This window comes from Amphiura filiformis, chromosome 11 (genome assembly GCF_039555335.1).
Source record: "Amphiura filiformis chromosome 11, Afil_fr2py, whole genome shotgun sequence".
NCBI classification, from domain to species: domain Eukaryota; kingdom Metazoa; phylum Echinodermata; class Ophiuroidea; order Amphilepidida; family Amphiuridae; genus Amphiura; species Amphiura filiformis.
In genome coordinates, this window is record NC_092638.1 from 65,479,611 (window position 1) to 65,623,789 (window position 144,179).

A 144,179-nucleotide genomic window follows, 5' to 3' on the forward strand; every position below is an offset into this window, starting at 1 on the left:
AATTTACCGTTCTCAATGAATTTAACTTATGTGATGAATGTATTCAAAACATAACTATTGACAGCAATTGATATTCTTAACATATATTTTGTGGTTTTTTTGTATATTGTTGTCTGCAATCGCTATCGCCGTGATAAGTATAAATGCAAAAGCAATGAGTGATGCATTGCAAAATTCAATGATTGCCTCATCGCTTTCCACAAAGCGGTGCATCGCAATTGCTTGGCCATCAAGTATAAATTCAGCTTAACAATTTCTATAACTTTGCAAAAGTTTATTAATTAATATCAAGAGCCACTTCACCATGACTGTTGACATGACCATTGTATTTTTTCCAGACTGAAATTTATTTATTTTATTTTATGTTAAGAGAGCTCAGCTCAGATGATGCTGCAATTATTAGAACAATGAGTGATCAATATGCCCTACATGCTCTAACAGGTACAACTACTAGAATACAAAGTCAGAAAATTTATGCAAAATTAATGATATTTCTGCCTACATGTATCTCAATTCAAAATTGAACTTAAGACTAGGCATGTTCTTACACATTGGTTATGTAGATATCAGGAGGTATAGCCAAACAAATCAGATTTAAAAAAAAATTTTTTTTTTTAAGAAAATTGATTTTTTTTTACCTAGTGGTTTTGCTTGACATTTACCCCGTAGAGTTAACAAACAAAATAATAAATATAAACATGTCTAATCATGCATGAAGAAAATTTGGAATTAATTGTCATAGTTACTATGATCCATTGTTTGCCTGTTTAATAACTGTTATCTAACTTGCAAACAACTTATAGTAATTTGACAACAAGAGTATTCCAGAAATGTACAAAATTGTTGTTTTAGACCATTCAGGAGGCCGACCAGACTTCAGGACCAATAAAACAATCACCACACACCATGGCCCAATGAGTTTAAAAGTCCAGATTGTAATAAATAAACATTTTAATTGTTGTGTTTATACACAAAATTGGGTGCCTGTGTTTTCACGCCTATGCTGCACTTAAAGACGCAGCATAGGCATGTGAGTGAAATCAGGGTGAAAAAATTTATAATATTTTCTCTTTCATTGACAGTACCGTAGCCAGGAACTATTGGGGGAGGGGAGATATATGAAACATTTTTGGGGTATCACACAAGATTAGGTGGATTCTGGGAGGATTCGGAGGAAATTGTCAGCCAACTGATGATGATCATCATCATCATTAAATACAGTGCATCCCTCAAAGTTATGTATGTCTGCACCTTGAATATTAAGGGAGTGATCGTTATTTACAACAGGGGGGAATGGGCATTTTGAGAGGGGAACCGGCATTTTGAGGGGGGAACCCGACATTTTTGGGGGTCTTGAGGGGGGAACACAAAATTTTTTGTTGAACCAGGAGGGAGGATTGTTAAGTTTTAAATGGAGAAATTCGGGAAAACAAGGGGGGAATCAAAAAATTTTGAGCAGACGTGAGGGGGGAACATGATTTTTTTGTCAATATTTTTTCCAAAATTTATAAAGCGGCAATATTCAAAAAGTCAAAAATATTAACAAGGTGAGTGTAGAGAAAGTTGTTTGTATAGACAAATCCAACGAGGCAAGTGATGGTCAGAATTCAGTCGGCCATTACTTTGTGTTGTTACTGCACCAAACTGGTGTTGTTACTGCCCAATTGGGTGGATTAAATCCGCTTACAAATCGATGTTGAATTTTATTGTGTTGTAAACTTTCATCCTTCTTTTGTCTATATGTAACATGGGTGATGAAGCAGATACTAGTAAGCCAATGCCAAGTAACATGCTTCTTTTAAAAATATATTTAAACAAGGGAAGAGGCTAGATCATCAGACTCGCTACCAGAGGGTCCAGGGTTCAAGTCTCTGCACTGGCATGTATGTGTATAGTTTGTTTCTATGGCTTATTTACCTAGATGCATGTTATGTTTCCATGGTAATTTCATGTTAATATGTGCTAGTATGTGATATATGGTTCGTCTTAACCCTGCACAGAATATATAGTGTACATTAATTACATTGTGTGTAATTAATCCTCTGTGTGCTATAATAAACAAATAAAATAAGCCATAATAGCCTTCAACATTCAAAGCCTAAGTTTTGAGATATTTTCTAGAGCTAGCTCAAAACCCACTGAGCCAATACAAGACTTGCTCATTTTAATGCATCTATCATGCTGATTCCAAATATGGTCATGAAAAGTCATTATTCTGAAATTTTTAAAGAATATTTGAAACTTGTGGTCTACAGACGACACCTACATGGAGCTGGTTAACTGTAAACCAGGCAATTTCATCTTGTTATCATTTTTTCCATAAGTAGACATTATTCTCTACCATAACCATGGCAACACAGCCATGTATACCATATGTAAGTCATGTAGAAATCTGATGATTAATTGGTATACCATATTTCATCTCATTGTATTCATTAAGATGTCAACGAGTGCAGCCTCAATAACGCCGGATGTAACCACCGATGCGTGAACACTGAGGGCAGCTTTCATTGCGAGTGTATTGGTGGGTTTGGACTGCTACCTGATGGCATCACATGTTCAGGTAACTCATGAATATTTTCATTGCAATTTATGAGGATCATTCAAAATGTTCTGCTTCAATCCTCATAACACTGATTCTTTAAATTTCAGCTTCTTGAAATTTATACATTGGAGTTTCATCTACAAAATTAAAGAACAATTATTTTGAAATATTTCCAAAGTTATTGTAGAAGATTAAGAGGAATATAGGATTCACTTAAGGATGCACACAGGATCACTGAAGTGTTAAATGGCCAAAATTGAGTTTTCATCACTAATGTCATCTTCAAACCGTATTTTATCCTGTCATTAATAGATTTTAAAGAAATCTTAAAATTTGAACCATAAGAAAAGCTATTTTAAAGACCCTTTTTCATTAAAAATTAGTCAAAATGCAAAAGCAAATAAATCATTGTTTTCCGCAATAGATCGCGTTCTAAATGTAGCATACTGCGGCGATACAGCTAGCAAAAGACACGCACACATGGTAAACTGGATGGGCGAGGTGATTGCTGATTGAGGCGCTAGAGTCGCTAATCGCTTGATCACTACCGTTTATTATACGGTATTGATCTCTTCCAAGGTAGGTAAAGCTTGAACCATTGCATTGCGAAACTGCGGGCCGACAGACCACCACCGTCCCGTCCCAGAATCAGTAGGCCTACTCGATAAATTTCGCCAAAAAAGTGCTGATATAGTGGTAGGCCTATAAAGGTTTTTTTTTTATATGAACATAATAGTGAATTTTTTGTTTGTTTTTGTTTTGTTTTTCAAGATTCATTCTGAAGTCTGAACTTGAAAAGATGAAATTTATCTGTAAGAAGTAGTTACCGTAAGAAGCCCTGTAGGGCCCAATGATGACATAATCTGGTAGATAGGTAGAAAAGCGTAGGCCCTAAATATTTTGCTAGTAGGCTAGACCTAGCCTGTATAGTACATCATTAGGCTTATTATTTTATGTTTAAAATTTTGTTTTATTTCATTCATTCATTCATTCATTCATTCATTCATTCATTCATTCATTCATTTAATTTCATTGTTATTATTTGATTTACCAAGTTGGTGTAGTTGGACAAGGATATAGGCCTATTATTATTAGCTTATATATTATGCAGTCCCACTCTTGGTTGGGGGCCTCTCTTGATCGTTCAGTCTCGTCTTAATTTTGAAGACCATAAAAAAATAGGCAAGCAGTTACTACCGGTAGGCCTATATTAGATACCTAAGGCCCTGAATAATGTTTCAAAGTGTTATTAAAACACGGATTTAAGATTCGTTTTCAAAGCGTTCTCTACTCCTAACGCAATGTCAAAAGCGTTGACATTTCAATACATCATATCGACCATCTAGGCATAGGCCTACAACTAGACTATGTCAAAATGTCGATATTTGAAATTGGCATAGCGAAAGCACGCGTTTATGAAAGCATTTTCATGAATGTTTTAATGTTAAATAATAATTTCAAGCGAGAAATATAATCGAAAAGCAAATTCGTGCTTTTTTCATAATCCATTTGAACTACATTTCCATTAGTAGGCCTATTAGGTCTACCATATGCCATGATTGCGATAAAGGCTTTTTGTTTTACAACACTTTTTGCGAATGTTTTGGCCGAATGCCTTTTTATTTGCAATGTTTGTCTGGCTTTCAACTTTCACGTTTATAATGTTTTCTGTATACTTTAAAAGGTAAACATACTAAACTGCTTTAAAAACATTTTTCGTGAATGTTTTCATGCAGTGTTTTAAAACGCTCTTTATAGCATGATGCCTATATTATATACTAGCGGGAGACCAGCGCAGCTGCTGGTCTCCCGCTAGTTGAGTAAACTTGACAGCGGTTACCCTGATAACACAAAGAGGTTGGCCCGACGTCGGGTATTGGTCCCCATGGACGGTGGCTGAACGTCGGCTCAGATGTCGGCTGCTCATTGGGTATATGTCCTGCCGGCGAGGTCGGCCCGACTTCGGTTCGACCACCGGCCCGGCGTAATGCCGACTGCTTAAAAGCGGTGCCGACCCTAACCCGACTTCAACAACGTCGGCCCGACCTTGGAACTACGTTGGACCAACCATTATCCAACGTCGATCCAACGATTGGCAAGTTAGCCCAATGAGACTAAAAATCATGAAAAAAAAATCAAAAATATTATTTAGTAGCGTATACTCTGCTTACACCGAGTCTTACACTTACCTACTCTCTGTTTTTAGCGAACACAAAATTCCTAGCTTAATTTACACAAGTCACTTACCTTAATGGACCTACCGGGATTCGAACCAGGGACCTTCGGTTTATAAATCTGGTGCTCTACCGATTGAGCTACCGAGGTTTCTATTTTGATGAAGTGTTTTAAGTTAATATAAGCAATATGTTGATCAAATTTACTGTAAATATTGATAACAGTTACAAAATTTGTTGATTTGTTTTCTTTATAAAGTAATATACATGTAAAAATAAAAAATTTGGTCAATGGATGGATTAATAACATTGGCCCAACACGTATAACCATATCACACGCAATTTTAAGGTCAATAAAAAAATAAGAGAACAATTCACAAGAAAAACAACAACGATAATGATTAAAAATAATAATAATTAACACTAATATAATAATAACATTAATTATTAAAGAACAATAATAATAATAATAATAATAATAATAATAAATAAATATAGGCCCCTATCATCTTTGCTTCTGTCATGGACGTCGGCACGGCGTCCATACAACGATATATAGGTCGGCACTCATTCACGAATTTCACCGACATTCACTTAGTGCGTAAGGGACGACCTCAACCCGGCGTCGCCCCAAAGTCAGCAGGCCGACGTTCACTTAGTGACGTAGGGCCGATGTCCGCCCGACTACTTCAGCAGGACCCCGACCCCTTGCCGACTTCGCCGACCAGTCGCCAACGTCGGGCCGACGGCATTGTGTTATCAGGTTAGTAAACGGGAGTGGTTAGTAAACATGGTCAACGGTGATGATAATCATGGTGTCTTGGTGTAGAATCTGTAGATTATTCATCCAGTATAGTAATGATCATGTTAGCTTGATAATCATAAATTATGTTAGCTCCTGTCATATTAAAGAAGCTAAACTTTAAGTGAATATCCAGACCTGTGATAATGTTGTTACTCACTCAATCCCTCAGATTTCTTTTGAAACAGCTCGTGACAAAATGGTTGATTTTAACTTTATCCAAACAAGCATAAAACATTAATGTTAAAAGAGATTGCTAGAAAACATTTCAATTTCGGGTTATGGTATAAAACATGTAAGCAACATGTTTAAAAGTTGCAGCAAAACATTTTAAGCGATTCCGTGTTGTTAATAGCTAGGCCTACATTATAGCCAGGATTTATTTGTGGGGCCGCAGAATTTCCAAAATGTGGACTTTCAAGTTCCATTAAAGTGGGCTCATCCACCCCCTAATATTTAACCTTTTCGGACTATACTGAACAGTTGCACGACTCTCTTGGCTACATTTTAACATTCCTTCTGTAAAGTGGACTTTTTTGCAAATCTGTCACCCAATGACCCCCCCCATTTCATCAGCTTACACCTAATGATCCCCAGAAATTGCTTCAAGGCCTTTGCTTTGACCAAGTTTCCAATTCTGAGGGACACAACCGGCTGCACTGCGCGAGACACAATGGTGCCGTGGCCATTCAAAAAGGTGGCGGCAAAAACTTCCGAGTGTGCCCCACCCCTTCCCAAATTCCTGGACCCGCCACTGTCTCAGAGAAGCAGTCAGTCACGCACCCAGACAAACAATGTCTATGGTCACATACACATCACGTGAGGCCCTACGGCAGCGGTAAGCCAACATTAAATCGCCCATACCATGCGCCGCAATGCGCGTGAAACCATGTCGCAGCGCAGGTGCGTCACTCGCCACTTAGCGCAGCGTGTTGGACATCGCTTGCATTTGACACGTTTGCTGTCATGACCTGACCCATAAGGTTATTGACCTCAACGGCCTAGCAACCGACCATTTTTTTTGTTATTTCCATAGTGATTGAATAGTTTTGCAAAATGAACGTCAGATGGTTTAATGGCAATATGTACCCGATCGATCTACGAATAAATCAGAGCTGAAAGTGAAAGCATCTCGGAGCCTGCTTCTGGACAAGATTTAGTGACTTCCTTTTATTTATATAGATGGTAGGCCTACTGCATAAACCACATAATTTAAAGCCATAAGTGTTCCGTTTTCTACTTTTGAAATTCGGTTTTGTTAGGCTATGTCAATTTCCGTGTTTTCAGTTTTCTTGAGACCTCTCCGTGTTTTGCCCGTTTAACATAATATATAGGCCTACTTTTTTATCCGTTCTACAAGAAGTTTATACAAGACATATTACAACTTTTACCCCACTTTTTACACGTTTATTTCATTGAAAACAACAACAGACACACTTTTTAAAAATTTTTGTTGTTGTATTTTATTCACTTTTTATGCGGCACAAAATATTTTACAACTTTATTGTGGCTTTAGGCCTATAATAGGCCTATGACTTTTGTACGTGTTTGATATTCCGTAAAAAGTTAAAAAATAAAATATGATAACAACAAACAATTGCAATAACAAAAGCGGAATATTGAGTAATCGACACATCAGAATCTTTAAAAATTTTACTTGGGATTCCTGTGATGTAGGTAGGCCTAGCTATTACGAGGCGTTAAAATGCCTAGGCCCCTATTTTTGGCGCGGACGGGCCGCGGTGGTGCCTCTCAAGTAGTAACAACATCATGTTTGCGGTTCAGAAAAGGACAATGAACATAAAAATTCAAAATTTGTCAACACCAAAAAAAAAAGAAAGAAAATCCGCAAAAACGATAAATTAAAAACATTGCATTTTTAAAGCAAAATTATGAAAATTAGGACAAAACAGAAATCGCATTTATCATGATTATGTCTCAATTTATTCTTAATTTCATAAAACTTCCTGATTAGGCCAATGAAAGTCAATTCGAGTTTATCGTCCCTTTTTTTTCCCAGGTTGGTGAGGTGACTTTTTCATTTTTCATTTTTTATTATTTATTCCAATTTCATTATTGACCTAAAATGCGTGTTGATTTAAAGCCACAATCATACATGTTATTTATAAACATGTTTTTATATGGGTAGGGACTAGAAAAGTTAGAGAAGAGCCTGGTTTTGCTTCCAAGATATGAATTTATATGTTTTACAAACAAAAATATATGTTTCAATTGCTAAAACTGGTGAAAACACTGATGCTTTGAAAATAATGAATTATTTTGGCATTTTGAAAATTTGACGTGGTGTTTTGGTTTCCAAAAAGTGACGCTTGGCGGGGGACGATAAACTTCGGAATCGACTTTCACTCGCCTTAGGCCCTATCTGCTAAAATAATTGCTTGTCAGTTATTCTATGCTACTTTTAATGTTCCGATGTCCGCAAATTTTAATACAGAGCAAGATCTTTTTTTATACGGAACAGGACAAAATTGTGCTTAAATAATCTTGTTTGCGTAACCCACAGAATTAAATTAACTAATTCTGTGGCGTAACCTGTCTGTCTGTCCGCGCGCCCAGTCGCTCCTCAAACGCCGACGCGACGCCGCGGCCTTGCCGGACGCTCTGCTGCACCATGGAAACAAGACTGAAGTAAATGCCGAATGTGCACGGATAATTTTATCATATTGCATATTTTACCTTCTAAATCACCAAAAAATGCCAATCTGCTGCAGTTGGACGCCCTTCTCATTTTCTAACTTGACCAAGCGTCACAAGTCACGGATTATATATTTATGGAATAATCTTCAAAAATGGACCTAAAATTCGCTATATTTTTCTAAATCACGATTTTCGGCAAGTTCACTTTTGACCACTTTTAACCATTTTTGGTCCGCCATAGCGTATAAATGAAGCATCACTGAGGTAAGTTTTTAAGTCAAGCGTTTAGATATGGCCAAAATCTAGATAGTGTTTTTTATTTTTTTTAAATTAGGGCCTAGAACTTTTTTATCACCCATGATTCAAAATTTTGAACACGGGTCACTGCGTTTTACTGATTTTTTGCCTATATTTTAAAAACTAAGCAAAATTTCGAAAAAAAATAAAAAACACTTTCTAGATTTATTTGTCTAAATTAATAAAATTCATGTTTTACAGTTTTTGATTTTCAAATAATTGTTTTATGGCGGACCAAAAATTTTTGGGCAAAAAAGCCGTTTTTTGAGATTTTCTCGAAAATTGTACTTTTTGACCCAAAACTGACATTTTAAATGGATTTATGAGCTCATTTCCTTTAAAAAAATTTATACTTTTATACACTTTACATAAGTAGTTTTCGAATTATGAGATGAATAATAATGGATAATTAGTGATCCTGTGTGCCTCCTTAATTGCTCTTTTGATATCATATGGAAAGATAAGGAAAGAAATTCTGTTAATTTTTGAAAATGATAGGGTCTTTGGGTGTCTTTTACTTCCACGTTGGGTGACAGCAACACAAAAACTATGAAGGCATTAGATGATGAGTCAAAAAATGTGTCATTTTGGAGGCAGAATTATTACTCATCCTCTTTCAGATGTAATGAATCTTGGTTTTGTTTTTACCTCACCTTGCAACAATATGAATTAGTATTAAAACATAATCACATCGAAAAGCAGATGTGACTCTGAATTATAAAATGGGTTAATGTAAAATATCAGAAAGCTACCATTTAAGAAAGAGGAGATATGAGGGTTGAGGCAGGACTTTATGACCCTTGTGTTTGTTGTATTTTATGTGATGCCAAAGTTTCAAAGTGCTGCTGCTTACTGGGGATCAGAACCAAGAATATATCAAATTAAAAAAATCCAAAAGGAAATCTACAGTAACACATCCCAACATCACCCATTACGAGGGCCTATCATTCTGTGAAATGCCCAAGATGAAACTGCTACATACATACTGCATATTTTTATGGTCTCTCATGTAAATGTAGAGACACACAATGCTATATCACATGTAATGCAATGCTGGTGTAATTGTTAGACACAAATTATCGTTGATTGGCCCTCATATGCCAGAGTTAAAAGCATACAAGCACAGTGTCTTCAGCTTTGAATAGTCTATAGTAGTCTCTGCTGATATTTTGAAAACTGTTTTAACCCCATGAGCACTACCTGCCGATCTAACATTGCCTCTCAATTACATGATATCTTCACTTTAATCACCAATCAGAATGGAGCTTAGCAAGTAAATCACCCCATTCTTTTGTGTGGTGAAATTATTCTAACAATGTTGCTGATTGGTCAAATTGATAATAAAAACTTCTTTTTGGCCAATCATCAGGTAGTTCTCATGGGGTTATTCCCTTTCTATCCTGTCCAGATCTGAATGAGTGCCATACTAACAACGGAGGCTGCCAGTACACCTGCCATAACACAGACACTGGCTACTATTGCTCCTGTCCAGCCGGTCTGAGACTGACCACTACTGACCGTCACCAATGTATTGATATCGATGAATGTCAGCAGTACCCATGCCCACATGATGGGTACTGTGCAAATGCCATTGGAGCATACACATGCCACTGCCCTCAGGTAAGCATTGGGTGACAAATCATTTGGAGGTTTTCGGTATAATTTGTCATATATCACACGGTAGACAGAGTCTGCGTCATTGCAGATCATGCTTGTTGATGTACGCACTAGATGCGCGTATGTAGTGCATTGTAAGTTGTGCTCAATTTAGAATAAGGAGAGTGTACATGACACTAACTTAATTTTTCCCAAATAAAACTAGCTTTAGTTATTTGAAGTATATTTAACTGACAAAGAATTGCACTGGCATCCACTACTCAAAATACTAATATTGGACCTGCCTGTCATCTATCACATGGTAGAGGATAGTGAAAACACAAAATCCTGTTGTTTGCTCTCTAGTTCCTGTCATTAGGAGGATTTCATAGTCGTATTACCGATTAGCTGTGGATTAGGTTATAGGCGCTGAATTTCATTGATTGCATGGTAGACACAAGCGTCTACGTCATCACAGAGTATGCTTGTCGAGGTGCTCACTAGCTGTGCGTATATAGCGCATTATGAGTGTAGGGCCTAATATACCACACAGTACACAAAACTGATTGTGTAAACAAGTCATATATCACATGGTAGAGAATAGTAAAAATAAAAATTCCTTTGTCTCTATTCAAAATTTAATCATTTTCTCCACTTCCTTTCTCCACAGTGTCCATCTTCCTGTCTTGCTTTGTCTCTTTCAACCTCAGTCACTCTCTCTCCATCAATATCTCTCTTCACCTCAACCTCTCCCTCTAGATCTCTCTTGATCTCCTAATCTCCTCCCTCCCTCCCTCCCTCCTCCCCTCCCTCCCAACTCCCTCCCTCACGCCATCTCTCAACCCTCTCTCCCTCCACCTCTTTCTCAACATCTCTTGACCTTTTCAACCTTTCTCTTGACCACTCTCAACCTCTTGACCTAGCACACTACCTCTATATTGACCTCTCTTTGGACGCATAAAAGCAAGATGTACAAAGAATCAGTGTAATGCCCCTGTCAGACTTTCATGCTGCTGCAGCAAGCGACATGACGTATCAGCCATTCATAAGCCTTGATTGTGTCCGTTTGTCTGCATAGCTCATGCGTCATTCCGCTGAGCGGCGAGCGGCACAAAAGTATGAAACCAGCATAATTGGAAAGGAAATTCTCTTTTGAAGTCAGCTCAACACACTTTTACTAATAAGACTACAGACTTTGGACATACTACACTGAGATTATGCCTCCTGTCAGTTTAAACCATTGTTGATAACTTCTTTTTTAACGTTGCAGGGATACCATTACAGTGCCATATCCAACACTTGTGACGATGTAGATGAATGTGTGTCAGGTGGGAGTAGATGTAGTCAGATGTGTTTCAATACACCAGGAAGCCATAGGTAATGTACCAATGAAGGGCTGTATCAGTAGTCCACAGTTCTTTTCTTAACTGAATAAAGCATGTATTCACATTTCAAAATGGCTTCATTCAAATAACCCTAACTGGACACAAGGTTTTTTGGCTATCAGAAGGGTAAGAAGAAACGAAATATGAGAGACGATGAACAAAGAAGTCACTTGGTACCCCCGGGATTCGAACCTGGGTCCCCTCGCATGCCACGCAGAAGATCACAGACCTGTAGCCACACAGATGATGCTTGCCCGGCCAGCGATTCTCTGGGTATATATGACTTAGGCTGATTGCGTCATCACATCACATGCAATGCATGCACAAGCAGTGGTTTTAATAGTGATATTTAGTGAGACCTGGTTCAGTAAGGGTTAAGCACTCACTTGATCATGTTTACGGAATGATGCTCTTATTCCATCTTCATAAGTTAATGAAGATCAAATAAAGAGATGTGCGTTTACATTTAGGAAATCCCATTTTTAGTCTTTATGGAATCAATGGAAAATGGTGTGATGTTCCTGGTGTGAACTTGTCCAAGTTAGCACCCAGGTATCAGCATGCTTTGCCCCGTGCTGTGCCAAGTTTGCGATTTATGCACTTTGTACCAAATGTTAGGGATTTTATGGGGATTCTTAAGCAGAAAGTTTTCCCTGTCATAGCCTTGGTTCTATTTCTTGTTTCAGATGTGAATGTCATGCAGGATTCACGGCAGCTTCTGATGGTATATCTTGTGTGGATATCAATGAGTGTGATCAGCAGCAGCACAATTGTGACCAACGATGTACTAACATCATAGGTAAGCTTAACAGTTATATTGGAAATTCCATTCTGATCTGCAGTAGTATTTCTATTTGGAGATGGAGGTTGATGTAGAATCCGTGAAGTGATCTGAGCAGAGCATCTTGCAGTGTATGGCCAGGGCTGGCTCCCGGGGGTACTCAAGTTTGGTTTTGGTAGGGACGTGCCGCTGAGAATTTGAAAATTTTGGCTAGATTAAGGAAAAATTGGGCTATTTTTCCGAAAAAATTGAGAAAATTTTGAAAAAAGGACCCATTCATATACCAAAATAGGCTTTGAAAAAGGGGTCATTGATATACCAAAAGGCTGAAAATGCTACCCATATTTATGCACGTCCCGTATGGTCATTTGTACTGAGTACCCCGGGGCTGGCTTAAGGGTCACCGGAAGACTGAATACCGGAAATGCTGTGAGATATTAATGTTGACTGATTACTGTCATCTCCCAAATCGGTATTAACCTTTTTCGGAGAATGACATCATACCTCAATGCACTTGAACTGTGCCATATTGCTCACATAGCACTAACTGGCCATGCACATGACTAGTGACACTCTGAGAGTCCGAGTACAAAAATTTACTCAATAATAGAACACAGTCATATTTGAGTTGATATTTTTGGAAAGGGGGTTAATATTAACATTTTATCCCAGCGATTTTGAAATTCTGCCAGCGCTTTTTTCTTAAGTTAAACAGAGCTTGAAACTTTGAACTTAAAATTCAGATTTCAACCGTTAAAACAGCAAAAATCTATATAAATAAAAGGAAGTCGCTAAATCTTGTGCGCGAATAGACTCAGAGATGATTTCACTTTCAGCTCTGATTTATTGGTACATTGATCGGGTACATATTGCCATTAAACCATCTGAGGTTCATTTTTGCAAAAATTGGTGGTAACTAAGAGAATAACATAAAAAACTGTCGTGTTGCTATGCAAAATCGATCGCAGTGGCATTGTGGGTAATAAGGACAGTGTGAACAGCGTAATAATATTTCCATTAAAAACCATACGCAGAGCAACATTGCCCGTTTTCTGCCAACTGTGAGGTGGCCAAGAAATGAGTCAGGCTATCTAGATGCACAATAGCGCATAATTTAATAATGATCTTACGAGCTTTTCGTCCCTACGCAGATCTACGCGCCCCATTTACCGCCACTGCATCAAGGTTGGCAGCCAAGAAATTAAGGCTACGACGCGTGAATCAGGTCTTTGCGTCATCACTAAGGTAACGTAGGAAACAGTGGTCTGGTAGTCTAGAGTGGTGATAGTGCCTGCGTGGAGACCGGGGTGCAGACAGTCAGTGTACAATTTCATTATTTATTCTAGGCCTATGAATCGTCCGGAGATTGACTGAGGAATATATCACGGAAATGCATTGCACTTTATTTGGTTGAAAACGGTCAACAAATATGGTTAAAACCGGAATTTGTTTTTCCCGGGCCTTTTTAGTGTCAAAACTCAGTGGTAGCGTGTACCGTAACTAACTGGCAGCGCGTTGGTGTTAGTGCGTTGGCGTACAAGGGATGTGACTTCTACGCACTTACGGTCGCATATGCATAGGCCAACTTTCCGTGCCAGAGAAATAGAAAAGAAAAGAAAGTAGGACAAAACTGAAAAGGTAGGCCTACTATGGATGGGTTATGGGTACAGGGTTGTGGATTAGAGTAAATAAATAAATAAATCTATATAAATAAAAGGAAGACGCATATGCATAGGCCAACTTTCCGTACCAGAAAAGAAAAGAAAGTAGGACAAAAAGGGGTAATGGGTTTGGTTAGAGATTACCAAAATGATAAAAATCGTAAGGATACGGGAGGCAGGAAGGAACCTAAAAAATGAAAGAATAAATAAATAAATAAATAATTCATGAAAAAAGGAAGCTAAAATAATGAGAAATAGAAAAGAAAAGAAAGTAGGACAAAACTGAAAAGGTAGGCCTACTATGGATGGGTTATGGGTACAGGGTTGTGGATTAGAGTAAATAAATAAATAAATCTATATAAATAAAAGGAAGGCGCATATGCATAGGCCAACTTTCCGTACCAGAAAAGAAAAGAAAGTAGGACAAAAGGGGTAATGGGTTTGGTTAAGAGATTACCAAAATGATAAAAATCGTAAGGATACGGGAGGCAGGAAGGAACCTAAAAAAATGAAAGAATAAATAAATAAATAAATAATTCATGAAAAAGGAAGCTAAAATAATGAGAACAGAATTAAATACAAAGCGGAAATCACAAGCTATAACTTATAAGCAGGAAATATGAAAAATGGGAACAAAATAATAGAAAAAAAAACCCTAAAGCTAAAAGGACAAATCTAAGTAAGGGTAGATTTATAAAATAATGCATATGAACGGGTTTCAATAAATAAATAACATGGACCCGGAAAATCACAAGCTAAGCAGCATATATCTATTGGAACAAAATAAATTTATGTAGAAGAAACTGAAAAGAAAGAAAGAATAAAATGAATAAAAAAAGAAAAGAAAGGGAAGACAAAAAAGATACGGGTATTATACAGGTTACTAAATGAAGCGGGAGCAAAATAAAGAAGGAAAGAAAGAAACTAATCAGGAAGCGTAAGAAAAAAAAGCTAAAATTAAAAACTAATCAGAAAATATAAGAAAAATGAAGCCAAAATAATGAAAACAGAATTAAATATATTAACATAAATAACGGAAATCACAAGCTAATCAGCATAAAAAAGAAGCTAAAAGGGAAACGTAATAAAGGACATCAGATTTAGAAAATAATGGGAATGCGGTTAGGCCTAAATAAATAAATAACATGGAAACAGAAAATCCCAAGCTAAATAGCAATTTTTAATGGGAACAAACTAGACCCATGTAGAAGAAACTGAAAAGAAAGAAAGAAAGAAGCTAAATGGAAATGCAAGAAGGAACAGGTTTAGAAAACTAAAATTTACCTTTTCAATGATTCTACCTTTTCAGTAATTCCTCCTGTTTTAGTGATCGCTCCCATTTACTCATCTAGCGGGGACCCGCGCGAAGCGCGGGTATCCCGCTAGTTTTGAATATTATAGTCATTGCAACTCAACAATAAATTGCCAACATAATCCATCCCATTTTGCTTGCTTTGGGCTCCTCTCTAATATATTGCAAGATTTTGTTTGTTTTGTGACTAGAACCACAGCCCGGGAAATACAGCCGTTCCAATTACTGCATGGCACGACTTTAGCTAAAATCAAAAGATCTCTTCAATAATAATATTGAAGAGAAATATTATTTTGTATCAAATCCTGCATCTAGGGTCTCCAATAGGGATCAATCAAATTGATTGTGTGTATGGGCCGCATTAGGACAGTTCTTTGACCTCCCTATGATTGTTCATTCATTTAATGACCTTGAAATGAAAATGAGACCATTTTGTTCGTAATGTCATGGGTTAGGAACCTTAATTCCCAATGGTTTTCATTGTGAGTTACGGCTTTCTGGTTCTCAACCCTTGGTACATGCATTCATTGAGAAGATTATGCTTGCCAAAACCAAGTCATACTCCCATACATTACCTTTTACCTCCTTCCACAGAGGCTTGATCACAAGAAGTGATCTGCTTCACTGCTTTTCCCCTGCAGTACTCGATTTATTTGCATTATATAGAGGGTATGCAATACAACGTCACGCATAAGGCCAAAAAAAAAGGTTTGTATCAAAGCTTGCGCATGCATTTGTAAAATTGCGCAATTTGACAAAAAAAGAAATGCGGAATTTTTTTTATTTAAAAAAAAGTATTTTAGTTTTTTCCGGAAAAATTCGGCAAGACTTTTTCTCTCAAAATACCATAAAAAAAGTCAGGAAAAAAAATCGCATTTCGCATTTGTTTTCAAACTACTCGTGAGCTTCAAATGAGACAAACCTTTTTTTTTTGGTCTAACAGAGTCATCCTCATTTAAATAAAATTCTGTCCTCCATAAGGTACCACGGGAAAATTCGCATGATAGTACAATAAAACGTGTGATAGGTACTAGGTATGAATGGTTGTGGAATCGATCTAGAGACCTGTCCCTCTGTCATCTTAAGCTATCTTAGAGGCTGGTCGAGTGCAGATCTGCCGGAACACGCTTTTCAATACGGAATATTAATGCTAACCTCATTGTGACATCATCCAAGCAGCAAAGTTCATTTCCCATTGAAAAGCGTTATCTGACGGGTCTGCATTCGACCATTCTGCTTAGAACTGTCCTCCAGCATGGCTGCCATTTCAATTGTTATACCATTCCGGTTGGTTTATTGCATACACTCTATAGGCTTCGTTGTGTGCACATTATTAGCTGTGAAATTCTCTTAGCCTATTCAATATCAGCCTATTCAATAACAAGTGTAATACCTTCTCTATAATGATTAATCATCTTTACCATGCCCAACTGGCATATTAATCAGTGAAATTTCTTACATCTATTCTTTCTGATTTTTCCCTGCAAGATTGTTGACCTTGTTTATTTGTTTGTTTGTTGATTTGTTTTGATCCATTCCATAATACTACTGTAATTTGATTACACAAAAATGGAAATAAAAAAATTTTCCCAGTTCAATTTTTCAGTATTTTTCAGGACCACTGAGTAATTTTGTATCTTTATTTATATCTTTTTGGCAAGAGATACAACTTTAAATATTTGAAAAACATGGTCAAAATCCAAAAATTTCAATGTTTCCATGCAAGTATGGGTTATAAAAATCTTATTTTGCACTCATCTGCAGTTTTAATATTTTTGATATAGAAAAGTAAGTAATTTGTCACAGCAGTTAACTTCCAGACATTTATTATTTTTATTTTCTGCATTAGGCCAAAAACAAAATGCGAAATGCATTTTTTTTAATTCCTGACTTGGTATTTTTATGGTATTTTGAGAAAAAAACAGATTTTCGCCGAATTTGTTCGGGAAAATTGTTTTTTTTAAATAAAAAGTAACTTTTTTTTCAAATTGTGCGATTTTACAAATGTGCGCACAAGCTTTGAGACAAACCTTTCCCTATTTTATGTGCTCAAGACCGTTTTTACACAGGTGAATGAGCATAAAAAAGAGTCGATCACACGATTATTTGGTGTGGACTAAATATCACATTAGTGTACTCAAGGAATGTAAGGTGTCATTTGAATGTGTCACATGATAGTGGACCATTTTGACATTATACTTCAACCAGGAATAGACGAAAATGTTTTTGTTTTTGTTATTGCACTCATCAAAAACTACCAACTTACTTACGATGTAAAATCACTTAAGTGTGTATCCGTCACGTCACGCAATATGCGAAGGGCACTAGGTTTTGCCCGTCATTCTATATCATGTATCAATCCGCAATGTAAGTTAAACCATAGACCCTTTAGATGAGATTGTTTATCAACAAAGGCAAGGGACTGGTATATCGATATGCTTGAGTGAACCCCATTACCACTACACTGTTCAATAGCCTTATTGTGATGCAGGGGCTATTTTAACGTGCCTCCTGGCACGTTTGTGCAGTGAGATTGAAATTCCGTGCAGTGAGAATTCAAAATCCGTGCTTAAAATATTTCTATGCAATTAGAAAAACTCAATAGAGATGCATTAATAGCACCTACAATATGGTCACTTTCAGGCAAAATCTCATCACCCCTTTCCTCTTCAAAGGGCTCGGGCATACATTATAGTTTGCAAACCACTAGTATTGTCACTTGGCCATTTTATCATAAAAAGCACCAAGTTTTTTGCTTGTCTCACGATTTTTTCCACTTTTGCATCATGGGCTTATTTGAACATTTTAGCTTCAATACTACAATAAAAAAATGTGTACGCTTCTCGCGCATGTGCACCATAACTTATTATGTTGCCAAAAGGTACGGGATTCACTATACTTTAAGACATTTTTCCCAACCCCTTCCCCCCATGTCACAAAGAAATCTACGCCCGGGCAAAGGAGAAGAGGGAGATTAACCCAATTTTTAGCTCATTTTAGCATTAAAACGAAATTTTTCGTGCTCTGCGCAGGTCAGCGAACCGACTTCGTAATTCTTACCTCTTATAAAATGTGGTGTTTTTTGTTCATCTCAAACTTCTTCAAAAATCAGAAACTTTAGATCCATCCTTTCTAAGTTATATAAATCATGAATATGAGTGCTCGGGAAGCTCTCCGGTCCTATGCCTTGATATAAAACTTGTGAGCTTGTGCTCTATCCTGGGCCCCGCTGGGGGGCGTTGACCATCAACTCCACCAGGGGATCTAAGGTGGATCCCTGGACCCTACCCGTTGGAGCTCGCAACATTTATAACTTGCCAATAAAAATAGTCCTATATAAATGCTACAAGTGAGCAAAGCGTTGGACTGCAGTAACCCCCCCCCCCACCCCCCCAAAAAAAACCCAACATTTTGATGGGCAATTGGCAAAGTTGCTTTTTTAAAATTCAATGTTAGGGTGATTTTTTTAGTGAAAGTGGAAAATTGTTCATACTCATTTCGTGGGGGATATTTTTTACTGTGTTCAAAAAGTAACAAAATAAAAGTAAACGAGTGTTTTGCAGGTTTGTTTGCAGATTGCTTGCCTTTATAATTCGAAAGTGTCAAGTGTCCAAACTAATACGGTCAAAAATGAATCACTAAGTTTTAAAAATCTCCAAAACTCGAGGGGGAGTCCCCTCCAACCAGGGGCGTAGCCAGGTTTTATTTTGGGGGCTGATTTTAAAAAGGGGACATTTTTGGACCTTTTTCCAAAATTTTGCACTTTTTTTGATCAAGAAAGCATAAAGAACCTGCCACTTGCTACGCTCGCAAATGGGCAAATTTGAACCTTTTTGGACCAAAAAGCATAAAAAACATGTTTTTTAATCGCTACGCTCGCAAAGTGGACCTTTTTAGCCTTTTGTGATTTGGGATGGGGGTTCCCTAGGTACACCCCTCCCCGCAAGCTCGTCGCCACTAGTTGATAACCGAGACTTTACATTGCCAACGTGCAGTGACTTTTTTCTCCTAAAATAGCCCCTGTTGTGATGTGGCGGGAGTTTTAAAAATACGAGCCCTGAACAAAATATGATGCTCGTGCATACTGCCAGGCAATAAACAATGGAAATTAAGATGATGCGTGCGCATACTGCCAGGCATCAGAAGTCAACTCATCTATATAGCGGGTCTGATGTTTAAACAATGCATAGAATGATGTATGGTGATGCTTGTGTTCCAGATTATATGCTACTATTGGCTCCATGACTGGATATGCCCCATATTAGTCACATGAGACCTAAAGTGATTGACCTTTAACCCTACCAATCATTTAATTTCAATATCGTTTCAGGTTCTCACATCTGCTCATGTTTAGCCGGATTCCATCTCAATAGTGACCAGCGCACCTGCTCTGTCGTCAACTGTGGCCAACCGCCATCCATCCCAGGATTCTCTCTGAATTGCCATGGCAGTAACTATGGTAACACATGTAGTCTGTCATGTGACCAAGGTTAGTGCATCAATTATTAGGATAATTAAAAATCTAATGGTTTTGATAATTTTATTTATTTTTATTTATTTAATGACATCTTTAACGAGGGTAAACCCTGATCAGTGCAAGCACTGCTTTCCACAGGGGCCCTGATAAAATAAATGTGGTTTTGTTGCCCTCTTACTTTTGCTCTGGGTAAGTATGTCAGTATGTATTTTTATGCCTCCACTGCGAGGCATACTGTTTTCTTGCAGTCCGGCCGGATATTGTAGCACTGGAATGAATAAGGTGACGGACTTTAGATATTCTAAGATTGGTAGGCTACTGTCAGAAACACATGCTTTTTGGGGATAGGGTATAATTTGCATATTTGTTATTATGATAATGATCTAATTTGCATATATATTTTCTTAAATTTTGATTTTCAAAAAAAATTTATATTTTTCAAAAACATTTTCTTTCAATTTTTTTTCCAATTTTTTTTCACAAATATTTTACAACATGCATCAAGGTGGTATTGAGGTTGTACAAACAAGCCTAGTATTGGTTCAGTAGTTCTTAAAATAGCTCTTGATATTTTGAGAAACTCACATTTTTTATGTTGAAGCCTATGGCCAGCACACAGAGCGAATGACTAATGAATCGGAAAACCTGTCAGAAAAACACATGAAGTTAACAAAATAATTATTTCAAAATTAATGAATTAATTTTGGTGGCCAGCTGGTTGAGGACCACCAAATAATATTTTTTCTTAGCTTTGCCATTACTGTAGTAATAAGGTTAAATCGATGTGATGTGCCAGCTTTCCTTTATTTGTGATTTATGGCCCATATCATGTGTTTATTCCAATTTGTTATACATACTCTAGATGATCCCTTGTTACCAAGAAATTGACGCATTCGATATAATTTTAGAGCGATTGAGTGTCAAGCAAGCAATTACCAAATTAATTCATTTTCACAATCAAGGTGCTTAGCGACGATTCTAAGCAAGTAAAATGGGTCCATTGTTGCTGATCTCATAAATATGTTAGTCAATCATGTGTTCCAGATGTGATGTTCAGTGACCTACTGGATCTTTCACACCAAAATTATTCTAGTGGGAAGGCCTGGAAAACATGTTTATTTTCCGGCAAGAGAGATAAATTTCCCTCCAACTTAGCAGGATTTCCCACCATTTCTTATGTATTTCTTTATCCAGAAAAGCAAAATTTCCCTCCAAATGACCAAATTTCCTGGCAAGGAGATTGTCAAATTGCTTATTTTTTCCAGGCCTGTCAGTGGGTACCCATGATCATTCTGAAAATTACCTGTGTGTCAGCACAGCCCTCAAAAATTCTGAATAAGAGGTATTTGAAGAAGTAATCCTTTGTGAAAGATTTACTTTAGCAACAAAGCTTTTCGATTGGAGTTACATGACTACATTTGAAATACACTCCCTGTGTGGAAGATCAAGGTCATGTCTTCCATAGGGGGTGTGGGGAATAGCCCAATGCTCTGAAATTGATACCACTGCATTGTGAGATAAAGCTGTAGATAGAGTAAGCCAAATAATTAAGGTACCAGTTATGTTCACCCCTGTATATCCTCAACAACTACAAATTTATCAAAATTAAAATAAGCAGCCACTACCTATACTCATTAGCTCTGATTTAAGACCTTATTTGTTGAAATTGGTTGAGAATTAAAGAAACGGTGATCTAAAAACCTAATGAAGAAACATAATCAAAAGTTGCACTTTTGAGTTCTAATCAATGAAAGCACAACGCCTGTTTTAACATGCTAATCAATGGAAGCACGGCGCTGGTTCTCTTGTGTACAAATCAATAGGGCAAGTATGGAGCAAATTGCAACTTTTAAATTGGCATCTCCATTGGGTTTTTGGATAGTCGTGTCTTTATTTCTTGAACAATTTCAACAAATGAGGTCTTAAATTTGAGCTAAAAGTAGGGATGACCAGCACAACAGCTAACTCATTTGGACATCTTTTGTGTTTAACATGCAACACTGACCACACACACAATTTCAATGGGGCTGTCCATGCAGAGACTATCTCACTGCATTGACCAATGGATCTAGGCTTGATTGCACACCCAATGCATCAGTAGTATTATTATCAGGCTTTTTGTCAGATAGGCAAAAACATGTTTTGAAAAAGTCCCAATATGCACCCCTAAATATAAATTAATATATCTATAACTTGGCCAATCAGCTGACAAGATGTCCCCCTATGGTAAAGCTAAGTTTATGCTTTCAACTGCTCATAATTTTTCGTCCACAGCTAGCTAAAGTGAAATCTACAGGTTATTTGTATTAAAAGAGTGATTTTACTGTAAATTTTCTCCAAATTCCAAGATATATTAGGTGAGTAAACTTTTTGTATACTATAATATATATATTTATCTAATTCCATGTGCAATTTCATAAAATTTCATTACTATTTAGGGGTGCATATTGGATGATGAAATTTAGACCCTCTTTTTAATCAGATTCAGAATTATGCAGTACCGTAGGCCTACATGCATAATGTACTCTGCAATGACCATGGTAATATCTTAACATTGCACATGAAATTGGTTCAATATTATTATTATAATATACAAAACTTGACTCATCCAATATAACTTGGAATATAGAGAAAATTTGCAGTAAAATCAAATTTTGATGCAGATATACTGTAGATTTCACTGCAGCTAGCGGTCATTAACAGTCACATAGTTCATGTCTAACACCCCATGAGAAACTTAGCACATGGATGAGTCTCATGTGTAAAAAATGTATCACCAAATTTTGACAACTTGTTATTTAAGTAGAAAAACATGTAATTAAGTTGATCTGTAGTGACAAATTTTTATGCAAGGTTTCCGAATTTTGCTTTTTTTGGACTTTTTTGGGCCTTGGATGCAAAATTCGTAAACCTCACACAAAAAATCGTCACTTCAAATCAACTTTATTACATGTTTTGTGACTTAAATAACAAGTTGTCACAATTTGGTGATACATTTTTTGGTCAAATTTGTTCATAATTTTTCTTCCATGACTGCCATCTTGGATTTGTACAAAGAAATCTAGAACAAAAAGGCAATTTCATAAGACCAGATCTCCAAATGCATTTATGAAAACCTGTATTTATAAATGATTTCTTCTTGTCAGTATTTGTATAAATCATGTAATCCATTTTCAAAGGTTACTGAACAGGTGTTTTTTGAAAATAATGAATTTGAAACTGGAAATTATTAAATTTTGTGCCATTTTTCCTTGGTGTCCATAATCTGTCCAAACTGCCTATTCAAAACATGCATATAAAATTGGCCATAACTTCAGAACCATTTATCCTATTGAGGTCATTTAAAGACTGAAATGCTCCATTTAATGAGCTCTTTAATATAAGGTATGATTCTACAATACAGGAGGAACTTCAAATTTTCATGGTCATCCCTACTAAAAGATGCAGCTACATGTATTGGCTGCTGGTTCCAATTTAATATGACATATGTCTTTGTTTAGGATATACAGGGGGTGAACATAACTGGTACCTTAATTCTTTGGCTTACTGTATATTAGACATAATGCCTCCAATAATTATGTTGTGTAATATTCTCATTGTATAGGTCAATTAATAGGCAACCCAGTCATCACATGCCAAAGCAACGGTATATGGTCAACAGCTACAGCAGAGTGCATCACATCAACTCCAACCTCTGAAGATGAGAATCAACCTCCTATCCGGGTTTATCTGTCTTCCAACACTATTCCAGAGGATGCCCAGATTGGAGCTATTGTAGGGACTTTGAACACTATAGACAGTGATACTACACAAACATTTACATATACGTTGACTTCAGGAGCTTTGGAGACATTTGTTATTAATGACCAGGATAACACGCTCAGAACAAAAGGTTTGTTTGTGTGTTTGCGTCCGTCTTGGGATGAATATGAGTGTTTGTTTGTGCATGTGTAGGTGTAAGTGGGTGTATTTGAGAACATGTCTTCAAAATGAAATTTCTCTGAAAACATCAAAATCAGAGTCTTATACCCTACTTCCCCCTTACTGTCCTGTGTGTGTTAATCTTGTGAGGACTTTTTCTGTATTACTAATTTTGCGAGGCAAACAGGAAATTATTGTCATTATCAGATCTTTGGAAATATGTGTACATCCATATCAAAAGGATACTTGTATCAGCCTCTACATGCATCTTTTTTTACATAATAGCTAAGAATAAATACCAGACTCATCTCAAGTGGAGGTCACTTCAAATCATCCCCAAGTCACTTGGCTTAGGAATGCATTCCTAAACCATGATGTGAATTGGGGTGATTTGAAGATATCTCCACTTGAGATGAGTCTGGTATTTATTCCTATCTATTATGTAAAAATAGATAAATGTAGCAGCCGACAAGTTCATCCTTTTGATATGGATGTACATGTGTAATGCAAGAGGGGGTGTATGTGTAAATTGCTGTGGTTTTTTTTTGCCTGCTTATATTTATGTGAAGGGGTTTTGCCAACTTCACCATATATGCCAAAGTATCATTTTCCTCTTAAAATTGTAAACGTTATTTGAATTGACAATACCTTGCATTCTTTTCATTTCATTATAGTACCGCTGAACTTTGAGTCATCTGCTACATACGCCATCTCCATCACCTCTACAGACAATGGAACGCCCCCACTCTCTATGACCTCTGACCTCACCATTGTCATTCTTAACGTCAACGAACAACCATCACCACCCACACTCACTAACACCTTTATCAGTGAGCATGCTAAACCAGATGACATGGTAGGGCGTCTACAAGCAAGTGACCCTGATAATGACCCAGCCGACCCGACCTTTGCCCTTTTGAACAGTGCCGATGGAATCTTTGATCTTGAGGATGATATTATAATCTTAGCCAGGAAGGTCAATTTTGAAGCCAGGCTTAATTATTTCATAACAGTACTTGTCACAGACAACGGGCAACCTCCTTTAACAAACACGGCCACTTTGAATATCCAGCTGTACGATCGTAACGACCCACCGACGGACATCTCCTTGGCAACAGATACTATCCCAGAAGCCACCAGTGATAGTGGCACCATTAGAGGAACGATTATCGGTGAGATAATAACAGAAGATGAAGACACATGGGACTCGCATACCTACGCCCTCACTGGTAAAAACAGCGCTTGTTTTAATATATCCGGATCGACCCTTCTCGTATACGACGTGTTGTGTTTCGACTACGAATCTAGCCCTGTCGTTGATGTCACTGTGATTTCTACAGATAGCGGATTGAAGACTCTACAGCGCACACTTCATGTTAAGCTTACAGACGCAGAGGAAGCTCCCACTGGGATTATACTATCTTCAAGCGTTGTTAGAGAGCATGCAGAGCCTGATACAGTGGTAGGGGTGTTGACAGTGCAAGATCCAGACCAGGGGGACACACACACATTCTTTATTGGGGCACATGAATCAGATGGTTTTAGAATTGAAGGTGAGAATACGAGGAATGACCAAAAATATATCACTGATTATTTCAACTAAGCTAATAATTAAACTTTGCTTATATTATAATTATCGGGTAATTATCAGTAAAACAAAAACAGATTAGTGATGTGTTTTTTTATGATACCTTTATGTAAATGTGACATTGGCACCAGAACCAAATTTTTGAATTGATCAATACTGCTTCGATGCTTCTTATTAATGAACAATTAATTAATTAGAATTAATTTTTAATTTATATTGGTCAATTTCAGTACAGACAAAGATTCATATGTTATCACAATTAACAATAGTCAATTAATTGATTTCATAAATAATAGTTATTGACCATGCATCGATGGTTGGTCGAAAGATCAAGCTAATTTCTTTCTATTGCCTTACACCTCAAGGTACTGCAAATCTTGGGGTATGTTGTATGTGTTATATAGTCTGGGAGAAGCCTAGCAATTTTTCTGATTATATAGTTTAGCCAATTCGCTCTTTGTATGGATCCGCCATCTTGCTACCAAAACGATGTTCTCCCTGCGAACATATATGCAAAATGTGCATTTTTGTTTTTCACGCTTTTCTCGCAACGTGCCAGAAGACTTTTGCAACGCGTACGTGGTAATTAAAGCATACATTTGACGGGCGTATGCACATGCACTTTGCAGGTAGAACCTCGTTTTGAGATGACCGTGCGATCAGCAAATTTCAATTTTACTTTGCTAATAACTGGTGTTTGGGTGGCATAAAATGAGATTTATTGTCACCTCTAGACAATTCGAGATTTCCAAGCTCATAGTTTATAGTAGGGTCAAAATTAAAACTGCAGAGTTGGTTTTGTTTTAAATTATTTGGCCTTCTGACTAACTAGAAGTCTACTTTATATATTAAATTTTATTTTAGGTAATAAACTGCTTGTATATCAAGACATCAGCTACAATGATTTCACATCAGGTGTTGTGTTAGGTCTAGCAGCATCCGACAAAGATGGCAAGATATTCAGTCAGAATTATGCCATCCATGTACAAGATGTCAATGAGCCTCCTGGAAAGATCACATGGGAAATACAACTACAGTGTACACAAGGTAAGTACCTCAAAAGACATCCGACAGAGATGGCAAGATATTCAGTCAGAATTATGCCATCCATATACAAGATGTCAATGAACCTCCTGGAAAGATCACATGGGAAATACAACTACAGTGTACACAAGGTAAGTACCTCAAAAGACATCCGACAGAGATGGCAAGATATTCAGTCAGAATTATGCCATCCATATACAAGATGTCAATGAACCTCCTGGAGAGATCATATGGGAAATACAACTACAGTGTACGCAAGGTAAGTACCTCAAAAGACATCTGGTGAACTGAAGAGGTGCATGATCAGAAAGGAGCTTCGGAGTTCCCACATAATTTTAAACATTTGCTAAATTTGCAGGAATTGCAATTTATTATTGAAAATCTAGAGAAATAAATCATAAAATGTCAGTCTTGGAATTCTTTGCCAAAGAGAATGTGAGAATTCAAACTTTGTAAAATGAGTGTAAAAGAAAGAAAAAATATGCGTGTCTTAGAAGGATAAGGGGGAAAGAATGAAAAGAATAAAGAGAGAAAATGAACAAGAAAGTTGTTTGTTTTGGTCAGGATTCGAAACAGAGACCCTTTGCTTGCCGAGCACTAGGTCGGCGACCAGTAGCCATGCTGGCCCGGCCACTGAATCTGTGCATATACCGTAAAGATTTGCCTAATGGCGCACTTGGGCTCGAATTGCCTTAGGGTAATTTTCATGTACACATGAAGAATTCCCTCTTCCGACAAAAAAGAATTTTAATTCTTCTAAGTGGCAGTGCCTTTATTTGCTGGTGAGAAGTTTAGGGGAAGGCACTTAAAATTTCTGCCTAAAATTCCAGTTATGTCAAGGGAACCATATGCGCCATTTGGCGAATCTTTACGGCGTATCACTTGAGATGATTGTGACACCACATCACCTGGAGATGCATGCACATTTAGTGTATATATCATGTACATTTTGTAGTGCCTAGGCATGTTAGAGTTAAGAGAGGCCAATATGGAATTTTGATAGTAGCTAACTAACCCTATCACCCCAAGTGCTTTTGGTGACGATAAGGGAAAGAATAAAAACTTGGGATTCGAACCTGAGACCCCTTGCGTGCCAAGCATAAGGTCGGTGACTGGTAGCCAGGGGTGTTTTACTGGCCTGGCGAACAAACATTGTGTATAAAACATACATTTAGAAAGCATGCATGAGCAGTGCTTATAACGTGTAGTATTTTGAAGTACCTGGGCGTGTTAGGGTTAAGCAAAGTGGTGCAAAATTCACCAAAATATGCCATAAAATCTTTCATTAAATGTTTCTCAAATAAAATATTGCTTTAAAATTGCTTCCACACAGATCAAAGATTGTATAATGACATCCAAATTGATGCATGTGTTGAGGAGGAGCGGTCAACAGGAGCTATCATTGCAAGACCATCGGTCATCGATCCCGATGGTGACCAGTTGACTTGGACTATTCTGGACAGCTCAGGGAGTTTCACTATTGGTAAGAGAATCATTATTGGCCAGTGTGTGTTTTTGTCATGTCTGTTGGAGTCCATTCTACTACCTTGACCTGTGGCGTTCACTCCAAACTTGGGGTTAATGAGTGATGCCATCTGCTTCATGATGTCCTGCCACTTCCTTCTGTCTTGAATTAGCCTGCTAGCTTCGACCAAAGAGCTGATGTTTACTTTGCTACAGTCGGCTTTCAGGCAGTCACTACATCTTTTTGGTGGTCTCCTTCTTGGGCGTTTGCCATGTATATGTGCCATTCTACTACAAATGGAAGTATATCGTATATCGGTAGCAAGTTATAAAGCTTAAAGCCATGTTGTAACATTTTCATAAAAAATAGACTTGCATTTCTTTTTCACAAAATGTTAGTTTTCACTGTATTTTCTCATGGGGCGGCATCTAGTGTACCCTCAGATAACCCCTGCATTGGGCTATTCCATTTAAAATCAACACTACCCCTGTGGAAGATTCTGGAAATATCTGCCACAGGGGGAGTATGAATTTCAAGTAGAATGAGCACTTTAGGCAGCTCCATTTAAATTTCATACATGATGCATTTCAAATGGAGCTGCTAATGTGTTGGTTCCATTTGAATTTCATACTCCCGTGTGGAAGACTTTAGCTAAATCTTCCACAGGGGTAGTGTGGATTTTAAATGGAATAGCCCATTGCACCAGTGCTCCATATGGTGCATTGCCCTTTACGGCGATATTTGCATCGTTGGTGATCTTTCTTTAGTTGGGCCCAGCCCTTTGGCTGGTCCAGATCCACATCCCTCATATGTTGCATACAATCTTCGCACTTGCAGCTAGCACATACACTTGAAAACAGAATATCAACCAAATCTCCTTTTCTTCCCTGGTGACTTTCCATTCATTTTGTGAGAACAGGTCTAAAATGTGACACGATCTGGTCCATGGGGCCAAAGGCAGCAAATTTTAAGATAAAGGTGAAAATATGGAGTAAAAAACAATGAAATACATAAGAAAATAGACATCAAAAAACTTCATAACTTTAGAATCAAGTATGCTAGACCTTGGTGTTTTCAGTAAATAGCCTATTGTATGTATAATGTAATAATTACAGTAACTCAGTTTTCAAAAATGTCTCCTTTGGCCCCCATGGACCAGATCATGTCACATATGGAGTCTTGGTTCCTCTAGTCAAATTCTATGTTTTTCTTCCTTAAATTATTATAAAATTCATTATCCAACTTTTGAACATCTTTCCGATACTTATATTTATTATTCATTATTTTGAATTTTGAGTAAAGATTTTAACCATCTTCTATACATCTTTCAGATTATATTTATTATTCATTTTGTTATTATTTCCAGAGGGTGATGGGACAGTGAGAGTTGCATCTAGACGCTTAAGTTATGAGGTATTAGAGAAGGCCAACCATGGTCCATTGCAGTCTGTTATTATTGTAGCTACTGACCCTGGTGGCTTGTCTACATCTTCACAACTCAATATAAGAGTAAGTTCAAAGAGATTAAAAGAGTCCAAAATCTGCCATGTTTGAGTGTTGCTCATGGAGGGTAAAAATAAAGTACCTTCATATTAAAGAAATGAAGAGATTTCATATTTCTAATCCAATAAATCAGTACTCACTGTGGACGTTACGAAGTCTAGCAGACTTCTTTCTCAACACTGATGTTGTTGTTTATGATCTTCTGTTTACCGCTGATGATACTGGTTGCTTAGCAACGCGGTTGCCAGTTGGTTTTCCAAGAAGATCGTCAAATGCGTGACTAAGATTGTATTGCCCCTCGTCACAACAACATCAGTGTTGAGAAAAACGTCCACAGTGAGTACTGATTTATTGGACTAGAAATATGAAATCTCTTCATTTATTTATCAACAACAGTCCTGAGGAAAATGTTCAGTAATAAAGTTACCTTCATATTATTTTGCTACGCACCGAACAAAAACTCTAGATTCATGATTTCATGATCTAATTTGATGTGCTGGTAACAGGTGTTGAGCACTACTCCTGATTCCAGATTAATGTAGCACTAATATTTTGGGATTAAAAAAGTTATGACAGATTATATCAAAACGAAAGTGCTATTTCACCCTCTCGGTAAAAATCATGCACATGGGGGAAAATACAACCCATTACCTTGAGCCTTGGGATCTCACATATTGAACCTACACCTTTCCTTATGAGTGTGAGCTTTATTTTTTCTCAATATTTGAGCACAAACACCGCTAGCTCAAACACCCCTCTGACTCAACTTAAGATTACCAATATTGTTTCCTACCAATTCAATTTATCAAACCTTTCCTAATTGTAATACTCCAATGTAAATTCATACATGCTGGTGATAAACAATTTCTAAAAGTTTAAACTGACTTTCAGCACAAAAATTCAACTAACCTTGAATTTTTGATGAGTGACACGCATCTTCATCAGAAGAAGTCCTAAAATTACCATGTTTTAATTTTTGAACTTGTTTTTTATGTGTTTTTCTCTGCAGGTACTTGACATCAATGACAGGCCAAGACGAGTGATCATATCCAACGCTTACGTTGCCAGTAACACTCCTGTTAACCAGACAGTTGCCACATTGATATGTGATGACGAGGATCCGGATGATGTGCACTCATTTCAATATGTTTATGCTGTGAATGACTTTTACATTGCTGGAAATGAAGTTAGAGTAAGTAGAGATTGGACAAGATTCGGTTTTCATGAGTGAATGTGCGACGTACGTCAGTATACATTAAGCATTCTGAAAGGCAATAAGAATATTTTACTTACTTCTGAGGTGTGGTACCTATTCAAATACCAATGACTTCACACACTCAAAAGTTTCCAGGAATATTATGGGCATGAAAACTCTGGATCAGGTTTCTATAAATGTTCTATTTAACAGCAGTTTTTGACATATTTCCTAATAAAAGTGAAGCTAATTTAAAAAATAAGTCAAGAAGTATTCAAAGCCCACCTTGGATGGAATCTGTTCAAGATGGTCAGCTCTTGTGGTTCTTCTAAGTGTTACTATCAGTGTTGTAGTCAAGACCTCTATGTCCGAGACCGAGACCGAGACCGAGACCAAGACCTGCCCGTCCGAGATCGAGACCGAGACCGAGACCAAACCTTCCGAGACCAAGACCACCCCTTCTGAGACCGAGACCTCTAAGTTCCGAGACCAAGACCGAGACTGAGACCTTGGTTAAATACCGGGGATACTCAAGTTTGATTTGGGTAGGGGTGTGCAGCTGGGAATTTGAAAGGAGACCCATCAATGTACTAATTTTTCCTCCAAATTTTGTGAAAATTTCAAAAATGTTGGCTATAGTGGAGGCAAAATTGAGCTATTTTGGCGAAAATTCTGAAAAAAAAGGGCCGATCCAAATACCAAATTTGGTCTAGGAAAAAGGAGGTCATTGATATACCGAAGGCTGAAATTGCTACCCATGTTTGCAGCACGTCCCCATATGGCCATTTGTACTGAGTACCCCACCCCAGCTTAATCAGAGTGGCGCCGGAAGTATTAGCATTTTTGATTATGAAATAAAATTTAAAGCTCACATACGAACATGCTCACTTTTGAGTCATTTATAACTCCACATATTGTTAAATCCCTAACCTCATACATGTCAGTATCATAAAAATGATTTCTGCATCTTTATTCTTAACAATTTCTTCAACATTCATTGAAATTTAGGGTAAGGAAAAAGTAATGATCAACAACAGAAAGTCAAATCTTTTTCTTCAGGTCTTGACAGGTCTCGAACTAAAAAACGTCCGAGACCGAGACTTTTGAGGTCCGAGACCAAGACTTTGAGGTCCGAGACCGAGACCTTGACATCCGAGACCGAGACCTGCAAAACCAGGTCTCGAGATGGTCTCGAGACCGAGACCTGGTCTCGAGACCTACAACACTGGTTACTATAGGCGTTTAATCATTCTATCCAATATCATTTTCAATCTTTTCCTCATTATCTCTTTCACAGGTCAAAACCAACCTGCAAGGACGAGTGGACAATCATGTTGTAACATACATAACATGCACTGATGGCGGTCAGAGACTGATTGGGGTTATATTGTGATGCAGATTGTAGATGGAGGAGAAGCCAATGATATCATGCTGACATTGGATCAAAGCTACATAGTTGAGAATAGCCCTGCAAATGCCATCATTGGTAAGTACTCATGCTGACATTCCGTTTTCCACCAAAATTCATCCCGATCATGGGCCAAAATAGTGTAAAATACAAAATTTTCCCAATAAAGTCTTTTTGGAAGCCCGAAGAATTGACATGTACATTCTCTCTGAAAAATCCAGTATATGTATACCCACTGATAATACCAGGTCAAAATGCAACCAGGATTTTTTTATCGTCTTTTCCCCCCAAATTTTTATTTTGCTCCCCCCCCTCCCCGACCAAGAAAGCTGGCTACGCCCCTGTGGGGACAGTGATGTACAACAGACATATTGATAATTTTCAGCCTTTATGGTATAGAGGTGTTATTGACACATGATTTCTAATTCAATACTTTGTCGGGGAAACAAACACAACAATTGACACGTGTCGACACTTGTAATGATATCTAAAAATGCTGAAAAAAATTGATAAGCTTAAAATCATGCCGATACGAGTTACGATCACCGACTTCCGGTGTAAACATGCTTCCTGTTCGTTCTACTTCTGGGAAGTAATTTTTGACTTCCCGATGAAAACATGATCGTACTGTAAGCTTATTTGGACAAAATAGCATGAAAATTTTTTTTTTTTTATATGTGTCGTAAAGTGTTGAAAAGGGACAGTGTATTTTGATATGTCGCATTTAGGGTCATGTCGACAATAATACGACACATACAACAATCAAAAACTGGTTTAGAGATAGAAAGCAAAGTTACACTTCTACGCTACTCAAATTGTGGGCACTCACCGGAGCTCTTTCACCGGGTCAACCGGCGTCTGTAGCGGATGTTATTGGTCTGAAGATTTGTGTTGTTGCTAGTGATGTTGTTGAGACACCACCAATGACGTCAAACATGTAGGTGACGTCAAACAAGAAGATGTTATTGCGCCCCAGGAGGTTGTCCCAAACTGGGTCGATATCTAACTCTTTGTCACGGTTCTCTAACACTTTTCTCCCAGTCAATATGGTGCCCTGCTTTGCTCCTGTCCTTGATCGCTGACTTGGAAATGGCCGCTTTAGATTTATGTTCTGTAAGCCATTTTTCAAGCTTGCGTCCAGATTATAGAGATGTTTTCAAAATTTTCTCCAAAAATCTGGAAAAAGTGCCGAGTCTCTATTGTATTTTGAGCAAAATTTGCGATATTTTCCCCAGAATTGGCAGATTTAGCGTAATTTTGAACAGTATGTAATCAAAGTTATATATTTTTGGGTCTCTTTTTGGTGAAATTTGATATTTTTGAGGGGTATGTTTTTGAACTCCACACTACACCTGTGGAAGATTTAACTAAAGGGAGTATAAGTTTAAAATAGAATAGACATTTGGGTAACTTCCATTTGAAATACTCACTCCAGTTGTGGAAGATATAGGTTGTGCAGTAAAACAGGGGGAGTGTGGGTTTCAAAATGATTAACTCTTAACAAATACATTTGAAAAACATACTCTATCCCCCTGTGCAATATATTTCCAAATTCTTCCACAGGGGTAGTGTGGATTTCAATTGGAATAGCTAACTCCAAAATCAAGAACCCACCAGGTTTGGTATTATATGGACGCACTCATGTATTAAATAACTATGTCACCAATGCACAACAATGCATGTTTTGCTTGGCACAGTGGGATCACTCATGCAATAAATTTGGTAAATAGTGAATCAAATTTTTTTTTTGCTCAGTGAGTGTCATTCATGAAAACTACTTTCACAATTTATCCAAACTGCGATTTATAATTTTCCACAAAATTAACAAATCAAGTTGCACATAGACTACTCAATTTTAAGATCTTTTCTTGGTATTATGTATTTGAACGATATTGTTTATACTTCAAAATAATTTTCATCCTCCATTTTTTGATGATTTGAATTTGCTAGTATTACACAAGAATCTCAATACTTTAAGGGCTGGGGTATGAACGTTTGGACAGTATTTATTGTGGGACATTAGAGCATTATCAGACATATCGAATTGCATTCTGAATACGAAGAATGTCATTCTGATATCAAATAATTTTGATTTTTGAAATTCGCAATTTAATACACATTTTATGGCAAATCATTAAAATTGATATTTTTGATATTTAACAGTACTTGAAGTAACTTTATAAATCTAATGATTTATATTTAAAGTGTATGTAGGTGGGATGAAAAGCCGACGATCAATTGAACATTTTGACCTTTCGTATTGAAGATATGGATTTTTTTCCCAAAACACAAAAAAAAAAATTAGGTCTTTTGGGAAAAAATCCATATCTTCAATATGAAAGGTCAAAATTTTCAATTGACTGCTGACTTTTCCTCCCTGCTACATACACTTTAAGAATATGTCATTAGATTTATATAATTTACTTCGAGTACTGTTATATATCAAAATTTGAAAAATATCAAATTTTTATAATTTGTCATAAAATTTGTATTATATTGTGATTTTCAAAAATCAAAATTATTTGATATCAGAAAGACATGCTTCAGTATTCAGAATGCAATTCGATAGGTCTGAGGTGCTCTCATGTCCCACAAAAATACTGTCTAAACGCTAATAAACGCCATTTTAGATCACTTAAGTAACACCATAAATGATGAATTTTTTCATATATCCTGGTTTATTCACCCCTTGCATGGTTCCGTCATGTTGGTTAGAGCCTCAAACTGGCAACAAACGTGAAAGGAACAATTATGTAACTTTACTGTAAGTTACATAACTGTTTATAACTGATTAAATTCCCATTCATATACATGTATGTTGCCAGCTCGAGGCTCTACCCAAAATTTGATGACCATGCAAGGAGCAAATAGAACAAATATTTTTTCACTAAATTTATATAAACTTATTTTATAATGTTCAAAAATAAGCATGAAAATAAGCACTAAACTCCTTTGTGTCATAATGAATGATTGTCTCATGAAACAACATACAACACCCAGGGCCGGATTTACCATGGGGCCCCAAAAATTGCCCTGTGAAGTGGGCATCTTCCATTTTAGCCCAAAAACACCATGTTTTGGGCCAAAATAGCCTACAAAAATTTTGCGCGCTTCGTGCACACTGGTCTGTTATATAGCAAAATTCACATTCAATTCGGGCCAAAATAGTCTAAAATGTTTTTTCCACGCAAATGTCCTAGTAAAATCTATAAACTTGGCCACTTGAGTGCACATGCCTTCCTCATGGTTCGTTTGGGGCCTCCAAATTTTGGCTTGGCCCAGGGCCCCCAAAAAGGTAAATCCGGCCCTGACAACACCTTTCTAATAATTGTATTCAAAATACACTGGTATTCTTTATCGTTTGAAACATGTTGATTTAATTGTTCACTCCAGAACTTAGTTTCACTTTATAACAGTTCTATTACCTCGCATCACTTATTGTAATATAATTTAAGGAGATAGAAAGATAATATAGTTTATTTATATTAAAAAAACAAGAGAAAAGTATTTGTTCAAATTTGTGGCACATTGCCTTTGATACAGTCCATGACATTCACAAATTACATATAGATTTTTTCATGTTTAAATATCAGAATGATCTTTTACCAGAGTTCAAATTATTTTGTTAAAATTAATAATGCTATTCATGTTTATACAATCAGATCCCGGGGGCACTCAAGTTTCACAGTGTACACATACTTGACCAGAGAACTTTTTTAAAGCAAAATACACCCGTAAACAGGAATAATTTAGTGCGGTTTCATAATTAATAAGATCATCTGCAAATGCAAGTTTGACCATAAATAGTTTAAAGCCTAGTAATAATTGGCAATTGAAATGAGCAATTTAAGTTATCAACCAATCAGAATGCTGTTTTATGACCAGTAGTGTCCAGGGGATTGATACCTTTTAAATACCTATTATATGTTTAAAGCCAAAATGTATGATTTGCATATTAAAAGAATAGATTCATATTTAAATGTTAGTTTTCACTAATCACATTGTCCCCGACTCATTTTGAGCCAAATAAATGAGGTAAAATGAGGAAAATTGCTATTTCATTTCAGTGCCTACAATGCGTGTACTAGCTTGCCGATCGTATTATTATTACAGAATAAAGGTATTGTTTTTAGCCGCTGTCGTGCATCTATCGTCTCATATAACACAGGTGACATCATTGTTTTACGCCAAAAATAATGATGTCGCTTGTTATATGAGACGATAGATGCACGACAGCAGCTAAAAACAATACTTTTATTCTCATTCTTAAACACTTCAATTCAAATAAATATATTAATCATAAGTATACCAAATTTTAATTAAATTAAATTCTATATTTTACAAGGAATTACCTAGGGCTTAGAATCGATCAGTCCTGTTGTTGCTATGCACATCTGATTGGTTCCAATAGTGTGTATGAGTATCGCACGACATGCATCGCTTAAGCTAAGGTGTGTGATATCGTGTCATATCACACAGGTAAGAACCAATAAGATTGCAAGAACATTCTCAAGTGTTTAAGAATCATGAATATTGGTGTAGCTTCACACAGCTGTGATGAACAAACAAGACGTTAGCGATATGCACATGGTTTATACGTCAAAACATCACAATTTGGATTTTTGTTGACTTATCTTTTACTTTAAAACTATTTCTACTTTTTACTACTGTTGGTGCCTCTATATTTTCCATGCATTTCTGATCATTAGGTCAAAATAAGCATCATCATCAACACTGGCACTCACGCCTGCATAATAATTGACAAACTCTTCATGTGTGACCTGCAAAACAATGGGAAATAAGTGAAAAGAAGAAACTAAAAACAAAACTAAAAACAAACTCGGGTAAATTTATGCACACATACGGTACACAACCCATATCAGTCAGGCCATGTTACTGCCCATTCCAGAAAAATACAGCACTACTTTTTTGGATTATAAAAAATATAATCCTGTTTTGCCAAATGAAACATAGCTAAATCCTAATCCTTTAGTTTCTTCTGACTGGCAATAAAAGTCAAATTTTAATATTTTTGCAATTTTAGGAGAAAATATACAAAAACATGCAATTTTGCATGAAACATATTCTCATAATTTCTTATGATTGTAGTCACAAAATTATAAGACTTGGCTTATAAGGGTTAGCTCATAATGCTAATATTATATTATATATATATTATATGTTATTTTTGCTAATTGGTTCTGAAAAGATTGGAAAATGTGTTTTCCAAAATTAGAATGCATATTAACTTGAAATTAGTCTTTGTTCAAGTCTTTGTTCAATATTACCTTTCATACTTGTTTCATACAAGGCAATTTTTCGTTCTGGATGGAAGGATTGGAAGAAGTAGTGTTTTTAGTAAAAATCACACCTTTGACCTTATGTTGGTCACATGATGTTTGCGCCTCTAGCCATTTCTCTGACCTTTTCCAGCCAAAAGCTACTCCAATTCCATTGTTATTATACAGTTTGATATTCCCATCTCTGGTAGTTTTGTCCTCCCCTAGCACATCACTATTTTTGGCTCCCAAAGGGATTGGCATACTGGCATATGTGGGGAGTAGGGTCAAAGTCATCCAACCAAGTTAGAATTGGCATGAGATGATATCAGGCCATCTTCCTTTAAGGGGCACACAGGATCACTCAAAGTGGGAAAATTTGTACATTATTTAGTATTGTATCTTTAAAAGAATTCCTTGAAAGGAAACGAAGGGAATCCAACTAGTACGGCAGATTCCTGTAAAAATGAGCAGTTTTTGAGAAAAGTGCCAAATTTGATTTTCCATGCCAATTTTTTTGGGTCCACCATAAACCATGTAACAACTTTCCCTAAATACAAATTGATGAAAATTGCATATTTGTGTTCTAAATACACAAAACTAGATATGAAGAAAAAATTCAAATATTTGAGAAAATTTCCCACTTCAAGTGATCCTGCATGCCACCTTAAAGGTATTTATCAGTACATTATTACCTTTCCATCTGGGTCATTTGGTGAATCAAATTTTTTCAAGAATTCTTCAAACACTTGTTTTTCAGTCCATGACCCATCTTGATATTTCTTGTGTTGTCTAGGATTATATACTCCTCGTAGGTCATCTACAGTGACAACACCATCGCCAGTCTTGTCAAATTTCTTAAATGCTTTGTCAATGATATCCTTTCGTGATTGAGACATTGGTGGCTGAAAATATATAGAAAGTGGTTAGAAATCTAATCATTCAGAGTTTGCAGTGGTGTACAGAGCGCAATTTACAAAATCTTCCCGCTATAACTTGGTCCCAATACCACGTAGGGGCGGTGTCGACACCGTTTTTTGATGTCGACATATTTCGTATCTTGACATCGACAGAGTGTTGACATACATTTGAGTTCCGAAAAAATACCAGGACTTTTTTGTCATGATTTTACGAATATTTAAAAATTTTAACCTAAAAATATCTAGAAACACCGTCTGCAATTTCAGCAAATTTCCAAGATGGCCGTCTTCATAGCGAGCATGTAGTGATGAAGTGTACAATTTACACTGGAACACAAGGCATAATACTGCCAAAAGTATGCCCCTTGAAGGCAAATAACATGAAAAATTGGCGAAATAGTAGGTAAAAGATAAGATTTGGCATTGCATTTTGTTGAAAATACATTGGAAATGGCCAATATTTTGAGTGAAAATGAGCTTGCCTGACGAAGTTTTACTGGGCCATTGCCTTAGCACTATGTCGCCATGGGAAAAGTTCTGTCGATATGTTGACATAATTCACTTTGTTGACAGGATTCCGACAGAGGGCCTGTCGACACCGGCCTTAATACCACAACAAATGCACATTTGGCAATTTTAATGCTAAATAAAATTGTCAAAAATTAGGTTAAATTTAGTCTAAAACATGGCTAGAATGCAAATTTCGAACTTGGGTGCGTAGGTGAAAACTCCCCTTGAAATTCCCTTGGACAAGGAACTTACTGCTAATTGTCTCGTTGTAACCCGCATTTAAACTCGGGAGCTGATCCTGGTTATGATGGCTATTTGTGGAATGTCCAGGGTGTGCGCTCTTGAAGCAGCAAAGTCCCTGAATAGTTGTTAAATGCTTTATGGAATGATGTGGGGCCGTAGTGGTCAGCGACAACCTGTAAAGTGTGCTGAGGCTTGTGGATCAACGTCTAGGCGTTGTGCCTGTGCGTAGCGCACTATAAATCACTGCACGCTTTTTTATTATCGTCATTGTTATCGGCCACCATTGCTGAATGCATATCTTCTATATGTGCCTATGTTGAAATGTTAAACTTGGTACTTACTCTTAAACTGTCCAAAAATTCCTCAAAGTCAATAGCGCCACTGCCATCTTTGTCAAATGCCTGAAACATACCCTTGGCTTCATCTTCGCTAACTGCAACTCCGTAATCATGGAGACCTTTCATGAATTCTTCCAAATTTAACGTCCTGTTACCGTCATCGTCCATAATTCGAAATGTTCTGAAAATTTATTAACAAATGAAACCAACTGTTGAAATTTTGCATGGTTAAAAAAACGTGGTTGCATGTTGCTGTAACCGGGATCGCGTCCCCTGTTTATAAGTTCAGATGTGCAATTGACTGCAAACAGCCTAAAAATGTATTTGAGAGAAAATCAGTCCCAGATTGATAGGGTAAAATCCAACAAAATTATATATAATTTGTGTAAAACAGGGTCATCGCTCACAGTTAGGGGCAGAAGGCAGTGGCGTGCGTAAAGGGTCATGCCCCCCCCCCCCACTTTTGTTGGTCTTTCGGGGGATTCGGGGAAAAATGTCAAAATTTGCTTCTAATCAGACTCCATTCACATGTAGGGTCTTTTGACCCCTCCATTTGCCATTTGCACATATTGCACATTTATAATAAATAACACATTACACACATATTTCAACTACAATATCATCAAATTTAGGAGTCCCTCTCCAGCTCTTGCATAGTCATTTCAATAAAATGTGTTTTAAAGTGGCTTTTGAATGACCTCATATTTTTCTGCAAAATAAACTGATCAAATTTCACAATTTGTACTTTGTACATTGTGTTTCTTGTAGAAGACAAATTTCAAAGAAGATCTGAGTAAATGGATTGAAATGTACCATACCACAGCAGCTAAAGGGAGTATCCCATCATGCATTGCAGTCTATGTGCTTGCTCCATAGCAAATGTATACAAAATATAAACAAGAGCCGCTTAGATATTGAGAGCTATGGATAGTCTCACATATTTCTTCAAACAAAAGTCTAAGCTCCTCTGATATAAGCGAGTAATTGAAAGGTGAAGTGAGGAATTTTGTGTACACTTTCTATGGCATGTGCAGTTCTATTATGGTACTGCAGAGCATGATGGGATACACCTATTAGCTGCTGTGGTACCATACGGTATCTTACCTTGCTAGACCTTTGATTCCGCTTGCCCCACGTTGCAGACATTTCTGTCTCAGTTTCTCAATTAGTGCAGACATGGTGTTATTTCCAAAATTACGACAATATCCCAATCACAAATGCTCAACTGTGTAAATAGCAAAAACAAAAATCCAATTTTAACCACTAAATATAATATAAAGTAAGTGAGTAAGTAACAGGGTTCCTGCAGTCCTTGAAAGTCATTGAATTTGAAAACATCTTTTCAAATTGGAATTTTACCTTAAGTATAATTTTGACAAATTTATGCAGCGGAGAGGAGCTGTCACTTTCAAGTTAATATGTGCCGCATGGAGAGCCGCAGATCATGATTTTTGTGTTGTGGTAAGTCCTTGAAAATCATGCTTTTGGACTTGAAAAGTCCTTGAATTTTAAGGCTTCAAGGTGTGGGAACCCTGAAGTAAATGAATGAATAAGTAAATGTATGTTAATTCCACTTTTTCTTAAAAGAGTGGGTGAATAAGCAATCAGAAATTTTATCTTTATTCACATTTTTGATTGTGATAGAAACTAGTCAGAAACTATAAAAAACAGTTATTGTGATATTATAGCGACAGCAACCAAAGGGTTAGCAAACTGTGCACTTTGTTCTGTGCAGGGCTGGAAAAATGAAAATTTCCCTTCAAATAAAAAACAAATTTCCCTCCAAATTCTTATGTATTTCTTTGTTTAAGGACCTTAATTTCCCTCCAAACTTCCAAATTGCTGGGAAGGAGCTTCCCACATTTTTTCCAGGCCTGGTTCTGTGCAATGTTCTGATAATTGCAAGATTTTCAAAATATTAAAAAAACACAAAAGGTTCATTATCTGTTTGAAGTCCAGTGACAGAGATCTCATCATTCTCCTGCATAGTGTTCTGGTTGAATAAGGCAAATGCTCAATCATGGAAGAACTTCTCATCTCTTTCTTTCATATGGTTCAATGGAGGGGGGATGAAAACTAGCACCACAGTTCCGTTATATTGAAATGCTCTAATACTTATTACAATGAGATGTCACTGGAGCTAGAATTGATAATAGTATTAAATCATTTATAGCCTATTTTCAAGGTGAGAGGGATAATTCTGTGATTTTGTTGAATATAAGCCTAATACATTATTACTCAAAGGAATGTCACAGTCATATACATAAGGCCATCTGGGTTGTTCGTTGTTCACAAGCTCAAGCACTGACACATTTTTTCACCGCAGTGAAATAATGCCACTTGCCCTCACATCTCATATGCACAGTTTATCCCTGACCCTTACATATCCTGTGTCCTGAATAGCTATTTTAGCCCACCAACCCTGTGGTTAAGGGATCTAAAATGAGCGCTTATTGCTTTTCGACAGTATTTTTTGTGGGACATGAGAGCACCTCAGACCTATCGAATTGCATTCTGAATACGGCATGTCTTTCTGATATCAAATAATTTTCATTTTTGAAAATCGCAATATAATACAAATTTTATGACAAATTATAAAAATTTGATATTTTTCAAATTTTTGATATATAACACTCCTCGAAGTAAATTATATAAATCTAATGATATATTCTTAAAGTGTATGTGGCAGGGAGGAAAGAGCGACGGGCAATTGAAAATTTTGACCTTTCAGATTGAAGATATGGATTTTTTTCCCAAAACACCAAAAAAAAATTAGGTCTTTTTGGGAAAAAAATCCATATCTTCAATACGAAAGGTCAAAATTTTCAATTGATCGTCGGCTTTTCATCCCACCTACATACACCTTAAGTATAAATCATCAGATTTATAAAGTTTACTTCAAGTACTGTTAAATATCAAAAATATCAATTTTTAATGATTTGCCATAAAATGTGTATTAAATTGCGTAATTTCAAAAATCAAAATTATTTGATATCAGAATGACATTCTTCGTATTCAGAATGCAATTCGATATGTCTGATGTGCTCTAATGTCCCAAAATAAATACTGTCCAAACGCTCATACCCCAGCCCTTAAGAGACTAGGAAATAATTCCTAATATCTCATACCCTAGTTTGTATGCATTTATCTAATCCTGCCCCACATGACAAGGACTATCAGCCCTTAAACCTGGCAAAGAGACTGCTCAGTGTAGGAAATTTTTACCCTTTTTAACAATTTGCAATTGGCTTATAGCCATTACATGCTGACAATACACATAACTGATTGGTTAATCAAAATTAGGCAGGTCATGGTCAGCAATGTTTATTTTGTGATTTACCCATCTGTGTATAGAAAACTATGCAGCAGGCGATTTACTTCAGCAAAAGTTAAATATAACTACATTGCACAAAACTAAGTCCATTATCTATACATGTAGTTAATTGAATGTTTATTGACTCTTGTAATAACCCAGCAATGTGTGTATAAATCTGTATAATATATTTTCTATTACAAAATAATAATTGGTGTTCATAAAAGCATGGCTATGAGACAAATATCCCTGACAAAATCTAGCACGACCAAAATAGCTGTGTAATTTGCCCAGGGTAATTTGTTTACTTAAGTGATAAGGCATCTTGCATACAATTTTCTTGACAATTATAGCCAAATTTGTTTCCTGAAGGTGGCTTAATAAAAATTCCTTTAAAAAGGAATGGGCGCCTAATTGGAGCTTTGATGTGGTGTGCTGAAATCCGGAGGAGGGGGGGGGGGGCACTCCCACTTTGGAGGTAACGCATATGTAGGACTATTAAGACCCCCAGTTTCACCATCACTGTCACCCAAAGACCACATTACCAGCACATGTTCTGTCATCCAAAGACCCCATATTTTTCCGGTTAAAAAATTGTTTTCCAGAGTCAAGACGCAGGTATCATTATTAAGCCTCATATCACTTATTTATTGTCGAATAAGTGCAGAGTAGGTTAGATATGAATATTAAATGTTAGACCAAAGTAGCTCAAAGTAGGCCTACTATACACCTGATCCGTGAACTTGTGTTTTTAAAGACAAATTCTTGTTTTATTATAGATTCAGTCCAATATTTTTTTCAGCTTTATTTCATAATTTTTCGATTATAATAATGACTGATGGGTAGCACCTCATCATCGTGTCATCACTTTTATCCCGTCATGGTAATTACGAAGTCCATGGAATAAACATGATACAACGACAAAATGTGTCGATAATTTTCATCTGCAATTACGACACAGTCATGCTACGAATCGGCCCAATTATGGACATAATGGACATGCGCAAATGATGACATGATTGTAGTATACCGACGCCTTTGAGCAAACATATGATACTCAATTTGTAAGGGAAAAAACCACTTGTGCTGCCCGTTGGACCCTAGTCTATGCAGTTTAGTATAGTGAATTATGATAATACAAAACATTTTTGCAGGTATGCATTCATACATGTACAAATTTAACCCTCTCCACTCTGGGGTCGACTGTTGACGACAATTTTCAAATTTTCTACAAAAATTCAAAAGTTTCATTGTAAATTTTCATGACCATATTTGGAATCAGCATGAAAAATGCATTAAAATTAGTACAAACAAGCCTATAGTATTGGTTTAGTGGTTCTTAAGATAGCTCTTGGCATTTAGATAAAATGTCTCAAAACTTTTTATGTTGAAGCCTATGGCCAGCATGCAAGAGCAGTAATTATTACCTAAGTAAATAGGAATATTATTGCCCTATTGTCTTCCTATAGCTTACATTAAATTACTTCAGTTCACTGTCCAAGCAAAGAATACTTTGGTCCAACAGATATCAGATATGCATGTTTCAGCCCTCGTTACAACATAACTCAAGAATCACAGGACCTGCAAAGTATAGGCCTATCTGTAATATTTGAATAGGAATATAATATTATTGCCATTGGCTTCCTATAGCTTACACTAAATTACTTCAGTTCACTGTCCAACCAAAGCATACATGTACTTTGGTCCAACAGATATCAGATATGCATGTTTGAATACTATGCAGATTTTCAATTTACACGCCATGAAGTGAAAATATGTCAGGTATTGAAACCAATATTCAGAGGCCAGCTAGCATATATATATATATATATATATATTATAGGCCTACAAAAAACACTAACCTTTTTTTGAAGCAGCGTCAAGTACAAACTATCTTCTTGTTGAAGGTATACATATGAAGTACATGTAAAGTGACAACAGAGCTCAACAGGTTGAAGTTTGTTGTGGCGTCCGATGTAGCATGGTCACTAAAAATAAATTGCTCAACTGTGCAAAGTGATGCTTCACTGAATTGTGCACAAAGCCAACAAAAAACGATTAAAAAAATGATGTGGGGGTGTGTGTGTTACACATGCATAAGTGAAGCTGTAGTCAAGGTTATTTCATTTTCATATAATTCTTTAAATACAATTTAATTGTATGGTTGTCCTCCAACACATTGTGGAAGACAGGGTTGGTTGCACTAGGATCCACAACATGCTCATCTATTAAGGCACAGTTCTTTAAGCCCAATACATTTGCACATTCATTGAATGACCTTTGAAAATTTGGGTACAAAAACTCATACTCTGAAACTTGAGGTCAAATTTTGCACTATGATTGTTTAATTGAGGTTATTGAACTATGCCATTGGGATGAGGCCATTGTGGTACATAGTGTTGGTTAATCATATATTATTTTTACTTCTCAATATGGGTTGACTAAGTATTGTTGGTCAAAGCAGCCAAAAAGATCGATTTTCATGATCTAAATCAATACATTATTGAAAAATAACACCTTGATGTTTTGCAAACATTCGGTCTACAAATCATACTTTGAAGACTTGCATTTTACAATCCATAGCTTCACCACCCCCCCCTCCACTTTTCTTTTTTTTTTTTAAAGCTGAGAATTTTTCATTGGAAATCTCTGGCTACATATGTGCAAACATTTGTTGCAGATTCATTCACTTGGCAAAAATATCATCAAAATGTGTATTTATGTTCTGTTAACAGAACAAAATTACTACAACACAGTGGCCTATGGAGATAATGCACCCCACATACACAAAACATGGAGGTAAAAAATACCTCCATGCACAAAATCGGAATCAACTGAAATTTTGGGAATAAGCTTTATTTTATGGATATCTGCTGAAATGTACCTTACATACAGGGCCGTAACAAGATTGTAAAATGTGGGGCGGCCATGACAAATGTGGGGCAGCCAAAATACAAATATATCACCAAATTGAAATAAAGATATGAAGAAAAACACAACAAATTATTCAAAAAGTGGGGCGGTCATGGCATCCCCGGCTGCCCCGCTTGCTAAGGCCCTGCCTTACAAAGAAGATGCTAGAATCACAAAATATTCCTTTAATACTTATTTACTACAGTCCAACCTCTTTTATCCGGCCATGATGGGACCAAGGATTGGCTGGATAAGTGAAAAATCCGGATAAGTGAATTATGTGTAATTCTACATAGATTGTCTAAAGTGGGAGAATGAGGTATTATAAACACTGAAAGAGTTCTAAATGCTTCAGAGCATAAAGGTGCCAAAGGTTTAAAAAACATGTTTTCCTATGAAGGTCACACATCTGGATAACAGAGAGATCCGTATAAAACAGGTCCGGATAAGAGAGGTTGAACTGTACTTGGTAAATTAACTATTTAAATATTTTTTCCTATTTTGTCGAGCTACCCACTATGAAGTCATCATATACTCTATTGTTATTATATTGTGTAAATGATTTGATAGTAAAAAATAAAACTGATAACTTAATTTTGCCCAAATAGCACTCGAGTCCTTTCACTTGGTCTTCAGTTTATATAACGGTACAAGATTATAACATCATACACATGATTTCACACCACCAAATAGTATATATGGTTGTGCGCCCTTGAATTTCACTTCTCAGAAAAACCCATTGATTCTGAATTTAAGCATTAAAATGAGCAGAAATTTGCATAATTTTAGCCAAATTTGGATTGGTCATGATTAGTAATATTAATTCCTGCAAGTGTACCACAGATGGGAGAGATCGAATAACTTTTAATGATTTTAAGCAGCCTTTTCTTTACAGAAACACCGGCATGGTTTTGCCTGAAAAATAGGAAATTCCCAGACATCGTAGACTTTGAGAAAAAAAAAAAAAAAATAATGACGGTCAACCTATATTTTTTCCCAGCCAGAGGGATCAGGCAAGGGCTGATTTCAACCATCATAGCTGTCGCTAAAACTGAGTCGCTCCTGTGAAGAAAAAATGACGTTTTCTTAAGGCAAATTTATCACATATCTCTATGGGACTCTGATTTGGTGGTGTGAGATCACATAATGGTTTGATTATTTAACTACAATATTTCATACTATAATTATATGTAAAAGAGAGAGAGAGAGTATTATATACTACTATCAAAAAGTATCAAAAAGTTTGAAAGCTGTATCAAAAAGTTTGAAAAATGCCAATAGGTAAAAAAAGTATGAGGTATTTGGTCAAAATGATATTGATAGCATTGATAACATCTTGTCCTCCCACAATTGTAAAATCACTGGTGTGTGACCATTAATAAGGACTAAAGGGCCAGTCGTAAAAAATAATGACGGTCAACCTATATTTTTTCCCAGCCAGAGGGATCAGGCAAGGGCTGATTTCAACCATCATAGCTGTCGCTTAAAACTGAGTCGAAAAAAAAAAAAAAAAATGACGTTTTCTTAAGGCAAATTTATCACATATCTCTATGGGACTCTGATTTGGTGGTGTGAGATCACATAATGGTTTGATTATTTAACTACAATATTTCATACTATAATTATATGTAAAAGAGAGAGAGAGAGTATTATATACTACTATCAAAAAGTATCAAAAAGTTTGAAAGCTGTATCAAAAAGTTTGAAAAATGCCAATAGGTAAAAAAAAAGTATGAGGTATTTGGTCAAAATGATATTGATAGCATTGATAACATCTTGTCCTCCCACAATTGTAAAATCACTGGTGTGTGACCATTAATAAGGACTAAAGTGGCTATGTTTGTGAGCCGAGTAAAAATGCAGTTGCTCAACATCAATTTAAATCAACAACGCAACATTATAATCACATATATATTTGACCGCTTTACAGTAATTGACATTTGTAGTCTTCCACATGGCCACCTGTACATGGTCACTGTTCCTCTGTTTGCAGATATCAGCTCTCCTCAACATGGCATTCACACCAGGGCTGTCCTGCTGGAAGATATCAATTTGTGCAATTATGTGTCTCTACTCTCTAGAGTTCATCAAGGTGTGCAGGAGGACTTTTGATTTCAGATAGCCCCAAAAGATGAAATCCAGAAGTGCAAGATCAGGAGATCTTGGGCCATTCCACTTGGTGCTTCAAAGATTGCCAAACAATTCTGCAAGGCATTCTGTCAATTACTGTAAAGAAAATGCTCACAAAAATAGCCACTAAACCATTTTGACCAAATACCTCATTCTTTTTAAACTAGTGGCATTTTTCAAACTGTATACTTTATTTTGATACACCTTGTATATTACCCAGCAAACAACAGTTTCAAAAACATTTGCAAAAGGTTGCCAGAAAATGTTTGAATGTCAGGTTTTATAAAGGGTGTATGAAGGGTATAAAACGTTTTAAAGAAATTTAGAAGCATCACTGCAAAACTTTCGAACATGGTGTTATTCAAGTGTTGGTGAAATGTTTAACAAAAACTATTTTCAACAACATTAGTTTATCAACATTTTTAAAATGTTGTTGTGTGTTTTCATATAAAACGTTTTAACTCTACATTCTAATGTTACTCAAATGTTTTAACCCAAACCAAAATAAATAATCATTTAAAACGTTTTAAGATCATTGTTGTGTTTGCTTGGTATATTTATATTAGACAAAATAAAAATGTATGAACAATGCTGAATAAAAAAGTATCCACCCAAATACATAAAAAATAAACTGCTTAATGATTTCCTTTTAAAGAGATGTTTTGACTATTTAAAAAAATACTATTTTTACTGAATCTAAAATATCACAAATCAGATTTGTGAATACTTGTACACAGTATAGGTGTACTTCTGGCTACACGTAATTGATGATCTTATGAACAGGGCCGTTGCTAGAGGGGGTATGGGGTGTGACACCCCCAATACACAATGTCTGCAGAGTCATGTAAAAGATTAATGTGTATAATGTGTTATGAAATTGTGCTGTTGTTACATAATAGGTCTATTGTTAATGTTATAGTAGTTACTAATTTAAAAAGATTGCTACCCCCCACCCCCACCCCCACTTTTTGGATTCTTGAGCGCCGTCCTGGCTAAAAAAAAATCGGGTCTACAATTCACAAAATATTTCCGTCGGCAAAACATGCTATACAGCCCACGAATCATTGTTCTAGCGACGCACATCAACACTGTGGGTTTCTTCCTTTTTGCCAATTTTTTCATATAACAAATATCTTATGACAATTTGATTGACTTCTACTTTAAAGCTATTTCTACATTATTTCTATTTTTTTTAATTTGTTGCATTTTCGCAGGGATCACTGCTGGTGCCTTTATATTTTCCATGCATTTTTCATCATCAGATCGAAATAAGCATCATCATCGACACTGGCACTCACGCCTGCATAGTAATTGACAAACTCTTCATGTGTGACCTGCAAAACAATGAGAAATTAGTGAAAAGAAACTCAAAATAAATAAATAAAACAAAGCAACCAAAACATGATAAAAATACTCTTTCTTACCCATCTACATATAGTTCACCGTGCATGATCAACAACAGTGAAGGCACAATAATTGTGCCCATCCACCACAAACTGGTCGTAAAGTCAGCATTTTCCATTTTGAGATACAATCAAAAACAGTATATGGATTTCTATGTAAAATATATTAGGAATTTGATCTTTGATGAACCATAACTTCACTTCCAGATGTCCGATGAAGCTGGTTGAGGTGTCATTTTAAAGCTGAAAGTGCACTCTTTCAAAATTTGCAATAAAAAGAAAATGACCTAGGACCGACTTTACTACCACTTCGTGGTGGATGGTCACAATTATGCTCCTATGTATTTAGAAATTTGACCCCTGTTCATTGATGACCTTTTCCTGCCAGTTTGATATTCCCCAGGATGTGAATCCCTCGCTGGTAGGAGTGCAGCTTTATCCTCAACAGTGGTAAAAAAACACCCAAGATTTTTAGCCTGGCTGGTCCACTATCTTTGGCTCTCACTAAAAGACACTCTAATCTGGAAAAATACATCTTACCTAAGGGGATTGACAAGTCAAGGTCATTCAAAGCTATTCAGCTAAGGTATTACAACAATTGAGATGATATAGGGCCATCCCCCTTTAAACCCCCCCCCCCCCTTTAAACCTAGGTATTTCACTGGTCAGTTTGTCACAGTCATCATTGTGGTTGGAACACATGAAATAGGTAAAGGTTTTAGCATAACAAAGAGGAAGCTCCGAAATCTCAGTGTGAAAGCTACGGAGCGTAAACTGTCTCATTTGCACAACAAGGAACAACTTTAATAAAAGCTAACTCCTATATCAATTTAGTTGATACCTGGTTATAAATAAATTTATAATAAAATTTCGGAATTTATATAGCGCTTTTTCCAGAGGATTCAAAGCGCTGTCTCATGGATTCTGAAATGTTAAATTTAGTACTCACTCTCAGGCTATCCAAAAATTCTGTGACATCAATAGATCCATTGCCATCTTTGTCAAATGCCTGAAACATACCCTTGGCTTCCTCTGGACTAACTTCAACTCCGTAATCATGGAGACCTTTCTTGAATTCTTCAAAATCTAACTTCTTGTTGCTATCATTGTCCATCAGGCGGATGTTCTGAAAATTTATAAAGCAATGAAATTACCTGTTGATATTTTGCATTGGTTCTAGCTACGGTTTAATTTTTCTTTATTAGTAGCGATTGTTGCCCAGACATTGGAATGAACATGCCGTGATTGACGCTGGACGGGCTATAGGAGTTGCAGGGATAAGTGATCTGGGCGTGCTTGTTGCAGGATGGTGAGCCTGTGTACCTTGTGTCTATCACCCAGTGAGGTCCAATTCAGTGATTTCAACATTGGTGACAGTTCCTGGAGACTGTAACATACATATAGTCATTGAAAACAAAGCATGCTGATCTTTTCTGAACCATTTCAATCTTGTTGGAATTAACTTTGGTGTACATTTCCAAGTCCAAATTTGTCAACACTCGCCACACACATATTTACCATGTGACACTTATAGCACAAGCCAGCTTTCTTCTTGCAACACTAACTGTGCAAGTCAGCATTCGCCTTACAACACTAACCATGCAAGCCAGCGTTAAGGGTGACACATATCATAATTTACCTTTTCTTGTGCAATTTCTGTAATTGTACTTTTAGTACATGATTTGTCAATTTGTGGTACATGCACTTGCAGGATTTGAATTACTAATCATGACCAAACCAAATTTAGCCAAAATTATAGGCTAAACTGCTCATGAAATACCCAATCAATGTACGAGTGCCTTAATCTTACCTTGAAAGACCTTTAATTCCGCTTGCCCCTCGTTTCAGACATTGCTGTCTCAGTTTCTCGATAAGTTCAGTCCCAGACATGGTGTTGTGTTCAACCACTAAATGTAAAAAAGACAACTATAGTGAATAAATGAGATGAATGGATTATATATAATTCACTTTGTCTTACATTGAATGAGCAGTAATTTGTACTTCATTCATATTTTCGAAACTCATAAAAATATAAAAAAACAATAATATTTAAAAAAATTTTAAAGGCGAATGCAATATTTGACGATCATAGAACAACTGTTACTTTAATGCAATGTGTGTGCAGAGAGCAGTCGATGTGACACCTGTGCCAATACCGTGATATTAGCAGTCATAAAAAATCAATTATCTCAGGAACTTGAAGTCTCTATTGAAACTAACCGGAAATTATAATTATAAATTATAACAATTATTAAAAAAAAATTGTGAAAGTGTACCACCACTTTGTTCTGTGCATGGAGTGGTAATACTTACCTGAACATTGACAGATGTGGCTAGGTATGGAATAATTGTTTTTAAGGACAGGCAAAAATTAAAGTCTTGTGTTGCCCTTAAAGGTAAAATGGAGTGGAATTAGTCTCCAAAGCAGCCAGTTTGATTCCGCTCGACCCTCCACACAAACAGTCCGCCAATGATAAGAATGATTTCTTTTTGATTGGCTAACACTTTTCCCATGACGTGCTGTTCGCCATCTGGTTATTCAGCCAGGAGTTCAACCCACTGGCAATCAGGTTCCCGGATGTCCTGTTTCTATGTTACATTGTAATAGACTTTGCATTGTCGCCCTCTTAGCCATGCAACTAGAAACGGCGTATATGTGGTGGACGAGAAACAGTACAGGCCCGTACGCAGGATTTCATTTGGGGGATGCTGATTTTGAAAAAGTGGACTTTTTTTTTTTCCAAGGAGAGGGTGATTTTGTGTCAAGCTTGTGGACTTTCTTCCCAAAATTTGGATCTTTTTTGTTCAAAAAAGCATTAAAAACCTGATTTTTGCTCGTTACGCTCACAAATTCTGAAATTTTGGGTCTTTTTTGTATACCCCCGTACCCCCTGTGTACGGGCCTGATATAATAGGTCTATATAGCTGTCACTAAATGATTTTATGTAAAACTGTCCCACAGATCTATGCATGTTTATTTTTTTGTTTTTTTAATGGAGATATTCAATTTATATTCCATGAAGTGAAAACATTGTCAGGTATTGAAAACCAATAATCAGAGGCAACAGGTATATGGATATACAAGTGAAAAATATACTTACCTTTTTTCTCAAGAAGTGTCAAGTCCGGTGCAACAAATTATTTTTATGCAGAAAGTGTGTGTGAATTAGGCGTACATGTATAGGGACAACAGAGCTCAACAGGTTGAAGTTTGTTGTTGCGTTGTCTCTAAAACATGAATCGCTCAGCTCTGCAAAGTGATGCTTCACTGATTTCTGCGCAATAACAAGCAAAGCCAACAAAACAATTCATGTGCTCTGCATGCTAGCCATAGGCTTCGACATAAAAATTGAGAATTTTTTTTTTTTTTTCAAAATATTTAGAGCTCTCTCAAGAACCACTGAACCAATACTGGGCTTGTTTGTACTAATTTTGATTCATTTTTCATACTGATTCCAAATATGGTCATGAAAATAATTTACATTTCTGAAATTTAGAAATTTTCAAAACAAAATTTGAAACTTGTCGTCTGCAATCAACATCCGCGTGGAAAGGGTTAAAACTTGTGTGTATTTGGGCTCATATAGGTGACAATAGTCAAGGTTGTTTCATTTTCATTTTCATTCAGTTGGCAAAAATATTGTCAAATTCTTATTTATATATACAAAACAAAATTACAACCTATGGAGCCTAAATAATAGGCTACACATAAATCATACATAACTCTCAAACACAAAATCAGAATCAACTGAAATTTTGGAAATAAGCTTTTTACCGCTACAGTTCGTCTCACACACATAACAAACACACTACGATCAAATAGGTTGATGACAACATTTGATTGAATGGACTGCACTGCGCCATGATTGTGGTGTAGGACACTGGTTCAAATCCTTTGTTTGGAGCCAATCAATAATTTCACGCACAACCTCTATTGTGTAAATGACCCAGCCCCCCAACTCAACACAAAAGTTGGCAACCTTGAGAGTTACCAAATCTTTTAAACACCCCCTTTTGCAATGATTTTTCATCAAATTTACCCCCTTTTTCATACAAAATCGAGGACAAAATTAGGCCAAAAACAACCCCTTTTTTGTGGTTTTCAATGACTAGCATTTCCAACACCCATTTTAAATGACTAGAAGGCTACACATAAATCATACATAACTCTCAAACACAAAATCAGAATCAACTGAAATTTTGGAAATAAGCTTTTTACCGCTACAGTTCGTCTCACACACATAACAAACACACTACGATCAAATAGGTTGATGACAACATTTGATTGAATGGACTGCACTGCGCCATGATTGTGGTGTAGGACACTGGTTCAAATCCTTTGTTTGGAGCCAATCAATAATTTCACGCACAACCTCTATTGTGTAAATGACCCAGCCCCCAACTCAACACAAAAGTTGGCAACCTTGAGAGTTACCAAATCTTTTAAACACCCCTTTTGCAATGATTTTTCATCAAATTTACCCCTTTTTCATACAAAATCGAGGACAAAATTAGGCCAAAAACAACCCCTTTTTTGTGGTTTTCAATGACTAGCATTTCCAACACCCATTTTAAATGACTAGAATTTCAAACACCCCTTTTTCAATGACACTAGATATTGCCAAAAAATACTAGATTTTCTCAAATACCCCTTTTATCCCAATTTCGCGGACAGTGCAAATTAAATCCCCTATTTTGCTGATTTCACAGTCAAATTTTGCAGACAGTCCAACTTAAATACCCCCTAATTTGCCAATTTCGCGGTCCTTGCTACTGGTAAAAAAATTACCCCTTTTCCGCGCTTTTTGGTAACTCTCATGGTTGCCAATTTTGGGTTGAGTTGGGGGGCCAGGGTAAATGATTTGATAGTAACAAATAAACTGAAACTGATAACTCAATTTTGTTCTTCAGTTATATAACAGTGCAAGATTTTACAAGTACAAGTTTTATTAAATACATAAAATGGTTTGATTATTTGACTATGATATTTTAAACTAAAATTATACATAATTATTGCTGAACCATGGAATGGTATCAGCCTATATTAGCCCCTTCGGACACGAAGGAAGATGGCTTGATCAAAAAAATATTTTTTATGCTTATTATAACTATTTTGGAGAGTAATTTGTGAAAAACTAAAAAAAAATAATTACCTCAATTATGCAAAAGCAAATTAGGCCCTGTGTACAATTGTACACATTGTGACTAAGTGACGACGCGTTTACAATGATTTTTGCTGAACCATGAAATGGTATCAAAAATATCAAAAATAGTGTTCCATGTGTTCTACAGGTCTTACACTAACCCCCTGACTAGAATTTAGCTTGTCCACAATGTTATTTCATATAAAAATAAAAAGGGAAAGTACCAGTCTTTTGGCAACGTGCTGTAGTGGGTGATGCCTTCTTAGACTGTGAAAAGTAACATTCAGCTAGGCGAGGGCGCTCTGCACTGAATGCACAATTGTGCACATGGTGTTTCTTTGCAGTAATAGGCTTCCCCTGGCATACAGGGCGCAATATAAGTTCACGTGTACAATTGTACACAGTATGTACGAAGGGGTTAGTGAATGTTACTAGCTTACTAACTGACTAACCATTTGGTCTGAAATGGACATATCTCAAAATGCCATGAAGGTGTAACCCCCCGAGTGGTGTCAAATGAAAGAGGAAGGAGTAAAGAATATAATAAAAATATTTCCTAACGTCAAAGGTCATCCAAGGGGTCACAGGGGTCAAAAAAAGGTCATTTTAACCGAAAATGCTCCAATTGAGCTGAAATTTAAATGCAAAGATCCTTATGACATTCTAAACATGTTTAGAATATTTTAATATTCAGTTAAAGGTCCGTAACCCGATCGACAGCATCATCCCCCCGATTTTTTTCATTGTTGATGAGGTTTTGGTATCACATAATAGATACTATTGTTCTCATTACTATCCTGAAATTTGACGCTCCAAGTCGATGTATTTCCGGAGAAATCATGAAACACCACGGTTTTTACAGGCTACCAGTTGTTCGCATTTTACACGACACGGGAGTTTTGGGTAGTCATAGAATGAAATCGGAATAGATTCGGAAGACTTCACCCCAGTACCAAATACGAAAACAAAAATACATCAAATAGGCCCCCTAATGTCAAACTATAGATGGCGCTATAATGATATAAAACAAAAATAAAGAAATACATAAGAGGCGAAATAAATAAGGAAACATGACCTATATTGTCAAGCATGATACGGGGAATATAAAATATAAAAAAAATTATGAGAGCTCCTCCCCCCCATTAAAAAATTAGTTAAAAAATAAAACAAAGAAAAATCATAAATATGTGAAAATGTGCATCATATAGCTAAAAATAAAGAAATAATTAAGTGAAGTAAATACAACATGGGCTATCTTGTCAAGAATGATACTGAGCGCAGTGATATGTAATGTTTTTCTGCCTCCGCAGGAGGTAGTATGCTTTGAAATTTACACCTAAAATGCCGCACATTGCGCGGCATGTAGGCCGATTGTACAAATTTATATTCTGACAAGTACTCTAATTTCCGCCCAATATCGAGAGCCCAATATATATCCCCCACCTCTTTGCGCCATACATAAATTCGCTATCGCCATTTCCGAATGTTCAAAAAGGTAATCACGCTTCCTCAGCATGTGCAATAAATTAGCATTAAAATTAATCTTATTCTATAGGGATTCTAGAAACGCTTAGCACGTGGCGCCAATGGCGTGGGTCTATCAAGTTAATGAATTATGCATTAGAATATTTTCAAACTCATACGTTGTATAATTGAAGACCGAATTAAAAAAGACTAGCTTGCGTATGCCGTCCTGTAAACCAGACCAAAAATGCCATACTGCGCAGGTCAGCAACCAATCACGGCGCGCCTTTGTCATGACGCCAGACGCAAACTAGTCTTTTTTTAATTCGGTCTTTAATTATAGGTTGTAGCATCAGCGCTCATCAGCAGCCACACCACCTCAATGCCTTCGGTGTGATCAGCAGCTTTATCGTTGAAGACAAGTTGGAAAATCGTTATGCTGTGGCAATGGGAATACACCTCAAACAAGGTTTAATTTCATGATTACATGAAACCTGATTATTAATGCAAAAACTTTGGCTGGAGAAGTTGAAGCTGACGTTCATGGCGACACTTTGGATGTGATAATTTGACATCATGGATTGTTTTGTGCAAAATTGAGGTATTTTTGTGCCACGGCGAGTCAGCAGACCGACTGGCATGCATGCAAGGCTCGACTAGGCCACAATCATGATCCGATGCATTTGAACTGCAATGTATGGTATGATATCGCCTAGCCGCGCCTATGGCGGCTTCATTGCTGCCCGGCATTGCTGTTCAAATACATGTACTAAAGTATTGCAATTTTATTTGCGTTGATATAATTCGAATAATTCGTTTTAAAGTATTTGCTTCCCCAATTCCCATGCGTGGTTGTGTTTTATGTTCTACTGAGTACTGTTGCAATATTTTTGCATGCATACCCATGACCGCTTTCAAGACTTTGACTGAGAAATTTGCTTTTTGTTTGTTAAGATAAAATAAAAATAAAATGCAAGAATCATCTTTCCCCACACAATACTTCTTACAAACAAGGTGTTGATATTGGCCCTTTCGATGCAAGACAAAGCACAAATGAAGGAAACAAAACAAAACAATAATGTTTTTGATTTTTATTCAATTACACATACAAAAGAGTAATGACCTATAAAAAGACCCCCTAAATATAATAATATTAATATTATTTTAGTCCTGAATACAAAATATAATAAACAAGCATTAAAAAAATCTGAAACGTTACAATCGTAATTTTCAGTCAAAAAATCCACTAGAAATGACTCTTGATACAACTTAGGCATATATGCATTTAAAAACAGAAACGGCTTCCTGCATCTGGAACTCTTCATATCTGAAAGTTTGAAGGTCTTATTTCATACATCAGAATTATCTGCAAGATTGCAAGATGGCTTTAGGTGACCGTGGCCCTATTGGCTAATGCACAAATTTAGATTTTCTTTCTATATAAATAATACTATAGTATGTTAAAGCTTATGCCCTGTAGATTACATTCGGTTCTTGAGATATGGCCTGTCAAAATGGTGCGAACCCAAAACAAAAAATTGGCAACAACTTTCTTTTTATTTTCTATATTTTGACAAGTCCAGTTGCCAGATGATTTTCTAATTACATGTATGAATTATGCAAAGTAAAGATTTCAGATACAATTAAAAGAGCTATAGTAGGCCTACTGAGGCATGGTACATGGGTAGAACACACACAGTAGACCTACTACAAAATTACGGTTAGAAAGTTTTGGTAATTTCAATTTGCATAATTAATTTGGGCCACTTATTAGAAAAGTTGATTAGGGCCCTAATTAATTATGCAAATGGAAATTTGCATGGAAAAAGGCATTCATGGGTTTTATATCTTATTTTGTAGCCGATCTGAACATTCTACTTTGTACAATTCTTGCATATATAATTAGAAAATAAGGCCTACCTGACATCATTGCACATCAAAAATAAAAGAAATTTGTTGCCAACTTCTTGGTTTCGCGCCATTTTGACAGGCCATATATTTTGGTAACCGAATATCCGATTAAAATAAAATTTTCAGTCTTGTAATCAGGAGAGAATGGACTCACATATTTCAATCAGACAAAAATCTATATCCAATAGCGTGACCTTAAAGCTAGCATTATAAGTGTCTCCTTAACTAATAACAAAAGGTGCCCACTGGTATCTTGGAGGCATTGTCTTTTTTAAAGACATTTCTTGTTTAAGATTAATCAGTATGAATAGAGGGTATAAAAGTGTAGGGGCGAGCTGGTTTTCAGTGCCAAGGCGAACACTTCCTGTTTCCACCGGGACATGCGCTCGGCCGTTGTTTCGGGATGCCTGACCAGAATGCAATTCACGCGTACCAGTGTATTGGCTTGCTAATATGCGAATTATTCACATTTATGCTGAAATTGTTCCCGTTTTCTCACATAGATTGATAAAGGGGACAATATTTGACATTGTATGTAAGTTTGAAGAGAATCCATATCCTAAACCGATTGGGTTACCCCCCTTTAAGGTCATAAAGGGGTCAAAGGTCAAGTTTTCAAAAATGCTCCAATTGAGCTGATATTTAAATGCAATGATCTTTATGATATTCTAAACATGTTTAAAATATTTTAAAATTCATTTAAGATCATTAAGGGGTCAATAAAGGGGTCAAAGGTCAAGTTTACCAAATGGTCCAATTGAGCTGAAATTTAAATGCAATCAATAATCCTTATGACATTCTAAACATGTTTAAAATATTTTAAAATTCATTTAAGGTCATTACGGGGTCATAAAGGGGTCAAAGGTCAAGTTTTCAAAATGCTCCAATTGAGCTAAAATTTAAATGCAATGATCCTTATGAACACAATATACTGCCGAAGCCCATGGTTCAGCTATGGTGCAGTAACCACTCTAGTATATATCTATATATGTGACCAGCTCCAACAAAACCCGGAACAAGTCTCCAGACATATTTTTGAGTTACAGGCCTTTAAAGATGACATTTCCATTAAAAAATGAAATTTTGGAATTCTTTATTTCATGGTATTTGAATATGGGATTAATTAGACTTTCAAATCCTTGAAAGTACTTATTAAAAAGGGGTTTATTTAATCAATGAATAACAGTTCAACTATGATAATCCCTATTCAATCCTGTGTAAGGCATGAAACTAATTGGCCCATTACTCAGAATAGCAATTTGGCAAAAATGTCAAGGTATCATTTACAAAATTATCCATATCTTGAAAAGTATTAATTAATGCTATTTATATAATTTTGGTATCATTTAAAAGCTTACTGTCTAGTGCTTACATTTTTATTCAAATCATGAAATGTCAAAAATGTGACTGTTCCTGGTTTTGACAGAGCGGGTCACATATATAACAATAACAGTACAAGATAGTTTTATAAAATACACATAATGATTTGATTATTTGATTATGATATTTTATACTATAATTATACATAATTATATGTATAGATATATATAACAGTACAAGATAGTTCTATAAAATACACATAATGATTTGATTATTTGATTATGATATTTTATACTATAATTATACATAATTATATAGATATATATAACAGTACAAGGTAGTTTATAAAATACACATAATGATTTGATTATTTGACTACATGATATTTTATACTATAATTATACATCATATATATATATATATATATATTTATAGAGAGAGAGAGACAGAGAGAGTCCTACTATATATACCCAGCAAACACAATATTTTCAAAAACATTCGCAAAAGCCAGAAAATGTTAAATGTCAGGTTATATTTAGGGTGTATAAATGATACGAAACATTTTAATAAAATTCAAAAGCATTGCTGCAAAACATAAAAAATGTTATTTTAAAAGTGTTGACGAAATGTTTAGCAAAAACAAAATTCAATAACATTGGTTTGTCAACATTTTTAAAATGTAGTTGTTGTGTGTTTTCATACAAAACGTTTTAACTCAACATTTTAATGTTACTGACGTTTTCAACCAAAAACAAAAATCGTTTAAAATGTTCTAAAATCATTTTTGTGTTTGCTTGGTATATTTAAGTTAGACACAGCCTAAACAGTGCTGATTAAAAAGTATCCACCCAAATGCATTAAAAATAAAACTGCTTAATGATTTCTTTTAAGGGTAGACGCGGTATTGTTGGTCGGAGAAGGCAAAATATCGATTTTCATTATCTTAATCAATATATTATTGAATGATAACACTTTGATGTTTTGCTCAAGTTCATTCTACAAATCATATACTTAGAAAACTTGCTTGATTTATTGTTGTTAATGAGTTATGTACGTTTTACAAAAGTGTTGTTATTTCAGCCCTCTTTACAACATAACTCAAGAACCACAGGACTACAAAAGTATGTGATATTTAAATTCTTCAACACGCTCGCTATGAATTGATCAATCCAATTTTTGCCAAAGCTCACCACCATTCGCAAGATGTTGTGCACTACCAAATCGCAAATTAGTTACATTGCTAACCTTAAAGAAATGTGTGACTATCTAAAATGTCATCAAAATAAGATTTGTGTTACTTTAAAGAGAATACCGTATTTCGTCAAATAAACGCCCCCGGGGGCGTAACATTTTCCCAAAGGGGGCGTTTATTCAAGGTCAATTTTAGAACGATAATTCCCGTTAAAATCATTAGGTTAACTAAAAACACACGCTAAAATGACGAACTATGAACTAGAAACACTGACTTCTGGTTCACTTCCGGGTTTCTGATCAGATTTTCGCCAATTATTGACGCTTATTATCGACCATGTGCTTAACTTGGTAAGCTTACTACACAAGATAGCATGGAAATATCGGCATTTTTGAAACATCTTGGTTGAAAAAGTGGTGGGGGAGCGTTTATTTGAGGGGGGCGACTATTTGACGAAATACGGTATGTGTACTTCTAGCTACATATAATTGATAGAGCTTCTTATATCAACACAGTAGTTTTCTTCCTTTTTGCCAATTTTTTCATATGGCAAAATTATCTAATGACAATTTTATTGTCTTATTAAAGCTATTGCTACTTTTTTTTTTTCAAATTTGTTGCTCTTTCGCAGGGACCACTGTAGGTGCCTTTAGATTTTCCATGCATTTCTTATCATTTGAATGAAATAAGCATCATCGGCAATATTGCTACTAACGCCTTCATAGTGAGTGACAAACTCTTCATGTGTGATCTGCAAAACAATAGGAAATAAGTGAAAAGAAACTCAAAACAAGACAAAAATAAACTAGAGTCAATTTACGCACAGTGCTTGACCCTTTCCCAGGCCATTGTACAGCTACAGTTTGCATAACATAGATTGGCAGACAGCCAAATCCGTATTTGTGACACGATCAAGGGAAATGAGTCGGATGTCGCTAATATTGATTTTGAGATACTGGCAAAGAAGGTGTTAAAATTCTTTTGTTTTCAGTGATTGATAAATTGATTAAGCTCTATATATGTCGTCTTTAGAAACATTATGTAAAACTCAATTTCAACCAGGGTCGACATGCGACTCATTCCTCTTGATCATATCACATTTGTCTTTTGGTAAATTCATGTTAATGCTCTGCGTGCTAGCCATGCGCTTCAACGAAAGAAATATTTTCTCAAAATATCAAGAGCTATCGAAACAACTACTGAATCAATACTAGGCTTGTTTGTACTCATTTTAATGCATTTTTCATGCTGATTCCAATTATGGTCATGAAAATTTACATTTTTGAAATTTTTGAATTTTTAAAAAATTTTTGAAACATGTCGTCTGCAGTCGACACCCGCGTGAAGAGAGTTAAGCATGAATTAATTTTGAATTAGCAACTCTAGATGGCAGTATATCAATTCTTAAAGGTGATCAGCGTGATAATTAAATAAGTATTAAGCAAAAGAGGGCAGTATATAGTGTTTAAATAGCTAATGGTGCAGCACTGTACAATCGACGATGAACATTGTTAAAAAATTGATATGCTGCCCTCTAGAGGTAAAGCGTTAATCCCTTGTTCGCTATTTAAAAATAATTCTGCTTAACATTAATTTACCAACAGATGAATACGAATTTGGCTATCTGCTAAACTCATAACAATATGTGTGGGTATTAGTCCTCAGTAGGACCACTTACCTCTATACATGGATAGCGGGTGGCGACGGCAAAAGTGAAACCACTGGCCACCATATTGGAAAGGGAATAAAAGAAATTTCACCTCACTGATGAGTAGTAAAAAAAAATCCCCACCCAACTCTGTATAAAGGTATACATTAAAATTGAAATTAAAATTAAAATTGAAGAAAAAAATTTGCTTCCGAAGGCGGCGTAAAATATAAATTAGTTCAAATCGCCATATTGGTCAGGTCAAAAAGCCATAGTCAGTGACTATCCTATTACGTGCGAGCTCGCTATCCATGTATAGAGGTCAGTGCCACCCACAAATCTATGCTTTGTCAACTCGGCAGATGACAAAGCGTCACATTTAATACTTTTTTCTTACTAGGGTAATTTTCGTTCTGGATGGAAGGAGTAGCATTTATACTGATAATCACAGAAAATCACATTTTCGACCACAATGACCATGGACGAAAGAGATAACAGACCGCGTATCAACAGTCAAAGTCCCCGTGCATTGAATTCTCACATATTCATGATGGCCGATCATTCGATTGTGCCATGTCTAACAATCACGCCAGCAATCGATCTTTGCGTGTTTACGCGGAAGACTGTAAAAATATGCGGTATGTGCATTAAGGCCGGTGTCAACAGGTCCTCTGTCAGAATCCTATCAACAAAGTGAATTATGTCAACATATCGACAGAACTTCGTCCATGGCGAGATAGTGCTAAGGCAATGGCCCAGTAAAACTTTGTCAGGCAAGCTCATTTTCACTCAAAATATTGGCCATTTCCAATGTATTTTCAAGAAAATGCAATGCCAAATCTTATCTTTTACCTACTATTTTCGCAAATTGTTCATGTTATTTGCCTTCAGGGGTCATACTTTTGGCAGTATTTTGCCTTGTTTTCCAGTGTAAATTGTACACTTTATCGCTACATGCTTGATATGAAGATGGCCATCTTGGAAATTTGCTGAAATTCTGTCGGTCCGTGCCACATCACTTCCGGTTGATGATGCGACTCACATTTGAGTGAAAACAAGTCCTTGCTTTGGTTCGATTTTTTGTTGATGATTTCTGTCATTTGTGTTTTGTATATTTCGATCGCAAATAGTCAGTGGAATCAAACAAGTTTCTAAGTTTTCAGAGTGGAAGTTACTTACTTGATTTATCGTTTTATAACCGACAATTAAATTCCATGGTCGAGTGTTGGTTTTTCCGAAATTGACGATATTGTCACTCCAGTCTGGCGTGACAACATCGATAGTCTCCTTCACAGCCGGTTTCTGTCGTTGATTACAAACCTTGAGCCACGTGAAGCTTGGGCCCAAGACTATAAGCTGGACCGACAGAATTGCTGACGGTGTTTCTAGATATTTTTAGGTTAACATTTTCAAAATATTCCTAAAATCATGAAAAACAAAAGTCCTGGTATTTTTTCGGAACCCAAATGTATGTCGACACACTGTCGACGTCAAGATACGAAATATGCTGACATGTCAACATCAAAAAACGGTGCCGATCCCGGCCCTAATGTGCATAGCAGGTTTGCCTGTCACATTTCATGGAGCAATCGGCCCTCATTATCAGGCGATGATGAGACTTTGACTGCTTGAACACGGTCTGTTATCTCTTTCGTCCATGATAATGACCTTTGACCACGAGTTGGTCATGTGATATTTGTGCCACTAGCCATTTGTCCTTGTGACCTAAACTGTGATTATCATGTAGTTTGATATTCCCCATGATGTGAAGCATCTCTGGCAGGAATGCAGCTTTGTCCTCCCCTAGCATGTCCGCTATTTTTGGCTCCCAATTTTAAAAGGGAATTCTTCTTCTTATACATGTATACACAACATACACCAAAGTGCAGTTGTACATGGTATAGGTTGCAGAATTGTACAGATAAAAAAGTCTGCCAGGGATTGCTATGTGGACGCTTCTGCAATGACCCCTGAGGTATGCGCATCTAACCATGGTGGGGTGACCAGCACGTAAATATACCTTCATTTCGCGCTGCACGGCAGGTAGTACCGGGTTTCATTGTACCAGTAGCAAGAACATATACTGGACCAATATACAAGTTCTTGGCCTGCGCTGACTACTAAAAAATTAAAATTAAAGGGATTGAAATACCAGCATAAAATGAAATAGGTGGAGAGTGAGGGTCAAGGTCATTCTACCAAGTTAGAATTGGCACAGGATGAAATCGGGCCATCCTCCTTTAAACCCAGATATTTATAAGTATGTTACCTGTCCATCTGGATCGTTTGGTGAATCAAATTTTTTCAAGTATTCTTCAAACACTTGTTGTTCAGTCCATGACCCATCTTGATATTTCTTGTGTTCCCTGGGATTATACACTCCTCGTAGGTCTTCTACAGTGACAACGCCATCGCCAGTCTTGTCAAATTTCTTAAATGCTTTGTCGATGATATCCTTTCGTGATTGACCCATTGATGGCTGAAAATATATAGAAACACACATGCACTAATTAATCTGCTCATTAACCCTAACCCGCCTGAATACTACAAAATACTACTTGATATATGCGCTGTTCGTGCATGCATCCCACGTGGTGTGATGACGCAATCGCCCTAAGTGATATAGGCACGGTTTCGCTGGCCAGCGAAGCCCAAGACCTGTGGCAAAGTGTCGCCGACCGAGTGCTTGGCATGCGAGGGGTCTCGGGTTCGAATCCCACCCAGAGCAAACAACTTCTTTCCTTCTTTTCTCTCTTTATTCTTTCCTTCTTTCCCTTCCCGTCTTGAAAAGCCCTTAGAGGGTTAGTTAAGTTGGCAATGGAAATCAGTCACTAATTGCCAGTATGGTGGTAAGTTCATTTTTGTTTATTATTTTTCCATTGATCATTTATAACCATAATTGTTTATAACTGTTTAGCCATGTAAAAGCAACATATTTAGGGTTAATTTGCAATTTTAAAGCTACAAATGTATGTAAAACAAGAGCTGTCCTAGGCCATTTACAATGTATAAAACCCATGAGCTTAAGGTTGGTCTGAACCCTGGAATTATGAAAACTTTGGCCTCATAACTGCTAAATTATTAGTCTAAAGAATATAAAAGTATACATTTTAGAATGGAAATGACGTGATGAATTCATCTGTGAGGTCCAATTTGGGTAAAATGCTCATTTTGGAGAAAATCCAAAAAAAGCGGGTTTTTTTGGCCCAAATTTTTTTAGTAACGTAACAAAAAATTGTTTGGCCAAAAAATTTTTTTATTCATTTTTAAAAACTAGATAAAAATATCTAGGACCGTTTTTTCATTTTTTGAATTTTGACCAACTTCACCAAAAATATTTGAAATTTGGGCAAAATCAGGCTTTTTTATGATATTGTTGACAATTTTGCATTTTTTGGCCATTTTTGGTGCAAATTTCTCAAAGTTGGTCAACATTCAAAAAAATAAAAAAACGGTCCCTAGATATTTTTATCTAGTTTTTAAAAATTAATTAAAAAATTTTTTGGGCCAAACAATTTTTTCGTTACGCTGTAACTAAAATTTGGGCCAAAAACCCGCTTTTTTGGGATTTTCTCCAATAATGAGCATTTTGGCCCATGAATTCAGCAAGTCATTTCCAGTCTAAAAATGTATACTTTTATATTCTTTAAACTAATAATTTAGCCGGTTATGAAGCCCGAAAGTTTCCATAATTCCAGGGTTAAGACCACCCTTAAGGGGGGCTTTTCTTTTAAAAGTGGAGCTTCAGATGCTTTACTTGAGAAACCCTGGTCTTTCTGATGTGCCTATGCTGATTCTGAAATGTTAAACTTAGTACTTACCCTTAAACTTGTCAAAAATTCATCAAAGTCAATAGCGCCACTGCCATCCTTGTCAATTGCCGCAAACATACCCTGAGCTTCTTCTGGACTAACTTCAACTCCCGTATCATGAAGACCTTTCCTGAATTCAGGAAAATCTAACTTCCTATTATCGTCATCGTCCATAATTCGAAATGTTCTGAAAATTTATAAATAAATATTTAAAAATAAATTAAGATAATCCACAATACACCTGTGGAAGATTAGGGAGTATGTTTTTTTTTAAATTGGTCAGAGTTAATCATTTTACTCCCCCTTGATTATGGCTTTAACTATATCTTCTAAAAAAAAAAAAAGATTGTACATTAAGGCTTTAAATCTTTTTTTTTTTTTTTATGACTACACCAATGGTCCCTTATAAAGTTACAGCATGAAATACCCAATCAATGTAATGTGCAATAACCCAACAAGAGCTCACTAAGGCGACGAAAAAAGAAAACCCTGTTCTACGTGCCCGACCGACCCAGATTTTGAACAAAAACATTTTCCTGTACAAATGAATGCCGACCCAAATTTCGGAAATTTCAGGAACAATTTTTTTTTTTTGTATTTTCTTAAATTGCAAATTATTTACAGATTTTGTTTATTTTTGGGTCATTTCCAAAAAAAAACAAAAAAACACAGCCCGACCGACCGACCCTACTTGAAAGGTCCGTCCGCCCGTAGAACAGGGTTTCTTTTTTTCGTCGCCTAAAGCTCACTATTATAACCACTGCTTGTACATGCATTCATGTGGTGCAATCATGTTATGTATACCCAGGGAATCACCGGCCTGTAACCCCCGTGGCTACAGGCCGGTGATCTTCTGTGTGGCGTGCAAGGGGTCCGAGGTTCGAATCTCGGGTGTACCAAGTGATTTTTTTGTTCATCTTCCCTCCTTTTTTGTTTCTTCTTTAAATTCGATAGCAAAAAAAAGTTGAGTTCAGTCGAATTCAGGTCTAAACAGGTACAGTCGTTGTTCAAGTATGACTGAAGTCAAGTGCAAAAGTTGTTGTTCAATGCTCCTGAGGTTCATTAAGTCGAATTCAATTCGACCTTGTCGTGGTTGAAGTGCAACTTTTCCTGGTCTAAACAGTCAGTTGAATTGAATTTGACTTTTTCATGCGAGTCGCTGACCTGGCGAGGTGAATTTCCGGTTTGGGCGCAATTTGTTTGGGCGCATAGTGTAAACACCCAGTAAAATCACAAACATGAATTAGTAATTTATGCTAATCCTCTGTCTTAATTGAATTTGATGTCGAGTTTGAATTCGACATTTCTCTAGTCTAAACGCAGTCTTACTTAAGACTTCAATAGCGAGGTAACCGCCGGGGGTCAGCAATCAGACTCAAGGTTTATACACTTATATTGATACGCATTGGTCATGTGTCCAGAAAATATGCCCGTGAAAATATACCCATTAATGTTTACTGGTTAGGGTTAATCTTACCTTCCAAGACCTTTAATTCCACCTGACCCACGTGTCAGACCTAGCTGTCTCAGTTTCTCAATAAGTTCAGCCTCAGACATCAGTGTTTTTTGACAGAGGGTGAACTGTATAAGTAGCAAAAGCACCAATCCAATTTCAACTAAAATGTAAAAAAAGACAACTAAGTGAATAAATGAAATGAATGAATTGTATAATTCACTTCTTATTTTTGAGTGAGTAATTTGAACTTTATTCATATTTTTGAAACTCACAAAAAAAAGTAACAATTCAAAATAATTGAAGAAAAATGTGATGTTTGATGATCATAGAAGAGGGTGAAGGGGGGTAGTAGAACGTCCAGCCAAACTGATTAAGGTCCAAAGCGGTATTTTGTCTAGTAAAAGAGTATAATGTACCCGTATAGGTTATATAAAGTAAAAAACTCTATTTCGATTCATTAGTACAAAGCAGTAATATGGATGGATGTGCTTGAAGATTCGGTCATACTGTTCTCCTTTATGTGTCGTATACATGCAGAAGTTTTAAATGTTAATTTCATAGAAATTAAAGAAAACTTGTAGTTGTCATCCTTATTGGGTCTTGGTTCTGATGCTGCATTCTTGCTCTCAAGCTCAAGCTCGCCACCATCTCGCCCAAACTCAATTTCTAGTGAGCGATTTTCCACTCGCCATAGACACTAAATATCGCTTGCTGTGAATTGCCCAAAATTGAATCCAATTTACGGCATTTACTGCTATGCTGGGGCAGGCTCGCCCATATAGTGGGGTAAGTTCACCCTAATCAAGAAAAAGGTTAAAATATTGCATAACAATAACATATTCAGTGCAAACATTTAGCAAGAGTATACAGGGCATTCGTTCTCTTCTGGTTAGTTACTAAATATATTGAAGGGGTCAGGGTACAATGTAGGGGTCCAAAGTGAGCTAAAACGTATTTGTTTTCATCTTATGGATTATGGATTAGGACATAAACGGTAGTATAAGTAATACTGATGGTAGGAGTAAAACAAGTTATGTGAGGTATTGAAAACCAATAATCAGAAGCCAGATTATTATATATATACAAGTGAAAAATACTAACCTTTTTTCTGAAACATTGTCAAGCCTGGTGCGACAAATTATCTGTTTGCAGAAAGTGTGTGTGAATTACATGTACGGTATAGTGACAACAGAGCTGAACAGGTTGAAGTTTGTGCATCATCACTAAAACATGAATTGAATCGCTCAGCTGTGCAAAGTGATGCTTTACTGATCTGCGCAATAACAAGCAAAGCTAACAAAACAATTTATGCTCTGCGTGCTAGCCACAGGCTTCGACATAAAAATCCAAAGTTTTGAGATTTTTTTTCAAAATATCTAGAGCTCTCTCAAGAACCACTGAACCAATACTAGGCTTATTTGTACTCATTTTGATGCATTTTTCATACTAATTCCAAATATGGTCATGAAAATTTACATTTCTGAATTTTTAAAACAAAATTTGAAACTTGTCATCTGCAAATCAACCCCCGCTTGGAGAAGGTTAACAAATGTAAATGTGGGCTCATATATAGGTTACACTGTAGTCAAGGGTGTGATTTTCATTCAGTGTAATTAATGCGCTTATTCAAATTTATTGGGCAATATCAAAGACCCTAGATACAAAAGTTCCCATTGTGCAATGTGCATATCATCATTAAAAGTGCACAATGGGCTATTCCATTTAAAATCCACACTACCCCTGTGGAAGATTTTGGAAATATCTTCTAAAGGGGGAGTACGTTTTTCAAATGTAATTTGTCATAGGGTTAATCACTTTGAAACCCACTCCCCATGTATAACTTTAATGAGTATTTCAAACAAGGCAGCAGCATTGGACTGTGCTATAACTGCTGAAGCACTTCAGGGAGGAGGGGATAGCATGATTGATATTATTCTCGAATTCTGCATGGAAGTATTCTTAACGCTGACACTGCCATATGTCATTGGGTCACAAATGTCATCATTCCTCTACCAAAGAAAGGCGACCTCTCTCTCATGATAAACTACCATGGTATTTCGCTTATGTCCATTGCCGCAAAAATGTACAACAAGATCCTTTTGAACAGGATTTTGACTTCACATTGATCCTTTACTGAGAAGCAACCAGGCTGACTTTAGATCAGGTCGCAGCTGTGCTCAGCAAATACAAATTTTGAGGAGGATCTAGGCTTCAAGGAGTACCAACTTCCCTTGACAGTCACTTTTGTGGACTTCAAAAAAGCCTTTGACTCCATCAACAGGTCTGTCATGTTTTCAGTGCTGCGGCATTATGGAATACCAAAGGTTATGGTAAATGCCATCCAGGTACTCTACAAGGACTCCAATAGTGCCATTATGGTAGATGGAAGTATCTCAGATCCTTTCCAAGTAACAACTGGAGTGCTTCAAGGTAATGTGTTAGCACCTTTCCTGTTCATTATCCTGAAAGATTACCTTCTGAAGAAATCAACTTCTGGAATTGACGCTGGAATTGTTACCTACCCACGTCGGTATAGCAGGTATCCTGCTAGGATGCTGAATGACCTGGATTTTGCTGATGATATTGCCCTGTTGGAATCTTCCACCGCCCGGGCCCAGTTGCAGCTTACTAGGACTGCAACTGCAGCAGCATATCTAGGCCTTGTCATCAGCGCACCTAAGACAGAATATATGACTGCAAACTGTAACGCCCAACCAGCACTTGAAGTCTATGGTAGTACCATCAACCATGTCACAGACTTCAAGTACTTAGGTTCCAAGATGGGCTCTAGTGCTGGAGACCTACAAAGAAGAAAAGCACTAGCCTGGGCAGCTTTATGGAAACTAGAACGCCTTTGGAGAAGCCCATCCCTGCCAATTGAAACAAAAATTAGGCTGTTCGAGACAATATGTGTTACTGTCTTTCTGTACAGTCATGGGTAATCACCAAGGATATGGAAAACAAGATCAATGCCTTTGCAACATCTTGCTACATGCAGAGTCATGTTAAACATCAAGCGTGTGGATCAGATTCCAAATGAAACCATCTACAACCTGACCAACACCACTCCACTGGTTGCCAGAGTCAAGATTCATCAACCCAAAATTTCTCGGCCATATACTGCATCTTGAAGACGATGAGCCTGTGAAAGAATATGCCCTTTATATTCCACCACATGGGAAGAGGAAACCGGGACCGCCGCGCACACTGTACTCCTGGGAGATACTGAAGGGATGCTGCAGCCAAACAAAATGCTTGTAGTCACCTGCTCTGCAGCTGACTGATGATGATTTCAAATGGAAGTTACCCAAATGTCTATTCTATTTGAAACTCATACTCCCTCTGTGGAAGACTTTAGCTAAATCTTCCACAGGGGTAGTGTGGATTTTATAGCCTAATATCTAATTGATAGATTTTATTGCCTAATATCACATGATATTCTTGTCACATGATATTCTTGCACTAACATACTTTTTGTCTTGTATCATTTTCACAGGCACCTTAAGAGCCCAGTCACCATCTCACCCATCTAATACATACACCTTCAGTCTACCAGATATCTATCAAGAGCAGTTCAATCTAAGATCCAGACAAGGGGAGGATGATGCCGTAGACCTGATTGCACGATGGCAGTTTGATTATGAGAGTGATTCAACACATGATGTAGTCGTAGAAGCAGTCAGCGAGAATGAAACCGCAGTGCAACATTTTACTGTAACTGTAAGTATGAAAATTATCATACCATCAGGCTATTCCAGTTGGGCTCTTCCACTTGAAATCTACACACCCCCTGTAAAACATGACCTTAATCTTCCCCACAGGGAGTGTGAATTTCACATAGAGTTACCTGAATAAGTGACTCCATTTGAAATCTACACCCCCTGTGTGAGAGATTAAGGTCCATCTGATATCAAATAATTTTGATTTTCTGAAATTTGTGATATAATACAAATTTAATGGCAAATAATTTCAAATTTATATTTTTGATATTTAATAACAGCCCTCAGGAAAAACTGACCATCTTTTTGGAGAAAAACTGTATATCGATTTTTAATAATTTGCCACAAAATTTGTATTATATCGCAAATTTTAAAAAAAAAATCAAAATTATTTGATATCAGAAGGACATTACTCGTATTCAGAATGCAATATGATATGTCTGATCACAGATCCTAGAAAGAAATTCTCCAGGATCTGTAGTCTGATATACTCTCATGTCCAGGGACAGGCGATTTGCGCGGAACTTGATTTGCACTGAAAAAAAAGTTCCGCGCAATTTGCTATTTTTTTCCGCGCAAATCGCCTGTCCCTGCTCATGTCCCTTAAAAAATACTGTGCCACCATTTACTATCCGAGCCCTGAAGTGCATTATTATTTAAGCAAGCAAAACAGGGAATTTATTTTGCAGTGTTTTTAAACAATTTCATGTGCTAATATTTTGTTTTTGGTGTCATACTCAAGGTAATGAATGTGAACGAGCCAGCAAAAAACATCACTTTGACGGCCATAACTGTACCAGAGAATAAGGTGGGAGTGTTGGCAGGTGTTATCAGTGCTATTGATCCAGAGGCAGATGATATGGACTTTGACATTATCAGTGATCCTGCAAATGCTTTTCAGGTAAAGAAAACTTCATACTGAACAAATTTTTATCTTTACCCAGAGCAGCCAGCGCACATAAACGTTGAAAAAAAAAGAAGAAGAAAACAGTGCATCTGGGTGGATTTAATTCCGGCCAGATGCCCTGGGTTTTTTTTTCAACGTTTATGTGCGGTGGCTGCTCTGGTTAAAGATTAAAATTTGTTCATCCAATACGCTGGCGAAGTTACGTAATAATCGTATTAACTACCATAACAATAGGTGAAAACAATTTTTGAATATACAGCGCTGCACTGATACGTTTATGCGGTACCTCTGCATTGAACCATATCATGCTGATCACTTGCACCTGTAAGATTAGTATCTTTGAAAATAACCAGTAATGTATTCAATTTATGATTGAAATAACTTCGCCAGCATATCAACCCATGGGAGAACTAAGTATATAATTTTCAAAAGTCATAATTTAAGATACACGTTATTAGTGATTTGCTACATCAGAAAATCTAACAATCTGATTTTGGCATATTGTGAAGGATGTAAATGTGTTAACAATTGATGAGATTGAAAGCATCGGCCCTAAATTAGGGTAAATTTGCCTTTTGTAGTCAATTTTGGAGGAATACGGACACTTGTAATTAATTACACACATTTGAATGGGGCTTCACATTTTGTATAGTGCTGTTGTTTGCTTCCTTCTTACCAATTTTTCAAATAAAAAAGTTCATAATGGGTTTTTTTTTTCGAATTGTCCTTCACTTTTAAGCTGTTCTTAGAACTCTTTTTTGTTGTTGAAGAAATGGAGCTCTGCCAGTTTGTCTGAGCTCCATTTCTTCATTTAATATATATATTTCTCAGGCCACAGCAAATAGGCTGCCCTCTCTATTTATAACTCTTTATTTTTTTATACTATCCCAAGGATCACTGCTAGGGCCTTTAACTTTATCCGAAGATTATAAAATTGATGTAATAGCTATATAGCTCTATATTCAAAAGAGTTGGCTCTGATTTAGATTTTCAGCAGTGAAATTGCAGACTTGATGCCCTGGAGACAAGAAAGAGTTACAGTTGAAATCCATACACCCCCCCCCCTCCGGAAGACATGATCTTCCCCACAATTGTGAAATGTGTAGCTCCATTTGAAATCTACACTTCCTGTGTGCAGACACGAGAATTTTTAGGTTCAAACCTGAATTCAGACTTTTTCGTTGTCTAAATTTCTGCACTTCCTTTTAATCTTAGCCTATTTTTGGCATTTTTAGCTCAATTTCACACACTTTTTCAGGCTTTTTTTCAAACACTTCAGGTTTTTTCATGCCTGTGTGGGATATTATGGTATTGTCTTTCATAAGGGAAAGGGATGTATGGATTTGAAATCTACTTCGCATGACTTGTATTATTTGAAGTTTAGGTTTCACTGCATTAAGTTATTTATAATTTCCACAAAAATATTTCAATTCTTTCAATATTTAAAACACTTTCTTTTTGTTCAGCTTACTCAATTCGACATTTCCAATGCCAGAAAACTCATAACTACTCGAGAGCTTAACTACGAAACAGAACCAAGGCTGACTATCACAATCGGTGTAACAGACACAATGGGCTCAGCTCAATCCATTACCAGAACATTTGAAATCACGGTAGCCAATGTCAATGAAGCACCCAGCAGAATTCAACCAATCAGGTTTGAAGTGGAGGAGAATACTGTTGCCATGACAACCATTGGTAGTTTGAGTGTTACCGATGTGGATGATGCGCATACTCCTCAGAAATTTGACTGTCAGATGAAGGATGACGGAGGAGGAATGTTTACGATGTTTGGAACAGATGTGAAGGTAAAGAAAGAAATTTCCTACATCAAACATCAATGCACCAGAGTCTACGCCTTACCACCTTAGCTAACTTAACTGTGGTGACCAAAGACCAGAATGTTGTTCTGAAATATTGATTTGAATTGTGTGTTTATTTCTAATCATTCAGGTTGCCAGTGGAGCAGCTCTAGACTATGAATCTTTTCCAGTCAGTATGAAGACAGTGGCCATCAGTGTGGAGTGTTATGACCAGGGCCAGTTATCGGTCACTACAGATATAGATGTGGTCATCACAGATGTGAATGAAGCACCCACAGATATTATATCTCAATCTGGGGTCTTTGAGATACAGGAGAATAATAATGGTGGTAAGCAAACTTTATATTCTCTTTATTTTTTTTTATTTTTTCCTTTTTGACTTTTTGTGTAAATATTGAGGATTTGTTTAAATGTACTTTGATGTTCCATTCCAGTTGAGATCCATACACATGGAAGACATAACTTTAATCTCCCACACAGGGCTGTACATTTCAAATGGAGTCGCCCATTCATGTAACCCATTTGAAATTCACACCCCCTGATTAAGGTCTTGTCTTCCATAGGGAGTGTATGGATTTCAACTGGAATAACCCATTTTAGAATCCATTGATGATGCATATTGCAACTTTGTTACAAAAAATTCTGAAAAGTGCAACATATTTGTGTGCATCCACTCCTCCAAGACATGACCTTAATGATAAAATGTACTAAAAAAGATCTTTTATCTTTTTGTCTCAAAAGGTCATTTGAGGTCAACTTGTAACATAGGCTGAAAATGACACAGTTCAAATCCATTTGCACCCAAACTTTGGCCAAGTTGCACTATGAGAACTTTAATGTAACATGGTGGTGTTCAAGGTCACACTGAGATCAGAGGTCGTTTGAGGTCAACTTGTAAAATAGGCTTAAAATGAACAAATAATTCTATAAATATTTTAGTTTACTATGCATGGGAGTCACTTCCCATGTCTTCAGATGACCTATTGGGGACCGCCATCCCTAATGTTTTACTTCTGTTACCAAATGCAATTGCAAAAGCAGGCGGTCGCGAAAGCACACAAAACTTGTGTTTCAAGAACCGCCTTGTATCTTTCATTGACTGATTGATGTGGGTCACACTTTTTTGCTTCACTTTCTTTATACAGGAGCCACAGTAGCTACATTACTGACCCTTGACCCCGAGAGCCCAGACCCTTCAGCAGGTACCTTCACCTACAGTACCTTAGAGGCGCCTCTTGATTTCCCATTTGCTATCATTGGGGACAGGATAATTGCACATCAAAGTCTCAATTATGAGGACACCAAGGCTTATGATATGCATATTACTACAACTGACCAGGGAGGGATGACACTCACCAAGGTAAAGTCAGAATTAATGTGTCTTATTTCTTAAATTGAGATCAAATCAGAGATTGGACTAGGATATTTGGATTGTCATGCATATGGACCAAAATATAATGCCTGAAAAGTCTAGATAATCTGGAGCTTATTGTATGGATAGAAACAAATCTGGATATCCAAACTCTTATTGCAAGAACCCATTCCCTGCACTCTGTGTGTCTATTCATTTTGTGAAGTTTTAGGATAAAAAACAGCCCTTTCTTAGCAAGCTCATGAAAATTTCGCCCTTAAACAATCTTTTTGATGAAAACACAGTCAACAAACCCAAAAAACTGAGTAAGGTGAATACACTTGTGGTTACTAAGCACACTACAACATTATTTAAGAAGACTCCAAATAGCCAAAAACTACAAATGCATTCAAAAACAAGCATCTATTGTTGCCTGAGTGTTAATTAAGAGGGTCTACAGTAAAGTACAGTTGGATAATAAATCACATGTTTCAGAGTTTTGAACTATCCAATGCTCAAAGAAGAAGAATTGTTGGCTAGACCAACTCTGGCCAGGGAGATAGCCAACATCTGTTTTTGTGCAGTATCTATTACCAGCAATACTAAATGTTTATACTAGGATTTGGGTAGGTGACCGTGGCATGTTAGACACTTCAGTTATCATGGATTATGTTTTGCCATGTTGAGCTTGTTGTAACCACAGACTATTACAGACCATCCATCAACAGTCCCTGTGCTTTTTATGCTGTGAATTCTCGCATATTCATCAGGGCTGATCGATCTATCGTGTGTGCCTTACAATCACGCTAGCGTTTTATGCCGTTGCGTATATGTGATAGAGCATTGCGTGTCTTTGTGTTTACGTGAAAGACCGTAAAAAATTTGAGGCATGTCGGGCGATATACTGAGACTTTGACTGTGGTTAGTCTGCAGTAGTCTGATGTGTTGTTTCCTGAATCTTTATATAAAAGTTAATTTATGATAATTGTTTACTCTTCTCATCAGACCATCCGAATAAATGTGTTAGACGGCAACGATGCACCAACATCCATCATCATGGCAACAACAGCCAAAATCTTTGAACATTCTCCCCCATCAACTCCCATCTGTACATTGACAGCAATCGATGAAGACATCAATCAAGAACATTATTTCATGATTGAAACGCAAACTCCAGAGGGCGCTTTACAAATATTTAATGGCACCGAGTTGTTGGTTGGAAACACAGATATAGATTTTGAAACATGGAATACTGTATCTGTTACTCTAACAGTAAGAGATATTGGTGCAACACAGTCAGGAATGTACGTTGAAACTTTTACGCTTGACGTTGAAGATGTAAATGAGCCACCCACAGGCATACGTCTGTCAGCTTCTACGATTGTCGAAAATCCAGATTTTGGTACGGATATAGCGTTAGTGATTGTGGAAGACCCGGATACGTTTGAGCAGACATTTTATTGTTACCTCGTGTATGAGGGTACAAACAACTTCCAACTTATGCAACAAGATGATGGGATACATCTTAAAGTTGGGCATGAAACAAGTAGCTTTAATTACGAACAAGCAAAATCGGTTGAAGTCTCTATGTGGTGTCGTGATTCTGACCCACAATTTGTTCAAGCGACATTCACAATCCAGATACAAGATGCGAATGATCCGCCAACAGGACTGGTTTTCTTGGATGCAGAGGAGAGAACCGCTACGACAAATGCCTCGCAACCTGTAGGACCTGATATGATCGGTAGCGTGGTGACGTCGCAGACCGTGACCATACAGGAAGATGCACCCATTTCAGTCGGTGTCGTCTGCTATATTTTTGTGATTGATGAAGATGCGTTTAGCGGTGCAGAGCCGGCCCATCAGTCTGCTGTTGTGGAATTGATATCTCAAGATGAATATGAACAGATTATGGAGAGCTCAGGTAACATGTTATAAAATTGTAGGTTGTTGTTGTTGTTGTTGTTGTTGTTGTTGTTGTTGTTGTTGTTGTTGTTGTTGTTTTCTTGTTGTTGTTGTCATTGTTGTTTATTGTAACTGAACCCAACCATTTGCACAATCAAGTTGACTATTTGGACCTTGGTTTTCAAAAACTGTTTTCAGCCCTGCATTCCAGTGGATTTCAACTATTATAAACATCTTCTTGAACCATTTCTATAAGTCAGACCATCTTGTTACCTAAAAAATTCCTGAACTTATTATGAAAAATCATTGCCATATATACCATTTTCCACCCTGATATAGCAGTGACGTCAGCACGTTTAGGCAGCTGTTTCACTCACACATCTTTGTGACATCTTTAAGTGTGTGCGTTTAAAGCTCTAGTGATTTAAAGCTGCACCCAATGTAATGCGCACTGACGTCACTGGCACATCAGGGTGAAAAATGGCGTAGCCCATTTTCTCCATTTGTTAAATTATTGTCATATTTGATTCTACAGGTGATACACGTCGGCGTAGATCAGATCGTATCTACTCTCGTCATCGCCGGCAAGCTACAGAGGAATCATGGGAAATAAGTGATGATTTTGTCATTCAAAGCGGGACCAACTATCTGCTGGTTAACGACAAATTGGACCATGAAACCAGGGCAGAATACATGGTGTACTTCAAAGCCTATGATCCAGACATGACTGATGAGGTATGTGCAGGCCCGTAACCAGGGGAGGGCAAGGGGGCAGATATACCCCCCCCCCCATTGCCAAAGGCTCAAAAATCCCCCTTTTGACCCAAAAAGTGGCCTTTTTGACCCAAAAAGTAGAGGTTTTTTGTGCCTTTTTGGTCAAAAAAGTCCACATTTTGAAAAAAAGTCCACTATTTCAACATCCAACCCCCATTCCACTTTCTCACAATCAGCTCTCCCCCCCATAAATCCTGGTTACAGGCCTGGGTATGTTTTTATCCTTCCTTCAGCATGACCCCCTGGGTGGTGTCACATGAAAAAGAAACATGTGACAGTGGTATACCGCAATATTGTCACTATGATGTGGTAACCACACTAGTTTCTTTTATACCTCATTAAATTTTACATTGTTTAGTGTTTGAGTATTGTGTATCCTTGTACTCATATTTTTGCAATATTTTAATAATATGCCCTGGGCCTCATGGAAGAACAGAGGATACCTTAAAACATCCACTGAATGAGTAGCCCAGGCAAAAGAAGAAATAAAACAAAACAAAACAAATGAAATACTATAATTCTAATTTTAATCTATTTTATGTGCGTGATTATAAGAATCGGTGAAATAACAAGTATATTCTTATTGAATCGGATTTTACAGTATAAATAAAGTTTTGAATGAAATAATTCTAAGCATCATTTTGATATTAGACTACATTCATGCAAAAATAAAAGTATATATTTTTAGAATATTTTAATTTAGTGTTGAATGTCAAATTTTGTATCTACAGATTGCTTTCAAATTTACAAGTTTAACTCTCTTCACGCTGGTGTCGACTGCAGACGACATGTTTCAAATTTTTTTGAATTCAAAAATTTCAGAAATGTAAATTTTCATGACCATATTTGGAATCAGCATGAAAAATGCATTAAAATGAGTACAAATAAGCCTAGTATTGGTTCAGTAGTTCTTAAGATACCTCCTGATATTTTGAGAAAATATTTCAAAACTTGAACTTTGGCAGATCATTAAGACTATGCAAGCACAGACACCTGAAACTGCATTCAATCCACAAACGGTGAATGTTTTTCGCAATTTTTTTGTGTGTATGTGTATGAGATGCAATTTTATGTACTTGTATAGCAAATGCAGACAGTATATTGAATGTACAATAGAGGGCGTATCTAGCAAATGCATTATACATGCAGTTGTGGTCCTTTGCAGACCTCCAAAACCAAGGACGGCCTCCCTTTGCAGAGTGGTCTACGGTTTAAATGTGAAATGTCATGTGCGTGTCCTTGTTGGTCGATAAACACATTATTTTGGTCCTCTGCCAAAATACTTACGCAACTTCAAAAATTGTTGCTGAATTTGAGGGTGTATCATCAGTGAATTACTTCATTATTTTGTATTCACAATATGCTCATCTATCAGGGCACAGTTCATTAACCTCAATGCATTTGTACATTCATTGATTGACCTTTGAAAATTTGGGTACAAAAACTCATACTCTGCAACTTAAAGTCAAATTTTGCACTATGATTGTTTAATTGAGGTTATTGAACTATGCCATTGGGATGAGGTTATAGTGGTCCATTATTCCCTTCTAGGTGGTGGTTTCATCTTTAAGAGTGGTTGTCTTAGATGTAGACGAGGCTCCTCAAGACATGATGATCACCTCAACCGTAGTAGAAGAAAACAGCCCAGTCAATACCATAATAGGTAAGTCTGCATAAGGCCAATTACAATTGATTCTTAGTTTCCTGTTTCCCGCCCGCGTCCAAAGTAGAGAATTGAAAAATATTTAATTATTTTATTTATATTTTGGATTTTCTCTTTAAAAATAACTTTTAATGACTACCATTTGCTACTTTCTGACTTTGATCATATCATCTTAATGATGAATAAACATAGAACCTAATTGTACCATTACTTATGTATAAAATCAAACATAGTAGTAAAATAATTAAATGCATGCTCCTTGTCAAAATGGCTTGATGTAGGTTGCGACCACTTAATTTAAAATAAAGAAAATAAAAGATAATTAATAATTAATAATTAAAAGTCGCCTCATCCCTGGTTTTCAACCATGAAACAGGAAACTAAGAATTAATTGTGAAGGGCCTAATGGTTCTCATGTAAGAGCAACAATTCTCCACCCATGAGAGATAAGAAAACCAGCAACCTTCTCCTGTGCTTTCAGGTCCCCCTGAACTTGGTTTTATTGGATCCAAGAGATTTCGGAAAGAATAAAATTATTGCATATTATAAAAGCAGAAGTTTTAATGAAAACTCTATCTTTTTCATGTTACAAAATATAGAAATAATATTTTCTTATTTTTCTACTTGTTTCTCCCAAGATCTCAAATTCAATAATGTGTGACATTGGCTTGAATGGATCCGAGTTTATCATCTTTTAGATCTGTAAGAAAGCTTAATAAATGGATTCTTTCACCATCTCATCATCCTCTACACCTATTCATTGAGATTTTTGTCTGTTTTCAGGTGATTTATCTGTTTTTGATCCCGATGGTACCCAAACTGGCTTCATGTACACTATGATATCCCTAGGGACACCATTCTTCATAATCGGTACTAGTCTCCACGTGGAGCGCCACCCTCTAGATTATGAAGTCACACCGGCAATATCCATCCAGATCCAAGTCCAGGAAATCGCATCGTCTCTTGTACTGACCAAAACATTTCATATCAACGTGACGGATATCCCTGAACCACCGACATCCCTCACCGTCGACGGTAACATCACCATATGGGTGGCAGAAACCATCAAGGCGCCGACTTCACTCGGAACAATTTTGTCAGACGACCCGGACCATTTTGATGGTGGAATGACGTACACGTTCTTCAAGCAGCAACCGGTGGAATTTCAAATTGAGGTTGATCAGTTGATGCTAGTGGCAAGCCTAGACTCATGGCAACGGCGTCTGTTTGACTTGCCAATGCAGGTGGCTGATAGCACAGGGCTGACATTCAGGCAGGTGATATTTGTGAGAGTGATGGAAGAAGATAGGTGCAGTGATGAGGGTTATTGCAGTCCGCATGCAACCTGTGTGCATAATCAGTGTCAATGTAAACCTGGGTTTGTAGGTAAGTCTAACTACACATGACCAACTGAGCTATTCCAGTTGAAATCCATACACCCCTATGGAACATATGATGTACCTTAATATCTCACATAGGGGGTACAGATTTCAAATGGAGTCACCTATTCAGGTAACGCCAGTTGAAATTCACTCTCTCAGAGTGGAAGATTAAGGTCATGATGTCTTCCATAGGGGGTGTAAGGATTTCACTCATTCAGGTAACCCTACTTTGAAATTCACACTCCCTGTATGGGAGATTAAGATCATGTCTTCCATAGGGTGTATGGATTTCAACAGGAATAGCCAAATAACCAAATGAAGAGAAGAGAACCAGAACTGGCTATTGTTTGAGAAATATAAGTTTATAAATGTGAATCTCTTTGAAAAATCATAAATTTGGACATAAAATTGGGTTATTCCCTTATGTAATTTTACACGAAATTAGGGTTAGGGTTAAGATTAGGGTTAGTTTAGGGTTAGGATTAGGGTTAGAGTTAGGGTTATGATTAGGATTAGGCTTAGGATTAGGGTTTAGAGTTAGGATTAGCTTACACGAAATAATTACATGAAGGATGGACCTAAAATTGCTTATCTTCAATTGTTTTAGTTAATATAGAAACTGTACCCAAGTGATGCAAAAATTGTGGACTGAAGGTGGTACTACACCCCTTGATAAATTTGTGACTTTTTTTGCATTTTTCTCAAAAACTAATAAAACAGTGGAAACAAAAGTTATGTATATTATAGGGGCAAGGAATCCAGTTACTACACTGAAATTTCAGTGACTCAAGACAAGTAGATATTGATCAATATTGGTTTTCCCCATTTTTGACTGTAACTCCACAACTGTTGTCTGTGCTGAAATAAAATTTTCAGTGCAGTAGTTGTAGTCCTTGCCCCTATAATACACATATCTTACTTGTCACCAATGTACTTTAATTTTTGAGAAAAATTCCAAAATAGGCACAAAATTGACCAGGGGTGTAGTACCACCTTAAACCATTACGTATGATTTCCGTCAAATTTTAAGTTTATTCTTTACCAAAAATGATAAAATAGTTTAATAGTAATAACTGTCAGGCAGGAAGGGTTTCTGTCCATTTTAAAACAAAATAATGAGGTGAAAAAAAGGAAACCCACTGGCTACCTTCACCATTTAGCACGGAGTTCTATGGGGGTTTAATGTTGTAATTACAACATCAATTCCAAATTGCGCTGGCCTGTTGTCCTACAAACACAACAAATTTAGCCAATTCTATTCAGGTGTAAGTGAGCAAAAGAGGGCGGCATACATTAGGTTACATAACGGTGCAGCTCAGTACTGTCGATGCTGATCACCATTAAAAATGAATATGCTGCCTTCTAGTGCTAAAGCGTCGCTCCCCTGTTCTCTAATTAAAAATAGTTTATGCATAACATGAATTTAACGAAAAGCCGAATCTAGATTCTGCAATCTGTCAATTTCATACATACGTTTTTGTCTTGATAGTTATCCAACATTTCGACTGTTTTATACAGGTGATGGTTTCAACAGCTGCCTGGATCACAACGAATGTGTCCCAAATCCCTGTGACACCAAGAATTCCTACGGTGCCTGCGAGAATGGAATTGGAGGGTTGCGTAATTTTACCTGCAAGTGTAGACCGGGATGGACTGGTCCAGAATGCATCAACAGGGTTAATCAGTGCAATAATAACCAATGCCATGAACAAGGTATGTAATGATGCCATGCCACAGAATTAGAGAAGGAGAATCGGGACTCGATCGCCATCTTGGTACAGTCTCTCTCTCTCTCTCTGGGTCAGATGGCGCAGGATTGCGCTGCTGTGGTCTTCACAAGAGTACGCCATCTACTTCTCTATCAAGAGCCAAACGTGTTGCACCATACATTCCGTGTGATGAAACATTCTTCACATCATTTGTCCGAGATGTTGATGGACGCCCCCTTCCACGATGGCCTTCCACAGCTCCCTGAAGAATCTGCTTCTCAACTCCACCATCCTTTCTTACAAAACAGTCATGGAGCAAAAATTAGGGGTATTCGGTTTCCCTCGGAAAGCGCTCGAGGCATTCGTTGTCATGCAATCGCGACATAGTTGAGAGACGCACTTGATGCGACCTACACGTGAGTACCATCCAGGCGCTTCAGATGAGACGCAGAATTGTTTTCGTTCGTCTCCGCGCACCATCGGCAAGGACCTGAATACCCCCAATTTTCTCCACATAGCTGACGGCGCGATTGTACGTGGCGGAATGAGTCCCGGTTTTCTTTCTCTAATTCTGTGTGCCATGCAAACAAATGATTATAATATGCTGTGGAAATCAAACCTACATCTCCGAAATAATATAACACACAGAGTATTAGTCTAGAGTCAGGTGCCATGCTGTACTCATGCAACTAATTTGACTCCATAAAGTGATCCCAATGAAAGTGTAAAAAAATTAAAATTGTGTATAATTGCTTAAAAATGAAGGATGAGTCATTAAAATTTTATCTTTGCAATGAAAAATTTGGCAAAAAAAGAGTAAAACAGCAGCATTGACAAAGTTGAAGCCCAATTCAAATACATGTATCTAAAAAAATTACAATTTCATGTAAAAATGCTCAATTTTGTCTTTAATTAATACACTGCTTTCAACTTAACCACTAGCATGCTATGTTAGCATATCTATGACACTAACAAAGGTGCAAATAAGCTGAATTTGGATGATTTTACAAATTTCCGAATGAGCAAATTGCTCATTAGGCCTTGTAAGCTAATTCTTGAAGATGTTCAAGTGGAGTCTTTTGCTGGAATCTAGTTCGCAATTAATAATTCCTAACAACTACCTTCAATTATTTTATCAGGTACTTTGGAATGCAGGAACCTGGATAGCAGCTACACATGCATCTGTAAAGATGGATTCACAGGAACATACTGTGATGATAACATTGATGAATGTGTGGACCATCAGTGTCAAAATAATGGCGTGTGTGTTGATGGCATCAATGGATATACGTGTGACTGTACACCGCCATTTGTAGGTAAGATCTGGGGAGAATCTCTTACAAGTAGAAGGTCCGTAGCCAGGATTTTTTGTCGGGCAATGCTGATTTTGAAAAAGTGGACTTTTTGTCCAAAGGGGGAGGGGGAAATTTTGTGAAAGTGGACTTTCTTCCCCAAATTTGGACCTTTTTTGACCAAAAAAGCATTTAAAATCTGATTTTTTTGGCTTGCTACGCTCGTAAATCCTTATATTATAGGACTTTTTATATACTTTTGCAAAGGGGGGAGGTGTGTCACTTTCCTGGCTAAGGGCCTGGTCCTACAAAATGTCTCAATTTTCAGTGTATGCTAATACCCAGAGAAGTTATCTTACACTTCCCACAATGCATTTCAATTTTCTGTTCTGATTTGATGTCTCGTGCAACATGGGCCGAGAGTGACAAAAAGTACCTCAATGAGCAGAACACATCCAGATCTTGCAAAATATGTTTATTTCTTGACTATCGACCCATGTTTAACCAGTCTTTTCTCAACATGATGTAATGAGGTGATGCATCATGTTGCAAAGGATTCTGGGAAGGGCAAAATATCTCTTTTCTGGCTAGTACATCTTTTATGGTTAGTACATCTACATCTTTTAGTGAACCTGAAATCAGGGTTCCTGCGGTCCTTGAAAGTCCTTGAATTTGAAAACACCTTTTCAAGGCCTTGAATGTCCTGGAAATTTGCACAAGGTCCTTGAAAATCCTTGGAAAATGGCATTTTATCTAAAGTATAATTTTGACAAAATTTGGAGAGTGGAGAGGATCTGTCTCTTTCGTTAATACATGCTGCATGGAGAGCCGCATCATGATTTTTGTGTTGTAGTAAGTACTTGAAAATTATGCTTTTGTACCTTTAAAGTCCTTGAAAAGTCCTTGAATTTTAAAGGCTTCAAGGTGCAGGAACCCTGTGAAATGTGTGTAGGCTCTTGCCAACTTTTAAGTATACCCAGAGGCCAAAATAATTGCCTCCTCAGGAAATATCTCAACACCTGGAAACATGCCTATTTTTTATAACTTTACTTTTATATATATCCTTTGTTTTTATTCCAGGTCCATTTTGTGAAACAAACAGTGATTTGTGTCAGAATATCATCTGTCCCTATAATGGCACCTGTCTACCAGTACCAAATCAATCTAACACTGTGTGTCGTTGTCTGGAACCATATGCTGCTGACTGTCAGGGGTGTGCATATGGGTATGGAGAACCAGACTGTTCACCTTGTCAACCACCATATACAGGTAGGGGTTTGAGGGTGTAGGGGGTCCTGTCTACTAATACCAAATCAATCTAACACTGTGTGTCGTTGTCTGGAACCATATGCTGCTGACTGTCAGGGGTGTGCATATGGGTATGGAGAACCAGACTGTACACCTTGTCAACCACCATATACAGGTAGGGGTTTGAGTGTATAGGGGGTCCTGTCTACTAATACCAAATCAATCTAACACTGTGTGTCGTTGTCTGGAACCATATGCTGCTGACTGCCAGGGGTGTGCATATGGGTATGGAGGACCAGACTGTTCACCTTGTCAACCACCATATACAGGTAGGGGTTTGAGGATATAGGGGGCCTGTCGACTAATACCAAATCAATCTAACACTGTGTGTCGTTGTCTGGAACCATATGCTGCTGACTGTCAGGGGTGTGCATATGGGTATGGAGAACCAGACTGTACACCTTGTCAACCACCATATACAGGTAGGGGTTTGAGTGTATAGGGGGTCCTGTCTACTAATACCAAATCAATCTAACACTGTGTGTCGTTGTCTGGAACCATATGCTGCTGACTGTCAGGGGTGTGCATATGGGTATGGAGGACCAGACTGTTCACCTTGTCAACCACCATATACAGGTAGGGGTTTGAGGGTATAGGGGGGTCCTGTCTACTAATACCAAATCAATCTAACACTGTGTGTCGTTGTCTGGAACCATATGCTGCTGACTGTCAGGGGTGTGCATATGGGTATGGAGAACCAGACTGTTCACCTTGTCAACCACCATATACAGGTAGGGGTTTGAGGGTATAGGGGTCCTGTCTACTAATACCAAATCAATCTAACACTGTGTGTCGTTGTCTGGAACCATATGCTGCTGACTGTCAGGGGTGTGCATATGGGAATGGAGAACCAGACTGTTCACCTTGTCAACCACCATATACAGGTAGGGGTTTGAGGGTATAGGGGGTCCTGTCTACTAATACCAAATCAATCTAACACTGTGTGTCGTTGTCTGGAACCATATGCTGCTGGCTGTCAGGGGTGTGCATATGGGTATGGAGAACCAGACTGTACAGCTTGTCAACCACCATATACAGGTAGGGGTTTGAGGGTATAGGGGGTCCTGTCTACTAATACCAAATCAATCTAACACTGTGTGTCGTTGTCTGGAACCATATGCTGCTGACTGTCAGGGGTGTGCATATGGGTATGGAGAACCAGACTGTTCACCTTGTCAACCACCATATACAGGTAGGGGTTTGAGGGTATAGGGGGTCCTGTCTACTAATACCAAATCAATCTAACACTGTGTGTCGTTGTCTGGAACCATATGCTGCTGACTGTCAGGGGTGTGCATATGGGTATGGAGACCAGACTGTTCACCTTGTCAACCACCATATACAGGTAGGGGTTTGAGGGTATAGGGGGTCCTGTCTACTAATACCAAATCAATCTAACACTGTGTGTCGTTGTCTAGAATCATATGCTGCTGACTGTCAGGGGTGTGCATATGGGTATGGAGGACCAGACTGTTCACCTTGTCAACCACCATATACAGGTAGGGGTTTGAGGGTATAGGGGGTCCTGTCTACTAATACCAAATCAATCTAACACTGTGTGTCGTTGTCTGGAACCATATGCTGCTGACTGTCAGGGGTGTGCATATGGGTATGGAGAACCAGACTGTTCACCTTGTCAACCACCATATACAGGTAGGGGTTTGAGGGTATAGGGGGTCCTGTCTACTAATACCAAATCAATCTAACACTGTGTGTTGTTGTCTAGAACCATATGCTGCTGACTGTCAGGGGTGTGCATATGGGTATGGAGGACCAGACTGTTCACCTTGTCAACCACCATATACAGGTAGGGGTTTGAGGGTATAGGGGGTCCTGTCTACTAATACCAAATCAATCTAACACCGTGTGTAGATGTCTAGAACCATATGCTGCTGACTGTCAGGGGTGTGCATATGGGTATGGAGAACCAGACTGTTCACCTTGTCAACCACCATATACAGGTAGGGGTTTGAGGGTATAGGGGGTCCTGTCTACTAATACCAAATCAATCTAACACTGTGTGTTGTTGTCTAGAACCATATGCTGCTGACTGTCAGGGGTGTGCATATGGGTATGGAGGACCAGACTGTTCACCTTGTCAACCACCATATACAGGTAGGGGTTTGAGGGTATAGGGGGTCCTGTCTACTAATACCAAATCAATCTAACACTGTGTGTCGTTGTCTAGAATCATATGCTGCTGACTGTCAGGGGTGTGCATATGGGTATGGAGGACCAGACTGTTCACCTTGTCAACCACCATATACAGGTAGGGGTTTGAGGGTATAGGGGTCCTGTCTACTAATACCAAATCAATCTAACACTGTGTGTCGTTGTCTGGAACCATATGCTGCTGACTGTCAGGGGTGTGCATATGGGTATGGAGAACCAGACTGTTCACCTTGTCAACCACCATATACAGGTAGGGGTTTGAGGGTATAGGGGGTCCTGTCTACTAATACCAAATCAATCTAACACTGTGTGTTGTTGTCTAGAACCATATGCTGCTGACTGTCAGGGGTGTGCATATGGGTATGGAGGACCAGACTGTTCACCTTGTCAACCACCATATACAGGTAGGGGTTTGAGGGTATAGGGGTCCTGTCTACTAATACCAAATCAATCTAACACCGTGTGTAGATGTCTAGAACCATATGCTGCTGACTGTCAGGGGTGTGCATATGGGTATGGAGGACCAGACTGTTCACCTTGTCAACCACCATATACAGGTAGGGGTTTGAGGGTATAGGGGGTCCTGTCTACTAATACCAAATCAATCTAACACCGTGTGTAGATGTCTAGAACCATATGCTGCTGACTGTCAGGGGTGTGCATATGGGTATGGAGGACCAGACTGTTCACCTTGTCAACCACCATATACAGGTAGGGGTTTGAGGATATAGGGGGTCCTGTCTACTAATACCAAATCAATCTAACACTGTGTGTCGTTGTCTGGAACCATATGCTGCTGACTGTCAGGGGTGTGCATATGGGTATGGAGAACCAGACTGTACACCTTGTCAACCACCATATACAGGTAGTGGTTTGAGGGTATAGGGGGTCCTGTCTACTTATACCAAATCAACCTAACACTGTGTGTCGTTGTCTGGAACCATATGCTGCTGACTGTCAGGGGTGTGCATATGGGTATGGAGAACCAGACTGTACACCTTGTCAACCACCATATACAGGTAGGGGTTTGAGGGTGTAGGGGGTCCTGTCTACCAATACCAAATCAATCTAACACTGTGTGTCGTTGTCTGGAACCATATGCTGCTGACTGTCAGGGGTGTGCATATGGGTATGGAGGACCAGACTGTTCACCTTGTCAACCACCATATACAGGTAGGGGTTTGAGGGTATAGGGGGTCCTGTCTACTAATACCAAATCAATCTAACACTGTGTGTCGTTGTCTGGAACCATATGCTGCTGACTGTCAGGGGTGTGCATATGGGTATGGAGGACCAGACTGTTCACCCTGTCAACCACCATATACAGGTAGGGGTTTGAGGGTGGGGTCCTGTCTACTAATACCAAATCAATCTAACACTGTGTGTCAATGTCTGGAACCATATGCTGCTGACTGTCAGGGGTGTGCATATGGGTATGGAGGACCAGACTGTACACTTTGTCAACCACCATATACAGGTAGGGGTTTGAGGGTATAGGGGGTCCTGTCTACTAATACCAAATCAATCTAACACTGTGTGTCGTTGTCTGGAACCATATGCTGCTGACTGTCAGGGGTGTGCATATGGGTATGGAGGACCAGACTGTTCACCTTGTCAACCACCATATACAGGTAGGGGTTTGAGGGTATAGGGGGTCCTGTCTACTAATACCAAATCAATCTAACACTGTGTGTCGTTGTCTGGAACCATATGCTGCTGACTGTCAGGGGTGTGCATATGGGTATGGAGGACCAGACTGTTCACCTTGTCAACCACCATATACAGGTAGGGGTTTGAGGGTATAGGGGTCCTGTCTACTAATACCAAATCAATCTAACACTGTGTGTCGATGTCTGGAACCATATGCTGCTGACTGTCAGGGGTGTGCATATGGGTATGGAGAACCAGACTGTACACCTTGTCAACCACCATATACAGGTAGGGGTTTGAGGGTATAGGGGGTCCTGTCTACTAATACCAAATCAATCTAACACTGTGTGTCGTTGTCTGGAACCATATGCTGCTGACTGTCAGGGGTGTGCATATGGGTATGGAGAACCAGACTGTTCACCTTGTCAACCACCATATACAGGTCGTCAGCAGAGTGCTACACTATCGTAAGTGCAGTTTGGACAGTTTTACAGGAGGAGCATTTTTGTGTTTAGCGTAGCCATTTGTTTCCAAGTAGCCATAAAATGACATGGGAATGTAAAGCAATTTGATTTTAATAATATAAACTATATAAATGGTGTTAAAGTTAATAAATCGATGAATTATTTACTGATTTAGATGTAAATAAGTGCCACATACGATAGTGTTACACTCAAATAGAAATGAGTGTAGAGTGCAACACTAACTATCGTATGTGCCACATACTGATAGTGTTACACTCAAATAGAAATAAGTGTAGAGTGCAACACTATCGTATGTGCCACATACTAAATTAGGATATGCGTAATATCGGCTCAAATATCCAATATTTTGTCATTTTATGTTTCCTAACAAGTGTTAATTTATTTTGGCACATAATATTTACAATAGCAAGACACCTTTTGCCGTAATGTTATCTCTCAAGATTTATTACTGAATCTAAAACTAAAAACACCAGATTTATCGTCTCTATTACCAGTCATGGGAGCTTATGAACTTAGCCAGCATGGTGACAACGCATACAGCCGTCAGCGTCACAGCCAGTGATGTGTTAGATACTGTTTTGCACTTACGATGGTGTAGCATTCCGTGAGTTTGTTGTTTAGGCCCAATAAAGTAGCGTATGTGGCACATACGATGGTCTTGCAGCAAATGAAAAACAAAATTAGCGTGCAAGACTATCGTAAGTGGCACATACGATAGTCTTGCATGCATTAATTAAAATTGCATTGCACTTACGATATTTTATTTTATTAATTAAAAAATAATTAAGCAATTTTGAAACTTAAAGCGTGGTTTAAAATGTGCGTTTTATATGGCCTTCCATAATTCTTCAAAATCTCATTTTGGCCAAAAATGTCACTTACGATAGTGTAGCACTCTGGCGACGAGGTAGGGGTTTGAGGGTATAGGGGGTCCTGTCTACTAATACCAAATCAATCTAACACTGTGTGTCGATGTCTGGAACCATATGCTGCTGACTGTCAGGGGTGTGCATATGGGTATGGAGAACCAGACTGTACACCTTGTCAACCACCATATACAGGTAGGGGTTTGAGGGTATAGGGGGTCCTGTCTACTAATACCAAATCAATGTAACACTGTGTGTCGTTGTCTGGAACCATATGCTGCTGACTGTCAGGGGTGTGCATATGGGTATGGAGGACCAGACTGTTCACCTTGTCAACCACCATATACAGGTAGGGGTTTGAGGGTATAGGGGGTCCTGTCTACTAATACCAAATCAATCTAACACTGTGTGTCGTTGTCTGGAACCATATGCTGCTGACTGTCAGGGGTGTGCATATGGGTATGGAGAACCAGACTGTACACCTTGTCAACCACCATATACAGGTAGGGGTTTGAGGGTATAGGGGGTCCTGTCTACTAATACCAAATCAAACCAAATCATACCAAACTGTGTGTCGATGTCTAGAACCATATGCTGCTGACTGTCAGGGGTGTGCATATGGGTATGGAGAACCAGACTGTTCACCTTGTCAACCACCATATACAGGTATGGTGGGGGTTGGGGTGCTTGTGTAAATGCCTCCAAATGAGGACTAATATCTAATTATGGATGAACCACAATCTCTTATCAAGAGACATGGATTAGACACAATTCCTCATTAAATGGTACCATACAAGAGACATGGATTAAACACAATTCCACGTTTAATGGTACCATACAGGTCCATAGTTGTTACATGATATACATTTCATTGGTGTTAAAAAATCTTGCACAAATAACTTAATGGCAGTAAAGAAAAGCCCAATATAGGCTGATTGTTCATGTTTTCAAAACTCGACAGCCGGTTCCATCCAGTTGGAGGCGGTTTCTATTGTTCTAAAAAATGGAACACGGTTCAGCCGAAATCATGGTGGTCAAGTTTGGAAGCCACCCTTAAGGAAACCATAATGCATCTTGTATTTATTATTTTTGTTTATTCCTAGGTGCCAACTGTGAGGTAGACAGCAGTGTGTGTTACCCCAACCCATGTGATGGAAACAAGATATGTGTACCGTACTATGAACAGTTTGCATGCATTTGCCCAGGTAAGAAAGCAGACTGATAAGAAAAAACATGCTTCCGTGCGTTTGCAATCAGGATTTGTTTAAAGTTTTGATTTATAGGAGTTAATAACAGGTGAAGTCATAGTATTTTTTTTTGCACAAAAATTGGAAAAAAAAGTTTTTTAATTCAATTAAAAAAAAAAAAGAAACAAAAAAGTTCCAAGGCCTTTATCATGCGCAATTTACCGCTTAAAATGTGTGTTAAAAAAAAAAAATTTAAAAAGAGACCGACCTACCCTAATTTTTTTTTTTTTTATGTTACGCCAATCAATTTTCTTTTGTAGGCCTTACTGAAAGATTCGCCTAATGGTGCACCGGGCTCCTTTAGAGTAAATTTCATGTACAAATAGAGAGTTCCCTGCTCTGTAAATACTAACAAGGATAGAGGTCAATGCCTGTATTTGTTGGTGAGATTTTTATGGGATGGTACTTTAATTTGAGCCTAAAATTCCAGTTATGTAAAGGGAGCCCATACGCACCATTAGGAAAATCTTTGCAGTATATTGATGAGTTGACTTCTAACGTCAATGCCTGGCAGTATGCGCACGCATCATCACAATTTCCATTGTATTACGCATCATCACAATTTCCATTGTATTTTGCCTGGCAGTATACGCGCGCATCATATTTTGATCAGGGCTTGTGTTTTTAAAAAACCCGCCACATCACTATAAGGCTATTGAATAGTGTGGTGATTGCATGCGGTTCACTCAAGCATATCGATATACCGGTCCCTTGCCTTTGTTGATAAACATTGAAGTCAACTCATCTATAGAGTTCTGGGTAACAAGGTTAGATGGACAAATTTAGTAAATATTATAACAAGAATTGTGTCATTCCCATTTTGATTTGCAGCCAATGACACTGACAGCAAGTGTTCCGGCTCCATAACACCGGTCATACATGATAATCAAATTAGTTGGATCCAGACAACAGGAGGGCTAACATCGTTAGTGGTAGCAGCAGTAGCGCTATTAGCAGTGATTGTACTGCTATTAGCATTGATGTACTGCAGGAAACTCAGGCATAAATCTTCTAAACCCTGGGGAAGAGCAAGGTGAGTGCTAGGTGGGTTCTGTCTATGGCTGGTATGGGAGGGGTACTTACATGTTAACCCCCTGGACACTGCTGGTCATCTAACAGCATTTCTGATTGGTTGATAACATGAAATGCTCATTACAATTGCCAATTACAACTAGGCTTTAAACTATTTATGGTCAAACTTGCATTTGCAGATGATCTTCTTAATACCCTCCTTGATTGGTTCAAATTTGGACACAATATTCATTTTGGCCAATCGGCAGGTAGTTCTCATGGGGTTAAAATATATATGGGGTTTTGCTGCCCAAATGAGTCTATTTTTCACCACAGATTCCTAGATTTGAGTGTTGCTATGTTTTTCACAGAAATTCTTGGAAATTTGTTTTGAAATAAAATTGCAAAAATGGGGTAGATTCCATGTTTAAAAAATAGCCAAAGTGTCATTTTTTTTAATCCAAGCTCTATTGCAGGCCAACGTATTGGTAATTATGAAATGATAGAAAATTGTAAATGTAGGAATGGAAATGACTTTCATGAAACTTTCTGCTCTGTCAAAATAAACATGTATTGTTGCAACTTTCATGTGGCATTTCTTAACAGTGCCGCCAAGAACCATTACGGGCCTGGGGTAAAATGTGGAGACACATTTGACAACGGTGCACCATCCTTCAAGAGGGCCCCCTTTTTAACGGCCCCTGAGGTCTCTTTTCTTTGCTTTTATGGGTCCATTAAGGTATTCTTTCTTTTATTTCTATTGGCCCCCTAGGACCCCGGGCCCAGGGGTAACGCACCCCCTTAACCCCCCCTTGTCGGCGGCACTGTTTCTTAAGAATGAACCAGAGCTGTAGCAAACAAGGAGGCCATAGCCACCCCAATTTTTGAGAATTTTGTTATATTTTTCTTTATAGCTTTATTTAAAAATTTTAACCCATATTTTTATTTTGGCTGCACCACATTTTGATGACCGCCCCACATTTTTCAACACATCATTAAGTCATAACCAGGTTGTTCTAAACATTCAATCCAAATCTGAACATCACTTTAATTGCGCATTCTTTTCTTATTTGACAATTTTTTTCAGATTTAATAGCGAAAGCCAGCAGGTAATCATTGAAGCTCAGGAGAATGGTGGTATCACAGATGACATCAGCTGGCCATCCCAATACCCAGCCACAAATATCCCATCAGTATCTCGGCAACGCAACCCAAGAAATAACATTGTGAGCGTCAAAGTTAGTAATGATCTACGAGAGACCAGGAATCCATCGCGGATGGATAACGGCGACCCTGTTGCCAACTTTGTCGGTGCCATCGCTAAGCCACTCAGTAGTAGAGGGCGCCAGATATCTTCAGCTAAGAAAAACAATTTAGGAGAATGGGAGAAAGGTGCTGTAGCACATAAAGGCGATGAAAACTTTGATAGTTTAAAAAAACAAAAAGGTGAAAATATATATGTCGATATGCCTCAAAGAGAACTCCCGGTAGGTGCGGTAGTTTTCCGCAATGACCAGTACAATCCAGTTTCGCCGAGGCAGAATCTAAACCCATCTCCTAGTAGACAGTCGCCAAGGAGACATGCTAGTAACCATGGAGATGATGGTATTGAAGAAGACATCGTGAGTGATAATAGACATATGCAGGAAAGCAGGCAGGATGGGAGGAGCAGGATAGATTCCTTGAAGGATAATCCTGTCTTCCAAGGTTCTGATGATGAGGAGGAGGAGGTTCCTACATCGATAATATAAGCTCAGGAATATATGCACCTATACACACACAGACCTACTTGCCTTACTAATATTTCTGAGGACCTGAAAACTAAATGTCATCAGTTTGTTGGTGTGTTGTCATGTCAAGTCCTCATAAAGTCGGTAAAACTGAACAAGTGTTAAAATGGATAATGCTGATGTAAGCTATAGAGGGGATAGTAGGGTATAAGACCTTGTTTTTTGCCGTTTAATGAGGTTTCCATAGCGAGGATGCGTACAGTGTGTTATGTTGGAGTCCTCAGAAATAATGCAGCACCAATACACACACACACCTACCTATAATAGGTATTTGCTGGCAAACAGGGACTCCATACTTAACTATCCAAACACTGGCATTTTTAAAAATTATTTTCTGCACCTAACCGATGTTGGCCCATTTTACACAAATTATACATATTTTGTTGGATTTTAACTTATCAACCTAGGACTGGTTTTTATATCAATAAATGACATGCTCTCAAATTCACTGATTTTTAGGCTGTTTGGAGTCTCAATGATTGAAGCCAGCAGGTTTCTGTCAGCAGAAAAGTGGAAGTTTTTCACTTGGTCTTGACAAATAAACTCTAAATAGCTGCATAGCTACACCCCTGGATATTATAAGATTGCACAAGTTTTTGATGCTGATTTAATTCTTGAGAAATACAACTCAAAAGTTGTGAGATATGTTAGTTACAGTTATTAATTGTAACTGAAATTGAAATTGTAATTGGAAGTAACCGACACTTATGAAGTATTTAACACCAAATGACTTTGAAATGTACGACTGGTATTGTAAAAGAGTGTGTTTATAGTATGTTTAAACAGAGTTATAATATAATGCATCGGTGGTGGTAAATGGATTTTAACTAAGGCCTTAAAAAATTATTTGATTGGAGTAACATAAAAAAATAGGGTAGGTCGGTCGGCTTTTTTTTCAAATTTTTTTACACACATTTTAAGCGGTAAATTGCGTATGATAAAGGCTTTGGAACTTTTTTTTTGCAAAAAAAATCAGAAAAAAGTCTAGGGTCAGGCCTATTTTTAGGGTTAGTCTGGTTACGCCAATCAAACAATTTTTTTAGGCCTAATATTCTCGACACTGAGAACTAAGGAGTTTTTCTTACCTTCCAACTTTCCAGAAATTTTTACCTTTTTGATGGAAAGTTCTTTGTTTTTATACTTCATTTACTCCCCCTTTTATGAGAGCTTGATTATGCAGTGGCAAAGCTAGGGGTTGTGGCGCCCAGGGCTAAGGATTCATAATAGCCCCCTCCCCAATTCTTGAAACAATTTATTTATTATTTATTTATACTTTCTTTAAGCAGGGTAATCCCATCAATGAAAACACTGATCTTCCTGGGGGCCCTGCAAGAGCCGTACATTTACAAATTAAAATACAACTGAAATAATATTTATACTGAGAACATGAGGAAAAATATACATAGTTGAATATGAAATAATTATGAGTACATTATGAACTTATGCTGATGAATTAAATTATCTTGGTTGAGGTGCACAATGTAGCATTCTTAAGCATGGAGAGACTCATTGTATTATAGTTACTACGAATGTTAGATGGAAGATCATTCCATATTTTAACAGCTCTAACATTAAAAGTACGTTTACCAGAGTTTGAGTTCCATTTTGGTAGATAAAGCATATAGAAATTTGGCCTCTGGTTGCAACATTATGTACAGAATGTGTAAATGTAAGGTTAGATGATAAGTAGGAAGGTGCTTGATCTTTAATACATTTTAAAACAATAACTAACAAATGATTGTACCACCTTTTGTCAAGCTTAATCAATTGCACGCAGAGGGCAATTGCACACCTTTTGTCAATTGCACGCAGAGGGCGAGAAATTTTGCACAAATAGGACCTACCACTAATTAATTTTGGTTATAATGAAGTTATATATCGGTCTTAAATTGATCTTTCATTTTGTGCTGAAATGCGCCCAAAGCATGCAAACATTTTGACTTTCATCGATTTGAGGGGGGTGCAGGATCAGTGCTGAATTGGTCAATTCGAACCCCCCCCCCCCCCAGGGGGGCACCGGGGCACCTCCCCCCAAAGCTATGTCACTGTGATTATGAGTTGAGGAAAAAACTAATTTGTTGCACGTCTTCCAATTATGTAATTTTGTAGGGACAATCTTTCACTCTACGCATTGAACTTAGCCACATTATTATGCAAATGGGATGTTTTATTTATGGGTCAGTCCATGTCGAAACAGATTGAGTGTACACCCACCCTCTTGGATTTTGCTCTCCTTCGGCTCAGGGGTACCTTTCATGGATCCCTAGGTGAGGTCACAAGAAAAAATTCAAATTCCATTTCGTTTGAATGGCGGGCAATCAAAGTTTGGCGACCTCGACCAAAATTGTGAATTTAAAGGGTCCAAATGACAAAGTGCTCTCTTTGAGGGGCACTTTCTTCTTAATTGAATCAGTTGTGATCCTCTTTTTGAATGTGGTCACTCACTGGCTGTGTCTGAAATACCTAAAGCCAAAAAAGATAGATTTCGGAATTTCGTTGGGATTTCAGATGGGGTCAAAATCAGCACTTCATACTGTTCAATCAAATTATCTTTGATTTTGAAGGACCCATGATAATGCCACAGTGCACTTATAGGTCCTAATTATGTTCAGAATGGATTAACCATGTGTCAATGTCTATGAGCAATTAAAAAAAAGAGACATTTCTAGACCCCCTACAGAATTTTAGGCCCCCCTAAAGTGGTTCAGCCACAAATGGCGCTTAAAATCGGCAAATGTTGACACCTAATAACTTTAGGTGTACACCAGATATGAATTTCTAGTCTTTTGCATCTGAAAGAATGTAGTGTAATGTTACTAGGAACATAAGATTTGTTTTGTATTTTTGTGTTTTGATACTTTCAAAAGGTCGTTGACCTATGAACATTTTTCGTCATAGCGCCCTCCTGAAAGGTCTGACACATAACAAACTATATATTTTTGGAATCCTCATGACCATACGAGTAATTTGATATATTACTTGACATAATTGGGAGCATTCTGAAAATTTGACCCCATAACCTGTACTTTGCATGTGCATTGTTGCCAGGAAGTGCATTTTTGACCCCCTTAAAAATCCATACAGAGGATTAGAAAGTAGTTTTTTCTTATTACTTGACTCAAGAGCAACTTGAAATATCAGGATAAATAATACGAATGGCTATAAAGTGATCAAAAATATAAAAAAATATCATACTAAAATTGGCATTTTGTACCGTATCCTGTATGCATGGTATGTTAGGCAAAAATGACTATTTTTGAAAGCGTCAACTTAATACTAAAACACAAAAATACAAAACAAATCTTATGTTCCTAGTAACATTAAACTACATTCTTTCAGATGCAAAAGACTAGAAATTCATATCTGGTGTACACCTAAAGTTATTAGGGGTCAAAATTTGCCGATTTTAAGTGCCATTTGTGGCTGAACCACTTTAGGGGTGGCCTAAAATTCTGTAGGGTCTAGAAATTTCTTTTTTGAATTGCTCATAGACATTGGCATATGGTTAATCCATTCTGAACATAATTAGGACCTATAAGTGCACTGTGACATTATCATGGGTCCTTCAAAATCAAGATAATTTGATTGAACAGTACGAAGTGCTGATTTTGACCCCCTCTGAAATCCCAACGAAATTCCGAAATCTATCTTTGTTGGCATTAGGTATTTCAGACACAGCCAGTGAGTGACCACATTCAAAAAGAGGATCACAACTGATTCAATTAAGAAGAAAGTGCCCCTCAAAGAGAGCACTTTGTCATTTGGACCCCTTAAATTCACAATTTTGGTCGAGGTCGCCAAACTTTGATTGCCCGCCATTCGCAAACGAAATGGAATTTGAATTTTTTCTTGTGACCTCACCTAGGGATCCATGAAAGGTACCCCTGAGCCAAAGGAGAGCAAAATCCAAGAGGGTGGGTGTACACTCAATCTGTTTCGACATGGACTGACCCTTATGTTACTTGAGAATGTAATGATGATTTTTAAGTTCTTATTTTGATGAAATCAATTACCAATATAATTGGTATAAATATTTACATTTGCTTATATTAATATTATTGCTGTTTTAAATGTATTTAATGAAATGTTTATACATGAAATTTTTATATAGTATCTTATATTTTTATATATTTATAATGTTGAATAAATAATATTGTACATGAATAAAACAATAGTTACGAAAAGTAGTGATCGGTTTTGGGTTCTTTTTGAGTATTTTTGTCTCAAAGTCAAACTGGAAGAAAATATGCCCCCCCCTTGAATTTGAATTCTGTCTGAAGTGGTCTGCAACAGGCAATTTCATAGGAAATTGCATCGTGTATTTTGGCCATCCTCATCTTTCCCTGGGCATCTGTCTCTGTCCGACCATGAGTCAATTTTAGGAATCCATTGTTTCAGTGGGAACTCACAAATTCTAGAATTGAACAATTCTTAATTCTTGACACAATAAGAGGCTGCGGGAACAGAAATGACCCATCAAAACAAACAGGCATTTGGCATGAAACCACCTGGTATTAAAAATAAAAGTTGGTTTTTCCCTAATACAAGCAAATATGAAGGAATCGTGCCTAGGCATAGCGGGTGTGGATATTGGTCGGCTGCATAATGGAATTGCGCCCTCTTGTGATTGCATAAAGTGTGAATGGTATTTGGTACAATCCAGCTGATATCTGTAATGATGATTATGTGACGCGAACCTCGGAAATGCACTTTACAATTTTCCAGAAATTAAGTTGAAAAGCAAGCAACCAAAAAAAGCAAAGTGACTCAAAATGGCATTGCATTAATCACTGTTCATTAACAACCAGCTTTGTTAGTGCTTGGAATCCTTTACACAAAAATGGGAAATATAGGCTTACGGTACTATAAAATAAAAGATGTAGGCCTATTGTTTATTGTTGGGTATAATATTATTTACCATCCCTCTTCGCAGATGTTCAAGCAAAAGTTATCACACAAGCCTACAAAGATAAATGCTGATGTAGAAAACCTTGTTTATGATTATACCACTCAAACTGATGCAACCAAAAACGTTAAGATTTCATTGAGAATTTCATTTCTTTTGATACAAATGGCTGACATGGCTTCTTCACTTCAATTCTGCTTTTTATTTTTTTCAATATAGCCCAGCATGCTCACAGGCTTTTTAGCGCTTGAGCAATTTGCTTCAGCCTGTCTCATCAGGATCCAAGTGTGTCTCCACACGCAACTCTTTAAAGGAAGGTGACCTGATACGGTATATTTGGAAAATCAAATTCTTTAAAACTTTCGTATAACATAAAATGTCATCCCTTTCAAGCACTCATGCAAAAAGATCATGTAAATGTTTTTTGTAAATGTGACTAATTCCTAATGGAATTACCGACATTTATACAGTGTGATATTGGTAGTCTACGGTGTTTTTATTAATGATAATCATCATGATCATGTAATATATTGATTTCAAGTGAAAGGCCCTATTTTTCTCATAAACATATTGAAATTTGGTGTTCCAACTCAGTGTATTTCCGAAGATATCATCAAAAATCTGCCAAATTAGTCTAAACTATGGTACATGTACCATAGTTTACGACTAATTCGGCAGTTTTTTTATGATTTCTTCGGCATGTTCGGAAATACACCGATTTGGAACGCCAAATTTCAATATGTTTATGAGAAAAATATGAGCTTTCATCTGATACCAAAATCAGCATTTTGATGGGGTAAAGTGGGGGATGAGATTTTCAATCAGGTTACCCACCTTTAAACAAACCAGGGAATTTACCTCGGTAGTATCATGAATTAAGTTTGGCCCGTTACCATGGATTTTTTTTCAGTACTGGGTAGTGGAACCAGGCAAAGGGAACCCACTACAAAACGTGTATTGCGCCCTCTTGCTAAATGCAAAAGCATTATTATTACAAGCATAATAAGCAGGCATGAGATTTTTCAACTGAATTCAGCTTTTTGACTATTCAAATATACGCATTTTTATATATTTTCAGCCCAATTTTGGGTCTTTTTTGCCAATTTCACGCTGTTTTCAGCTTTTTTTCTACTATAGCTTTTTTCAAGCAAAGCCACTCTCATGCCTGATAAAGTAAACATGCAGTGGCTACATTTTTTTCAAAACAGATTTTTAAATAAATATTATTTAATATGCATGTTATGTTAATAGCGCAAGGGTTTTTAAGATATTCAGCTTTCCAATGCTTTATAGTTTTATCCAATTTATGTGTTTTGGTTGGTGAGATAATGTCATCTTATATAAACTCGGTAGAAAACCATTTTGTTCCAATAGGGCAATGAGAGTAAAATTATTGAATGTGAAAAGGCAGAAGCTCATCACAATCAAGTCAAACAGGTTTGCCAAAAGTTAGCATGATTTCACTTGCTTTATTTTCTTCTTTTGAGTGACGGTAAATTTTCCATCACCAACTGTTTGTTCACATGGACCACAATAGTGTAAATTGTCCCACAAAATTCCATGTTGATGCTTGTTTTGGTTAACCATTCCCACTAAAGTCCAAATTTGGTCCCATAAATCGGCAACCGTTCCCGCAACCGTTTAACGTTATATCCTATAAATAAATATATTCATCAATATTTCTGGACTTTTATCCACATACTCATTTAAGCCATTATGCGGCAACTGCACACCGCAGAAAATGATAACCAAATGAGATTTTAACGAGCACGTGAACTGATTGTATCTTGCCGGTCATCTCGGTCTACCTTACACCAGTAATTTCCCCTTAACTAAACACGCTCAGATACCCACCATTATATTGTCCGGTGCTCAACATTAAATCAAGTGACACTGACCGTTGCATGATTTCTGCAACTTTGCCGTCCATAGTCACTATCTGCTTTTTAATGCTTCAGCATAAAAAAATCCCAACTTTTGAAATATTTTCTCAAAATATCAAGAGCTATCTCAAAAACCACTAAACTATTACACTCTAAAAAATTTTGGACGCCTGATAACACTTTTTTAAACACCTTTTTTGTAACAGTTCTTGAACACCATAATAGCACTGGTGTTCCAAATATGAACGGCAGTGTCCAATGTGGTGTTCCAAATATGAACGGCAGTGTTCGAGGTGGTGTTCTAGGTTTGAACATCCCGTGTTCAATAGTGGAACAAGCCTAGAACACCACCTTGAACACTGCCGTTCATATTTGGCGTCCAAATATTTTAGAGTGTACAGGGGTTGTTTTTACTCATCTTATTTTCCATGCTGGTTCCAAATATGGTCATTATTCTGAAATATTCGATTTTGTAAAGAACATTTGAAACTTGTCGCATGCAGTTAATGTTTCAATGAATGAAAAATAAAGATATTTTAATACACTGATGAATTAATTGAAATTATGAAGGAGCGTCACCTTAAGAGCGTGTGTATCCTCCCTCTTTGACTTTCCACCGGAAATGGTAAGCAGACATTAGTGAAAGGGTTTTCTTGTTTTTATTATTACTGGTTAAAATACAGCAAATTTATACTCGATAATCATAATAAAACTGAAGGAGTGGAATAATGACATTTTTAGATGGTTAAACAAAATGAACGCGTTAATAGTATGGCAAATATACCATGCAAACTGGTTTAGTGTGTTTTAATCAATTAGTGATTTAATTGACTACTAATGCGGTGATGTCTTTGAACGGCCCGTATTCTGTTTCCATGCACGGTCTTTGTCATTGACTTGGCTGTGATCATGACGGTGGGGTAGGGACGTGTGTGTGAAACAAAATAGCGTCAGATCGACACCAGCGCTATTATTAAGGTGTAATGTAGTTTTAAAAAATCCTATAGCCCTACTTTTACATTCTTCGTAAAAAATTATAAAATTATGACTTTCGATAATCAATCAGTTATACATTTTGATTATTATATCGAACTGGGAAGAGGCTTACGCATAACCAGAGAAGATGAGTTCTCATCTTCTCTGGCATAACATATAAAACACTCCGTAGTCCACCTGTCCACATACCGGCTATTATGCACAAAACTCTGATTTGTATTAATTTGTTTATACAATAGATGATCTTTTCAGTCACCGTACTCCCTCTGTTTGCTTGGAGTTTCGTGGTCAATAAACTGGGAGATCCCCAAATCAGATTGGTTCTGTAAGTGAGTATACTCATACTTATGTCAAGCTATTTTGTATTCGGTACGAAAACTTTGACTGTCATTAAGGGATCTAAAATGAGCGTTTATTGCGTTTCGACAGTATTTTTTGTGGGACATGAGAGCACCTTAGACCTATCGAATTGCATTCTGAATACGAAGCATGTCTTTCTGATATCAAATAATTTTCATTTTTTTGAAATCACAATATAATACAAATTTTATGATAAATTATAAAAATTTGATATTTTTCAAATTTTTGATATATAACAGTCCTCGAAGTAAATTATATAAATCTAATGACATATTCTTAAGGTGTATGTAGCAGGGAGGAAAAGCCGACGGTCAATTGAAAATTTTGACCTTTCATATTGAAGATATGGGTTTTTTTCCAAAAAGCTTTTTTTTTTTATGGTGTTTTGGGGAAAAATCCATATCTTCAATACGAAAGGTCAAAATTTTCAATTGATCGTCGGCTTTTCATCCCACCTACATACACTTTAAGTATAAATCATCAGATTTATAAAGTTCACTTCAAGTACTGTTAAATATCAAAAATATCAATTTTTAATGATTTGCCATAAAATGTGTATTAAATTGCTAATTTCAAAAATTCAAAATATTTGATATCAGAATGACATTCTTCGTATTCAGAATGCAATTCGATATGTCTGATGTGCTCTGATGTCCCAAAATAAATACTGTCCAAACGTTCATACCCCACCCTTAATTACTAGTATGAAATCTTTACTTTCAATCTTTTACTTCAAAAATCGACTATGGCATATAGCACTGAGATCAAATTAAGTGCTATATTACATAGCATAAGTGATTCGTGTTTCTTCATTCCCCATTATTTCATTCATTTATTTTTATGTGTAGGGGCCTACATGGTAGGGGCCTATATCAGAATTATTTATATTATTTATTTGCTGGTAATATTTATCTATCTTTTATACGTATCTGATTCTGTATTTACAAGCATTTTTTACGGTGAATACGGTTAACCTATACTTATATCTCGGAGAGACCACTAAGCCTACATAACCAAGAAACAGAAAGCTGGTAAGATCATCAGCATTTTGCAACCTGTCAAAAATATACATAACCGTGTTGCCTATTATCTTAATGTATACGGATTAATTAAGGTATTATTGAACCATAACAGCATACACAAAGCATATATTCATATGAGTTAAGAATGTAGAATTCATTTCATTTCATTTAACCACTATTAACCCCAAACTAATCACAAAGCATAATTTTAACCTTAATCCGCCTTCATTGTAATCCTAGGTCTTAAACCTAAGCTGGTCACCACCTTCAAGTTACAAGTAACATGATACACGTTAATCAGCAAGTGATTTTCCAGATTTGAATTTATATAAAACACGCCCATATTATGGGCGGTGTTTTATATAAATTAAAAATCTGGAAAATCACTGTATACATGGTAAATGATGCATTTAATATTTTCAAATCAGCGATCAGGTGCCATTTGCACGAAGTGAAATAATTCTTTCGCGGTAGGGTTTAAATTTTTTTTTAATCCCTTTAAAAAGGAACGGGCGCCCAATGGGAGCTTTGATGTGATGTGCTGAGACACCCCAAAATAAAAACTCCTTTAAAAAAGGAATGGGGCGCCCAATGGGAGCTTTGATGTGGTGTGCTTAAATCCGGGGGGGGGGGGGGCACTCCCACTATGGAGGTGACGCGTACATGTAGGGCTATTAAGACCCTCTTTTTCACCATCGCTGTCACCCAAAGACCCCATTACCAGCACGTGCTCTGTCACCCAAAGACCAGGCTATCGAGACCCCCTTTTTCACCATCGCTGTCACCAAAAGACCCCATTACCAGCACATGCTCTGTCACCCAAAGACCCCATTCGCACAGGCATAAACCCACAATACAAGCCTAAGCACACCATTACAGGAATTCGCTGACCAATGTGGCCCAAGGCCAAGACACACCATGTTCATGATGTAAGCCATTAAGAACAATCACACTGCAAAAAATATTTTACTCAACATTGAGTAAAAAGGTCACAACTCAACAGTTGAGTAAAATATTACTCAACATTGAGCTCATAGGTAACAACTCAACAAATGAGTAAATAATTATTCAACATTGAGCTCATGTTGAGTACTTTTTTACTCATTTGTTGAGTTGTGATCCATTATATGAGCTCAATGTTGAGTTATTTTTTACTCAAATTATTTACTCAACTGTTGAGTTGTAACCTTTTTACTCAATATGTTTGCAGTGAAGGGACTTGCAGCTAAAGAAGCGCACATCATACACGTACCATAATAAACCATCACAGCCATGAACAGCTCCCCGAGTTCATGGTATGAGTAACCGACACAATATGCAGTTAGTTTCTTGCCCAGAGGAATTTCAAGTTTGCTCAATATTATTTCACAAGACAGACTCGGTTTGGGGGTTAATATCGGTCCGTGGGGTCATGGTTGGTTTTAGTATTTTGGTAAAAAAAAGGTCCACGGTTACAGGTCTTCACAATTAGGTACGGTGTACCATGAGGGCCAATTTGTTTACCAGAAAAAATATTTTGCCAAAGATATTTTTCCCATAAAAAAGATATTATCCCAGAAAAAATGTTTCTTTATTTAGTATTGGAAGAACACAATATTTTGGCAAAGAGCTGGAATAAGTTCATAGCAAACTGAGCTAGGCCTGTCATTTGTCATGAGGTCTAATTATTTGCGAAAGACACTTAACGCTTTTGAGTGACTAATAACTTGACCCAATTAAAGACAACCATCGACCTACTTGTAACTTATATTCATAACTAAAAATAATGGTTAAAGTTACACTTCCATTCGCTTTCATTTTGCAGGCACTTTCAATATTACGCCCTAAAAAAATTCCCTTTAAAAGGGAAGGCCAGCCTCAATAGGTCTTGTAAATAGTTTGGTCACCGTGAAAGGCATTTTTAGGATCACACTTACATCCATGTTACATGACAGTTCACCAAACCATCAATGGTGAGAACATGCACACTGAAACAGCAAAAAACATTAACTCCTATAACTCCTGTCAACTCTTTAATATTACTCCAAATTGTTCTGTCTTTACTGCTTTTTACCCATGCTTATTATTAAAATCAAAAAATACACTGCAGTTGTTAGTTAATTCGCTATGTAAACTTACTTACATGCACATTTTATTTTAAAATGATTTTATATTATTTCGCAATGTATAGTTTACTATAAAGTAGATAGTGGCAAGCACATGATAAAGGACTGATCATTCACTACAATCTTCACTTTTAAACTGTATTTTTTGAATGTGTTGATTGTTAGTCCGAAACTCCTGCAAAGCTATGGACATGGCATCTTACCTACTCCATTCTCTGCATTGTGTGTTTTCTGTTAAAGATAGCAATAATATCATCAATAACATTTTGAGTCAATTTTATCCATAAAACGATACAGGATAGGATAGATAATTACTTTGACTTCAATGTGGTCCATATAATGAAGATTTTGATTCTACAACATTATTAGATCTGTTATCAACATATCAATTATGCACTCACAGGCAACCAAACATCATGCTATGCTCAGTAGTCCACTGATATGACCTTGTTCCAGTGATCATTCCCCGCTAATTACTAATTGTTGACCATGTCATTTTTTGGATATGCTGATTGCTGAACAAGTTTATGTTTATATGTGTAGGCCTAACCTATGATAACTTTTTAAGTCATAATTAATTCAAACATAACTTTGGCATTACTCAATCGTTTTCGTTCGTTGAAACGGCAAAACATACTTTCTTTTCCTTGCAAATCGAATTAGCAGGCATCAAAAACATTTCCACCACAAGAAGTAAAAAAAATATTTCATACCAATAGAAGAAGACTATAATCTTAGCTAATCTTTAGTGTACACAAATCCCATCTCAGAATTAGATACCAGCCCTATGGGCTGGCGAAAAGAAGTATAAACCCCATTTTCTGCTCGGTGCTCTCGCACACATAGGAATAAGCAATTTTTATGTTCTCCAAAATTTGGCATAATCCACAATTTAGGGGTGGTGTGATAATTATGTGTACACCCATGGTAAAAAAGGGGATTTTTTGAGGGGAGAAAGCATTTTGGCAGGTCAAAAGGGAAGGGCAAATGATTTTTGGCAGGTCAAAAAGGGAAGGCAAGCGATTTTGGCACAGATGTGTTGCGTCCGAAGTTTACCGTTTTCTAAAATCCATTTTCCGTGTTGTAATCCGTGTTGTAAAATTCGTAAATCCGTGTCATGAATAAAGCTTAAAATCTATAAACAATGATATTAATGTCACAATAAAGTGTTCAATATCACGAGCAATATGCTCTGATTGGAATATTCTCACGATAATAGGCCGACTATTTCGATGTTTGAAGGATATAGAGGCCGGTTCTTGCCTTGGTAATATACCTTTATTTCGGTATTATTGATCAGTATTTTTATCATAAAAATTGACATACACAACTCATGATTGTTTTAGCATTTATTTCTCTTATCTTTTAACAATTTTTGTCACATCATACAAAAATGTCAATTTCCGTGTTGTACCTCCGATTCCGTGATTTTCTTCCGTTTTCCGTAAAACGGAAAACTTCGGACATATACGCCCTAAAAAGGTGTAGGAAAACGTTGCGAACACGTTAAAATGTGCAATTTTTTCTGCTCGCTGCGGTCGCATCATATGATAAGACAATTTTTTGGCACGTCAAAAAAGGGGAACAAAGGTTTTTGGCACGTCAAAATTGTACTTAAAGTGTATGTATATAGCTGGGATGAAAAACCGTCCAATCCGTCCATCATATGAAAATTTTGACCTTTCGTATTGAAGATATCTTTTTTTCCCAACACAAAAAAAAATGTAGGTCTTTTGGGAAAAAAATGTATATCTTCAATATGAATGGTCAAAATTTTCAATTGATTGATGGTCTGCTTTTCATCCCACCTACATACACTTTGAGGACTGTTAAATTTCAAAAATACAAAAAATATTAAATTTTCATAACTTGCCATAAAATTTGTATTATATTGCGAATTTCAAATTTGTATTATATTGCGAATTTCAAAAAATCAAAATTATTTCATCAAAATTATTTGACATCATGCAGAAGGACATTCCTAGTATTCAGAATACAATTCGATATGTCTGATGTACTCTCATGTCCCACAACAATACTATGCAAACGTTGCTATCCGATTCTTTAACGATTCCACTTCGGTTTTACATGTATTCTAAGGGAAACCATAAAATTTAGGAAGTTTTGCACTGTGTTCTATACATTTAATTGTATATAGTGTTAACAGTGTTATGTGTCACTTTAGATGGTCGAGCCAAAAGTCGAGTTAATCAGTGGCCGAGTTACAAGCTTATTTAATGTCGTCCAAGTCACAAATCAAGTCAAGACGGTCGAGTTGAGTTAGACACATTGGTCGAGTCCACTTTATCTTTTAGCTCGGATTTCAAGTAAAGGACCTCATTTGTTCAAATCATTCAAGAACTAAAGATATGATGAACCAAAAACCCGGGGAAGATGCAAAAAGTTGCAGTTTGCTCCATTTCATGCCCTATTTACACTAGTCGAACAAATGAACAAGAAAACTACATGTAGCGTCGTACTCACTATGGACCACAATGGCCTCATCCCAATAGCATAGTTCAATAACCTTAATAAAACAACAATATTGCAAAATTTGACCTCAAGTTGCAAAGTATGATTTTTTGTACCCAAAGTTTGAATGGTCATTCAATGAATGTACAAATGTATTGGGGTTAAAGAACTGTGTACTGATAGATGCGCATGTTTTGGATCCTAGTGACTTTCCATTGATTAACACATAAAACTCGTGCTTTCAATGATTAGAACATATAAGTGCAACTTTTGATTTCATTCCTTCCTTAGGTTTTAGATCACTGTTTCTTTAATTCTCAACCAATTTCAACAAATGAGGGCTTAAATCAGAGCTAAAGAGTACAGGTATAGCTACTTGTTTTTATTTTGACATTATGTGTCTTTGTTTAAGATATACAGGGGTGAACATAACTGGTACCTTAATTCTTTCGCGCACTGATTGATATTAAAGCCTAATAGCCTTTAGTAATTACAAACTTTCTACGCAGTTTTATCTTAACTTTTCATCATCATGATCATCATCATGATGTGAAAGTAAGCATCGATACAATAATTTTAGAGTGATTCAAATTTATACCTTGCCAGGTTTTTTCCACCTCATGCCTCAACTTTACACACTCGTGGCTGTGACTGTTAAGTTAACAACGCTTGTTGCTAAATACATTACTTCAAACGTAACCTAAGATGTTCCCGTGGATGATTCTAACACACCGCGAATTGTTGCATGGCTGATACCATATCTGGCACATCCACCGTATACAGCTGTCGCAGTGTTCTCTGCATAATCCGATAAAATAATTCTTACAATTTTACCAAATGTCTTATTGTTTTAACCCCTCTGATCTTATAGCTAAGTGCAAACTCTCGGTTCACAATTTGACTAAAAAAATGTTAAATTTCAAACAAATTGTTAATAATTAGCAAATTTGAAATCAGCATAAAAAAGTGTATCAAAATGAGCACAAACATGCGTAGTAGTTAGTATGTTGTTTGATATAAAATCTTTACGTTTTTCAATTTGTAAAACAAATTATTCGCTCTTTCAGACGGCGGATTCAAATTTATTTAACATTGCCTAAAGGCATTAGAATATGTTATATCGATGGAAAATCCGCATTCACGATAATGAATCGAATCATGTCCGCTGTTTATGAACCTCTCTTCTATTATTCCTACATTGCTCTAGGCTGGATCGCTATCTCTTAGGTTTTAAATGATTTATGACTTATATGATTTTTCATATTTAAGTGGCGCATCCAAAAAGCCTGTTTTGTAGGTGAATAATTGTGTTATCTGCGTGAACGTTTTTTGTTGTGATTTTCATGCAGTCTGGGTGATTTTCAGGTTTATAATCGTGATAAATATGAATTGTTATGATATGATTTATCATGTAGCGTGCTTGTTAGACACGAAGTTGGCTTTGTTAACTGTAGTTAGGTTTTGTACAATGTGTGTAGAATACACCAGAAATAAAAATGGCTTTGTTCTTAGCGATAAGTGAAAGGATGACCAGATTTGATAATCAATGCTCTGCGTGCTAGCCATAGGCTTCAACATAAAAAAAATCCAAGTTTTGAAATATTTTCTCAAAATAAAAAGAACTATCTCAATAACCACTGAACCAATTTGGATTGTTGGAACTCAATTTAATGCATTTTTCATGCTAATTCCAAATATGGTCATGAAAATGTACAATTCTGAAATTTTTGAATTAATAAAATTGAAACTTGTCGTCTGCAGTCGACACCCGCGTGAAAAAAGTTAAATGCCTGTTGCTTGACTTAAAATGAAAATTATGGGAGCCATAAACTAACTGGTCCCAAAACATAACATGCATGATATCTACAAGGCGGTTTAAAAAAGAGAGAAAATAAAGATTGGTCAATTAATATTTAAATATAGAATCAATAAAAACAAAACAAAAGTATCACAAAAAGTATCAAAAATAATTGATATTTAATTATTGGATTCAAATCAAATCAAAAAAGGCAATCGTGCAATCAATCATGCATTTTTTCAACAGACGCATAGAAGTCATTTTAGTCTCTCAATGTACAATGGGTTAATTCAAGTTTTTTTCTTTAGGTCAACAAAATAATTATATTGTCCTGCTCCAAAATCTCGACGGTGTTTATACTTCGTCTTCATTTCTATAGGTACATGCTATTGTTATGTTTCTGTAATATAGTCAGTTAAAATAAAACAATCTGACGATAGAGAAGTTTTTCACACCTTGGTCTAATCAAAATGATTTGTCACTCAAATACAAACGAGAAACAGAAAACATTGTTATACAATACGAAATCTCTTTACATGTATACCTCCGTGTAAGGGTACTACAACCCTACCCAATTTTGTGCCTATTTTTGCATTTTTCGCAAAAATGATAGCGCATTGGTGACATGTAAGATATGTATATCATAGGGGCAAGGACTACAACTACTGCACTGCAAATTTTATTTCAACACAGACAACAGTTGTGGAGTTACAGTCCAAAATGAGGGGAAACCAATATTTGATCAATAAATCAATAACTATTTGCCTTGAGTTCCTGAATTTTCAGTGCAGTAGTTGTAGTCCTTGCCCCTATAAATATATAAATAAATATCTTACTTGTCACCAATGCGCAATAATTTTTGAGAAAAATTCAAAAATAGGCACAAAATTGGCCAGGGGTGTAGTACCCCCTTAATTTTTTCGTGGGCTGTAATGCAATAAGTATTCATTTGATTTGCATTTGATTTCCTTCCAGTCATGTTTTACTTCTAACGAAATTTGTTGAGGAAAAACACTTGAAAAGTACGCTAATGTCATGAATGTGATATTTACTCCGCACGGTGTACTCGTGCGATACTCCCTTTCATATCATGTCATTCACCTATAGCCCTACTATAGTGCCTTTTAAACACACCGAGAACCGCTAAACTCAACTGACCGCTCCACCCGAAAAAAAAAAAAGCTTTTTCTGGGGAATTAGATATAGCATGGTTTTGGATCACCACAGTCAAAAGCAAGTCATAACTTCTTAGAGCCAACACTGTTTTGAGCGAGTTAGTTGCTACCGGATTTCTCGTGGATTCGTTTCCGTATTTTGGATTGGTAGAAGATGTGCTGCTATAGGGAATACAGAAACAGGAATCATACATAATTATTGAAAAGTCAGTGGTCAATTCAAACTTATCGTACTCTTATATCGAGTTACTTTACATATACCAGTGTTAAAACTACATCAATCAAATCCATCCGATTTTGATTTATAGATATTATTCTTTTACCGATATAACTCTGAATCCCTAATAATTGATAGTAAGTATCCACACGGAGCAAGAATATATGTTTTTACCATCTTTATAATATTGTCTAGCCCATGATGAATGGCTACAGTGTTTTTTAAGCGTATATAGTCCGGTCTGACGGATAAAAGGGATCACATATAACTGATTTCAAATGACTTCACAGCAAAATGGCCGTAGGGGGCGATAATTTACAGCTGCGCCATTAAATTCCACGAGTCGATCTTGTCCACTTTGATGTCCATTGTGAACAAATTAGGGGCGGTTTCAAGAAGAAGAAGAAGGGAGATTAACTTGGATGACAGGAGTGGATGAAATAGGTAGTAACAAAATCTCTATTATACGTAAAGAAAATGTAAAGATTTTGGATATCGAGGAACAAAGATGTATTGTTGCGATATTGAATTTGATTTTAATGAGAAAATCTATTGAATGATAAGTTTTGCTGTTGATAATTAATTTGAAATGCTATAATTAAGGCCCCTTAATTAATGTGTTCCGCAGGACCAGGAATATACTAGTATAAATTTTCACGGAAATGTTCACAACGTTTACACTTGAAGATACTTTTCATGTAAATAGTAAATTTATAATAGATATTACATGCAGCACACGATATGGCGTTGCGGATAACGGTAAAATCACCTTGGATTCCAAATATGTTTTTCTTTTCCTTCGTGGGGCCACCTCGCCGCCTTGGTGCTAAATCCTACTCCATCATGTCTGTATGGTTGTGTAGCAGGCTTTAGCACCATGTCAAATTACATGAAAAGTTACTTATTCATCAAATATTGTTCTTCGACATCAATAAAGTTAGCAGATGGAACAGAGCGCAAAAATATCAGCATTATAACGGGTGTCCCCCGTCTTTTCTATTTTTCTATGATGATTATGCTAAACAAGGTTATATTTTGAAGATTCATATATTTGATATCAACATATAAATTTAAGGCGACGCGATCTTTTGTTGGTCGAAGCAACCAAAAAATTGTCATTGTCTAAATCAATATATTATTGACAAATAATACTTAAATGTCTTGCAAAAGTTCATTCTACAAATCATATACTTTGAAAACTTGCTTGATTTATTGTTGTTAATGAGTTATGTAGGTTTTACAAAAGTGTTGTTGTTTCAGCTCTCTTTACAACATAACTCAAGAACCACAGGACCTACAAAAGTATATCTGTGATATTTGAATTCTTCTACAGGCTCGCTATGAAATGATCAATGCAATTTTTGCCAAAGCTCACTACCATTCGCAAGATGCTGTGAACTACCAAATCGCAACAGTTTAAACTTAAAGAAAAGTAGCTTAATCTCTGCAATTTCGGAAGTAATGTTCAAATCAAAAGCATGTTGTGTCTTAGAATATGATAGAGGATCAGGATCGAACTGCCCAGGAAACACACAACGTTTTACAGAAAAGGGTTTTTGTGCTATCTTCAGTAGATAGCATAAATTTTATCACTAAAATCACACATAACATTTTGTGCTACACTGCAAAAACAGTGTTTAGCATTTAAACACTTTTCTAAACACACTCTTGCTTTCACTTTGTAAATATGTTTAATGACTAAACACAGTTTTTTAAGTGTATCTTTAGTATAGATATCATCAATTATAACACAAATATTACACATAGCATTATGTATTATCTTTTTGACCTTAGCTTTCGGCTAGCGCCAAGCCTTCAGTGTCGGGTTATATAAAACGTTTTAATAACATTCATAAAACATTTTTTGTAAACGTGATGCAAAACATTCTAACAGAATGTTATCTGTTGACAAAATATTTGCAAACATGTTTGCCCACAATACCGTTTTAAAAACGTATTCACGATCTTTATAATAAAATTCGTTATTAAAATGTTACTGAAATGTTTTGAATAAACGTTTTAAGAACATTTTTGTGTTTGCTTGATAAATTCCTATAGAGTTTATTTGTATTTTTATCTGGGTTGACCTTTCAACGCACTATAGCATATTGTTCTCCCAAGGTATCCAGTTCAAATCTTCTGCTCCTCCAAAGCTGACTCATTAGTTCAGTTGGTAGAGCATTGCATCGGTAGCAAAGGTCCCAGGTTCGAACCCTAGATGTGGTGAGAATTATTCAATTATATTACATTCAATAATTAAACAAAAGTATCATTCCTGTCGTTATAAAATGACGTTTATTATATCGGAGTTAAAATATTCAAATTTAGCTAACGTTCTGCCGTTTATTTAATAACCACGTATAAATTAAGGCTTTGCTCATTTAGTTGACGGTGCCTGCAAAGTTCATCCCTAAAACACTCCATGTCGAAGATTAGTCTTCTTCGTCGTGTTGCAAAATATTTTCCCGCTCTCGCGCCAGAGCTTTTATGAAATCGATACAAGCTCGTAAACCCTGTGCAACCGCTTTGGCAATACGTACTGTGTATAATATCACACTAGACGTACAAATCTTAGAAATCCAATACGGCAAAACAAAATAAAATACAAAATGTTACATCTGTTTTGAAATGCCAACTGATCCCATCTCGCGAGGTATTAAGTCCTGATATTCATCCTGCCTGTATGTATACGCAATCACTACCATATAGACCGCCACACGGTTTGTAATAATACCTGTGTATTTTGTCAGCAAGGCTTGTAAATCGTTTAACACTCGGGCGGTTGCAGGCAGGCACGGCGAGTAAACTCCTGATTGTTTTTGATTAATAATATGTTTACAATGTTAAGTTAGCAGGGATATGGGATAAACTTCCAGATTTTTGGGACACGCTTTTTGCTAAAGTGGTGAAATGGAATATATCAAAGCATGTGGTAGAAGACAGCGAGTAAAACCATAAAAATACATCTATATTATCTGTATCTATCTCAATTAAATTGTATAAAGAAAAAGGACACAAACCAGATCTGAAGAGAGACAGTGAGACAAAGAAAGATAAATCCTGGAAGAGAAGGAGGAGAGAGATAGAGCTGTTAGAGGTAGAGCGAGAGAGAAGAGTTGAAAGATTTACTTGTGAGCGAGCGAAACGGAAGTGAAAGAGCACCCCGGGTGTGGTATGTCTACGCTATCGTCACTATTGTGTGTACACAAAATGTGCTACATAGCCAAATCGGTGTAGCGGTGATGCACAGATGTATATAGTGTATTGAATATCATGTGTCATCTAATCACAGACCGTCAGTGGTTGATTAATGGTATGTTTTAGATCAATGTATCTATATGTTGTCAATATTAACATTCAATTGGTGATTGATAGGTTCACAACTTACGATGACTATTATTTCCTATGTATAATGTAGGCCTACATGTGAAAACTAAAGTTCAACAAAATTTAATGAGAAACGCTCGCTTTGTAGCACGCAAAATGTGTATTAATATTATTTGTCAATTTAATATGTCATTATAAAACAGAACAGAAAGGAGTTAATTAATGATAGCGATATAGATCTTATTTTAAATTGGATGTACTCCAACATACGAAAACTAAACTTATTGCCGCAACAAAAGTGTGTTCCTCGTCTAGTTATAACAATACATCAGTATGTAATATGAACTAAACACCGCGTTATCACTTAGTCAACTTCTCATTCATTCCATCTCAATCACAAACCGTAATATCCCACTGCAAGATTAAAAACATCTTTTCCATATTCATTTTCCATCTCACCCAAACAAACATAAAAGTTGCCAAAGTATTGCCTTATAATCCTAACGTGGGTTTATCTCGTAATCACCCTACAAAGATAATGAAAGAAATTGATATGTTACACCATGTGAAATGTAGCACTAGACTACGCTTGGTATTTCAATAAAGCTACACAACTCATTTCATCCGTGGTATTGTCTATCGCCAATCCTGTGATGATCTCTCATCCCATGTGACTTTCCAGATCATATCCACATATTCCTCTCATCATTTTTCACCTTGGTAATTTAAGCCACATCAAACCAGCCGCCGTAGAAACATTTTATTTTAAACCCGATCCGGCACTTTTTTTCCGGCTAATTACCAATAATATTCATAGCGAGAAAGAAACAAGAGATGTGTACTAAGCCGTTGTTTCTATCCTCAGCCAGATGTTTTGTGCATTTGTTTGCAGTTTATTTGTCAATCTCACTATGGCCACATCCCAATGGCATAGTCCAATAACCTCAATTAAACAATCATAGTGCAAAATTTGACCTCAAGTTGCAGAGTATGAGTTTTTGTACCCAAATTTTCAAAGGTCGTTCAATGGATGTGCAAATGTATTGGGGTTAAAGAACTGTGCCTTGATAGATGAGCATGTTGTGGATCTTAGTGTCTGGATCCGCTGGGAGGTTGTCTTACACCAGTTTGTTAATGGACTGCTCCTCTCCAACATCCCCTGATGGAGAAGCGTTGCTAATAGTGATTCTTAACAGCTAGATACAAAGGCGAGAATCATTAGTTCATCAACTCGTTTTCAGAAACCATTTTGTGGTTGCTTTCGACACTCATTTGTTGAATGAAAACTTGGTTTGATGGTATAGTAATGATAAATTTTGGCTAATGAGGTAATAATCCCATGAAACATTTGAAAGTTGTAGTGTTATATGATGAGGTTTATACCAACTGTAAGAGTTGTTGCACTCTCCATATCCCATGTGTCTTACATCAGAGTCTTACATTAACACTTTAGTGTTACAACAAGTCCCGCAACCATTAGCTTCGACGACTAAGTGAGTTCGTATCATGTCATACGCATCATTGCTTTTACAACTGATGCATTCTCAGAACTAAATAAAAATAAGAAAATAATCTGATTCTATATTATATATTATGATAGAAAGAGAATGTGTGTGAGGGGAGAGAGAAGTTGTGATTGTTTATTCTAAAAATTTGGTGATTTGTCAAATGCCATGTTTTATTTTTCGGCGTTCTTTTAAAAGTAACATGACTCAAGACGCCCAATGACGACCAGTAACTCGGTGCATTATTTTAACGGATTTGCCTTAAATAATCAAAAGAACGGCACCCTTTTAAAAATAGTAAGTCGGTGTTCCCTTAACTTCCTTAACTTTTATCTGTATACCTCTTTTCTATCCTTAATTATAACCATTATTTCAAAGGATTTGCCTTAAATAACCAAAAGAATTAGCGAAACCCTTTTAAAAAATAAGGCGGGTTCCCTTATAGCTTAACACAATGTCCTTAACTTTTCTCTGTATACCTCCTTTCTGTTCTTAATTTATTATAACCTTTTTGGTAGCATTAACTTAATTGTTCACTTTTTTAGCAATGAAAGAATTATGATACATTATAATATTATTCATACAATTCTGATGACGCGTGACTGCCATGGCAATGTTCTCTGTTTTCGGTGCGACAAAAATGAAGCAACCGCGTTGTATGGGTTTTTCACGAAGTGTTACAACATCTTTACGGAAAGATTTAAAACTTTTGCAGTGAATGGATACATCCACCCATTTATACCTTCAGATACAGCCGAGTTGATAAGTCAAAATAAAAAAATGTCAGTGTTACTTCGTTGAAAACATTAATCTCTGCAATTTCGGAAGTAATTTTCAAATCATAAGATGATAGGGGATCAGGATCGAACTGCCCAGGAAACACACAACGTTTTACAGAAAAGGTTTTTTTTTGTGTGCTATCTCCAGTAGATAGCATAAATGTTATCACTAAAACCACACATCACATTTTGTGCTACACTGCAAAAAACACTTTTCTAAACACACTCTTGCCTACACTTTGTAAACATGTTTAATGGCTTAAAACATTTTTGCAGTGTATCTTCAGTAGATATCATTAATTATAACACGAATATTACACATAGCATTCAATGTCGGGTATATAAAACGATTTAATAACATTCATAAAACATTTTTAAAAACGTGATGCAAAACATTCTAACACTCGGTATGTTATTTAACCGTTGACTAAATATTTTTGCCCAAAATATTTTACAATAACATTTTAAAAATGAAGCAACCGCGTTGTATGGGGTTTTTCACTAAGTGTTACAACATCTTTACGGAAAGATTTTTAAAAGATTTTTAAAAACTTTTCCAGTAATGGATACAGCCACCCATTTCTATATTAGAAGCATGATTGACATCTACCTGTATACAGACGAGGTAAGTAAGGTCCAACACATTGTCAGTTTCCTAACTAAACCGTAAAAATGTTGGAAAATCATCAATTTTCATAATCGCGTTGTAAAACTTTAAGCATATGTCTCTTATCTGGGTAGGGAAGTGAATTTGCTTTGAGTAATAATAGCATGACTATTAGAAAACGACCTTAATAAAACCATCTCCATCATTCATAGTAATCATCATGATCATTGCCTTCATTCAATCACGCATCCTGCTACCAAACCTGCTTCAATAGCCGCCTATTTTGGACAGGTTATTTGTAATAGCTCGCTCAAGTACTTCCCAGTTAGACTAAAATAATACACTATTGCATTCAAATCCATTTGATCATTAATTTATTTAACCATTATAATAATATTTTAGAATCTAAAAGCTGAAAGCAACTTTCACCGCATTCGTAACTCAAGCACGAAATTACTCTCGTAATTATGTTGTCAATGCCGCTAGTACCGGAAGTACCAGTGCGCCGCAATGAAGATCGCAAATGCACAAATTAATTTTTCGAAATGAGGATCATATAAAACTCTATTATTATCTTGTAGAGATGCAATTTATTGCTCGCAAATTTCAAACTACTTTCCCGTTAAGATGGGTATAAATGCGTGACGGTTCAGATCCTTCGCTTATAGTTTTACACTAATTTTATGCGATAATTAGTATACAAACTAGACAAGCCTTGGTGAAATTACACACACCGTATCGGCGACTGTTACGCATGCAGCTCGAGCCTTTTAGGCCTAATGACAATCATCATTGACAGCGATTTGTTATAGTCTGCAATTACTGTACAAAATGCTGTAACTGACACTATGGACCGTAATGACCTCATCCCAATGGCATAGTTAAATAACCCCAATTAAATAATTATAGTGCAAAATTTGACCTCAAGTTTCAGAGATGAGTTTTTGTACCCAAATTTTCAAAGGTCATTCAATGAATGTGCAAATGTATTGGGGTTAAAGAACTGTACCTGGATAGATGAGCATGTTGTGGACCCTAGTGTGATGAGGGTGCACGCAATTAATCACGTGGATATGACTTTATTAATGGTCCACTCCCCTGCCTTAAATGTACTTTAATGGCTTTGAAACGTTACCTTAAATTATGATTTGCAATTATATATTTCAATATCATCAATTTAGGTTCAAAATGCAAATAATTAAGAGGCCATTGAGAAGTCTCGATGATGACACAATTACGTTTTGATCTTTGCATCGTGTATTTTTCGATGGTTTTAAGTGTTTGATGAATGGATGTCATGACAAATTATGTTGTTATTCTCATGCAATACTGGTTAACTTAATTTATCTCCAAGTAAAAACTTATTAGCTTACGATGATGCTTATTGCATTGTGATTGGTTAACTTCTATGCAGTTTGATGAAGTTATGGCAGTGGCGTAGCTAGGACAGTTTCCAGAGGGGAAAGGGGGACGTCCAGCATCACAAAGGGGACTGGGGAAATACGACAAGGTAAGCTGTCCTCTTGCCGCCTTAAACTATATGCCGCGGACTTTATACTGTACACTCTACTGTTTTGCATCAAATATTTTTACAACTATACACTATGATGATTTGAATGCCCTTTTTAATATCGTACTCAGCAATTGGCCTACCCAAAAGGCTCATGCCTTTCCCCATCCAATCAATTTTACGTGTAAAATAACTTGACGACCATATTCTATCTTAAATAACGACGTCGATATCAGGACTGTTGCCTGGAGAATACTACAGCAGTGATGCAAATCACTGATGCAACCCCTCTCTCAACAAAATCTATGTTCAATGCAAAAGGAAGAAATCTGGAAAGGGTCCATTTTCTTATCACCCTAAATAAAAATTACTCAATATTGAGTTAAAAGGGAACAGCTCAACAAATTAAGTCAACTTGATTAAAAATGTAACCATTAATGTTTACTCTTTTTTATTTTGTTGTTGTTGTTGTTGTTCCCTTTTTCTTTATCCATATTGAGTTCAAGATTGTACGTTGAAAATGGTCAACAAAAAAAAATATAATCATCTTTATAAAAGGGCTGTTTTAATATGAAAACGATTTTTCTATCATGGGTCCATGAACACTTTGGATATAGGAAAACTAAACTCATTCGCCTTGTATTATCATGTAAGTCTATAATAGAAACGACTTATAGATATATTAACATTATAATAAAGGGTACATAATTTATAATGAAGTCCTTGAAATAATATATCTGTTTACATCAGTTCAAAATGAATAATAAATTTAAATGGAATGGTGAAAATACTCGTCACTCTTTCGTCATTTGAATTGTTCCTTTATACTTTTGGTCTTTGCGATTACCATATACCCCATTTGCGATGGCCCCTAAAACACATTCGCATGTGAGGCCATCGCCTACAACATTTCAACGATGAATTGAATATAGTTACTTTAGGCAATACTCTGCTGTGCACGTAATATGATAGGACCAATGGCATGTAGGATAAATGATCATCGCAAAGACGACCGCGTATTGCTCAATCACGGAGTTTCTATACGGGTAAAATGTGTTTTTCCCCGCGAGATTTTTTCCCATCATCATCTGTATTTTGCTACTAATTGCTGTCTTGTCCAATCCTTTAAGCCATTGTATTACAATCCATATACAAGCTATTACAAGCCACTCACTCATCACCCTTCATACTTGATGACTGTGATATGTAATGGATCTGAACTTCAGCGTTTCACAATGAGCCCTCAGGGCGGTTCGACTAGCGGCGTGATTAATCAACGACGCAACACGGACTGCGCGAGATTCGTTCCAAATCCGTGCGAGTAGATTTCTCTTCTCACGAGTCCTAGGGATGGAGGCCACCAGTGTCCTGTCAGTGTTGAAAGCTAGGATATTTCACGTCAAGATTATGACCCTTAGCGAAGGTCATGATGATGTTGAAGAGGATGATATTATGATGATGATGATGATGATGATGATGATGATGATGATGATGATGATGATGATGATGATGATGGTGGTGGTGATGGTGGTGATGATGATGATGATGATGGTGATGATGATGATGATGATGATGATGATGATGATGATGATGATGATGATGATGATGATGATGATGATGATGATGATGATGGTGGTGGTGATGGTGGTGATGATGATGATGATGATGATGATGATGATGATGATGATGATGATGATGATGATGATGATGATGAGGATGATGATGAGGATGAGGATGATGAGGAGGAGGAGGAGGAGGAGGAGGAGGACGAAGAAGAAGAACTTAGAAGAAGAGGAGGGGAAGGAGGGTCATGATCATCATCATCACCATGATTATGATCACTAATATCATGATTGTAATAATGATGAAAGAATGAGGAAAAGGAGAAGAAGAAAAATGGAGGAGGAGGAGGAAGAAGAGAAATGCAAATTAATAATGTCATACTCGGGGTCATAGTATACTGCCATACATATATTACTTTCAATGTAAAAACGTCACTTGTTTCTCAAGGCTTTTAATACACGTCATCATTTCATATCATTTAAAGATCTAGAATGTACCGCAGTTCTGAGTAATCACTACATTAAGAAACTGCGGCGTCTTCATTGACATCACATGTCTTCATTCATTGATAACTCCGGACTCAATATGCCAAATAATCAGTGATAAAAGTTATTTTCCAAAAAGGCCGTATGACAAGGCCAGAAAATGTTAGTTTGAAACTTAAATTGTTCCAACAAGCTGGTTGCCTTCAAAAGTGCTTCAGCTGTTCCAATTTGGTGCTTGAAAGTGCGAAATGTGTCCCTCCCCTGCCGAGTCAGAACCGCCTCCTTCCCCAGGTACCCAACTCTATAGTAAGGGCTCTATACCCTGTTCCTAAATAAAGAGGTGCATATTTAATTGAGAGTGAGTCTGATAACTATGTCATCAGATTTATGGGGATATATTAAGTTCCCCTTCACACACAGAAATTAAAAAAAATCCCTTTAAAAAGGGATGGACCGGAACAATGACGATTCCATGTGAAGTAAGCTGATGTATTTGATAATGCTAAAAAAGATGCACGAATGTCAGTGTAATATTCAAGTTACATGGTATACTCAAGGGTGATGTGACTTGCACCAAATCAGGACAACGCAGATTCGGAATGAACTGTTGTCGGGAAGTTAGATCAAAGTATTCTAGCCAATACTAGCCAAATCTAGAATACTTTGGTTAGATAAAATTTGGAATGAACTGTTGCCGTGCTGGATAACAACTTCACTTATATGTGCATTTATTATATGCATCCATTTATTTATCTTAATTGTATTTTAATAAGTACGGTGTTCTTTTCACGTTGACACCATGCAGACAACATACATATCACAACATGTATATAATTCAGCACGTCAATAACACTCCATCTCTATTATAAATACAAAGGTGCCGGTTTTCAAATGATCTTTTAAAAAAGCGTCACGAGGGAAAAGAGAGAGAGAGAGGAGGAGAAAGTGAGGGAAAAGGAGGGGAAAGAGAGGGGGAAGGGGGAGAAAAGGAGGGGGAAGGCAAAGACAGATAGAGAGAGACAGACAGACAGAGGAGATGGGGGAAAGACGGAAACCAGGATGAAGGATTATTTGTATATATAATGCAAAAATATTTAACCAAAAATGATAACTATTTTAAAATCATGCATTTATAATAGCAAAAGTGGCAACCACACACACCAATAAAGTAAAATCGAAGCTAAAACAAATATATTATACAAGTGTTTCAGTGTTTTTGTTTTTCCCACTTGATCAAAAAGCTATAAAATGAAACATCGCAACACGTAGAGGTTGACACTTAAATCTAGCATCAGTTGGTAAATTCCCAAAAGTACATCGCACTCACAACTTGTGATATTGTGGCCCACAATTAAGCAAGTATTTAAGTCTTAATGTGACACATAATGTCCCCTAGAATTAGTTCACTTGCATTTTATCTTCATCATGCATCATATTAAAACATATGTGCTGCGTGTGATTGTCCAAGCAAAATTTGTACAAGGAAACATATGTCAGATTTGATGAACGTCTTTCTTCCAAAGAAAGTTAATCAAAATGGCGGCGGAGTATAATAGTGGCGGTGTAAGATTTTCATGTTATTGCTTGTATAATTTAAGGCGCTTAGTTTTGTTATGGACATCCATATCCCCGTCACCAAAACAGCTAGTGATTCATTGTATGGGTATAAATTAAGACAAGCTAGGAAAGGTTTTAAGCAAGACGCCAAAGTCAACACGATAGGTGAAGGAAGATAATCTTACTTGAGCGTCGAGGTTTGTCCTCATAAAACGTCATAGATACCTATTATTAATACCGTACTTACTATGCTTACAGTTACTTACACCCGGGTTACCGCGGAAATAGATTCCCAGTCATTTATCTAGATAAGTAGCGAGGTACTGACTAAAGGTAATCAGCTAAATATTTTCCTAGGGTCTATATAAATTTCCAATACTGATCTTAGATACTATTCAAAAATATATTGTTTGTCAAAAACCACACCACATCTTAATGAAGATGACTTTCGTTTTTCAAATACATAAAACTTTCCCTGCGATTGAACTTACACACCTTTCCTTTTAACAGCTAAAAGATTCAATTAATTATATCAAGGTCTTTATTTATTTTGTTGAAAGTCAAAAAGCTATATGCAAGGTCGGTGTCCGCATACAAGCAACTAATACTGTTAAACACAACTTTAAGCTGTTACAAGTTCTACAATACAAAGATCTTATCTGGGAATTCGAATGCCACCTTTTTTACTAATCTCCTCCAGCGGGCTAAGTTTCTCTATTCATATTATTTGATATCCACGAGCTGTTCGCGTGCCAGGTGCGAAGTTCTTAGAATAGGGCGTACCTCCTAATCTACGCGGGATTATCCCCGCACGCACACACGACACTCTCGTTAACTTGTGCCTTTTCGTTCGCTACCCGCCAAAGCGACCCGATCGTCAAATCTTACAGGTTTTCATGCGGCGGCTTATTCCACACCGCGGGGCGAGTCTTAACACTATTTCATCTATGAGTTTAAACTTCACGCGCAACTAAATCATAATGGAAACGTTGCGAAGGCTGACTTTGGGAAATGATCCTTTTTATTTGAACTTATATTTTATGAAGCGATTAAGGAAAGTGAGCTTTTATATCGAATATTATCAGTTTACATCGAGAATAATACATATTTCTGTATGTTGTATCCAGCTATATTATGCTGAAACATGTCATAATTGAACTTTATGTATAGCTTGATCAAGTTTACTGAAATTGTGAACATTTTCAAGCAATAAGAATCAATTAATAAAAAAAGGAAATTAAATTTCATTTGCCTGCATAAAATTAATTTTAGGTGACATTTATACCAAAAATCAAGAGGTTAGAAACAGGGGCAGAGTGTCTGCAATCATAACACCGAAAGCTGAATTTATACATCATCACTAAGCGATAGCGATTAGGCAATGAGGTACAGCGCTTTTGTTGTGTTGCTTCTAATCCACCCTCTTCCCTCTGTTTCTCTTTCCCTATCCCCCTACCTCTCACACACACCCCACCCCTACCCACACACCCCTTGCAATAAATAACTTGAATAAAGGTCAACTAGCCTATATCAGAAGTCATATAGCTTCAATCGATTATCCCATATGCGATATGCATATGAATTAATGTGTACATCACTCGAGTGTCTATTCTTTTGTAATATCGGGAGGAAATATTTCGATGGTCTATATTTTTCACAGGGTAATAATCCTAGTATCATAAGATCATAAAACCAGCTTTCAAATGTAACTTGACTTGTTGGATTTATCTGCTCGTGAATATTGCACTGCGAAATACCTCACTTGAAATATGTATAGATTTACAGTATAGTAGATTACACGTAAAACGGCTCAATTTTTGGCTAACTGTTGCATGGATGTTTTTTTAAAAGATTAAAACGCAAGAAAACGTTTGCATTGAACATGTGGGATGATTTTACGAAACTTTCATTCCAAAAAGGGTGATATCTGGACACAGTTGGATGCCTTTCAAGACGCTTGACGAAAGTTGAAAATTTTACCGTCGGTGTTCAAGCGCTTCACCTAAAGAAAAGTATGGCGTAATGTATAAAAGTGACACCCAGTGCAGTGCGTATCAAAATAAAGTGACCCGTTTGGAAAATGCCAATAGATTAAAAAGTATGAAGTATTTGGTCAAAATGCTCTAGTTGATTGCTGAAGCTACATCTAGTCTTCCCACAACTGCAAAATCACTGGCATGTGACCATTTATAAAGACTCAGTGGCTGTGTGAAATCGCAGTTGCGCAAAGCAAAATTAATTAAAATCGTAACAACCTTAAAAGCGTAATACATGTTTCACCATTCTTTACAAATGGTGGCCATGTGGAAGACTAAGACTGTCAATTACATGGCCACCATTCCTCTGTATGCAGAGGTCCGGGGCAGAGGTATGTCCTGTCTGACGATGTCAACTTGTGCAATGGTCTCTGGAGTTTCAAGGTCTGCAGCATCTAGCATAACTGGTGAAAACCTTTGCAGGATTTCATATTACACGAAGAAATCCATTGGCGTAAGATCAGGGGATTTCGGGGCCATTCCACGCGATAATTCAAAGCAATCACACAATTGCCAAACAATTCTGCAAGACGTTCTGTCAATTACTGCAAAGAAAGTGGTAAAACGTGTGATTTTCATGTTGTTTTGATTTTGATTGACTTTGCGTAACTACATTTTTACCCTGCTCAAAAAAATAGCCACTAAATCCTTATTAACAGTCTTACGCCAGTGATTTTACAGTTGTGGGAGGACAAGATGTTGATTCAGCTATCAACAAGATCATTTTGACCAAATACTTCATACTTTTGAATCTTGTGGCATTTCACTTTACTGTTTACTTTATTTTGATGCGCACTGTAATTCATGTGCCTATGTAGATAACCATGAATGTGAATGTAGTACAAAGAGTCAAGGATCATTGAACGTGATATTCTTGAAATTCAACAACACTTAAAACACCTTAGCCTACACAATAATGCTTTCACTTATTTAACATGAATGTGATTTAAAGGAAAAAGGACATTTAATATGTACATCTATTATAGATAATAATAGATATAATAGCAAATACCTACTAAATAGGTCGGTGTTATTGTTGCCTGTTAACGCTATTAAATCCTCCACATCGTGCCAGTATCTTCTTTGGCAGTGACTACAAAAACAGACATTTCATCCTTAGAAATGCATAGCTGCCGTGCGTATATTTGTACTAGTAACGGCGATACTGTAAGTTCCAGAACCATGGGTGCAAGTGCAAGAGCATGTACGTAACCTTATAAGGCAGCTATAAATTCTGCCTTCAATTCTTGACACATGTATCTATCATGTTCATACGCCAATATATAGGACTGTTGTACAGTTGTACGGAATCTGATTTCACTGTATTATCCTACTACTCGTACATCTTCTGGGAGTAGGATGATTTGCGCTTCTTTCAGTCTATTTCGACAAATGAAGGCGCCGCTATGGCCTGCTTTTTGCGCTCCTGATCGTTAACCCAAAACCTATGGCCTACTTAACATGCTTAATGCTACCGGCAAACTTAAATTTAAACACGGGGGGTTGACAATCGCTACTAAAATGGGAACAAGTTCATTTTACAAATGGTTCCAAGTAACTCTCTCAATAGTGTCTAACAATGTTTAACAATGGAAAGAAGTCAACGAAGTTATTTTTGGATACAAAAACCTCTCAGGTTCGGCACTTAAATCATATTAAATGCTAAGTGCTGCTGTAGCTCCACGCCACAAGTATGGCGCAATATCATATTAGCCAGGACTTTTTCAGAGGGGGCAAAGGGCCCGGAAAAGGGACGGGGGGAAAGGCAACTTTCATGGGGCACAATTTGACAAAAATTGGCAGCGGCCCGCCTTTACCCTGCCCCTGGCTACGCCACTGGTGAGGCGAGGCAAACGAATAGTGAGTCGAGAGTGAGATCATACTTTTAGTACTTGAGTGCACAGAGAATACGATTTCTTACGCCTTGGTGCTTATACGCCTGTCTAACTTTTCAAATAACGTCACAACTCAGAAGTGATTTGAATAGTTAGGCAGGCCACAGGCGTAACTCTCAGACAGGTAAATTGCGGTGTCTGTCTATAACGATAAACGTGATTTTTCTGATATTTTTACTTGCAATTCGCAATATTTCATTTAACAACAAAAAATTGCTTTATAACCACCAGATAATTGTAATTGTCTCAATCCTTCACCGTCCCGGTTAATGAGGTTTGAAGCGTAACGATTTCAGACTGTAGTTGCAGTTTATACTATACTTCAGTGTAACCGAAATATCATCAGAGTAGCACCCCCGTATGTCTTACCCATCGTGGGAACTGTGTTCTAGATAATACAACACCAACGCCAGTCAATTTTTAAATATCTGAACCAAATTCAGTGAATAGTTTGTCAATAGAGGAATCTGTCTTGGTGACGGTTCCACGCGTATAGAGGTTGTGGCTTTCTGGTTCCATCCATGTGTCATCTTTCGATCCGGATTAAATCAGATTGGTTTAGTCTTGCGATTTCTTTGACACGTCCATGCATGTGACGTTGAAAACCCGGTTTAAAGTCAAGTTAGCCGTATTGGCGAATTCTTCACATTGGTACAAAATTCGCACGTCACGCGTTACGCGTTATTCATTGATACTGAAATCGGATTTAGACCGATTCAGATCGATTTGGAATCAACATTTTTATAAAGATAACCATACTGATGATGACAAATATCTTGCTTACTTTCTTGTGAAATGTTATGAAGTGGAGTAGGTCATATATGGAGGGCGGTCATTGATCGGAGCATGGAATGGTACCCGCCGCACTTTATCTGCTGCAAAGAATAATTATACTCCCACTGTCGACATTAAAGTAAGTCATTCTATAAATGATGCACGAATGTAACTTTTACTACACATGTTAGGCCTGCGTATCTTGCTGAACATGTTGGAATTTTTGCAAGGGAATTTGATTTTTTTTAGATCATATTTGATAAAGTAGCTTTTGTATTTTATTAAATCCATATTTTACTGACAGAATTTCGAAGTACATGATCACTTTATTCAATGGCATGCAAGTAACGACCAGTGACGTAGTTAAAAACGGCAAAGGACATGAATAATGCAGCTGCCCTCCCACCACAACATGCACCCTCCACCCGCTTGTCTCTCCGCCGGGTGCGGGCCGCCGTGGTATTTTAGAATAAGGCGTTTTGCCAAATTTGGCCATTTGTGTCAAATTTGCCCCCTTGAAAGTGGCCTTACTTCGTCTTGATCGCCGCACTGCCTTGTCCCCTGGAAAATCCTGTCTAAACTACTGGTGGTATTCGCTATATAAGTTCGCAGCCATCTGAAGAGGGCCCTATGATCAGTTGACCCCATTTTATTGCGCCAACTTGAATCTGTAGAATGCAATTCATCAGGCTGTTTATTACCGGAAGATGAGGTCGGATAAGTTGTGGTCGAAAATTAATTTTCTAGTCTGGCTTGAGTGTTGTAACACTCCGTGTGTCTTGGATCAAAGCGATGACAGAAACTTGAACTTGCTTAAAGCATTCAGTGGCGTAGCCAGCACTTTTTCAGAGGGGGGGCAAAGGGGGGCAAGACAAATTTTAAGGGGGGCACCTTTTGGCGACAAAATCAGTTAATGTTACAAATACGCGCGAAAAATTTTGCCATATTGAAGCTAAACTGGTGAAATGTGGTACAGAAAGTGAATAAATTCGCGCGAAGCGCGCAAAAATTGGCACTTTTTAGGTTAAAATGGCAAAATATAATGTAAATTTGGTCAGAAACACAAAAAAGTCTTAAATGTCGGGACGGTCGCCATCCCACAGGTGGGGGGGCAAGACTTTTCACGGGGGGGCAGCTTCCACCCCCCCCCCTTGGCTACGCCACTGGAAGCATTTAATTTAAAAAAAAAAAAAAATCATGCGCAGTTTTATTTAAATTATGGCGGCTACCAGAGTCCGAATTCAACAAACATGACAAAACTCGAGTCCGGCTCCGGTGCTCCTTGTTTGCCCGAATCCGGACCGAGCCAAGTCATTTTTTATACATGTTCGAGTCTTGAGTTCGAATCCGAGCATGCACTGATGATGAGATTTATTTTAGTATTCAAACAGCACCAACGTCCATTTTAGGGGAATAAGTCCACGATATATTTGGGATGGGGAAATGTCCACATTTGCAAATTCCGCACCCTGCCCCTGCAAAAAATCCTGGCTATACTCTTCTAGTGATATAGGTTAGCTCTGCAACACTGGTAATTTGCATCAGCGTGATTAGTAATAATTGTTTTAACTTAATGACACATTTTGTCATCAATTAACATGTTAATAACAGGTATTTTACTTTATTCATTGATGCTTTAAAAGGAAAGCAAGCTTCAGTCTAACTAATTGTATAAATCTGTCGAGGTTTGACCATTCTCAGTGTTCAATTAGTTCAGTTACCGGCCGTGTAAGCTGGGGAAATCCAGAACAAATGAATTAAGGACCTATCTGATTTAGTGGTGATGAATGATAGATTGCCTGATGGACTCTTCTTTACTTATTCCATGTGGCTATCTATAAATATATATATATATATATATACCAGGGTTTACCAATAGAAAACTCAACTAATTCTACAAGATAATTCCGTCACGAAATGTCCATTTAAGGTGTTTGTTCGTACTCTGCTTGCTTGTCGACATCATGATCATGAAGATATTCAAATATGTATGCATATTTTACTGAATCGTAAAATTCTGCGTTTTAGAAGATTTTTCATCTTTTTGGATCGCTGATGATGCAGTGTTCAAGGCTCACGCAAGAAAGGCTAAAAACACTGGACATCAATTACGTTGCAGTCAGCATCGACAAAGACCACAGACCATGCCCTATTTGCGCAACATGACAGAAGTCTAAAGTCTATGTATTGACTTCCAAGTAAAATGTAGTATATCTAAATCAATAGAATGCCAGATACCGTCTTATACTTGAGATACAAATTGGTGCTGCTAAAGAAGTCTTACTAGGATCCATGCTCATCTATCAGGACAAAGAAACCGTAAACTTTCTGTTCCCTGGAATACCCTATATGCACCTAAGCTTGCGACTAAACAACCTGCTACCATTTTGCGTTAAAATTCCTATCAAATTAAGCCCGGTGACCCAGCACCACTTTCCATTTATAGGCTACCGTCTCTTCAACTATTTTATGCTGGTAAATAATCTTTTGTCACGTCTCAAAGTGTCGTTGCGGTGTAACAACTTACTAAACGTTCCGACTAAATTTCAGTTAATTATCAGCTCCAAAAAGGTCGCAACCCCAACTAGCACGGCATTGATCCCGCATCTCAATTTTACTGATTTATAGAGTGAAATAAATACTCAAAATGTTAACCTTTTTTGGCGCGCTTATCAAGCGCAAAACAAAATGTTTCTTTCAACTATATGTATTTTTAAAATGTAGAAAATTGATAACGTATTAAAAATTGACAAATTATATAGACCTGCCTGAAACATGGAAAAGGCCAATCGCATGAGTAAACATATGCCTAGAATTCGCCCAGTGGTTCTTAAGGCACTTTAAAAATAATAATATCAAAGAATGTTAAGATTATTTTTGTCACGGTGAAGGTTATAGCAGAAGGTAGCATAAAATACGGTTGACATCATTGACCCTGGTAATAACTTTGGTTGTCCCCCGTAATAAGGCAAAAACGCCGACTTCAGAGGCGGTGTCATTAACACATCGTCACCCGTGGATGTCCCTTAAGAATTGTGCGCCAAAACACCTCTGTTGCTGGTGAAAGTACTCAGTGATAATTGCAAATTTGTACAAAGAATGGGGAAAAAGTTCGCATTTTGCTGATTGCAGCATACGCGGATAGGAGCAGGAGTATCGTCCGAATTTACGACCTCGGAAATATCAGATTAAAAGCAATAATTTGATTAATTATTAATCACAATAATTACAACCGGAAATCATAAGGAAATCACAATCTGGTGCGATTGAAAGAATAATTTATATCGCTTGTTTACATTGTGCTTATTGTGATTCGAAATGTAATACTATTTAAAGAAACTACATCCACCATAATACGACGTACCGGTACATGCATTTATACCACTGTATATAGCCTACGACTGTTGATATCACCACAATGGTTGTTAATAATTAAAGCTGATTAATCTTCTAAACCAAAGTACTTCTATGGAGAACAGCGTTGCTTTTATATTATGTAAATAATGTTTTGAAATGTCATTTTTGTATGATTGTCTGTGCAAGATTTGGCATGCGTTAAATATTCTAAAAACCTTTTACAAAATAGTAGTACTGCAGATTATTAGCTAATCAATTGAACCCAAGCATGCAGCAACAAATTGACATGTCTCCTTGTTGGTCACAGAGCAATATGTACTGCTTCGCTACCAATATGGCCAAAGGATGACCATGTAATGGAATGTAAGGCATTTGAGACATTACGCATTCGGCGCTTCAAAGTAATCCCTTTTCTAGCACTGGTCCGATATTGACCTTTGCAACACCCTCTAACCAAAGTATTCCAACCTGACCTGTATCAATTTTGAGCTCTCGTTTCGAAAAGAATGGCGATCCGTAAAACCTGATATATTTCTAATCTTTGCTTTCGTCACAAGCTATTGCAAGATGGATTCTATCAATCTTTTCATCGCTGTTTGACATTGAATTGCGATCAAGAATCATGGGACCAGATTTTTGTTAGAAATCTGATAAGACTAAAGGAATCTGTTGCGCTTGAGACTAAAACGCGGCCGGTGTGATGTACTAATCCCCGCAAATGAGGTCGGTAACGCCTGCTTTGCGAAGGTTATCTCCAATGACTTCTCAACTTTCATCTCGAGAGATCATGATATTCATGTAGGCCTACCTCTATAGTGAATTCCTATACTATTGAGCAAACAGAATCAGTCGCGTTTGGAACTTAATTTGGCACAACGGTTGCCGCGGCAAACTAAATCTCTGCTAATGAAAGTAACTTTGGTCGACCGGACACATTGGACAAAGGACAAAATCACATCCACTGTTTCGGAATAGTGTCAAAAAGACCAGGACACCAGAAGCTCTTTATGATGCTAATTAGCATAGGATCGTGAGTGACCAACTGGAATCACTTGCATTACGACATAACGTAAACTGTATATACGCCATACAGATTACTGGACAGATATAAGCCATTACCGCCAAGAATACCTTTTATCCATCCAGATCCAGGCTTTACCCATGAGTTCCCGTTTACTACTTTATAGGTGTAACTTGTAAGCTATGGGTTTATTCATTTACTGCCTTTGTACATGGTTGCCCTTCAGCATGTTCAGCCTGGGAAAATATATATGTCTGCTCTTAGGGTCCTGAAGAGAGGATACCAAGCAAGGGACTTATTTATCGAAGGCGCTAGTCTCCTGAGTCGAACGCCTTATATAGTATTGACTGATAGCAATTGTGCACTTGTGCATGCAGAAATGGTTGGACATGACGTAACTACAAATGCGTGCTACTGGAATCCCTTATGCTGGAAAAGCAGGTTCAGACATCGCAAGTTCAATAGCTAGACTACTCTGGTCAAACCAATGCCAAAACTAAACCAGTACCCCGTCCCCAATACCCCGTTGATTTAGCTATAGACGAATCCAACGAGCCAAGTGATGGTCAGAATGCAGTCGGCCATTACTGGGTCTCGTCTGCACCAAACTGGTGTTGTTACTGCCCATTGGGTGGATAAAATCTGCTTAAAAATCGATGTTGAATTGTAATGTGTTGTAAACTTTCATCATTCTTTTGTCTACGTGTAACACGGGTGATTGAATGCAGTTTAATATCCCCGCCAAGGCCATAGACTGGATCCTTCAGTCTTTCAACAACTATGTACGGTCATCGGGTTGTGCTGCGAATAAGGCAACGTGAAGGATTGTGGGTAAATAAAAGGCGCCGCCATTAGAGGCCAGAAGGATTCAGGCTACCAAGGCCACATCATTTCACATTTTAGGTGGGATAGACCTAAGGGGGGACCCAGCTATGGCTGCCATTGAGGTGTAGGAATGCGTGAAATTGGATTCGTCTATAGTGTCCTAAACGAGTTTATTTTTTTCAAATGACCAAATGGAATGTATCACTGACGCGTGCTGCAACACCAGGCTTTCACCACAACCCTTTGTATCGCTAGCGCTATGAATCCCTTCTCCATCCAGGCACCAAATCAACGTCAAAACTGACTCGCTACCCAGGTACTCCCTTCAGCTATGCAACACAGTTCTTTAGTCTTTCGTTCGAATGACCAAATGGAATTCATCATTGACGCGTGCGGCGCGGCATACTAATCCATGCTTTCGTCGAACTGATGTGTTCCATCCACGAACGCTTCTTTTTAGGTGAAGATCGGTGTCAAAATCGACCTAACATGCCGCAACATGCACTATGGACCACAATAGCCTCATCCCAATGGTACACTCCAATAACCTTAACTAAACAATCATAGTGCAAAAATTGACCTGAAGTTGCAGAGTATGAGTTTTTGTACCCAAATTTTCAATGAATGTACAAATGTATTGGGATTAAAGAACTGTGTCCTTGATAGATGAGCATGTTGTGGATCCTGCTAGTGATGTCTTAACGTTGATCCCCGGGAGTTGATCCAGGTTTACTGCTCGTCTGACAACTTTTCTTTCCCGTTGACCCATATCTGCCTTGATCATATATTGATATCTTCACGCGGTTCTGTATCTTGCAACAGCTTGAATCCTTCTTAATAGGAATTTGGTGGATTAATAATTATTGCTTGCACACGACGGACAGTTTATTCTATTATTATCTTTTATTTCTTTCACCAAAAGTACTTGGCCCGTTGTAACTTGAGGTCCCAGTATTAAAACTTTATTCATAACGGATTTGCTTTATTTCTTTTTAAAGCAAGTTTTAAAGCTTCCAAAAGGATCTAATAGGCAAAGAACAATGTACACACCATCACCACCAACATTCAAATGCTATTTTCAACTGTTGCGATTTGGTCGTTCACAAGCATCCTGCGAATTGGTAAAAATTGCACTGATCATTTCATAGCTATAGCGTGTGGAAGGATTCAAATATCACATATATACTTTTGTAGGTTCTGTGGTTCTTGGTTCTTGAGTTATGTTGTAAAGAGTGCCGAAACCACATCACCTTTGTAAAACGTACATAACTCAGTAACAACACTAAACATGCTAAATCAAGCATGTTTTCAAACATGCCAAATGAAATGAACTTCTGCAGAAGATGTTATTTTTTTCAAAAATATATTGATTTCGACAACGAAAATCAATCTTTCTGACTGCCTCGACCACCAATACTTGGTCACCCGAAGTCTTGATAGGCCACCATATAACACGCATCCTCTGACCATACTGTCTGTCTGTGATATTATGCACCCACAAAAAAAAGTGAGTCATTTGACTCATTTTTGTACAATTTTCGTGTGTCAGGTGAAAATTGACTCATTAGCAACAACCAATGAGTCTCTATTGACTCATTTTTATTTCACCAGTGTGTCAATAATGAGCTGACGCATTTGCAAATGTTTCAACTGACTCACTTGGTCGTAAAAAATGAGTCAAGATCGTATTTTGAGCCTTTTTAGAAAAAATGTGAGTCAACTTGACTTGAAAGCGAGGCTGCGTGACGTCATCCTAAATTGCAAATTCTTTTTGCCGACGTCGCCATATTGCTCTGCAGCCAGTGAGAGATCTGTGAATAAAATCGTTTCAATCGTGCAGTTTCACGAATGATTTCATCAGTGACACCCAAAAGCCGCGGAGAAGTTGATTTACTGAAGATAACGAGAGCAAAATTGGTACGCAAAGGTAATTATTTATATTGTTTTAGACGATTTTTATGACTGGATTCGCCGGCTGAATCTTGTCTATTGTATGAACCATCCCCTCATCTAGTATTAGCATAGGCAGAGGCCTAATAAAAGCTCTATCGGACTGAAAACTTATGTAAGCTTAAATTATATTATATTATATTAAATTATCTATTGAATATTTACAGACTCTGAAAAAAAAAGACGAATAAAGTTCCTATAAAAGGGAAAGTCCCATTTTCGATTTCTCGAATTTGGACAAATTGAAAGGAAGGCCTAATGAGTTATCTTTTTCAATTTCTCAGAAAAAGAGGGGGGATAGGTGTGGAGGTTAATTATGGTATTTTCACACCTTTATATGAACCTTTTGGAAAAATAAAAACGGAAAAAAAGTTTTTGGGGAAAATGAAAAAAAAAATCCCTATAAAAGGGAAAGGGCCTTTTTTCAATTTCTCGAAGTTGGGCTAGATAAATCACATGCCAATACTAGAGATGTCTTTTTCAGTTTATCAGAAAAAGAAGGGGTAGACGTGGAGGTCAATTATGGTATTTATATATCTTTGTAATCACCTTTTGGAAAGATAAGAATATAAAATTAACCTTTTTGAAAATTTCTTTAAAAAATCCCTGTAATACTAATAGGGAAGGTCCCTTTTCGATTTCTCGAATTTGGCCAACAAATGCCTATTAAATTGTCTTTTTCAATTTCTCAGAAAAAGAGGGAGGATAGGCGTGGTGGTTAATTATGGTATTTACACATCTTTGTATTCACCTTTTGAGAAGGTATAATATAAAATTAACCTTTTGAAGAAATAAAAAAATCGCTATAAAAGGGAAGGTTCGTTTTCGATTTTTCGAATAAATGGAAGGCCTACAAAGTTGTCTTTTTCAATTTCTCAGAAAAAGAGGGGGGATAGGCGTAGAGGTTAATTGTGGTAATTGCATGTATGTATCTACCTTTTGGAAAGGTGAAAAAAAAACCTTTTGGAAAAATAAAAAAATTCCCCATAAAAGGGAAAGTCCATTTTAGATTTCACGAATTTGGACTAAATTATAGGATATGTAAAAACGGTTTCCTCCAATTTCTTAGAATAAAACCGTTAACATGATCTTGATGTTCAGCAGGGCCGGAGACTCCCATGCTACAACTAAACACCCAGAGTGCGTTGCAATATAGAAGAGCCCCGCAGGGCAAGAAACCAATTTTGTTATAAAAAATAGCAAAAATCACGGGATTTTTTTCTCATGTATGAAATAGGTTAATAAATGCGTATCACTGGTACACAATAATGCACTTACACTGAGATGCATTAGACGCATCAACATCTCAGTACACATGCATTATTTTGTACAATTTCACTCCCAACAAGTGATACGCATTTATTAACCTATAGGTTATTAATGAATAATATAATATTTAATGAATCCAGTCTTGATTTCTTTTTAATTTGCAGTGATCATAATCATCTGGGGCACTTCTTTTAATTCCCACACTGATGGGAGAGAAGGCACTACTTTGTCAGCAGAGCAAGGTAAGTTTAAAACAGAACATTAGGTTCAAGCTGGTGTAAACTTCTGTGCAGAAGTTTTGAGTTAGTGAGTGAATTGAAGCGGTACGTTGTGTTTTTTATTTGTACAATTTTGGCAAAAAATTAATTTTAAAGGTGCATGGTCCAATTTTTCACAATGGAGTTTTCTACTTTGAATGATGGGTCACTCATCGCACCAGTTAAATCGGTCAAACTTAATTTATTCATGTGAAAATCACTAAGTTACAGGACAGCTAGCACACCAGCCTTGAAAAGGGAAAATATTTACCAGTATGCAATGTGAGGTGATGTCCAAACCTGATATGCAATGGAATTTTAGGGAGTTTGGTGACCATGACCATTCCATCTCACCTAATTGTGTCTTGTGTACATTACCAGAAATAAAATTATTTCACATTTATGTTTTCCTTTCCAGGCAACGGATGGACCAATGGCAAGAATTCTCAACGAGAGTAAAGCCAACGGTGAAAGCACTGACAAATTTCAGGAAATTCTGAATGCATCGTTCACCATCTTGGCAGAGAACGAAGTAATTTGCACCACCAACGACTTGATATCAGCAGTCTCTTTACTTATGCTGGTCCATTACAATTAATTTCAATTTGGCATACAACAAGAAAATGGGAAACACACTCACGTTCATTCAGAAGGTGCATTGACATAGTTTCGCCAGCCCCATCTAAGATAGTGAGGTGCACAACTTGAATACAGTCATTAATGATGAGGCTGATGATGAGGTTAATAGTGCTGAAGCTTAAGAGACAAGAACTGAAATAATTTTTTGTTAAACAACTGTTATGCTTTAGACTGAATTTTAGAAGACAAGAACTAAAACTGGAATTTTGGTATCTCCCTTCTATGTCTGTGGTTTGTATTAATTAATCGTAAATAATTGGAAGTTAATGTATACATAATAATACTTGGAAGTACTGCAATCTTTACTCCACAGTCATCTATTAATCTTTTGGTTGTCTCTGAAGAATTTCCACAGCTGGTTTTATTGGGAAATTGACCGGTGGCCACCTCAGTTGAACCTTATCATATATAAAAATTCCCTTTAAAGGGAAAGCCAGCCTCAATGTAGAAGAGGTCTTGTAATTAGTTTTGGTCAATGTGAAAGGCATTTTAGGATCACGCTTACATCTACATGACAGTCCACCAAACCATCAACGATGAGAACATGCACACTGAAACAGCAGAAAACATTAATTCCTAATCTCATGTCAACTCTTTTAATTCATTACATGTACTCCAAATTGTTCTGGTCTGTTTGTTTTGTTGTTGTTGTTGTTGTTGTCGTTGGTTTTTTTTGTCTTTTCAGCTTTTTACCCACGATATCTCAATTTCCAATTTTGTAATACCAGAACTTACGAACTCAATATCTTCGCTTAGGAATGTCCGATTTCACTGCTTTCGATATATACACTGCCGGTTTGAGTTAACTTACATGTACATTTTATTGTAAAATAACTTAATTAATTCGCAATGTATAGTTTAAGCCTACTATATTATAATAGATAGTGGCCAGCACATTTATAAAGGACTGGTTACTCACTACAATCTTCACTCTTAAACTGTGTTTTTCTGAATGTGCTGATCATGTTGATTGCTAGTCGGAAACTCCTGCGAAGCTATGGACATGGCATCTTACATACTCCATTCTATAACAGTCTGCCTAGTGCCTTGTGTGTTTTCTCTTCAATCATTTTGTTGAATGTAATTTTATGAATCAAATAGTTATGTGTCATTTTATTTATAATAAAGAAGTTATTAAATTAATAAAGTAAGACAATTTATTTATCTATAAGTGCATGTCAAATGGGGTACATTGTTCAATACTATATGCATAAATTATGCCCATATTATAGCTAGGCCCTAAAAACTTTATTTTGCATCGGATTTTTCCGTTGAAAAGGCAAAACTGATGTTTATGATAGCAACCATTTCATCAATAACATTTTGAGTCATTTTTATCCATAAAACGACACAGGATATGATAGATAACTACTTTCACATCAATATGGTCCATATGATCACAGATTGTTGAGAATCTGTGATATGATCCGGGGATATGATGAAGATTTTGATTCTATAGATCTGTTATCAACATGATATCACGCTGTTCAGTGGTCAAGGAGTAAGGACCCCGGTCAAGGACACTGATATGACATCATAGGTGATGTCAGATTTTCTTCTGCTGACCATATGATGCTATATATATTAACTATTATTGTTACATTTAGGCCTTTAAACTTTTAAAGTCATAATTAATTAGTTCAAACATAACTTTGGTAATACTCACTCGTTTTCGTTCGTTGAAACGGCAAAACATACTTACTTTTCCTAACAAATCGAATTAAAATATTTAAAAAAAATTTAACCACAAAAGTAAAAAAAAAATCATTCCAATACCACTAAAATATAATCTCTTGAGTAAACTGACCCCAAACCTGAAACAGGTACCAGCCCCGAATGGGCTGGTGAAAAAGGCAACGTGTGAAGACCACTGAGAAGGGAGATTGTAGGTACTTTTTCATTCTTGACCAGTATTGGTGAGGTTATAACCAGCAGAAAACGTAATATTCACAATTGAAACTCCACCATGTTCGTAGCTACCATAGTGTACAGCAGTGGCTTTCATTGAGTTGAACATTTATTAGTGATGTCTCTAATGGATGTCACTGTTGTATGAAAGCCACTTTGATGTTTTATTAATAATTACATCAGTGTTATCCTGAATGTTTCTTTTTGAGAGAAAATAAATAAGATGACACGTATTTATCAATGCTAATTATTTTACTTTTAACTGATTGTGATGTGTGTGTTATAATCATTATAGATTGTTCTTTTAAAATTGTAAGTATATAGGTCCATAATAGGCATATCTAAGAGACTTGCAAATCCATTTAATTTTGCCAATGATCTATATGCATGTAAAGTAAGAATACTTGCTAGTTTCTGTTTCATCGTGACTTGCATTTGGGCACTTTTTTCCCTATTTTACCAGAATTAGGTGTGCTGAAAATTACACTCCTTAAGACCATTTTAGGTGTGTGATGGTGTGTTATTGCACTCAAATACCTCAAAAGACAAGGCCTGCATTTCTTATAACTCATCACATCATCATGTAATGGACTCATTTCATATATCCATTCTGAGTCTCTTGACTCACTTCATGTATGAAATGAGTCGCTTGACTCACTTCATGTATGAAGTGTTTCATTATACGGACAAAATTAATGACTCATTCAAGTGACATAAACTGAGTCATATGACTCATCTGTAAAATTCTAGCAAGTCATAAAGACTCGCTGTAAGTGAGTCTTAGAATAATCAGACTCATTTGTAATGAGTCATGGTGACTCGCATGATCCTTCAAGTGTTTCGTTATACGGACAAACCAATGACGCATTAATTTGAGTCAGGGTGACTCACTTTTTTTTGTGGGTGTGGGATAATAATTACATTGTCTTTATCCAATTAAATCTGTAAAACAATGAAAAAATATTAATTGCGTTTGTTACCACAACCGGTTTTTTTTGTGTGTGTGATCCCCATGCTATATTTTGAGGAATCCTGAGGAATATACTACCCATTATTAGCGTGTCAAAAGTAATTTGATGAGTAAAACCTTTCTTGATGCCTTACATATAACAGACAATCTATTAACGCAAAAGAAATCCACATGGTGTTTCTATTACCTAAAACAATTGTGTTTAACACGCTCTTACACGAAATCACAAAAGCAAACGCATTTCTAAGATCATAGAAGTCGTAGTAAAATAGAATAGAAATACTTCCAGTCAAGGTACAACAGTGTTTTTCAGTGTTTACTGCTATAAAACACGTTTACCAAATCACAAAAGCAAACGTAGCCTGGTGTAGTACTGGTACAAGTGATAGCAGTGTTTTGCAGTGTTTACGGCTACTGTTATATTATGAAGAACATTTTCCTTTTAAGAGACTCTCGCACCTTCTTTGTATTGCCGTGAAGCAATGGTACATCAAAGTAGCTCTACAGACTGAATAACTAGAAATCTTGATTGCTATTTCCCCTCAACATATTCCTTACCCTCAACATATTCCTCTTCTTGATACGGGTGCACATAATTGTAATTTGTTATGATGAGATAATTAATTTTTGTAAAGTTGTATGCGGAAAGGACATTCTTAGGGATGTCACAAACACTGATCACTGTTGTAAGATGGTTTTAAAGATTTTACTTATGTTTGATTTAAATTGGCAAAAACTTTAAAATGCTAAACGTTTTTGTTTTCATTACCATTATCACAAGTTTCAATGGTAACCATGGTAACGTGTGTGACACCCAAACAATGGCCCAAAAAGTTCAAAGACGCAAAAGTTTGAAATGGTAAACATGGCCTATGGCAAATTCAAAATCGACTGTTTCCATTCATCAAACACGAACAAAATTACCTTCATCATAGCAATTTTTTATCTATTTACCCCAATATGAAGTAGTAGTCAATAAAATGCCGGATACTTGCGTTTCCTCATCGTCAACTGTTGAAGATTGTCAGCTGTTAGTAGCGACACTCCAAGGGCGAAGGGCACGCCTTCTATGACTTAGATTGTCAACTACCATTTGCAATGATCCGATGAAGTACCATTGGCATCTGTGTGATAGCTAGTACAGGAAAGAAGATCCATTGGCTTCCTGAAGGATGATCCCGTGTGAAACAGGTCCCGATGTTGGTAGTGTCCATCATAAATGTGGGGCTCAAGGAACGGGGATATGGAAATCAGAGATTTCTGATTAGGATTCAGTGCTAGTATGGGTAAAGTTGATTGTTAAAAATTTAGCAATTATGTGTCTCTAATGGATTACTTATGTTAGTCCTTTAGTGACAATAGGGATTTCTTTTGTAGTGAAACAATGAAAACAAATGAATTGCTTAATCTTTGTAATTATTACGCTATTGTGTACAGTGGATATTGTGTTCGTTGGTGTTCTCCTCCTTCTCCATCTCCTTTCCTTCTCCGTGTTCTTATTCACGTTCTTCTCCTTCTTCTACTGCTTCTGTACTCATGGTACTCGGCTACTTCGTCCTTCTCCTTCTTCAGCTGCTTCTGCTTCTATAATTATTGATAAACAGAGATTTTAAACAGTTCTCTCAACAAATATTTGACTTTTACTTGATATTTCATCCCACATGGAATTTCATCAGAAAGTGAGGTAGAGCGGTAAACACCTAGTCAATATTTAGTAGTCATGTGACCCACGGGGTAACCCGCGATCACATGACTAGATGATCGGTGTGTAGACGCCAGATAGCACGTGTCTCCCTCTGTCTTGGTTGAGGTCGGGGTCCAAGGCCGCTAGTAATACGCTTTCTTGGTGCCCCTCTGAAGCCATCTTGAGCCATCTTGAGTTCTACTCTCTTATTGTTCTTATTTGCTCCTTCTCTATTTCTCCTTTCCTCTTCTTTGTGTTCTTCTCCGCCCTCGTCTAAATTTTAATTTTACACTTGATACACACACCACAGACTGGACAAAATGCTCTTCCGACTTTACTTCTGTGTACCCTTATTAAATTAATTAAGTCTATCTCCTCAATATCTTCAGTATAATTACAATGACCAATAACTGTATGGAATAACTTTCAACGTTACGCAAACTAATGCACTGTCACTTTGAATTTATGCTGGATGGTTTTATATCATATTAAATTATTTCACAACTAAGGATCATCTTAATATGATTTTAGTAGACAGATGATGTTCATGACTGTCATATGTGACCGGAAATATCCATATTTCTCAATCTTCGTGAAATTCACAGATTATAATAGAATTAAGCGTTGTACGCGCGCAAGGTACGGAGAGACTGTTTCTAAATTTAAACCAAAGTATCGATATTTTGGATTTAGTCATATTTTGTCATAAAAGGTAGATAATGTTGCATGAGAATGATTAATTTGTATATCTGCTGCACTGCCAATTGACTTGTGATATAACCAACTGCCGCTTTCGTCAAATCTGTTACCTTGGCACTGAATCTTCTAAATTTAAGCCTTTCAACAAACGTGGGGTTTGTATCAAAATATAAACATTTCATGTGATTCCATTTGTCAAGTTAATACGCTATATGTATATATTTGAACTGAATAAGAACTTTTGAAGTGACAAACTGATTCCGACCATAATCAGTCTGTTACATTTAGGCCGCTAAAACGTGTTCCAAACTATCAATATCTAACTAAATATCAGTGAAAGAGGGCACGTCGATCCATACCTATTATAACCAGGTGACAACTAGCAATTTTGGAAGATGCTTTCCTATAGTAAATGATGGATAAGGTGGATGACTGCAAACAGGATTGAGGGGCAATATATGAGGAGCGTGTTCAAACCATGTTAAGTCCACACATGTTACTTGTGTGAATCTCAATTATGACAAGTTTGACATTAGCCACAATGAGTTGACCATCAACAAGCCATTATTTACCAAATGCTACTTAACAATTATGCATAGGCCTACTGTTCTCACTTGGGAGACAAAGGCCTCACACAGTATTGTTACCATCCACTGTTTGCGGTGCATCCAACTGAAATTACTATATCTATAGCATCACAACCCATTGCAATATCGATGTGTTGTGGATTTAACATAATTTGGAAACAAGCTCTTCATATATCATTATATATACTGCGCCAAGAAAGTATCCTTACACTTGGAAAAATAATCACAATTTCAAAACTAAACCATGTTGGGGTAAATGTGTTTTTTTAATAGATGCACCATCTAATCCGGCACATTTTGACACCCCATTGAATCCAATGTGACTTCAAGAAGCAAAGTTACAAGCATTTGATTAGACGAAGGTCCAGTTTTAAAAGTGACACACTTGCCTATTCAAAACTCCGCGGACTAGACATCTGGTTTGAGAGTGATAAATGGCTAATTTGTGTGTGCCTTTGATTTAAAACAAAAGGAACAAAAGAAAACTGAAACAAAAGAGCTGACAAATAAAATGCAAGTTATGAAAAGTACAGAGAAGTAAAAACTGAAATAAATATTGCTTTAAATAAAGCTTCATTGCAGAAACTGTGTAGTCTCTTTGTTGCGCTGGTTGGAATCTTTTTGCGCCTCGTATACACCAATTTGTCACTTTTAAAACTGGACCTTCGTCTATTCAATTGCTTGTAACTTTACTTCTTGAGGTCACATTGGATTCAATGTGGTGTCATAATGTGCGCGATTAAATAGTGCATCTATTACAAAAACAAATTTACCCCAATATGGTTCAGTTTTGAAATTGTGATTGTTTTTCCAAGTGTAAGGATACTTTCTTGGCGCAGTATAGTTTAAGTCGACGCTAAAGTTTAGGTATCTATCCTATCGCTCGGAGGACCATGTTGTTATGCATGAAGTGCGAATAACTTGGGTTTGTCAAAATGGCCGAAATTATCTTCACCAGCAATGATTATCGTTCCGAAGAATGTAATTTTAAGGTTTTCAATTTAAAATGATATCTATATGAAGATTATTAAAGCATCATCGCTAAAACGGCAGTGGTTTTGGTTAATTTTGTATTACAACGATACAACCTATAAATGTCATACATACCTGTTCCCCGAAATGACCAATGTTGCAATAATTACTAAGTTACTAGTAAGTTAACTTAGCATTACCTTAATGCTCTGCGTGCTAGTCATAAGCTTCAACATAAAAAGAACAAGTTTTGAGAAATGTTTTCAAAATATCTTAAGAACCTCTGAACCAATACTATGCTTGTTTGTACTCATTTTAATGCATTTTTCATGCTGATTCCAAATATGGTCATGACAATTTACATTTCTGAATTTTTGAATTTTTAAAAACATTTTGAAACATGTCGTCTGCAGTCGACACCCGCGTGAAGAGAGTTAACATATTTTTCATCTAAAGATATCCATGCATATAGAAGGTGTGGTTGTCGTTCATTGTGGGCGTATATGTGTTGGTTTTATAGCGCATTCCCAAACTCACCAAGAATGTTTTCTTTTACAATAAAAGCGTTATGGTTAGGACTAGTCATCTTTACTTAAGGAATTTTTACAATTAAATTGTCCTTGATATTAATATGTTATTGGATAAAAATCTGAACAAAATGCAAGTCAATGTTGATGTACAATCACCTTTATTAGATAATATTGTAATCTTAATTTAAATGATAAGAATAGCATTTTATAACATCCGATTTAGACTGCTATCGATAACCAAAATGTTTTAATAAGCACTCTCTTCATCAATTAGTGTTGTGCATTACACCATCTATATCATTTTAATTTCCCATGATATCTGATTTTTCTGCGTCTTATATACTTAATACAAATAACTGCACATGTCAAAATAACTTTAAATATGATTAATACGGTTTGACCCGTCTTTGAAAATATTGATAAATCTAATAAGCGAAATTCAAGGTTTTGCAAATACGATAGGCAGTTGATTGCAAGAAAATACAATGTTTATTTTACTATTGTCAGTGGATATTGCAGCTTCACCACAGCGCCTCTGATGCGATGCTTTTCGCTTTGGCCATCACAAATCACAACATCGCTTTGACTGTAATGTTTACGCTCTGCGCACACAAAAGTTGCTCATTTTAAATCAAATTCATACACGATCTCAAGAACCGCTATCCCAATATTAGGCA

At 36.9% G+C, this 144,179-nt stretch overlaps 3 protein-coding genes and 1 long non-coding RNA gene across 4 annotated transcripts; 2 read left to right on the forward strand and 2 right to left on the reverse strand.

The window, feature by feature from the left end:
- The first annotated feature begins 30,270 nt into the window (after nucleotides 1–30,270).
- On the forward strand, nucleotides 30,271–93,991 carry LOC140163870 (uncharacterized). The gene is made up of 22 exons (XM_072187184.1): nucleotides 30,271–30,401; nucleotides 31,702–31,890; nucleotides 70,305–70,528; nucleotides 71,270–71,428; nucleotides 72,901–73,242; nucleotides 73,388–73,586; nucleotides 74,403–74,617; nucleotides 75,614–76,532; nucleotides 77,049–77,248; nucleotides 78,839–78,950; nucleotides 79,734–80,336; nucleotides 81,851–82,045; nucleotides 83,181–83,357; nucleotides 84,414–84,602; nucleotides 86,060–86,140; nucleotides 86,676–86,756; nucleotides 87,137–87,217; nucleotides 88,906–88,930; nucleotides 90,184–90,317; nucleotides 90,918–91,019; nucleotides 91,893–92,094; nucleotides 93,160–93,991. Exons 2-22 carry the CDS (start codon nucleotides 31,797–31,799, stop codon nucleotides 93,821–93,823), a joined length of 4,998 nt encoding a protein of 1,665 aa, XP_072043285.1. The 5' UTR covers nucleotides 30,271–30,401; nucleotides 31,702–31,796; the 3' UTR covers nucleotides 93,824–93,991.
- Nucleotides 36,264–44,424, reverse strand: LOC140165164 (calcyphosin-like protein). The gene is made up of 5 exons (XM_072188606.1): nucleotides 44,278–44,424; nucleotides 40,207–40,327; nucleotides 39,106–39,283; nucleotides 37,787–37,996; nucleotides 36,264–36,593 (listed from the first exon to the last, which is right to left on the reverse strand). Exons 2-5 carry the CDS (start codon nucleotides 40,278–40,280, stop codon nucleotides 36,492–36,494), a joined length of 564 nt encoding a protein of 187 aa, XP_072044707.1. The 5' UTR covers nucleotides 40,281–40,327; nucleotides 44,278–44,424; the 3' UTR covers nucleotides 36,264–36,491.
- LOC140165163 (calcyphosin-like protein) lies at nucleotides 59,131–68,024 on the reverse strand. Its single transcript, XM_072188605.1, has 5 exons — nucleotides 67,910–68,024; nucleotides 66,830–66,968; nucleotides 65,362–65,539; nucleotides 63,810–64,019; nucleotides 59,131–60,643 (listed from the first exon to the last, which is right to left on the reverse strand). Exons 1-5 carry the CDS (start codon nucleotides 67,923–67,925, stop codon nucleotides 60,542–60,544), a joined length of 645 nt encoding a protein of 214 aa, XP_072044706.1. The 5' UTR covers nucleotides 67,926–68,024; the 3' UTR covers nucleotides 59,131–60,541.
- A 39,665-nt stretch (nucleotides 93,992–133,656) lies between the features above and the next one.
- LOC140164091 (uncharacterized) lies at nucleotides 133,657–136,526 on the forward strand. The gene is made up of 3 exons (XR_011860491.1): nucleotides 133,657–133,964; nucleotides 135,421–135,498; nucleotides 135,932–136,526. It is a non-coding gene; the product is annotated as an uncharacterized lncRNA (long non-coding RNA).
- Nucleotides 136,527–144,179: the final 7,653 nt, after the last annotated feature.

Bases quoted from the DNA above. Each gene is read 5' to 3' on its own strand.
- LOC140163870 (XM_072187184.1), top strand. From the start codon at position 31,797: ATGCAGATTGTAGATGGAGGAGAAGCCAATGATATCATGCTGACATTG. The intron at 31,891-70,304 runs GTAAGTACTCAT...TCATTTTCACAG, and splicing joins CCCTGCAAATGCCATCATTG to GCACCTTAAGAGCCCAGTCA. The intron at 71,429-72,900 runs GTAAAGAAAACT...CTTTTTGTTCAG, and splicing joins ATCCTGCAAATGCTTTTCAG to CTTACTCAATTCGACATTTC.
- LOC140165164 (XM_072188606.1), bottom strand. From the start codon at position 40,280: ATGTCTGCACTAATTGAGAAACTGAGACAGAAATGTCTGCAACGTGGG. The intron at 39,284-40,206 runs GTAAGATACCGT...ATAAATTTTCAG, and splicing joins GGAATCAAAGGTCTAGCAAG to AACATTTCGAATTATGGACG. The intron at 36,594-37,786 runs GTAATAATGTAC...ATTGTTTTGCAG, and splicing joins CAAATGACCCAGATGGAAAG to GTCACACATGAAGAGTTTGT.
- LOC140165163 (XM_072188605.1), bottom strand. The intron at 65,540-66,829 runs GTAAGATTAACC...ATAAATTTTCAG, and splicing joins GGAATTAAAGGTCTTGGAAG to AACATTTCGAATTATGGACG. The intron at 60,644-63,809 runs GTAACATACTTA...ATTGTTTTGCAG, and splicing joins CAAACGATCCAGATGGACAG to ATCACACATGAAGAGTTTGT.